The sequence below is a fragment of the Podarcis erhardii genome (assembly GCF_964252035.2).
Source record: "Podarcis erhardii genome assembly, chromosome: 5".
In the NCBI taxonomy this organism is placed as follows: Eukaryota; Metazoa; Chordata; class Lepidosauria; order Squamata; family Lacertidae; genus Podarcis; species Podarcis erhardii.
In genome coordinates, this window is record NC_138509.1 from 31,451,267 (window position 1) to 31,582,661 (window position 131,395).

Consider the following 131,395-nt stretch of genomic DNA (forward strand, 5'->3'; position numbering starts at 1 on the left):
TCCTACAGAGTTAAGCTACAGGAACCATAGGGCTAAGTGTAACCATATCTTCCCATTGCTTAAATGAAACAATTCAGAAGCAAGACATAAAACTAGAATTTCTAGTCCTGTGATGTTTATTTGGTTAACTGATCAGAAGATCAGCGTAAAAATTCTTCAGGATCTACAAAGCTGTGCCTGATAAACAGGCCAATATATTTTAAATTATTATTATTACAATGAGTAATAAAACCTGCTGATGACATGCACTGCCTTCAAAGAGATGTTCTCCGTGTGTGAGAGAGAAATGAATTATTCTAAGCTGATGCCTGTTGTAGCACATGAGTACATCATCTAAAAGTTACCTTTTTAAAAAATGCATAAAAGGTAAAGGGGACCCCTGACCATTAGGTCCAGTTGTGACCGACTCTGGGGTTGCGGCGCTCATCTCGCTTTATTGGCCGAGGGAGCCAGCGTACAGCTTCCGGATCATGTGTCCAGCATGACTAAGCCGCTTCTGGCGAACCAGAGCAACACACAGAAACGCCGTTTACCTTCCCGCTGGAGCGGTACCTATTTATCTACTTGCACTTTTGACGTTCTTTCGAACTGCTAGGTTGGCAGGAGCAGGGACTGAGCAACGGGAGCTCACCCCGTCACAGGGATTCGAACCGCCGACCTTCTGATTGGCAAGTCCTAGGCTCTGTGGTTTAATCCACAGCACCACCCACGCCCCCCCCAAAAAATGCATATTTGTCTATTTATGCAGATGGGCAGAACAGTCCTCCTAACTCACATTTAGAGGGAGAAGAAAGGAGATGCCGCTACAGGGCGGCTGCCAAATTCATTGCCCTGCAGTGATGCTGTCAGCGAGATGTGAAATGTTATGAGCAGCTATTTCTTTTACTACCAGAGCTGCTATAAAGTTGTGCCGTTTCTGTGGACATGCTGGGGGAATTAAGAGGTTCTGAATGTGGTGTAACAACGCACATCCCTGACATGCCCCATTTTTACTTGCTCCACCAGCAGGACATCACAAATAGAACATCCTCACTGGAGGAACTTTTCAGAGTCCCGCCAGTGGCATAAGTGTTGCTCCACAATCAACTTTCAGCCCCGTCAGCAGAGCAATGCTTAATGCCCTTAAGGCTCCTCAGTTGGTCTTAAGCTGTGGTTAAAATTGCACCCTTAAGGGGTCATTTAATTAACTGATTAAAAATCCATGCAAGTAAGTAACTAAGATTTCTTTAACCAGCTGACAGCCCTAATAATTTAAGTTGAGTTGCAGAAGTACCAAACTGAGGCAGCAGACAACTGCCACAGGGACATACACAGAGGGCATATTCTTTCTTGCAAACTTAGGTAAAGGTAAAGGGACCCCTGACCATTAGGTCCAGTCATGACCGACTCTGGGGATGCGGTGCTCATCTCGCTTTATTGGCCGAGGGAGCCGGCGTACAGCTTCCGGGTCATGTGGCCAGCATGACCAAGCCACTTCTGGCGAACCAGAGCAGCGCACGGAAATGCTGTTTACCTTCCTGCCTATCTATCTACTTGCAAACTTACATGGCCTGTATTAGCTTATCTTTCAAGGTTTCCTCCAGGGAATTCTGGGAGCAATAGTTTGGTGTGAGATTGCTAGAGTTCTCAGTTAGACATCTCCATGCCTTCTCTGAGAGCAACAATTCTCAGAGTTCCCTGCAGAGAAAGAATGATTATCAAACTAGTTTTAAGTCTGAATAGGCCTGGGGTCCATGTAAAACATTCCAGCCATGACTTCACTGACAACCATGGCGCTGGCCTTCAAACCTGCATGCAGTCAATATAAATAATACCAGTAGTACGTACAGTGGTACCTCTGGTTACGTACTTAATTCGTTCTGGAGGTCCGTCCTTAACCTGAAACTGTTCTTAATCTGAAGCACCACTTTATCTAATGGGGCCTCAGGCTGCTGCCACCGCGCGATTTCTGTTCTTATCCTGAAGCAAAGTTCTTAAACAGAGGTAATATTTCTGGGTTAGCGGAGTCTGTAACCTGAAGCGTATGTAACCTGAAGCGTATGTAACCCAAGGTGCCACTGTAATGTATCTCAGAGTCTTCTCACTCGCATAAGTAACACTATACCATGCCCTAGGAAGTGATCCAGTGCTGTTTACAAAGACATTACTGATGTCAGCATGGAAGCCTGAAAATGCAAGCGTGTCAAAAGATCTTATCAAGCAGCAGCTTGATGAGATACATGATCTCCAACTTCTTCTCTTCCACAAGGTGAGTATCTGTCATAAACAAGTTGCATGAACCCCAGTCTCTTGAGCGGTAAGACCTTTCAGGGACTTCAACCCGGGCTATTTCCCTTGGAGCGAAGGTCACTGGAGACCAATGGCATTTCTGTGTGATAAGGCTTTATTGGCACATATGTACATGATGAGCCTAGCACTGGGTTCCTCACAGAGTGCAGGACAAGTATGCGTGAGATTGTTAATGGAAAGGGAATAAAAATAAAATAGGAAAAAAAAAATATCTCAATCCTCCTGTCTTGATCATGATGAAGCCAAGTCTCCTCCCACTGCTGAAACAAATTTGGATTTAAAACGAAAAAGCAAAACTCAAGTGAATTTTCTTAAATGAAATTCTTAAAAGAAAACCAGGAGTTGACTATATGGTTAGGGGGGGGGCAGGTGGCGAAAAGAAAAGAGAGCAGATGAAAGGGGAGAAGGGGTAGGAGGGACAATCGTAGGCTGTTGTCAAGAAAAAGTGTTACCTAGCAACTTTGACACAGTCGGGGACAAAGAAGCCAGACTTTTGTTATGTACAGAAGTGAGATTATTTTTGCAGCCTTTGGCCAGACAGTAAGTCAAAAGGACACCCCACTCCCCACATGGATGTGGCAACAGCTTAAATGGTGAGTCGCTGCTTTATAAATATTGAATAAGAAGCACATCTGGGGTTTGTTGTTGTCTTTGTTCAAATGTCATAGCTGCAGGCCAAATTAGCTTATGCAGATCCTTTAAAAGAACAATTGCTTTCTGAGAACTCAGCAAGGGGGGCGGGCAGAGAAGAAAGGGAGTGAAAGCAAGAAATATACTACCTCCTATATCAAATTTCTATAAGTATCCTGCTTTAAAAACAGTTGAGAGACAAGATCACTTTCTTTCTGCTTCTTACTAGGCATTTAAATTAATTGCATACGGTTGTTGACCACGGACCACCTTGATTTCCAAGCATATGGAGTATATTTTTTCTTGATCTGTTTGACCGACTTTTATAATTTCTTTTCACACCTTGTCCCATATTCATCTCGGAGACTGGACATTTTATGTATTTGTTGCATATGTCTATTGGATGGTGGCCCAATTAGGGGCCCCTCCAGACAGGTGTTTTATCACAGGTGTATTCTGCAATGCTTTCTTGACACGACAATAGTGCATTAGTTGTGAACATTTTCTGCTCTTCTCTGTTCTGGGATACTGCCCCAACGCTACCACACTATTGCTGTCTGGAGGGGCTACAGTGCAACAAAAGTGGACAAAAACAAACGGGAACATGTACGTTTTAAAAGGTTGTGGGATTTCAGCAGGAATTTACAGGCTATGCCCTGACGGGAAGTGAAGCAGTTTGAGCACCCCAAAAGTTTTGCAGCTTCAAACACAGTATTCAAAGCGGTATCATGTCTGACTGCCCCAAAAGCACCATGAGCAGAAATCATGAGTGTGGAATAAAAAGGAGTTTCAACAGCCCCCCCTTTTTTTTTTGCAAAATATTTTTATTGAGAAAGTTTTCAACATAAAGTACAATAAAAACCGATCTAATCTAAAAAAGAAAGAGAAAGAGAAGCGAAAAGAGAAAATAAAAAGCAAGGAATAGGACGGCGAGAGAGAAGAAAGAGAAATAGAAATAAAAAGTAGTTGCATCATATCCTTTATCCATATACCTCAGGTTGAAGTTGCTTCAGGTTGAGTGCTTTCGGGTTGCGTTCCGCGGTGACCTGGAAGTAACAGAATGCATTACTTCCAGATTTCGCAGCTTGCGCATGCGCAGACGGTCAAAATGACGTAATGCGCGGAAGCGGCGAATCGCTACCCACGCACGCACAGACGCAGGTTGCGTTCACTTCAGTATGCGAACAGGGCTCTCGAATGGATCCCGTTCGTATCCAGAGGTACCACTGTTCAGAAAAGTAGACCTTCCTAGCTCTCACCTGATAACTTCTGTTTCCTACTCCAGCCTCCCACCCTGCGAGATCCTTTTTCCTCTGTCTCCCACACCAGCCAGTCATGTGACCAGTTTTCCTCTGTCTCCCACACTAGCCAGTCATGTAAGAAAGAAAAGGAAGTACAAACTTTCCATTATGGGTGAAATTGACTAGATCAGAAACTGCTTAGGATTTGGCTGAGTCAGTTTCCCCATTCTTTTCACTTCCATAGGACATGAGGAAGCAGCTCCAAATACGAGAACCCTAACCCACTCCCACAAATTACATTTATACATTGACCAGCCTACTGAAGCTGGATCAAGACCAGTGCCTCCACAGGAGACGGTGGCAAATAAACATTTGTCAACACAGTCTGATTCAGACTGTGAGTGAAGTAGCTACCTCTTCACTGTGTCCATTCAGTCAACTCCCCTTCCTCCTTGCAAATTCTTCCTCAAAATCCATTCTCTCTTACAAGGACTTTCCTGGTCCACCACAGGCTCACCTGTGCTTTCTACCACTACGTAAGCATCCCTGGATGGTACGGGCCCATCTGCACAACATAAACCCCTCTCCACGGTTGCCTTTTCTGTCAGAGGCGCAGGCAGAGAGTGATGAGAAATAGGACATTGTGTCAGTCCCTGGCATGGCCTTGAGACATTACACTGCATTGCACTAAAACTTTTGCAATGCCACAAAAGGAGACCAGCCTGTTCTCAGCACTAGGTGTACTACATGTGTACAAGCTCATCAGAAGAACTGCTGGATCGGTTCCACATTGTGTTTTCCACAGTGGCCAACCAGATCTTCTGGAAGGTCCATGAACAGAGTGTGAAGGCCAACCACTATGACTCACTCCCAGTAGCTGGTACACATGACCACACTACTTTTGAATCAGGATGTTGAATGTAGTCATCATGGCTACGAGCCATCGACAGACTTCTCCGTGAATTTCTCAAATTGCTTTTTAAAGCCACCTGAGCTGGCCATCATCAGAACCTGGCAGTAGCGAATAGTATTAATTGTGTCTTATACAGAGAAATCCTGTCTTTTGTCTCTGCTACCTCTACTTTTTTGAATCCGCTATCAACCAATTTCTATGGCTGACTCCCAGATTCTAGTAGTATGAGAAAAGGGGATATGTGTTTTTCTATAACGGCCCCACTTAATCAAAACCTGCATTCCTGTACCCGTGAAAATCTACGAAAGCAAATATCTTACCTCTACGGGGAGGAAACCTTCCAGCTGACAAGAACCTACGAGATGAAGATGACGAGTGAGACCTCGTCGAAACGTCGCCTAGACACCCCAACTTTTACACGGGAAGACACCCGAGGACACCAAAACCTGCATATATATATATATATATATATATATATATATATATATATATATTTCTAAGCCAAAAGGACTCTGGTGTTTTCACCTTGATCATTTGGGTTTCTCTTCTCTGCCTCTTTTCCTACTCTATTACATCCTCTTTGAGATGGGCAACCAGAGCTGTACACAGTATTTAGAATGAAATAAATGTGAAGCATCTGCCCCATCTTTGCAAAGAATAAAAAACAAAAGCAACTATCTTTGTTGCTGAGACAGTTCACTGTCATGATAGGATGGTGAAATTTGTTTTTGAACTGAAGGGTGGAGGGAGGTATTTACTTTCAGTAACAATGGCACAATTTAACCAAAACATCATTGATTTCTATAGAAAAGTAGTAGAGCATGTGCTTAAGTCAGAGGTTTTCAACCTTTTTGAGTCCACAGCTCCCTTGACCAACTACATTCTTTCTGTGGCACTGTGATGGCCTGGGACTTGAGCTCAGAACCAGAGGAGTCTCAGTCCGCACCGGATCCATTGCCTCAGGCAGCATCTGAACCTAGTCTGGGGCCTGATTCTGAAGAGCCCCAGTCTGCACAGGTTCCCCTGCAACAAGCACCACCTGGGCCAAGTCAGGGGCCTGAGCCTGCCCTGGCTCCAGATGCGGGGATTACCTTGTTGCCTTCAGCTGGGCAACCACTCACAGCTGCTCCACTTCCAGTTGGGTCAGGAGAGGCTGAGGCGGCCTCTGGGTCTAGTAACCCACCGATATTTCCGGGGCTGCAGAGACTAAGGTCTGAGAGAAGGAGAGACCTGAGTGCTCACCTTCGGGCGAGACAGGGAGTTGAGTCACCAGGGGATCAGGACCAGCCGTTACCCCGACAAAGATAAAAGGCTGCCGGACCTAACCCCAGATTGCGGGACCAACATTGCTGTTTGCCAGAACCTGCCTGAGACCCTGTGCCTGACCTAGCCTTGTTTCCCGGTGTCCTGCCTTGGCCCTGTCGAACTAACTCCTCGTGGAATCCTTGGATTCAGGACCAGACCTGGACCTCGTTGCTCAGGTTAACCCCCGGGCCCAGCACAGACACCCCTGTGGGGTCAGGGGCCCAGTTATGTCACCCCTTGCCTGCAGAACTGGCAGTCTCTTACCCTTTTCCGAACAACCTCCCTTGTGGAGTGTTTCCTCAGCCTCCTTTCCTTGAGAGTCCTTCAGGCAGCCGCTGCTGCTGCCCCTGGTCTCTGCGCTGCGTCCCCACCCCACCCCCCACCAAAGAGAGATGCCTCCTCACACTGCCCCACAGGGGCCTGGGACTTGTCTGCCCATTTCCAACAGCAAAGGCTGGCAGACTGGCAGTCTGGACTTCCTTGCCCACTTGCTTGCTTGCTTAATCCGAGGCCGTCTCAGCTCCTGGCAACTGCACCCCCTGGCCAGCCACATAGGCACCATTCACCTGGGGAGCTTATACCCAGGGCTGCTGCAACAAAGAGGTACACAAGCCTTTGGGAGGCAGAGATGCGAGAAGGCATCAGAGGAGGGAGGGAAGGAAAGAAGGACCGAGGCCAATGTTGCCTGTGGCACCCCTGGCCACCATTCAAGGCACCCCAGGTTGACATGGCACACTGGTTGACAACCACTGGCTTAAGAATATTCCATTGAAATGGGGGTTTCAAAGCTCTTCAGATGGATGATTGCATCTGTTTGTAAACCAAAAAGTGTGAGGGTTCAAGCCCACCTGGAAGCTGACTGAGGAATCCTTTCACCCAAAGTCAGAAATAGGAAGAGCAGCTGCAGGGAGTCATTGGTAAGAGGGGACAAACTTCAGAGATTACACTCTTTTCCATTTGCCTGGGAAACGGTGCTGGGTTACACTTGATATAGGAGAGCCGGGTCCCCAAACTGAACAACGGGTTCAACAATAAATTCCAGGCCTGGTGCTGCTCAAATCAAGACCCTAATTGGCAATACATTTCCATGAGCCTAAATGGTACATGCAATATCTTTCCTTGAGTGAAAAATGTATACCAGAGGTGGGGAAACTAGTCGCCCAGATGTTGATGGACCCCAACTCCCATCAGTAACACGTAGGGATGATGGAAGTTGTAGTTCAGCCATATCTAAAGGGCCACAGGTTCCCCACTCTTGCTATGTATCATCATTCATGTAGGATAGGAATATTCCTGCCCAGGAATGGTAGCAGTGTTTGAATAAACAGGACCTAGCAGGGGCTAGTAAATATTGCAATGCAAGTTGCATGATCACCATTTCACACATTCTGATTACTAGCAATGAAGAAAGATTCCAGGCTTCACCTCCAGTAATAGCTGTTGGCTCTGTTCACCTCCGTTGGGCAAACAAAACTTTGAAACCATAACATCTTAATGTAATTAATTGCCTGCTTTCCATATAGCACATGCTGTGCCAACAGGTCTACGTGGAAACATCATCAAAGTCAACTTATGCAGCACTATGGGGCTTCAAGATAGCATCATTAAACTGAGCTGTGTTTCTGTGTTTCTGTTTTCGTTTTGATAAGATGCTTCAATGCTTCTTCACAATTGCATCTCTTTTATTGATGCTGACGGTGCAACGTGTGTGTGTGTGGGTGCTGAACAGCACACAATCCTTTGAGACAAAGAGCTTGCTGGGTCTTCAGAATATGATCTCAGTGGCACAGCCAAGACTCCAGGTCACCTTTCAAAACTGTCAGAAAGTAGGGTGTCTTTAAATGGCCAGTTGTTTTGTTCTTCAGCAAACCTGTTGCAGACTCTGTTTCTCAAGTTCTCGTTCATCACATGACTCAGGGTCCCTGTCATAGAGTCTCTGGCATTAAAACCTTTCCTGCACACCTATGCGAGATTGTTCACATCATCCTTACTTGCGGCAGTCTGTTTAAGAGTGTCTTTTAAGGTTAGTACAACATTCTGGATTATTGACTTCTTTATAGAGAGAAAAATACAGTAACTCACCAGCGTTCATCTAGACATTGGATTCGATCAAGTTGGTTGGATTCCCTGGAGTGTAAAAGATAACGTGTAATAGTTAGGCCAGATCAGAGCAAAATCAATGTGTTTTTAAAGGCATTCACTTCAGTGGGAGGGAATAGAAATGTTTTAAACTGTATTGGCTTCCAGACAATGTGTTTTTATTCAGAATTTATTTGGATTTGCTTGTTTATACAGCATCATGTCAAGCAATTGTTATCCCACGCTTTTTCACTGCTTTTTCATTGCCTTCCTTGCTGTAGAAAATCAGGTTATTTTTGAACCAGGCTTGATGCCTAAGAGCACCAGATCCAAAACCATTTTAATTGCACAAGCTGAATTTGCTGCAATTCTACTTGCAAACTCGCCACAGTCTAGAAGCGTCCTGTCTCACTAGAAACGGGGGTATTTGCAATTATTTAAAGTTGTTTGTCAAACTATTTTTGCACACCTTTGCGGATTTGGAACGAGGAGCCTGGGTACTACGTAAGCAGCCAAGGGAACCAAATTTCACTGTTTTCCTAGGAGAGACATCCTTTAGGCATCCGTTGTTCTGCAAGTTGTATAAATTTTTTTTTATAACTTTGCCTCTTCTCTTTTTATGCAGGACTATCTACGAAAGAGGAAATGGGGGATCTGAAGAGTCCGTCTGCCAGCCCCTTCACAGGCAAAGACATCACTGTTCTGGCAGGGAAGCTTAAACACATGGCTCTGAATACCCCACTCCGTTTCAGCGCTCAGGCCTTGAGACCCCATTCCAAGAACAGCGCTCGGTTTGGCTGCCTCAGCCATCACTCTTTCTTCTCACGGCACAATCCCCACCCTCACAGAGTCACTCATATTCAAGGTAAACACGCAGCAGTGCCATCCTGTACGAGTCAGAAGTAAAGTTCAGGCATGCTTTTGTTCGGTAATGAAAATCCGAAAGCGCTTAAATAAATAAATAAAAATGTGCAAATGTTGCAGCACAAAATTGCTGCTTATAGCTGTAAATTACAGTGGCATATTTATGTGCTTTGCATGCAATTGAATGCAAAAAGTACAATGTGTGACAATTCAATTAGCTCATTAAGGCATGCAACAACAACAATTCCTCTGGTAATTAATACCCTAATGTAGGCTCACCACGCCACAGAAAGAGGCTGTGCATACACCATACATTGAAAGCACATGACCTCCCCCAAATCACACTGGGAATTGTAGTTTGCTAAGGGTGATGGGAACTACAGTTCCCAGGATTCTTTGAGGGGCATTGTGTACGTATAGTGTGTACATAGCTGGAGTCTCACCTTTCAGTAAGTTTGAAGGCAGAATTGGAGCCTTCAAAATCCGAAATGGATTCCAGAAGGGAGTTCTAAAGACTCAGCAGGCACACAGGTGAAGAAACTGAGTCTAGGAAATCCTTTCTGAAGCAGAACCAGGTAGCTCCTCCAATCTCTAGTTCAAGCCAGTTTTCTTCTATAATGTGGTTCTTTCCTGTGCAACTTACCCATGGATGCCTTCTTCTGTTGCAGGTTTGAATGGTGCTCCTGTTTGCACAGTTAATGACGAGTGGTGCGAGCAGACCATTCTGCCACCTCACCCAATGATAAAAAGTCAGATTCGTGCTTCTATTTTGGGGGCGCCTGGGGCTCAGATACCCATCGGAGACCCACAACCTGTTCCAGTCCCCTGGCTATCAACAAGTTAGTATGCAACAGGAATATTTCCAACGCAAGCGCCACACTCACACATGCACAACTTTCCAGGGGTGCACACGGGCAATTTGCAAAACAAGAGTTTTTTTTGGGGGGATACCTCCCATTCACTTCAAAATGAGCTTTTCCCCAGTATGAAAATAGCCCACAGGGGCCTTGATCTGGATTGGGGCTAATAGTTAAACCTTCTACACACACACACACACACACACACACACACACACACCCTATTCCACAAACATGCTAGGGTCTCAGTCTGGATCATGTTCCTCATGCTCAAAATTTGTGGGATATATATATATATATATATATATATATATATATATATATATATATATACATATATATATATATATGTAAATGATCCCTGGACAGTTAAGTCCTGTCAAAGGCGACTATGGGGTTGCGGCGCTCATGTCACTTTCAAGCCAAGGGAGCCAGCATTTGTCCACAGACAGCTTGCTGGGTCTCATGGCCATCATGACTAAACTGCTTATGCCGCAACGGAACACCATGATGGAAACCAGGGTGCACAGAAACGCTGTGTACCTTCCCGCCACAGCGGTACCTATTTATCTACTTGCACTGGCATGCTTTCAAACTGCTAGGTAGGCAGGACAGAGCAACAGGAGCTCATCACGTTGTGTGGATTTGAACCGCCAACCTTCTGATCAGCAAGCCCAAGAGGCTCAGTGGTTTAGACCACAGCACAACCCGCATCTAAATATCTGTGCATAAGAGCACAGATCTGGAGCTGGTGTATTTTGTAGCTTAGTGCTTAGATCAGATACTGATAAGAGTCTCCGGGTGAATACTTTTTCCTGCCTGTTTGGACAATTACAAGGAAGCTTGTCTCCAAAGGAGAGAGAGCTTTTCGCACAGTCCTGATAGTCGTATGAAACAGGTTTTGGTGTGTGTATGATTTGTTGCCCCGTCTTACGATACCACAGAGAGCACTACTGTCAAAAAGCTCAGCTTAGCTTCCTTCCGAGATCCACTTCACCACCTGCAATCTATCCTAATCAACAAGGGTTGTCAATGCTATTATATCACAGACTGTGCCATTAAATATCATCATGATGAATATGCCTCCTGAGGACACGGTGATTAATAGCACCCGCATTAAAGCAGAAACAGGGTGTGTGTGTGTGTGTGCCTGTTTCTTGAGCTGCCTCACGTGATCTCAGCTGTTTCTGAATCTGCATCAAATTATTGCCAGGGGTTTAACAGATTCCACTTGGGTTCACATCCATACCAATATATACAAAGCATTCTTATACCACTTTCAACAGCCATGGCTTCCCCGCATGGGAAATGCCGTTTGTTAAGGGTGTTGGGAATTGTTGGCCTGTGAGGTCAGCACCCTTAACAAACAACACTTCCAAGGATTCTTTGGGGAAATCCATGGCAATTACGGTGGTAAAAGAGTGCTTCAGATGTATGGTGTGAATGTGGCCTCGTTTCCGAGCTATTTCTGAATGTTCAAGTCGCTGCTGAATGTTCGACAGCATTTGAAACAATGATCTTCCGTCGTAACCCAGAGGGGCCAGGATGCCTCTGTCAAAACTAGCATATAAGAAATAATAGAACGAGCATACTAGTTTTGAATGCACAAGGGGTTTTTGTGTAGTGGAATGTTTAGTCTGCCTTATGAAGTGGTACAGTCCAACTGCCTGCTGTCAATATATCACACAAGACTGCCAGTCATGTATTTTGTCTATAAGACTGTTCCACACGTTACACACAGAGGCAAGCTCAGAGAGGGAATCCGCAGCCGATCCTGGCTCCTGCATGACTGCATCCCAGCCACTTTTGTTTTTATTTCGAATTTGCCATCTTCCTCATTCCTCCCCTCTCTCAAGCAGGTTCTTTGTCCAATGCCTGGCGAGAAGAATTGAGGGAACTTGCTGCAAGAGTCAGAGCCACCTCGTCCACTGAGAAAAAGGAGGCAGTGAGTAGGAAAAAGGGGGTGGCATTGTGATCCCATAACGTGGGGCTGATTTGCTAAGGAAGGGGGTGAGCCCAACCCTGGGAGTGAAAGTAACCAAGTACAGTGGATGGGAGCAAAAACAGTCCAGTACAATTATTTGTTTGGATAATGAGGAAAAATAGCACTGCTGTTTTCTATTTTGTAACCCTGCTGAGATTTGGGCCGTCTTCTTTAGTGATTCTTTCAGAAGATGACAACTCCTCATTTTGTTCGTATCAGAATAAATTACTTCTCATTCAAAGAATACCCAAAGATGAGTTAGTGGGATGCTTAACGTACAGGTAGGGGGTGATAAGCCCATGGTACAGTGGATTGGTGTGTCTGACTTTTAACCAGAAGGTTGGTGGTTTGAGCCCACCCAGATATGGCAGTGGGCAGGATTCCTGCAGTGCAGGAGATTGAATGAGATGGTCCTCGAGGTCCCTTCCAACTTTACAATTCTATGATTTTATGATATAGTTACATGATGGACTTCTGTTGAAATGAATAAGCATGCATAACACTCCCCTGCAGGGTGCAAGGAACCTGCAAGTTCTAGATGTCATTGGACTCCCAGCTCCCATCATCTCTGTTGGCTATTGCTGATGGGAGCTGGAGCCATCATCTGGAAGGGAACAGGTTCCCAAACTCAGCTCCACCATGGGCTGGGCTGAGACTGAAACTCCAAGAAGATAAGAAGAGCCTGCTGATAAGAAGATAAGAAGAGCCTGCTGGATCAGGCCAATGGCCCTTCTAGTCCAACATTCCCATAGCGACCAACCAGGTGCCCATGGAAAACCCATGAGATCTAAGCAACCTCCAGATTTAGGGATGTCAACACTCCAATCCAGCTTACTTCTCTGAAGTCTAAGGCTAAGGTCCAGTACCAGAGGGCAGGGCACTGTGGAAAGACTGGGGTGGTTCCTAGGCAAAGAATGGCATGCAGTTGCTAGCCTTCCCATTGTTGAAACTTTGGCTCCAACTGACTTTCTGGAGCAGCTGCCTGGGCCAATTCTCAATTAAATATTTGTGGCCGGTTACACAAGGCCAACCAACTACACAACAACACCATCATCTCTAGTTTTGTAAGGGTTGGTGCTGAAACTCTACCGGAGGTCAGAATTATAGAGCAGCAGAAGACTAGCACAACTGAAATTTGAGCTTTTCCTCAAATACAGACAATACTTGTTCCAACCTAACCTGGATGATGGCTCAAAAATGAAGTGCTGCCCTTTCTGGGAGGAGTTTTGTTCACCCAGCTCAGATTCACTGAGTGCTACAAACCACTCATATTTAGAAACACAAGATCCAAGGCTCTGTCTTTCCATATCAATCGTTTAAAGCCACAGCTCAGTGGTTCATTCACACACACACACACACAGATATAGATATAGATATAGATATATAGATGTAGATGTAGATGATGTAGATGTAGATGTAGATGTAGATGTAGATGTAGATGTAGATGTAGATGTAGATGTAGATGTAGATGTATACAGGGTGTCTCCCCCTCTCTCTGCCGAGCAGTAGGAAAAGTCTATAAGGTTCCAGGCACTCGCCCAGGGTTTGGGCTCCTTTGGAGAACTGAAAGCAGCAGATACCATTGTAGCTTTAAGAAATATGACACACACACCCCCACAAACACCTATTTAGTCTGCATGGATGGAGACCAGATTTTATAGCATGGTCATCTCAAGAGGGTCAGTGCAGCACTCAGTCCAAGGCATCTCTCCTAATTATACCTTCCTAAAAACTAAGCCTCCTCTATTCAGTTTCGTTCTTTTGATGCTTTGAAGTACTCATGGTTAGGTTTCACCTAACAAAGGAGTTCCCCTGCCTTCATCAACACATGCTGATTGACTAGGATTAAAGATTGGTAAGCACTTAGAACATTTACCTCTTTCCATGCTAATTGCTGATGCTCAGAAGTAGGTACACACATTCCAGTACACATGGATCTTGATTATATTCTCGACATTGGACACAGTCTTTACAAATAACCTCTGATTAAACCTCTTGCATAACCCCTTTCTAATGTACATTGAGACAGTCTTGCAACATATCCCAGTTATAACATACAAGTTCTAATTACATTCTTTTCATTCAACCTAAACATTTAGCACCCCAGATCTATCTAGATCCATCCATCCAACTATACACACACTCTCTCTCACATGTACACATGAATCAATCAATCGACCAACCGACCAACCACTCAATCATGTTTAACTAAAAGTCATTACAAATCTCTCACACACATATACACTGTTGACCACCAGTAGATGGCTCACAAGCCTCAGCTATAAATAAGGATGGCTTATTTTGATTTCAACATCTAGTACTTTCCCCGTGTCATATTTTGGAGTCTTACGTAAATTTTCTTGATACTGAAAGGCCACACCTTTAAATCACTATTACCCCATTTAACAGTTGTGGCTTCCCCTAAGGAATCCTGGGGGACCCCTATTCCCCTCTCAGACTGATTTAACAGTCCATCTCTCTTCCCAGGAGACTCTGGGAACTATAGTTCTGTAAGTGGAATAGAAGTCTCTTAAGGACTTTCAGCACCCTTAACAATCTACAGTTCCCAGGATTCTTTGGGGGAATCAGTGACTGTTAAAGTGGCATGAGGGCACTTTAAATGGGTCCAAAATGCATTCGCAATGGTTTCTTAAGAAATGTGTTTCCTTTACTAGAGCAAAAATAGGCTCCTGAGTTTATGTCTAAGTTAAAGGTTCCTTATCAGATCCATAATCAGAGAATTAATTTGCTGTAATATATGCTAATAGTGAATATGGGGCAGACTGCAAACTCAACTCAGCAAGATCAGAGCATGCTCAGTAGACATGGAATGCTGATTGACAGATGAGAGCAGGTGGGAAAGGAAAACCTGGGCAGGAGGGGAGGGGAATGGAATGGAATGGAATGGAATGGAATGGAATGGAATGGAATGGAATGGCATGGCATATCCTGAAAGAGGGTATGGTTGGCTTACTACAACTCTGGGCAGGAGCACTCTACATTGCAATATTTTGTGTCTGACTTGTTCCTCCATGTCCAGTTCCTCTACTGTAGCTTGTTGTTGTATTTTAAGGCAGAAAAGTCTTGGAGGGAGACGCAATACTCAGAAGAAACAGGACGTCTCATCCCACCTCCCTCTCGAGCTACAGCTTGCCATTCGTCCCGCCGTTTGCACAGGAACAATGCCAGGAATAAAGGCAAGGATACGACCCTGCTCTTCCAGGACCAAGAACTTATAGTAAGTCATGCATGGGGAGGGGGGAGGGGGCAAACAGACCCTTCTTTTTTTTCCTTTTAACCTGTACCACAAACCAATTACAACTATTTTCCTGGAAAATAATTGATGGAGTAATAAGAAAAGTTTCTGCTCAAAGCTGATTATAAATTAAATTTGATAATTGATGGAATAATAAGAACAGTTTCTGCTCAGAATGGATTAGAAATTAAATGTGATAAAGCAGATAATTATCACACACAATTGTTATGTTTCATTTGCTTTGGGGAAAAAGTTAGGAAAGCAGCAAAGTGCCTGGAGATGTTTATCTTAAAAAAAAAAATTATATACCATTTGGTTGTAAGAAATCAAAGTGGATTACAAAACTATCAAATAAAACATTAATAAAAAACCCAGTTAAAAACAGGTATTTAAAAACATTCAAAAGATGATTAAAATGAACAGTAACCAAAAAAGAGATAAGTACATGTAGTTTGCCTAAACAACAATGTTTTAAACAAGTTCTGAAAAGAGTACAGCAAAGGAACCTGCCTGGTGTCAATAGGCGAGGGGGTCCAAAGTGTAGGTGCTGCTGAACTAAAGGATTGATTTCTTACAATTGTGGAACGAGTATTATATGGCATCAGTAACAGCACCAGTTTCACAAATTCAAGCAGCTGCATGTGCTTATATGGATTAAGGTGATACTTCAGGTAAACTGGTCCCAAGCTGTTAAGGGCCAATAGTAACACACTGAACTTGGCCCAGCCCAGCAGCAAATGGGCAACTAGTGCAGAACTCTTTGAAAAGAATAAAGCCTGGTTCTAAATAGCTACTGTCTGAATGCCCAAGTAGAGCGAGGGCCCAAACAGACCGGAGATTCATATGACACAACTGTTGCTAGGCTGTGTAACTTAGGCCTGCTGCATGCTAACCTGCCTGTTTAAGATCTTATTCTCAACCCCCACCCCCCAGAGAGTTCATGTCTCTCCTCTTGAATACACAAATCGATTTTGTCTGCTAGAACTGGGGAAAACTGGCCTTAGTCAACTTTTCTATAGCCCATCTCCCAACTTCCAAAAGATGTTGATGGACCTGATTGACTAGTTATTGGCAGGCCACAACCACCTGTCAACCAAGGCCCTCCTGGATCAGAAATGCTTTCAAAGATTACTGTTGCCAGTCCCTCAGCATTACTGCTACCTTATACCTTATATTGGTATTAGGGTCCTAGGCATACTTCTGGCCAGACTCAAAAGGGATATTTCCCCTTAACATGCCTAGATCCACTTGGCTCATGCTGCATGTGTGCAGGGTTTGACAGAGAAAAGCAAGCTATACCTTGGGCTCTGGGCTAGCTCTGTCCCCTCATAAGTGTTGGACTCTCAGAAAGCACATCTGTCTACGGATTGAGGGGTCCTAAGGGGAGTATGGTGGCAACGGGGAAGATCTCACACTGCCCATGGCATTAGGTTACTCTCCAACACCAAGTAAAAGTTCCCAGGACCTTTCCTGGAATTCCTAAGCATTCTAGCGTTGCCATATTTTGAAGAGCAAAAAAAAGGAGACTATGACGGCCATTCAAAGCAAATAAATGCAATGTGACTCAAATTATACCCCTGAAAAACAGGGAAGTGGGTGGTGCTGTGGGTTAAACCACAGAGCCTAGGACTTGCCAATCAGAAGGTTGGTGGTTCGAATCCCCGCAACGGGATGAGCTCCCATTGCTTGGTCCCTGCTCCTGCAAACCTAGCAGTTCGAAAGCATGTCAGAATGCAAGTAGATAAATAGGTACCTTCCGGCGGGAAGGTAAACAGCGTTTCCGTGCGCTGCTCTGGTTCGGCAGAAGCGGCTTAGTCATGCTGGCCACATGACCCAGAAGCTGTACGCCAGCTCCCTCGGCCAATAAAGTGAGATGAGCGCTGCAACCCCAGAGTCGGCCACGAATGGACCTAATGGTCAGAGGTCCCTTTACCTTTACCTTATACCCCTGAAAAAGAGGGTGTGTCTTGGAAAAAGAGGATACATGGCAACCCTAATTACCCTAAGATAGGTCTCCATACCTTGCTGCCTGCAAGCTACTAGGTATAAATGGAAGCCCACCAAGGGTTTGACCAGCGTCCTCATTCTGACCCCTGCCTGGGACTGCGGGGAGAGGCGTGGGGAGATTGCACCATAGGAACAACGAATGGTAAGGTAGGGCAAAGTTCTCACCAGCATAAAAATTACCGAGATAAGCCTGTGTGTATACCCTCTTGACCCTGTTGTTTCAATGTCACTCCGACCCCGGTTGTGCTGACACTTTCCCACTGTACTCTTCTGCCAACAGATTTTGGAGCTGCTCTGTCAGATCCTGCAGACAGATTCCTTGACTGCGATCCAGCAATGGCTGCTCATGGCTGCGCAGAGGGGTAAGGTGCATGCAGAGCCTGCAAGGAGCAAAAGCCTTTGGAAATGTGGATTATCTCTACTTTGTTATCAGCTATCTCCCCCTATTAACACCCGTTGCAGCTCAGTGGGTTGTTGAAACACTCAGGGCATGCAGCACGTTTGCAATGCCACCTTGAAGCATAGGCCTTTCCACACATTACAACACAGCAGCACCCGGGGGGTTGCAGCAGAATGTGCAGCCGACAAGTCAGTCCTGATTCTCTGGTCATTGTTTCCAGGTATGTCTCATTTGCATATAGCCCAGCCAATGTGGTCCATGAGTTGGTACCCTGCATTACTGCAATGCGCTCTGTGTGGTGCCACCCTTAGACCTGGCCTGGGAGCTGCAGCTAGTGCAGAATTTAGCAGCTCAGTTGTTGAGTGGGCTGGGCCCAGTGGCAGAGCAAGCCGATGGGGCAGCCTGGGGATGGGGCCAGCCACCCGCAGGGGCGGGGCCAGCTGGAGCAGGATGCTCCACAGGGCCTCAGAGGAGTTTGCCTGCCTCCTCCCACTCAGCCGCCCTACAGCTGGGTGGGGGGGAGGCAGTGGGCAGACCATTTGGGGCAGCCTGCAGGTGCTCAAGCCACCGCATCACTACCAGGAGAGATGCGTGGCTCAGGCATGCTGCAGGCCCCGCGGTGAGTGCCACCCAGCAATTTTATCACCCCCCCCCCCCAGCGGTGACACCCAGGGTGGGGCGGCCCGCCCTCCCCTTCTTCCACCCCTGGCTGGGCCATCGAGACCGCACACATCACCTCTGTTGAAATATCTGCCCTGGCTGCCAATATGCCAGCAGGCCAAACACTTTACCTGCTGGACCACCTCACTCCATATAGCCTTGCCAGACCATTAGATCATTAGGAATGACACTTTTGCAAGTGGTGCATGGTGGAACTACCAGGAATAGGGCACTTAACAGTGGCAGTGCCAAAAGCATGGAACTCCCAACTGATATTAAGCAGACACCCTCACTATTAAGCATCGGACACTTAAAGCTTTTTTATTCATTCAGGTATTGTGACTCAGCTGTGTGCAATCTGCATATTATGAACAGTTTTCTTTCTTTTATTATGTTTATGTTGTTTTATTAGTGTCTTAGGCACATCGCCCTTTTTGTGGCTTAGCAGTATGATGAATACTGCTTACCTGCATGATGAATAAACATAATAAATTAGATTCTTAGATATGCACCTAAATTAGCAACATAGGAATAATTCCTAAGTGTGGTTCAGGTATGTTAACACCTGTACAACACCTTCCTCTAAGGAAGTCCCCAAGTGACTTTACAGCCAAAGTGAAAATGCAATAATAAAACCACATAAATGTTATTAAGCACAGTGCTATCACCAGGGTTGCCCAAATGCCTGGGGAAACAAGTATGTCTTTGCCAGATGTTGAAATGATGACAAAGTTTGTGCCAGTCAGGCCTCCCTAAGTAGAGCATTCCATCGACGAGAGGCTACTACAGAGAGGGGCTCATCTTCCAGCGTCATAACTTTTATATTCCTGTTTTTGTCCATGGAGTTTTCTTGGCAGGGATACTGGAGTGGCTTGACGGTTCCTGCTCCAGGTGGATCACATTTGGTCAAAACTCTCCACTATGACCTGTCCATCTTGGGTGGCCCTGCACGGCATAGCTCATAGCTTCTCTGAGTTATTAAAGCCCCTTTGCCACGGCTAGGCAGTGATCCGTGAAGGGATCACTGACCCTGATGTTGATCCATGAAGGGATCAAAAACCCTGATGCTGGGAAAGATGGAGGGCACAAGGAGAAGGGGACGACAGAGGACAAGATGGTTGGACAGTGTTCTCGAAGCTACCAGCATGAGCTTGACCAAACTGCGGGAGGCAGTGGAGGACAGGAGTCCCTGGCGTGCTCTGGTCCATGGGGTCACGAAGAGTCGGACACAACTAAATGACTAAACAACAACAACTACTACTACAGAGAAGGCCTGTTCTCTCATCACCAACCCTCAGAGTTTCCAAAACTTGGGTCTCCAGCTGTTTTTGAACTACAATTCCCATCATTGCATACCACTGGTCCTGCTAGCTAGGGAAGATGGGAGTTGTAGTCCAAAAACAGCTGGAGACCCAAGTTTGGGAAACCCTGCTCTATCTAGATCCCCCTCAAAGATCTCAAGGTCTGGGCAGATTCATGTGGTTATTTACAAACTGATAGTTTTATATGGGAATGATAACTTGTGGGCTAATTCTTATTTATATGTGAAAGTACATGCAGAGAAAAAAGAAGGGCAGCTGGGACAAACCTATTTATTTTATCTTAAAACTGTGCAGGTGAGATCTTTTTATTCCTAAACCATGTCCTCTCCTCTCCCTGCAGAAAAGGACCTTGTCATGGGATTGTTGCAGACGGCAACTGCCAATTTACATCTTGATCCCCAGAAGCTGACCACAAGCACGGAAGGGAGACTTCCATCACAGTTGCCCACAGATGCCTCAGGATTTGCCTCCAAACCACGCAGCTTGGGGAGAAATCATGTGTCCAGGTGCCCTCTTTGCAAGTCCTTTGAATGTTTGCTAAAATGAATTTCTGTTGCATATTACAGAAAATAACTAGACATGTTATGGGGGAAAGTACTTCTTGACACAGCACAGACTTAAATCATGGAATTCGTGCCCACAAGAGGTAGTGGTAGCAAGCAACTTGGATGGTTTAAAAAGAAGTCTAGACAAATTCATGCAGGGTAAAGCTACCAATGGCTACTAGCTGCCCAGAGTGACTAGGACAAGTGGCTAGGATGGGCTACAATTAATACATTCTCATTATTGTTATCATATTCTACTTCCAGTAGAACTTCATACCCACTGGTTATGTGTTATATGAACACAGGGCTGGATTTAGGTTTGATGAGGCCCTAAGCTACTGAAGGTAATGGGGCTCTTTATATGGCCAGCTGTCCTTTGTCAACAACAAATTGTCGCTGTTTTTCGTGTTGAATATATGCTATATGGTAATTTATGGACCTAATAGGTATCTAAAGCCATTTACACATAACAAAATATGTATTTTATCAAAGTAATGGTTGAACTGAAATACAACTAAGAAGAAGCATATTAATAGTGAAATAGTGAAAATAGAGCGGCAAGAGAGTAGGGCCCTAAGCTATAGCTTGTTTAGCTTATACGTAAATCTGGCACTGCATGAACATTAGGGACACAGCCAGCAGACTGCTAAAGTCTCCCCAGCATCATTCCTGCTGGAAAGAAACCATTTAAAGGGCTATGCAAATGCTGAAGATGAACAGATTGTCCAAGATGATCGCAAAATGACAAAAGTAGTTTTCATGCCAGAAATGTTGGTCAAGGTGCATAGCTTCTCTTATAATCATGTTGGCCCTTATTTATTTTGTTGCAGGCTGTCTGTTATGAGACAAAAACAAGAACCTATCCCAGAAGAAGAAAAGCCAGGTAAAAACAAAAACAAAAAACCCTGTAGAAAATGCTGTGTTTTCATTGGAAAATGCAAGGCATGAAGTAGGTATCCCTGAAGCAACCAGTGGAAATGTCCAGTGTAGGAATCTTAAGCAGGAAATTAGCTGCTGGATGTGCTTCAGGTGGGTTGAGACTCAGACTCTAGACTCAGAATAAGCCAAGGGCAGTGCCCGATTACACAGCTCAGCTTCCAACATGTTCCCATCAAACTATTTCATATGAGGCCATCTGCGTAGGGTATGCTCAGTGAGCTACCCTAAGGTGGAGGAGCAGGACTGCATATGTATTGTGTAAGCACTTAATGTGGAATTATGCTTCATCCCTGCTTTGTGCATGCTGAACCACACGGAGAGCCAACATCGTGCCCTCCTGACATATAATTACAGCAGGGCTTATATAATTACAAAATGGATGGCACAATCGTTTCCTGTATTTCTAAAGAAGGAAGGTGTTCTCACCTGGGGCCTATGTGAAGTCAAGCCTTTGGTGAGCTTCATCCAGAAAAGCGAAAGATGCTGGCACTTCCTCAAAAAGCTTCAGGTTTATCAAAGTGATCTTTGACTTAAGCAAGGTTTTTCTGTTTGCTTTTTCTGTCGTGGCACTGGGCCCATTCCAAATCGGCAATGCTCCTAGACATAGGACATGACTTGATATTTCGTAACCAGCAACTGGAGAAAGAAAATTAGCCATGTATGCTTCCCATGGGACTTGATAGATATTTGTAATTAACATTCCTTACTGGGTGACCGGTGAATGTGACCTGCTTTTAAATGACAGGCTCCCCGATCCTTCATTGAAATGGATCGATACTTTACTGTTCTGTTGCTAACAAAATTTAACAAATTTTCTCCTGCAGATTACTTTTCCTGAGCGCTTCGCAGCATTTTGGTCTCAAGTTTAGGTTTTAGTCAGTTCCGGCCTTACTGTTAGACAGTTTGAGGGGACTCCTTCATACTTCATATATATTTTTGAATACCATTAAAGGGGTGAAAAATTCTCTATTACTATTTCCCCATCCCCACACACAACTGAGTGGGCCTTTTTGATCTTTGACCTCAGGCACCAAGTTAACTTGGATTATCTTTCCACTTTATATTTGTATAACCCTATTGAATTCTCTGCTGATTCTGGCTTACTTCGGTGGATGTAAGCAATCAGCCATCATTCATACCTATGCTACCTAGTTGCCCAAAGGAGGTTTGGAAGTCTGGTGGTATGCCTTTATAGTGTTTAGGGGAGCAAATCTGGGCAGGGGGTTTACAAAAATGTGGCCATAATCTCTGGTTCTCATTGTTAAGTTGTGGGTGAACATATCAGATGACACAGCGATTCTTCAAACAGCTCTTGTTTATTCACAGGCCAGAACAGAACTGAACTGAAGGGTTCAGTCAGCCTGCTTATATAGAGCTCCAGTACAGCGTAACTGTAACAACTTTTCTAAAACTATCCAATCACTGAACGTCACTTTCGATCCCTTATTTGCATAACTATCTACAGTATCCCCCTGCTGGCCCAGGGTGAGAACTTCAGTACATAACACTCATATCCACTGGAAACACATTAACCAAACCGTCTCATTTGTGCTTTCCATTTTCAGTGCACATCGGCTCTGCAGAGGTTCTCCAGTTTCACCCCTCTGCAGATGAAAAGCAAAATCAATCAGACTAAACCAATTAGAAAGAATCCTTCCTCCTGATGCGACTACTCTTGCTGCTCCAGCTTGTAGTGATACCGCTCCTGCTACTCACCCAATGGCAATGCTGCAAGAAAAAGGGCTTCTTTAGAAAAACCCGGCATCTCAGAATGTGCCTCTTGGATTGAGGCACTGCAGTCTTCAAGGGGGATGACATTTTGTGATGTTGTTCAATGAGACTCTGCACAATTCTGAAACCGTTGGAAAGACCCATTCCGCTGTGTCCTCCTGTGTCCCAGCTTGGTATTCAGCATGATTCAAGAGAGGAACGCCAAGAAGTTGCAGAATGATGAACATAGAAGGTGCACCTTTAATGGCATGGTGCCTATTGTAGGACAGTTCTGAACTTTGAGACAAGGACTCAGAGCCTTTCATTCCTTCTTTGATAGTTGGTAGTATGTCAATTAATTATTTCCTCTCTTAGAACAATTTGCATTCCATCCCCACACTGCTGTTTGCTTGCTTGCTTTTTAATGACCATAGTAGGAGTGCAATTGAGATGTTACAAAATTCTGCAGCTTTGTTTTTTAAAAAGAAAAAGCTAGTTGTTTGAGGCTGCTGCTTAGTGCTCTGAATTGCCCTGGGTGTAGAGGAGCTGAAACTTTTCCTAAAGAGCCAGGCTCCAGTTACCTGTTTGGGCTGTGAAACTGACTAGAGTGAAGGGGAGAGGACAGAGAGAAAGATTTCTCCTGCTCAGGAATTTGCTGACGAAAATTTATATTATGTGAAACAAGGATTTAATCATACGGAATTGTTTTGTTGTTGTTGCTGTTGGGTTTCTAAAGGCAGCCTGTAGAATTCTCTTTAACAATAAATCTACGATGAGCAAAAACATTCGACACATGTCCCTGCCTGCCTCCAGAAGCCGTTCAGTTCTTGAGGCGAAACAAGGATGCAAAGTGCTTGCGGTTTGGCACATTCTTCTGCGATGGAAAGCCTGTTCTGCAAAGGGACTGTTCCTCCAGTGTCAGGGAAACACCTAAACTTTCTGTGCCGCCATGTGATCCCTATCAGGGATGCCAAATTTCATCCAAGCAAAGGAAGTATCGGGTCTGCCTTTCATTCACTATGAATGATTTCCTCCCAAACAATTCAATTCAGCGTGAGGGAAGCCTTCATACAAGCTAGAATGGATCTCGTCTGGCTGTGTTTGCGCATGCATATGCATGTGTGTGCTCGTTCCTCCAGAAGCGCATTCACAAAGCCAAGCTTCTTCCTCCCTCCCAGCCTGCCCTTGAAGTAACTTGATCTTAGAGGCTGGAACACTGAGCCCCTTGATGTTGGTAAAGAGGAGAGGGAGAGGCGCTGCCTCTTAGTGCTATGCCTGCTTCCTCCACGCCAGTTTCCCTCTGGAGGAGGAAGGTGAAGGGGGCCCCTTTGCAGAACTTTCTTACAGATGGGGGCTGATGGGTAGGGAATAGAAAGGCAAGCAAAACAGGCAAGCAGATTCCAAAGGCTCCGCTTGAAACGTCCATTGCAGCATTCATCCTCAGAGCTTTGGTAAATGTTGATCCACCACATTCCAGGCCCTGAGTACCTTTTGCTGCTGCAGATTAATCATTTGCCTTCCCGGTGATGTGTAATTTGGGGATAGGAAGCAAGTCAGGGCTGGCCGCAATATATTGTGAATCTCGGCTCGAGGGTCTCTCCCCACCCCCTTTTTGGATTCGCTGCCCATCCATGCATTTTGATTTGCGCACACAATCTGCACCATGAACTCGCCGGCAGCTTCAAGATACTGCTGGCTGCTTCTCTTTTTCTTTCCCTCTGCAGCAAAAGGTAAGAGAGACAAGGCACTGGACAGCTTGGGGGGAGGGCATGAAATCTGAAAAATGCCGTATTTTTTGCTCTATAAGACGCACCAGACCACAAGAGGAGGAGGAAAACGAGAAAAAAAATATTCTGAATCTCAGAAGCCAGGCCAACAAGAGGGATCGCTGCGCAGTGAAAGCAGCAATCCCTCTTGCTGTTCTGGCTTCTGGGATAGCTGTGCAGCCTGCATTCACTCCATAAGACGCACACACATTTCCCCTTACTTTTTAGGAGGGAAAAAGTGAGTTTTATAGAGCAAAAAATACGGTATCTCACTGAGGTGAGTCCTGGTTAACTTATTTGCTCATTGCGATTCTCAAGCTCAAAGGAGGCAAGCTGTGAAAAGGTTACCCTTTTCGGTCCGATTTATGTACAATTTATTGGCATGGCAACTATCAACCAGTGCATCCTGAGGGGCAGCTCTTTATGACTCAGATTCAGGCTCCCGGATCCCAGAGCCTTGCCTGCAAATTTCCCTGAGCACCTGTTGTTTTCCACATGTTCGTGGGAAATATAAAATTAAGTGGCACGGAAAGTATTTAAACGTGACTTAGTTTTCATAGCTACCAAACTGTCAGTGGAAAGCTGATTATGCTCCTCCCCCCCCCAACCCATAGCTGTCAACTTTTCCCTTTTCTTGTGAGGAATCCTGTTCAGAATAAGGGGATTTCCCTTTTAAAAAAGGGAAACGCTGACAGCTATGCCCCAACCCCGTCCTTGGATCTGCTATGGACTTTTTGCAGAATTAAGGATCCCAAATCAAAATGGGTTATGTAATGTAACTACTTGGTTGCTATGAGCATTCAAATGGCGCGTTACATAAAACAACAATCATTTTAATAACACAACATATTGGACCATCCTAGCGTTTGGCAAGGAGGATCTTTAAACCCTACAATTTACGGTGGCTTAAATTGGCGAGAATCCGTATTAAGACGATTCAGATGTGGCACACCTCAGCCAAAATTACCGTAAATACATTTTTAAAGCTATTGGCAATGGGGATTGAAAATGATCAACTCTAACTGGATTGGGCTGATTCCCCCCCCCCCCCCATTAAGCTCTATGGCTGAAATTCTAAATATATTTTATGGAAGTCTCATCCTATTCAAATCATTGGAACTTGCTTCGAAGAAAACCTGGCATGGATCAGGCTTAACAAATGTCCATTAATATCTGTAATAGTGTCTAAGAGCATCTTCCTGCAGACATGGTAATATCTCAGCAATGATTGTTATCTCGTCTATTTAAAATAAGGGTGGGGAACCTGCGGCCCTCCAGAGCTGCTTGACTACAATTGCCATTATCCTTAACCATTGGCCATGCTGGCTGGGGCTGATAAGGAGTCCAAAAAAACAGAGGCCCACAGGCTCCCCACACTCTATAGGAGTGAGCATAATAATTGCACTGCCCCTCCAGAATATTATGATACTAATCAAAACCTATGACAGATAATCACACAGAACTATGCTGATCTAGCTGTTCTTTTTTCTGCCATCCAGCGTGACTTTCTCCTACCTCTGTCCAGCTGTTCATGGCACGAGAAGGAATTACAGTGCACATGATAAGAGCTTGATATTACATCCTTGGGGTGATGTAGGACCAAGCCACATTGCCTTAGCAAAGGGGGGTTGTGAGGTTGGTGGGGAAACTCAACTGGTCAGTATTCTTGGGGTCCAGCACCTCCAACAAATCCAGCCCTTCCTTCTCACATGGACCAGCTGAGACTCAGCTTCTTGTTTAAAAGTGTTCCAGTGACTTCAGTGTAGGACTCTTTTATAGAGAACCTGGAGGCACCATCTTTCAAGTCAGGAATCCTATACCAGTACCACTATTCACTGGGTGGCCAGCTAAGATATCTGTCAAGGCCATCTTTGCAAGGAAGCAAGCTGCAGGCTGAAGCTCTGGTTGATGTGCATCTCGTGTGGAGAAATCCCAGCAATGCCGGGGAGCACCTTCTCCAAGTCCAAGTTGGTGACGTCTTCATCCTACAATGGGTTTTAAATGATTGAGAGGGGAAACACTGGTTTTCCATTACTAACCAACGCCGGAGATTTCTTTAAGCATGTTCAGATTGTATGTTTCTCCTGCTGCCGCTGGGCTTCTGTTCGGCACTAGAACTGACATTGCTCACTTAGAATGTTCACCTAGTCTGACCAATAACTCAGGTTGATCTGGAAATGATCAACCTCAACTAACAACCCTCCCCATTACCTGCTAACACTATCTGCACAGATGTCGAGCAAAAGAACGTTGCTTATTATTTTATACACTGCAAGCACATAGTTGAACTATAGGATTCTTTGCCAGCAGGGGAGCTCATGTCCACTAACTTAGATGGCTTTAAAAAGGGATTGGACAAATAATTAGCATTGTTATTAAAAGGGGAGTAGAGAAATGCAGGTCTTTTTCCTCAGGCTAGCCCTGGGTACATAGAATAATCAATGGATACTTCTCTTGGAGACCTGTTCTGTTTATAGACACTTAGCCCCGCTGCTTTCAGCTGGGAGAAGAGAGGGACATCACAGTGTGGTGCATTTGCAAAAAAATTGTGGGATGGGAAAGCAAGAGAGAGAATGAGAAGGGGTGCCACCTTGTCCCCTTCAGACCACCTGGCCCAATGGTGTAACTCTGAAGGACTGGGGAGGTGGGCAAAAGTCTTAATTTTCTTCTGCTCATTTTGGGAACTTAGATCCATGGCCTGCAACTCCATCACGATCCAGAACAAAGTAAGAGTCAGACTGAGAACAACGATCAACCTGCCCAAGTTTCACTGAACACTACAGAACTGGAGCAGCCCATTTTCCTTCATTGGAAAAATGGGAAGGTATGTTAATATGAGGCAGACTTTTTGAGGTAAAGGCTTGCTCACTTTTCTCTCCAGTTTCAGCTTCATGCAAGGTAGCCAGCATCGCCAACAAGGATGTTTATACTTTTCATTGTCATTAGAAAGCAATTAGTGGCAGACAATTGTCCATGTTTGCCTGAGTTAAGAGGAAGCTCCCTTCAGAAACCACAAGCATAGCTTTCTATGGGCTAGTGGCAGTGCCCAAGTAGTATCAGGTAGTATGCCAGGTATTAACACCACTAATAATGCACTTGTGCAAGCCAAGGAGGAGACGGAAGTGACTGCACTACCCAGCCTGCTTCAGCCAGATATATTTCACAATAAATATAGGATAGAACTAATATTGCAAAGGACACAACAGAAGCCTGTGCTTTCATATTTCAGTGAACATTTTAAATGTTCCAGTTCTCAAATAACTTTTTCTCTACAGTGGTACCTTGGGTTACATACGCTTCAGGTTACAGACTCCGCTAACCCAGAAATAGTACCTCAGGTTAAGAACTTTGCTTCAGGATGAGAACAGAAATTGTGCTTCGGTGGCGCAAGCAGCAGGAGGCCCCAATAGCTAAAGTGGTGCTTTAGATAGGAAAAAAATAAGTTGTTCTACTGCCACTGCAAGTAGAAAACCTCCCTCTTGAGAAACCACTGGAGAATTTCTCCTCACCCTGGAGAAATTTGGTGGAGTACTTAGCCCACCCACCAAATTTCCCTACTCACAAATGGGGTACAAAATTTCAAGAGGCCGCTTCCACACAGCTCTGACTTAAATGCTTGATAATTAACAGCTGAAGTGTGTGGACTGAGTTTGCTGAAAAAGCATTCTGTTTTGAGGAGGTGCGTAAGTTCTGTCTGTGGTGTTGGACCTGGGATGGCCTGCTCACCTCAGAGTCACAATTCATCCTTCTGTTGTCTGGGATACTCCAATTTTCCTACCTCATGCTGCTGTTACTCATTATCAAACTACTGATAGCCCAAGAGAAGAGAAATGATGACCATTTAGTTCATGCACCTCTTTCTGCTGTCCTTGGTCACTTTTTTCCTCAGGATTTCCTCCCACCATGGCCTTGCTTTTACTTTGCAGGTTGAAGGCATCTATGAAGACAAAGCTGGAAGCCCCTTAACTTTGGAGCTGAAGAGAGGCCTGGCCAGCCTTCTCCAGTTTCAGACCCACCCTGGGACAGTGACTGAGGTAAAACAAGGTTTTTTCTTTATTTCTTGTGGTATCCTTGTACTCTTATACAGCTGTAATAGGACTTGGAATACCTAGCACCTTTTACGTCTTCTAAAAAGTGCTCTTGCCCACCACAAAATAAGGCCAACAATTAAGGAAGCACCATGGGTGTTTATTTCATTGTGCCTCAACTTTATAATCGGCCAGTTCTGCTCATGTAGCCACTCCACTTTTTATGTTTGCAAAAAATCAAACACCAAGTGCTTTCAGCATCGATAAAGAGTGTTTGTGCATCTTGTGTAGGAATCGTGGAATTTGGAAAACATCCTCCTTGCCCTTTTGCAATGGTGGATGGGAGCTGGAGGGCTACAGATCCGCCACCATTGTTACAGATGAGTCAACGCACCAGAATCCCATTTATTGCATCGTCTGGATGGAGTCTGCAGCATATTCAGAAAACATCTGATCCAGCCAAATCCATCACTGGAATAGTAAAAAAGACATTTGAACCAAACACAGGGCTAATTTAGCATCCACTATTCTACTCCTAATTTTCCCATTTATTATGTTTAGGATGACATTTCTGGGAGCTGCTCAGTGACCTACACAGTCTCCAAGGATTCTGTTCTGAAGACAAAAGACCTATATGGATGCAAAAGAACAAAGTTTGGATTCAGCTCTGTTAACAAGGCAAGTTTGATAATTGCATCTCTACCCATTTTCCAGCTTTCTCTAACCACTTTCAAAATATCAGTCTATCCTGTGCCTGAAAATTAGTGGGTTTTGATTTCAAAGTCCACGTAGAACTACTTTTCCTAGGCTGATTCACTGTGCAATATTCAATGAATGCCATACATAGAGTGCACATTAAGTTCTCTCTCTCCCTTTTATTAGGTTTTTATTAGGTTTTTATATGTGTTGGAAGCCACTCAGAGTGGCTGGAGCAACTCAGCCAGATAGGCGGAGTATTATTATTATTATTATTATTATTATTATTATTATTATTATTATCATCATTTGCACTGAGGCAGCAACATTTCCCCATAGGCAACCACTTACTGGGGTCTGACTTCTCTTTGGAGGAAAACCATTGGAAGCTAATGGCACTTTATAATATTTAATAGCAACTGGTTGATTTTAGTTATCTGGTTTGACTGGTTGAAAGTTAGATAAAGCTAACTTTATATGGAGCAGGATTGCTCTTCCAGGCAACCTGAAGAAGTGGAGCCAGGGTCTAGTGAGGAAATATTCATCTTCTTTTTACAGATGTTTGGAATCCTGTGGCAACCTGTAAGTAAAAGTCTTTATTCTGTGGAAGGACAGCTCCTCAAGTCCGCGTTGTCCGAAGAAAGTCATACAATCTCTCTAAACCTGAAGTCTTCCGTTGGAGTCGATATCACCTCCAGGTTGGTTCTGCGCTGCTACATTCAGTTGGCCTGGCACACTGGGGGTGGCGAATGGTGCCTTCTTTGGTCAGAATTAGAAAATGGAGTCCTGTAGAATCTTGATTTCCTTGGAATTGAGGCCAGAGTATGAGGAGAAACCTATAAGCCCCAAACAAGTGGCAACAACGTAGTATTAATGGCTGTTGTTGAGGGCCTCCTCACCATTTCTCAAATGTCTTCATCTATTTATATCCCATGTTTCCTTCAAGGATCTTAAGGTGAGCATACACAGTTCCTCCTTCCTGTTTTATCCTCACAAACTTGTGAGGGAAGTGAGGCTGGGAGACTGATTGTCCCAAGATCACCCAGTGTTATTCAAGGCTGAGTGGGATTTCAACCCTACTCTTTCAGGTCCTGGTCCAGCACCCTAACAGCACTGTCTCTCCCATTTGCACAACCTGCAAAAAACACCAAGGAGTTCACCTGAATTCATATCTATTTCACTCAACCACAGTAGACCACTATGTGTCTGGTGGAGCTGCTAGGAGGTCATGGGAGTGTGGCCAATGAGTGTTAATGAGGACGTGCCCAAGTTGTTCTGGTTTTCTCCTCTTGCAAGGATACTGTGGACACTTGAGTGTTGCATTTTTACCAATACTTAGCACATAACTAAACTTAAAAGTGCCTTACTTTGGTTCAGAAGGGGTCCCCGCTGTCATAATTTCAAATGTGAGTCCATGCCACACAGTAAGTTATGTTCATGATATTTAAAGATGGAGGCCCTGTCAACAAGTGTCTTTTCACTCCCCAGGCAACACCTTGAACTTGTGACTCAAGTGCCTGGATCAAAAGAATTACCGGGGGAAAGTCTTCAGGAAGCCCTGGCAGCTGTGCTGAGGAAACCGCAACCCATTAACATAGCGAGTGATCCTGTCAAGAGGACCAACACCCAGTACCCAACTGTGAGTGGAACAGAAAACTATTGCTTATGTCTAGATTTACCCATTTTCTATTTAAACTTCAAAGTAGAGGAGGCCCGATCAGGAATTATTTAGAGCGTTGAGACCTCATCCCTTGGTTTCTTGGTTCACAAGGTGAGAGCCAGTGTGGTGTAGTGGTTAAGAGCGGTAGTCTCCTAATCTGGGGAACCGTGTTCGCGTCTCCGCTCCTCCACATGCAGCTGCTGGGTGACCTTGGGCCAGTCACACTTCTCTGAAGTCTCTCAGCCCCACTCACCTCACAGAGTGTTTGTTGTGGGGGAGGAAGGGAAAGGAGAATGTTAGCCGCTTTGAGACTCCTTAAAGGGAGTGAAAGGCGGGATATCAAATCCAAACTCTTCTTCTTCTTCACATAGTTTGTGGAGACTGTTTGTCAGGAAGGAGTTCTGCAAATTTCCATTTTTGGAATCTACATCAGCATAGATTGCTGATATATATTGTTATGAAGAAGGATGTTTGTGTGTTTCAATTTCTTTCTCTCTCTCCTTCTCTCTCCCTTTTAGCTCAAAACCTACTTGAAAACACTGGCTAAAAAGAGACGCAGAATGGACCTCTCTGAGGCATCGACCACTTGGCATTTTTGCAAAGTTGTCCAGATGTTGCGCGATGCCAAGAAGAAAGACATCCTGCTGTTGTTGAAGAAAGCACCAGAAGAGATGGCGTAAGGAAAGAGACGGCAGGGCAAATGAAGAATTACTCTTTCTTAAGACCCTGGAAATTATTTGTGTATTTATTTTGAAAATGAATTTTTTTACTCAGAACCTTCTAAAGGGATGACTCAGGGTGGTCTGCAACAGTTAAAATCAGACAACCTGTTTGCTGAGCACCTTTCCTGATTTGTTTGCACACAGTTTGTGGGGAGCTTCAAGGACACCTGCTGTTTGTTGAGCATTTGTTCTGATGTGTTTGCAGGAGGAATTTTGCGGTACATTTCTCTAGGCAAGCAATGGATACAAAAAAATGCATTTTATTAGGGTAAAGTGTGCATAAAAGTGAATATAGTAACAGAAGTCATATACAATTGCATTATATTCGAGAAAATGGCTTTGCAAAAAAAAATTGTTGGGCAAAACTGCATGCAAGAGCATTTATGTTAGGAGACATTTGAATGAAAGTGATTATGAATTTTCTAGGCTTTTTAATTTAAAAAACAAACAACCAACAACAAACTGATGTGAAAATATGGAGAACGGAACTGAAGAATGGAAGAATGAGAAACTGAGTAAAACAAAAATTGACAGATTTGCCCATCCCTTGCTGTCACACAGTGCGTGGTGCTGATATTAAATTTTGGGTCACCTGATGTCAGATGCCCATCTAATTTATATACCGTATCTATACTTTGCACCTGTCTAGTTAATCCTGGGTTCTCTGCGGGTCTCTTCCTTTACTTCCAGCACACCTGATCTTTTCTTTCTGTCCCTTCCCACCTTTTAGGTCCTTCTACGTTGAAGCTGCAGTGGCTGCCCATTCTACAGCTTCCTTGATGGCACTGTCTGAATTTCTCAGTTTCGGGAGCAAAAAGAACGCCGCCTTACTGGAGAAGTTCTTCTACGCTGCAGCCTTCTCCCCTCGCCCTTCAAAGGAGCTCTTGCGTCTGGTGGTAGTAAGTAGAAGGCACTGTAGCTTATTTTTCTGGGCATTTTCTTGAGCTGTACTTCACCCTTTTAATTTATGAATGGATGTCCCTGTGATGTAGGATGGACAGAGATTTAGATCTGGGCGTAGTTTGACGTACCAAGTTTGCCCTACCTCACAGGGCTTTTGTGAAATTAAAGGGGGCAAACTGCTCCTTTTTTTTGCTGCCCTGGGAAAGGAAGGAATTTGAAAATGTGAAATGCATGAATGTGATGTTCTGGAAACCTAGAATTCACTCTAGTGATTTTCTTGGGCTTGTTCACACACCTGTGCACTGTACTCGAGTGCTCAGCTCATGATGACTCTCAGGTGAATGTTTAAGCTGGCTCCATTGAAACAAGTGATGTTGAGTCGATATCCATTGGTAGCTAATATTGGCAGTGATTCATCAGTGGTGGCTTCTTCATATATGCAGGTTAACACTCAAGCTAGGGGTGGGGGCATCTCTGTTCCAGGAACTGAATACAAGACTCTATCTGGCCCATAGGACTATCCCCAGACCACACCCCCTCTCCCTAAGCCACACCCCCTCACACATCCTTCTTTGCACCCTCCTTAAGTGATTTTGCCTAACTGAAAGGCATCCTTGAACTTAGATAAGGACTCTTGTTTGTCTGGCTGGAGGATACAGAAAGATGTGTGAGTGTGTAGAAACTGGTGTACAAAAGAAAATAATTATATTCATTGTCAAAACAAAATAAAAAAATTCCTTCCAGTAGCACCTTAAAGACCAACTAAGTTAGTTCTAGGTATGAGCTTTCGTGTGCATGCACACTTCTTCAGATACACTGAAGAATGCACACGAAAGCTCATACCTAGAACTAACTTAGTTGGTCTTTAAGGTGCTACTGGAAGGATTTTTTTTATTTTGTTTTGACTATGGCAGACCAACACGGCTACCTATCTGTAACTGGAATTATATTCATTGTTCTACTTACTTTTGCTTCCGGCCTTGCCAACCAACATTTCTCACGCACGTGTGAAAAACCTGCATGAAAGTCCATGCTAACACAGATATTTTTGAACACATTTTCTCACAAAATATGCATCTCAAGCCATCTTCCGATACATTTTTTTTTTTTTAAGGCAGCAGCTCAAAAGGCTTGTACAGTGCCAAGGAATGCTGTGTTCTGATCCTCCCGGTACTCCCAAGAGGTGTGGATCAGGTCATCCCCGAATGGAATTTGCAAAAACAAATAAATCAAATCAAATTTCTCAGGCATCTCTATGCTATGACTGGTCTTCATTCCTCTTCCAGGATAAGCTGAATGGAAAGAAACTAGAAGCAGCCACCTGGGAAACGGGGAATATTGTAATCGGCAGCCTGATTGGCAAGCTGTGCCAAATGAAACTGTGTGGTCTTCAAGTGAGTTGACGCCCATCCAATGCCTTGTTCTACTCCCACCCACCCTCACCTAGGAAAGCTCAGACTTGTCAATTTAGTGCCCACCTCCCTTTTTCTTGTGTCTCCCATGTCAAACAAACAGGAAGTAAGACTTGAAGTAGACTCCATCGTGCAAAGGCTCAAGAACACCAAGAAGGACTCTGAGAGGGTGATTTATCTGTTGTCCCTGAAAAGTGCTCTGCTGCCAGAATCCATCCCCATCTTCCTGCATTATGCAGAAGAGGGCTCTGCCACGGTCTCAGCCACAGCGCTGAACGCACTACAGAGGTATTCTGCACAGCACATCTCAAGCACGGTATGGCACAGTCTCCGTTACTTAAAGAGCATTTCCCAAAAATATATCTTTTTTTTTCCTATGTAAGCTTTCATCAGTGAAACATTCTAGGTCCTCTTGTGCCAAGAAGGGCTAGGTTTATCCAACAGAAAATAATTTCACCCTACCCTCTGTGTTTTTGGGAGATTCCTCCACTTCTGCTTGAAAGGTTATATTCCTCCTTCTTCACCATCTCCCGCTACTGGTGGGACCTGGAGATATTCTGAGGCTGGACTTTGAGACAGACTCCCCTTATTTAGGGAGAGTCAAGGGTCACTTCCATACCATACATTGCGAGCACTCTTATAATACTTTAGCAGTCCTGGCTTCCCCAAAGAATCCTGGGAACTGTAGTTTGTTATGGCTAGCAGACCCCTTACAGGCCTACAATTCCCATGATTCTATGGGTGAAGCCATGACTGTTAAAGTGGTATAAGAATGCTCTCAATGTATGGGTGTGGAGGTGACTACAGTGGGTATAAATATATCACCCTGTCAAAAAAATAAAATAAATAGAGCATATGGTATAATCCTCCTGTGACTATACCACTTCACAATGCAATTAAGGGATTACATGACTGACAGCATGGGGGAGACCCCTACATGTAGAAAACTAGTATATCAGGGTTAAAATTGTAGCTTGGAAAGGTATTTGGTTTCATGAATGACCTCTGTACAAACCTAGTTGCTGAATGTCATGCTAAAAACAAACAGACTGTGTTCAATTTCTGCGTTGCCAGGTTAAAATGGCAATGAAACGCATATTCCATGAAGTGCACAGACGCTATCCAAAAATTTCAAGGCTGGCTGCTGCAGAAATCCTGTTGAACAATGATCCCTTGCCAGAGGACTTCACCAATATCCTGTTGGCCACCAGAGAACTTGAACCAGAAATGTCAAGATTTCTGCTGTCAAAAATCCAAAACATCGTACACTCCGGTCATCATCCAACCAGGTAAAAATATCCTTGTATGATAATATTCAGTTTGGGCTTGGGGAGAGATCAGAACAACTGGCTTTTAGGAAGATGGCAGACATAGGCGTTCACAGGGCAAGGGGAGGCAACCCTATCCCAATGAATCATAATCCCCAGTTTCTCAGATTTCATTTATAGGAAAGTGTAAGGGTAGGATCCAATGTAGTACTAAGTGAATGTTTCTGTCAGTGAAAGGATTTCTGCTTCTCCCCCTCTTCTTCCCCAGTGTATCTCAAATATACTTTAGGGGTTCCCCTAACACTCTGGAGCAAGTTGGGAGAGTGTGGGCGCCTGCACAAGAGAAAGTCTCATTGCAGAAGCGGAAATCCTTATCTGAAAGGATGCGGTCGTTTCTAGCATTTGTAGCACCTGAACTACAAGGCAAAATGTACTAGCACTGGTTGTTTTTTAAGTGAGAAATTAACCTCTCTGCCGCCCCCCCACGTTGTGGGTGTCCATGGTCACAGATTTCCTACATTATTCTAGGGAATGCACTCCTCCTTCTCTGCATTTACCATATATTTCACAAATCAATTTAACCTCTTCCAAAATGGCAGCCAGGTTCCCCAAAACAAGTTTACTCTCCTTTGCAGATATAGTCCATATCACACACCCCTTCCTGGTTTTTTTGTTTTGTTTCCCCCACAGGAAGGTCGCTAAAGAGGTTCTGAATGACCCACAGATAAATAATTACTACTTCCTCTCCTCTGAAGCTGGCAGCTCCATCTCCTTCTCAGGACCAGTGACAGGTAACTTTTCCCCCTCATGCACTAGGCAGCCATAGTCTCCTGCATATTCTGGGGTCAAGGGGTCAGACCACATGTTCAGACAGATACTTCCCATGTTGCCACGCTTTTATTAAAACCTTTGGGAAGCTGTCTGCTCCTCTTCATGCAAAATTCCTTGACCGTGATGTGAAGCTATGTGTCTCTTTCTCGGATCTCCCTTTCAGCCACCAATGACACTCTCTCTACCATTGGCCTGGATCTCCTGTTCTCAGACATTGGCATTCTGAGGAAGAGCACCACCAGTTTCAATATCCTAAGCCATGGCTACCAGCTCCAAGCAGCTCAGGTATGGCGCTTCCTATTGCTCCATTGTGGACTCGGCTACATTAGTAAAGAAAAAACGTTTTATATGCGTTATGACACTGCAACACCAGGTGGCGCTGTGAAGTCCCATCTTTCGCCAACGTGGCTTCCCACTTTGAGGTTTACAACGAGTTTTCCTGAAATGCTTTTTTACATGTCTAGATCCAGCCCATATTTCATTGTTCTGTTGTTGCTTGAGACAGTTCTGAATATTTTTTAGGTCTCACCCTTGCCTTATGGGCAATGTGTAATTGTCGTCCAAGCATACCCTTTAATTTTCAACAGATTTCTCCCTCTCCCAATTTTTATTAGCGGTATTCGTCAATTTGTACAAAAAGATGCGTCCCAATTTGCTTAGGCAGTGGCCCCCACTCCAAAGGAGGAGGAGTTTCAATGGCCAATAATGCTCTGGAAACCAAGGCAGGTACTTGGCATTTTCCTCACACCAGCCCAAATCCTGAAGATAGCTGCTGAGTGATAATTGGCTCAATGTCATAGTAGAAGACCTGCTTTAGGATGAGGGGGTGAGGCCTTGCTGTGTGGTGTATAGAAACATCTCAACTCTTTTCCTCCCTTTATTTAGGAAAAGGGAGCTCTCTTGTTGGGAACTAGGGTGGAGTGGGGAGTACACATCCTTTAAATATCTGAAAGACTAACTCTTTCCCTAAGATAAGCGGGGGGGGGGGGACCCTCTTGGTGGTTCCACCACCCTTAGAAGTTCAGGTGGGTGGTGGTCCAGGAGAGGGTATTCTCTGTGGCAGCCCCTAAATTGTGGAACTGCCTCTCCATGGAGGCACACCTGGCAACTTAACCATACAGACTTTGGGAGATGCTGAAGATGCTCCTGGCCTTTACTCTAGCCTTTGACACCTGAGACGTGCATTTTCAGGGCCCGTCCTTTTTCAAGTGTGATATTCTTCACCCTAAGGTTTCAGGGCATACAATAAGTAATAAATCAAAATAATAGTAGTAGCAGCGTTAATAATAACAACAACAACTACTACTACTACTACATAGAAAGAGGAGTATGTTCTGAAGTGGTGGTCTAGTGCTGCAGAAAAAGGAGTAGTCCTGAACATCACACAGACTTTCCCATCTCATGTATCCTAGGTGGCCATAGAAGCAAAAGGATATGAGGGCATCCTGGGAGGCAACGCAGACGACGGAGAAGACGAATTAATGGCCGGCATGTCTGCTGCTCTGCTTGATGTCCAGTTACGGCCAATCACTTTCTTTGAAGGATACACAGATCTGATGTCGAAGTTCTTCACGAGCTCAGGAGAACCCACAAATGTGGTCAAAGGGAACGTATTGCTGATGGACCATCTACAGGTACCAGCCCCTGCATACCCGTGTACACTGATGGCATAGAAGGAATTGTCATGGTGGGACCAGCCCCCCCCTACTCACACCCACACCCACACCCACCACGCTGCATTTGTTTAAGCCATGTTGGAACCAAAGCACCAAGAACAGGTCCTCCCATGACAGTTGGTGCATTCAGGTAGAACACCAAACATTCCCAGTGCCTGCAGTTTGATATATTAGCCTAAGGACATCCACCCTTCAACTGACAACATTTTACATCTGCATTAGCTTTCCAGTCACCCATGTGCATCAAGAGTACTGCTTATGGGAAGAAGTGAACAGCTGCACCCATAAGAACATCCCATTGCTCCTGGTGCCACCACCTTTGGAGGCTAGCTTGGTGAGCTACAGGAAGCAGGACTTCTTTGTGTAGGGCTATTTAGTGGGGCTCCTTGATCAAGGGCTCTTATTCAGTCCAGTCTTTGACCATTTGCCATGTTGGTTGGGGCTGATGGAAGCAGCAGCCCAACCCCTGCTGGAGAGCACTACATTTAAATCCCTGATTTAGAGAAAGATGGGCTAGAAATGTGATTGCAATTATTACTGTTTTGAAGCAATGAGCACCAATTGTCCCCTGCAGACTAGCTGGGGGGGAGGGGGGAACACCTGTACAGACAAGATGTACCTTACTCAATAGTAAGCCCCATTGATAAGCCCATGATAAGCGTTTGAACAATCCAGTAAGTGAATGTTACTGTGCTGCATAGGCAATCCCACTTCAGTCTGGTTTGCAAACTGTGATCACTCTCCGAGGAGGACTTGGGTTAGATGTTTCAGCTGACATCAATGTGAATTTGTGGGAGCAGGAGTTCAAAACAGGCGTCGAAACCAGGTACGTGTGAGTATGAAGTGGATTCATCTCTTAAGTATGATAGACCCTTACCCAATACTCTGTCAAACACTGGAAAATTCATAGTGTTATCCCAACTCAATAAAGCCCATAAAATGACTATTTGATTGTCCAGCATTGCTCTCTGCATTTCAATCTCCATCTCCACATGCAAATTGCTGGACATGCTTTCTATGCTGGGACAAAGGTACAATTCAGAGTCTGCATTGCCCCTTATATCAACCATGCTAAACATGCACTGTTTCAGACCCATCCCAGTTTACTTTCATGTCCAAAATGGCACCTCTGGTCTTCAAGCCAAAGCAGCCAGATATGTGTGTCCTTTGTTTTCTGGGGCCAAGCAGTTGCATCAATGCTACTCAAGAGTCATAGCACTTCAGATGATGACTCTTTTGCTAAGAAGTAGCAGACATCAACTGTTACATTGTGCAAATCTGAAATAACTGATCAGAGACAGCAGGACTTGGTGCAAATCAAGGTTAAAACCAGCTTTCCATTGCCAACAATAGTTAGCCAACTTCCTTGAAAAACAGTGCTCATTTTCCCTCTCCAATTACAGGGGCGCACTGACCATTGATTTCCAAGCAGAACTGGATGCGCCATTTTTTCAAGCCACAGTCAAAACCCAAACAGAAGTCGAAATGGCCACAAACTTCAATACAGCTGGAAGAGTTTCTACCGTGCCCGTGCTCATGTGTCTGCAGCTTACAGAAGAAGAAGTCGCTTACAGGTGAGCTGTAGATCTCAAGCACCTTCCATAGCTATGGAATCCAAACCAAGGATAATGTCAAATGTTCTCCAATTTTACAACACCTAACTTTCTCCCAAGTCACAATGGCTTCTCCATAAGGGGCACTGGAGCAGGTGCTGTTCTTGACCCCCATATATCCACACAACCAGAGCCCTGTCCAAGAATGCAAAACTCAACGACCTCAACATTAAGGAATTGCTTGCATGGATAACAACCACCATAACAGGTCAAATACAGAGAAAAGTTCAACTCAGCATATCACACTTTTTGTGCTAACCATTATTCAGAGTCCACCTCATAGTCTGAGCTTCCAAACATAACATACCAACCACAGTTTGGAGCGAGGGACACTTTTCAGTCCAAAGGCTGCATTCCCTTTGGATTACCCTTGAGAGCCACATGGCTAGTCGTGCGTGGAGCCAGAGCAGTTAATGTTGATTAAGGCAACTTTCTACACACATAAGAGGCATTGTCGGGGTTCAAGGAGACATTCCAACCAGGCAAAAACACTCAAGGGGAAGTGTTGCTGGAGAGAATCCAGAGAAGTCTGGGGGGCTGCATCTAGCCCTCAGCCTGTGGTTTCCCATCCCTGAATTATAAAGTATGAGTTGGGCACAGTAGTCCTCCATGTCTGTTGGCCATCATTGCTGTTGATGGATATTGCCTAGATTCTGTTTGTCAACATTGCTGCTGGTTAATACTGGAGTCTCTACCAAATCCCTGGCCAAAGGCATACCTAGGGTCCCTTGCACCCCCAGTAAATCTGCCCCCCCCATCACTTTACTGTGGTGCAAGAAGGACAGGAAGCTCCTCCCACATTGCATCTCGCTGTGAATGCAGTGTCGTGTCACCACACGCATATATATCATATCCTCCATAGTCTGATAGGCACCTGTCCTGAACCCCTGGCCTACCTGGCAGCAAGTCAGTATGTCAAGTCCAAAGGTCAAAGTCCGGGGGCCAATCCACACAAACAGAGTCCAAAGGTCAGGAAACACAGTCCAAGTAAGCCAAGTCTGAAGTCCAGCAGTCAGAATACAATCCAGAGTCAACCCTGGAGGACCAGGAGCCTCCAAGCCAGGGCCCAACCAACATGAGCAGTTGAGCAGACACAACACCTCAGCTCTGCTTCTCTTTTGTACTTTGCCTGCTGATTGCAATATCTGAGCTTGACGAGGCAGGTGACCCTCACCTGTTCCAAGCCTAGTTCAGCTGAGGAATCACAACCCTCCTCCCAGAACTAGCAAGCCCCACCTGGCCACCTAGGGAGCTGGGCTGTGGGCCCTTGCCTGCCTCAACGTCTGGGAGTGTCCCTCCTGCTGCTCGCTACACCTCAGAGCCTGCTGTGTTGGGTCCTGCTACTCTCGTTCCTGTGCATGGACCCCCATCCCCATTCTATCCTCCATCACCCTGCGAGTACTTCCTTCCCCATCGGCTGCTTGCCCTGGTGTGCCCCAGACCCGGCTACACACCTTGCCAGGGTCCTCTTCCTCCTTCCCATCGCCCTGCCAGTTCATGAGAGTGCCCATGGCAGGGACTAGTTTCACCAACCCCTAGGTATGCCTCTGTCCCTGGCTACTGCAGCGCTTTGGTTCAACTATCCCATGAGCTTAGCTGCCACTTGGGCTTTGTAAAAATGCAGAAGCAACAGGCCAAGGGAAGCTGGGATAGCCTCTCCTTTTAGAGAGCCAAATATTTATCGCCCTTGTCTTCAGCAACAAGCGATAATGAGTTCCGTACCCACCGTTTGAGCTGAAGCTGCTTCTCTTAAAATAAATCCACCATCTAGGAAGGTTGCCGGGAGGTTAATGGAAGCCTTGGGCAATGCCAGACTAAGGAGCTTTAAGAGGTGCTGCCCAAATACAAAGAATGCAGGCTTATCTTTTACAGTGTTATGGCGATAAATCCCTTCCTTAGGACCATAACTACTGCATCTTGTGCCAAGATTGATTTCCCACCAGACATAACATCACCGCTCTCTTGTGCTCTCGTCGATAAATCTTTCATGGCTGCCTCTTGACATAAATAGACCCAGAGCAGGTTTCGGGTGCTGTGTATGACATCCAGCACAGATGCACTTGGCAATGTTCCCAGGCTTCATCCAAGCTTGTGAGACAGAGCCTTTGCTTGTGTAGAACAGAATGGTCTTGGCATATCCGTCTAGTTTGGGGACATGAGACAAACTTTGGGACAAACAGGTTTGGAATTGGCACTAGGGAGAAATCAGAACTATGTCATGTCTTCCGCCTGTTCTATGGAGGTCATATGCTCTCAGGTTTTGATATTGTAGAACTCATTTGTAGAACTTCCCCAAGGGCCAAACCTTCAGCCTCTTTGCCTGACATGCTCCTACAAAAGGCAAAGTGCAGATAGGTTCCAATCCTATATACACTAATGGCAAGCTCATTCTCCAATTGCGGATCTTTGGGCAGAGAAGGTAAATGCGATGCCATCCACACTGAGAGGAGAGCTTTCCTAATTCACGCTTTCTAAACAATACAGAAACTGAAACACAGCATCCCATACAAAAAGAAAAAAACTTCAGTGATTTTCGCAAGGCACTTCTTCAGCCAAGTAATATGTACAAATCTGTGTAAAAAATTTTTTGGGAAAATAACATTTACAAGTGCCTTGCCAATTTGAGTGTGAAAGACAAAATTTCAGACAAATGTGGGTATATATTTTTTAAAAAAATTGCACTGAGGAATTTTCAGGAGGAATTTTTGCAAAATTGTAGAAATATGTAGATTTGAATCTGGGAAAATGAGAACCTGAAAAGAACCAAAATAGACACTCCTAGCCCTATCCTGGAGTAGCCAAAACAGCATCACTCATGCACAAGAGATTAAAATCAGCAGGCATGGAGGAACTCCAAAAGTTTGCAGAAATACAACAAATATTTAGCGCAGAAACTTGGGGGGGGGGCATAAACTGTTCGGTAAGGAATGAACAATGCTCAGTAGGAATGGAATATTAACTGGGAGAATAGAATGCAAGGGGAGGGGGAAATGGAATGGAATATCCTGGGAGAGGGCATGCACCTCTTGAACATGTGCTTTCTAGGCACAGGGGAAGTGGAAGTGTCTATGACCCCTTAAGCTGGTTGGCTAGGATCCTGAACAAGAGCACATTTTGTTGCAGGTCCCATATGTTGTAAATTACTGGGAGTTCTTGAGAGTTTTCAAAGATTCTACTTTTCCTAGTATATTTGCAGAGGAGGAAGGGAAACTGGGAAGGCTGTGTGTGTGTGTGTGTGTGTGTGTGTGTGTGTGTCCTGTCTAAAGGCTTATTGAGGCTGCATTCACCATCTGAGGTGGGAAAAGTACATTTTTAAGAATCCCTCCAAAAACTATTTCGTAAAGATGTTAAGAACCAGCTATTTTTACATACAATGAATGTCTCCCAAAGCAAGTCTTCCGGGAGCATATAACGTGAAAATTGTTTACCTGAATATGTTTTCTTCAGTACCAGTTGGTTTAAATAATATTGTGAAAAGGTGATATTTTCAGGCCATAGGGACATATCTAAAGTTAGTTGCATGGATGACTTGTCCTAGAGAAATGTGGGGTTTTTTTGTATGTCTGTACATGCACTCATTGAAATCTCAGAAGCCATCCTACAGATACGAAACGCTAGGTCAGACTGAGTTCACTGTTTGTTAGTTGTGGTTTTATTTCCTCACAGAGAAATCTTCTCGGTCTCAGAATCCTCTGCAAACCACAGCACCACTGTTCGCAAAGGGAAATGGACCACCATCCCTGGGCGTGAGCTTTCCTTTCACAGAGCCAACTCTGAAATGTGCAGGATCCTGCTTGCAGAGACAACGGAACAATAAAAAAAGCAGTATCCATACGTTGTCACCTTGTACTTGCTGTTTCTCTTTTCCCACTCATATCTTATACCTAGGCCAAAGTTTAAAGTGTGCAAGTTCCTGGTCCCGTTTTTCCACTTACATTTTTATTCTGACAGAAGTTTTGGATGGACCAAAACAGTACATCACAGGTCACAAATCCTCCACATTTCCAATCTCAACAAATGCTGTTTTGTGCCGTTATAGAGTTGCTAAGGCGGTAGTTCAAACGCGAGAGTCAAGAAAGGAACTCTCGCCAACATTTTTTATCATTTCACAGCTTCTTTCATATCAGCCCCTTTACATGGGATAGCTCAAGTTTGGCTCACCCTGCTAGTCCATTCTTTGAAATGTTCCCCTTTGTTCTTTTCCAGCCTCTGCTGCAGGGCATTGGGGGAGAAAAGATTGTTCTTTGCTGTTTGCTATCGGATCACCTTTCTGCAACAACTGCTGGTCCTCTGCTTTTGCTTCTGAATAAAGGGGGCTGAATAAGCTTTCAGATAATATGGGGGGCAATTCCGATGTTTGCAGAAGTATAAACAAAAATTAAGGAAGGGGAGAAAATCTCAATATTTAATGCCGTGCCCACTAGGAAGACACCTCCATATTAGAGCCCTATTTAATTGCTAAGGCTGCAGTCGACAACCATTCGAATCACTGGGAGACTTTGCCACTGACTTTGCCAGGACCTGGTTTGTATCCTGTTGCATGATCATCAAACAACGTTGTGTCTCAATTCCTAAAGGAGCCTGGCCATTAGATCTTTCCAAACTGCTGACATTGAACTCAGAAATAATCAGTCCAGCAGTGACCTCTAGTGCTTGCAAAGTGTATGCAACTGAACGAGTGCCTATGAACTGAAACAAAAGCCCTTGTACCCAAAGGAAGGATGTCAACTTCTTTTAATGGTGTGCGGGGGGAAATCTCAGTAAACCGTGTGGACACAAAACCCTTGCTCACTCACCAACAATTTTCAATGGAAGCAAAAATGGTCAGTGGCGTAGCGTGGGGGGTGCAGGGGGGGCCGGCCGCACCGGGCGCAACATCTGGGGTTAGGGCAAATCCACGGGTTAGGGGGCGCAAATCCACGGGTTAGGGGGCGCAAATTACTTGCCTTGCCCCGGGTGCTGACAACCCACGCTACGCCACTGAAAATGGTGAAGGAGTGAATTTTTTAAAAAATAAACCACACAGCTTTAAAGAATGGCTGACTCCTGTCCGCAAAATTCCAGTATCTATGATGGAAGCATCATATTAATATCTAACCTGCAACTTAAGTTTTGGTCTTTCTCATGCAACAATACCTGGCTCTTTTTATTATAAGGATAGGGAAAATATGTTCAAATTCTTGAACTGGCTATGCATTGCCTAATATTTCCCATCCACCAGAGGAAGCAGCCCAAAAGACTCAGTGTGCAGAGGTGTACAATACTGTATTCACTAAGGCCCAGAGTAAAAATGACCTGTGACTGTTTTACCACCATTTAGAGAGGCAGAAAATGTAGACAGAACATGTAGAATGCATGTGCTACTTCTATGAACATTATTGGGGGGGGGGGGTGTTAGGCTGAGGCCCGAGTCCCACTGACCTGGGATTAAGCCCCATTAAATTCAGTAGGATATGCTTCTGAACATGGACTGTGCCATTAGTCAAGTTACAATATAGTTACTGTGGCATAAACTTTAGTAGATTAGAGCCCTAGATCAGATGTATGATCCTCAGTTACATGCACATTCATTGGCAGATATAACTGGGTATAGAGGGAAGAAACTGAAAAATATGGGGGGGGGGTTAGCAAATTGCTGCGAAATGTACCAGGGTAGTGTTTACCGCCCCCCGCCCCCAACACTTCAGTCATCTGAGGAAGTTCTACTCCCAACATATGATGACACAATTCTGTTCTTCTTTTAAGATGCCACGAGACTGTTTTCATAAAAACCACCGCTGCCCAGTCAACCCTCACACCATTGTCCATGGCTGCTTATTCATCACTACAGAGCAGAGTCATGCATCGCAATCCTGAGCAATGTTTGCTAACTTCTGTTTGCTCAGAGGTCCTACTGAGTTTAGCGGGACCAGTTCCCAGGGACATGTCCTTTGGACTGCGGCCTGAGGGTCAAGGTACATAATTATGCAGCGGGTCCATGGATTCATCTCCTTGCTTTACCTTTTCACTGAAATACAGTCACACATGGTGGGTGGTCAGTTTGGTGAGGGGGGCAGCAGTAGAGCGGAGGGAGAAGCCATTAACTTTCCTTCCTCGTTCCATTTTCCAGATATGCCTTTACATGCGAACTGAATTTTCTCCCCCCAGCTGAGCAGATGCTCAGAAGCACCGTTCTGTAGCCTTTCTGAGCCACTGTTTGACTTGCAACATCATGTTCCCCAAACCATGCCCATCTGATGTCAGGTATGGGGCAGGTAGAGGCAGCTGCCAATGCACAATTAGGAGCCTTAAACTGAGCTGCCGATGATGATGATGATGATGATGATGATGATGATGATGATAATTTATTATTTATACCCTGCCCATCTGGCTGGGCTTCCCCAGCCACTCTGGGCGGCTTCCAAAAAAATATTAAAATACTGTAATACATCAAACATTAAAAGCTTCCCTAAACAGGGCTGCCTTCAGATGTCTTCTAAAAGTCTGATTTGACAGATACAGAGTCAGAACGGTTTCAGAGAGAAACAGAACTAACTGTTGTTAAAAAAGTAAAGTACCTAGGGGTAAACATAACAGCAAAAAATCTGAGTCTATTTAAGGATAATTATGAAAAATGTTGGTCTGAAATTAAGAGAGACTTGGACAGTTGCACAAAACTGAAGCTTTCTTTGTTAGGCCGAATTGCTGCTATTAAGATGAATGTATTGCCAAAAATGTTGTTTTTGTTTCAAACACTACAGATTGTGGACAAGACGGAGTGCTTCCGGAAGTGGCAGAAAGATATATCTAAATTTGTCTGGCAGGGCAAAAAGCCCAGAATTAAGTTTAAGATATTAACAGACGCGAAAGAAAGAGGGGGCTTTGCCCTGCCAGACTTAAAGTTGTACTATGAAGCCGCAGCTTTCTGCTGGCTAAAAGACTGGCTACTTCTCGAAGATACTGACGTACTGGATTTGGAAGGTTTTAACAATGCTTTTGGTTGGCATGCATACTTATGGTATGACAAGGTTAAGATCAATAAGGCCTTTAAGAACTATATTGTTAGGAAAGCAGTATTTAATGTCTGGACAAAATACAAAGACTTATTGGAAAACAAGACTCCGAGGTGGCTTTCGCCTCTGGAAGCTAAGGCCCGAAAAAGACCCAATATGGAGGCCAAATGGCCAAAATATTGGGAAATATTAGAAAAAGATGGAGACAATTGGAAATTGCAGAGTTTGGAGAAAATGAAGGATAAAGTGCGAGACTGGTTACACTACGCTCAGATTAAAGAAGTTTTCAAAAATGATAAAAAGTTAGGGTTCCAGGTGGAGAAATCGAAGTTAGAAACAGAATTGTTAGAACCAAAGACTAAGGTACTATCTAGAATGTATAACTTGCTGTTAAAATGGAATACACAAGACGAAATGGTTAAATCGGCTATGATAAAGTGGGCACAGGACATTGGGCATAACATTATGTTTGAGGACTGGGAAAGGTTGTGGACCACTGGGCTGAACTTCACCGCATGTAATGCTCTGAAGGAAAATGTAATGAAAATGATATATAGATGGTACATGACCCCAGTTAAACTTGCCAAAATATACCATTCGTCTGATAATAAATGTTGGAAATGTAAAGAAAATGAAGGAACATTCTTTCATCTCTGGTGGACATGCCCTAAGGTGAAGGCCTTCTGGGAAATGATATATAATGAACTGAAAAAGGTATTTAAATATACCTTCACTAAGAAACCAGAGGCCTTCCTTCTGGGCATTGTCGGCCAGAAGGTGCTAAAGAAGGATCGAACATTTTTCATGTATGCAACAACGGCAGCAAGGATACTCATTGCTAAAAATTGGAAAACTCAAGATCTACCCACGCTGGAAGAGTGGCAGATGCAGCTGATGGACTATATGCAACTAGCCGAGATGACTGGCAGAATCCGAGACCTGGGAGAAGAGAGGATTGAGGAAGATTGGAAGAAATTTAAGATGTATTTACAAAAATATTGTAATTTGGTTGAATGTTAAGAAGGATGCTAGATTATAAAAAAAATTGGCCACCACTAAATTAGATTTGAATTTGATGATAAGTGAGATTAAAGAAAACATAAATTTTTTTTGGAGAATTGCTAGATTATATTTAAATGAGTGGATATAAGATCGTAAACAAGTCAATAATTTGCTTGGAAAAACCTTTTAACGATGTAAATGGGAGCGGGAGACGTGAGGGAGTCCAAAGAAATGATGAAACTACGTTGTGATAAAAATAAGATTGTTTATTATTTGGTATTTGTATTCAAAAATCTTAATAAAAAATTATATATAAAAAAATATAAAAAAATAAAAAAAGTCTGGTAGTTGTTGTTCTCTTTGACATCTGGTGGGAGGGCGTTCCACAGGGAAGGCGCCACTACCGAGAAGGCCCTCTGCCTGGTTCCCTGTGACTTGGCTTCTCACAGTGAGGGAACCGCCAGAAGGCCCTCGGTGCTGGACCTCAGTGTCCGGGTGGAACGATGGGGGTGGAGACACTCCTTCAGATATACTGGACCAAGGCCTTGATGCCTTGGCAAAGGAAAACAGGCTTTGGCCTGTGGCAACCCAGCAGCTGGTGAGTAGGAAAGCTGAGGCCTCAGGAACTTTGCAAGCCCTACCCAGTGCTCTGAATCCCCAACTTGAGGACTTCAAAGCACCCAAACACTTTGTGTCATTCTGATATCAGCTGATTGACCCACCTGCCACATTTTATATGTTTGGGCCATGATCAGATAAGGTTCTGACCCGCAGAATCAAGAAGTTCCCCATGCCTGTTCTAAAGGGATTAGGACCTAGTCTCCCTCCCGCTGTTTTTAGACTCCCAGTCCCACCAGCCCCTTCCAGCATGGCCAATGAGGATGAGAGTTGCAGGTTAGCCACATCTGGAGGGACACAGGTCCCCCAGTTTTGATGTACATCAGTGATGCCTGGTGGATGGAGAGTGTGATACACCTATATGCATTCTGTGACGAGTTCATCACTGCAGGCTAAGAAGGCCCTGTGTTAAGGACAAATTGTGGTTATTTGGAGAGCAGTTTCAGGAGCAGTGGCATGTAATATAGGTGATTAAAGTGAGCTGTTCTGTATCATGGGAAACAAAATAGGAAGCCTCCGGTAGATAATTAGTTAAGCTGATACACAAATACATTGAAAAACTAGGCAGGTCTTACAATCTTAGAGGGGAAATGGTTGTCCATCAGCACATTAGAGAAAGCTATGCTGTAAGAACTAACAGTCACCAAATCATTGCAATGTTCTGACTACATTATTTATGTGCTTATTCCAGCTTAGCTGCATTTAATTAGAAAGAAGACAGCAAAGCCAGAAGCAGCTTCTGGTGGTGTTTGTTAGATTTGTTTTTGTTTTTTTTCTTGGTAGGAAAAATCTAGTTGCAGTGACATGATTTGTTTAAAATGGCTTTCTAGTATAAAGCAAATGGTGATTTAAAAAACGAAGTAACTTAAATTATTAGGAAAGACTGTCACGTCAGTGACAGATGAAGCAAGCCTCTGTGAATGAACTTTCAGCAGGAGACGAGAACGTGATAGCTATATTTATCATGCTGCAAAACTGTGATGGGCTTCAGTAAAGCAGCTATCGTATTACCAAAGGTACAGTCCCCTTGCATTTGATCAACACTTTTATATTTCCTTGAATTCAGCTGAAGAAATTTCAGTTGCTCAACAGACTGGACAGCTGAGCACCCTTCCAACACGTCTCTCGGTGGAGGATTTCCAAGTAGAGCTACACAAATCCTATGAGTAGATCAGTGTCTAGAGCAAGGAGGGAAGCTAGCAGTGCCTCTGCTCAGCCTTGAGCCTGTCAACTGGAATTGCCTGCTGGATCAAGCCAATGACCCATCCTGAGTGCTGTTCTCAAACACTGTATACATATGTTTCTCACAATAGCCGTTTCTGCACAGTCCCATGAAAACATGCAACGTGGAAAGTATAATTTGAGGGTGTTTTTTTATAAACAATGAACTTCAAAACATGCAAGTCTCTTTCTGCAAATGCAAACATGTGGCTGCTGTATCTGTCCCCTATACTTTCCAGATATTTGCCCTGCTTTCCTTCATCTCTTTTTGCCACGGCCTGATGTGTTTTTGTCTGGATACTAAAATGATAGGACTTTTGTCTTTTCAGACATAGGAAACATCTCCCAGACACAAAAAGCAGCATGAGTGATCAATGCGGCTCAGTGGGCACCATCCAAAACCGTCCTGATCCCTGAGACTACGCTTGTAGCATTTGCAAGGTTCTAGAAAGGACAGATAACATGGTGCAAACACGATTAAAAAGAAAAGAAAAGGGGTCGCCAAAAAAACCCCACCAGCAAACCAAAATAATAATTTAAAAAAACCCACCACCACCAAACCAAAATCCCAGAAAAGAGAGACTCAAGTGTGTTGTGTGTAGGGGTGGAATGGGGTGTCCATTTAATATTAAACCAGCCTTTCTCCCCAAAAGGCAATTCAGTTATTTGCATAACCTTACATCACCTCGATCTTATTTAGCATCCACCGTTGGCAAAACACAGCTCATATCAGACAGTTTCAAATCTGCCTATTGCAGCTCATGTTGTTGTTCTTGGGTAAAAGTCACTCCAGAGTTGTTGTTTATAAAAACGCACCTGTTACCTAACTTATTCAGAATTCCTGTGGTGGGCATATTTTATTAAAACTGGCGTCACCTCCCATCACAAGCAGAGTTCCAGAACAGCAACCTGCCAATGCAAGAGGACATCTTCAAACTCTGAAGTGACACAAACTGCATTGTGAGGAACAAAAGTGGCTTTTCAGAGGGAGAAGAGAGAGAGAGGGAGGTGTGGGGAGAGAGAACCAGGAAGCCCACAACATCCTGGCAGTAATAACATTGTTTTAAAACACAAAGCATTTGGTAACACGCTTGGGTATCTGGTTCCCTGGTTTGCTCTGAAAATCTACTCATTCTGAGGGCAGCATACTGCTGACGACTGCTGGGGGTAGACAAATAATGGCTGAAAAGCAATCATGAATTGCTTGCGGGTGTCTAGCTGGCCACTGGCACAAGCAAAGTGCTGGAACAAATGGACATTGGGCCCAGTTAGCAAGGCAATCCTCATGTTCTCATATTCTCCCTGCTTTTGACTGAGAATTGTCACTGCCATGGTGAACAAAAAGATCATAAAAATGGTTTTTAAAGGCAAGGTGTTCATTGCTCATACCCTGTTCAAGGGACACTCCAGGTGAGCTGGGGAGGGGGTGTTTCAACACCCCCATCCCAGGACTCTCAGCACACCAGCTCAGCATTGCAAGGAGGCAGCTGGCTTGCTGGCTCAGGAGCCCATTAGTCCAAACCACACACACTTTCCTGGGATTGGTACTCCTCGTGCATGCAAGGTTTTTGCAGCATCTACACGGTGCCATCATCATCAACAACAAAAAAGCCAGCCTGCATTTCTCTCCCCACCACCACTTTTAATCTAGATTTGCCCTTGCCAAGGTAGAAAACAACAATAATAACCCGTTGCCAACAACCCGTTTGCGCTACCTGTAAGACCCGTTTGCAGTATTAAGCCCTCCACCTGGAAGCACCCCAGGTCTCTTCCTCTCTCCTGACAGAATTTCAGTCCGCATAGCGTGCTGTTATGGAGACATGTCAGGCTCGCTGTCCACAGTAACTCAAACTAAAACCATGTCCCTTGCAGCACCATTTCAAGGCTCCATCAGATGGCTGGGATAGCAGCAGCAATGAGTGGAAACTGAGGAGGGGAAACAAGGTCCTTGAGCTGGCTTGGCTCTTTCTTGCCTTATTGATTGAGAAATTGATTGAGAAACTTGTTAGCAACCTTGACGGAAAAGCCCTCAGTGGCGACCTAACCTGGGCTACGGAAGCACTGTGTGTGTGTGTGTGTGTGTGTGTGTGTGTGTGTGTGTCCAACCTCAGCAGTTTCAATTTGTTTCCTTCACTGGGTTTTTCATATACACACACACACACACACATTTCTAAAAAGTGCCACAGAACAATGGCGAAATCACCGCCATTGCTAAAACAAACGTGGTTGCGTTGGCAATGGTTACTCCTTCCATTTTGGAAAAGGGCCCCAGATAAAACAACAACAACATGGTGGCTTTGCCGCTCCACTCCTCTGCATGTAAACGGTGTAGAGAGACGTAATGAAACCCCGCCAAAAAAATAAGAGAGGGGTTTCTGGGGGGGAAAGAAAGCACCACCCCCACTCATGTCACAACAGGGGAGGAGGTCCTGAGAGTGGCAGCTGACTGTTTGGGCCCCACGCTGTCCTTTCTCCACCCTCCTCCATCTTGAGGAGGAGATGGGCCTCCTTTCTGCGAAACAACTGAAGGCTTGTCCAAGGCGGCAGGGAGCCATTGGGACAGCGAGCTGCTCCGATGCTCCTCAGGGTCCCACCCTGCTGGAGCCTGCCGAAGAAGAGGAGGAGGAAGAGGAGGAGGAGGTAGTAGAATTGGTGTGCCCACTTTCGAAGTGCTATTGTCAGGGCTGCCCTGAGGCTGTGAAGCAGCGTTAACCTGGCAGGTGCCAATGGCCGTGGAGCCGGCGAGAGTAGCCAGGAGGCCACGGGATGCCTCTGTCTCTTTTGGAGAAGTGCCCTTCATCCTCCGCAGTTGGCTCGTGGCAGTGGGATGGGGAGACAGTTGTGGGAGAGGGCCGGGAAGGGCAGCGCCTCCGCGGGTGCCAGTCTCAGAAGCTCCTTGGTCAACGGCGGGAGGCTGGCTGGTGGGGACTTTTTTGCCGCAGGATTCGCAGCAGAGCTTGTTATAGCCAGGGATGGAGCAGTAGCGAGCCAGGACTTCCATCTGGCAGAATATGGACTTGTCTCCAAGGCACGGCTCCTCTGCAATGAAGGGAAATTACGGAAAGTTGGTGTGAAAGTTACCGTGACTTCAGATGACCGCACACAAGAGAACAGTGCTACAATGCAGTCTAAGACTATTATCCCAAAAGGCTCATGGTTAAGCCATGTCAACCTAGGCTACAACACTCTTCTAGCCATAGAATAGCATCTGTGGCTGCCCAGATGTTCCTGGGCTCCAACTCCCATCATCCTTGAAGATTGGGCCATGCTGGGTGGGTCTCATTGGGGTTGGGAGTTCAACTTCTGGACAGCCACGGGCTTCCCCACCCCACCCCGTGCCATAGAAGGAATGCCATATCAGTTACACAAACAATACATAGCAGTGATACCAGAAGCGGAATCAAGCAAAGAGAGAAACAGAAATAGGAATAGACAAAAAAAGAAGGAGGAGAAAGAATCACAGACCCCAGTAGAGTTGTGGGGCAATCGCAACCTCAGGCGAGTGTCAACGATGCAGGAGGGGTGGGTTCCATCCATATTATGATCCTGGTTGCATACGGTGGTTTCGATTCAGAGTTAGAAATTTGGGGTTGTGGGTGTGTCACACTACCTTTCCTTCTATGGTAAAATCCCAGCCCCTATGATACAAAGACTAAAGAACTGCAAGACTCAAACCATATTTCTAAAGAGAAACAGTGCTGAGGGGAGGGGACTTGGGGGGAAAACAACCATAAGTGGTGGGGTGTGTCTGAAGATTCAAGATGATACATATATAGAGACAACCACTGTGTTATTTACTCTTTACAGGAATCAAGTTGCAGAAAAGCATGTACCCAAACGCCATTAGGCCTATGGATATGTCAGCAACTGCAGAATGTCAGCTGGGGAGCCTAAGAGGAGAAGACAAAGAGAGGAACGTAAAAGTCAGTGAGATGCAAGTGTACAGACAGCTGAAATAGAAACAGTCAGACAAACAAACAGGCAGACAGAAGCACCTACACAGGAATTTGTATAAACAGCCCAGAGAGTCAACATTAGCGGGAAACACCTGCAGATGAACGCTAGAGGGCAGTGATTCATTTTCAAACAATGATCTCAAGTGTCTGCAATTACTTACCTGAGTAAGCCCCAATAAATTCAATGGGACCTGCTTCTGAGTTGAGCTTGCACTGTAAGGCTCTCGGATGAGCATTAATCCAAAATTAATTCTGAAGTGGGATCATGAATCTAGGGATCCATATAGAGGGAAGCCTTTCCACTTTATTTGGTGTATTTTAAGGTGCAGAAGATTCTACTGGCTCTCTAAGCTAAATAAGGTTGGCCTCTTCCTCCCAGTGATTGCTTATAATTATAAGCGCTCTCAGCTTAGGCTATATAGTCACACTGGAAGCAGCAACAGCAGATCCACTTGTAGTTAACCTTTTCTGCAAATTATTTATGTTTCACCATATGTGATGTTACAGCAGGCCTGCACAACGTGAGAACCAAACTGTGGCATGGTGGCCCACTGAGAACTCAATAAACATGCTTCCAGCTGGAGCTGGTCCAGAAACCTGGCAGGTGGGCTGCACTCAGCTTGGTGGGTCCCCAGTTGAGTAGACCTGATCTACAGAGTAAAACAGAAGTCTGAATTGGGATGTGTCGACTTCCATGTAATGGCCCATGGCAGGGGTGGAAAACCTATCTGGAGCCCAAGGGCCACATTCCCTAATGGGCAGCTTTCCAGGGGCCAGAGGTGGGGGAGGCCAGAGGCCAGAGTGCGTAGACAATGAAGGTACTTTTTACCTCTGTGCCATAGGCTAGTTTCTACATACTCACCCATCCAATGCAAACAAGCAAGTCATCAGACTTCAAGGCTACGTTCCAGCAAGACAAAAATACTCTAGAGGTTGTGGAACAAGGCCAGGGAGGGTTTACGGCCTGGGGAGAGTCCCAAAGGCTAGGAGGAGAGACTTGGTGGCAGTGGTGGGGAGACACCTGGCCTCCAGGACTGAGGTTCCTCACCTCTGACCTCTGACTTCAGAATTAGTGTATTTACTCACTTGCAGAACTGGACAGAGAACATCTAAAGTTTTTATTCTTCTCAGTTCCCCAAGGGTAAGGGGAGGTCCCAGATGGCGGCTTCCCATTCTCAAGCACACAACAGCTGCCCAAGAAGCATTCCAGGCAAAGGAAGGTTTCTTTTTCCTTGGATTACGCCCCTACACCAACTTCCCACCCATTAAAGTCACGGGAAGTCAGCTGCTTGACCTGTACAACCTGGCAAAGCCTCAACAACTGTTATAATATTCTACAAAACTCATCTTTTCTGAGTAGTGTCTGGAATTTTTTATTTTTTTAAAAGAAACCGAGATGGGAACAGGTGATGATCCAAACTGTGGAACTCAGAAGTGGGAGGGCACTTACTTGATGATATCTTGTTAACAGGATTTTTGGCACTCTCCTGAGGAACCCATTGGACCTTGGGAGTCACATGATCGCTGGTGCCTGAGTTTGTTGTGACGCTTGGTAGGTTTCCTGGGGGAACAAAAAGGAAGGCAGGTCAAAGTATCTAGATCACAACAATGAGTCAAGTTTTTGTTTTGTTTTTCCGGCGCAGGTGGAACACCAGAGACTTTCCTATAATAATGGATTCAAATGGTGTGAAGAAAATAAAGTGCACTCCAGCATTCTAGAGACTAACAGGATGCCAGAGTACCTTGGGGGGGGTCATTAGGTGTCATGGCTCCTTAGGATTCTACACATATGTACAATATATGGTACAAACCACCCTGTGATCTTGGGATGAAAGGTGGTATAGAAATTCAATAAATAACAACAACAACCAAATGACCCAACCCCTAGGTGTAAACAAGCACAATGCCACACACCCATGGGCATCAGCATGTTTCGATTGTGTGTGTGTGTTTTAATGCTGCATCTATTTCATCCACTTTGCATGCATTTTTTATTTTGTTCCTTCTGCAACTGCAGCTCTTCTCTTACCTGGGCATGCTGCCATTTTGCAAACCTGGATGGTCTCTGGCTTCTCGCTCTCGCACTGGCCGAGGTTGTTGTCGTTGGACTTGCAGACCACCTGGCGCTGCTGGATGCCTTCTCCGCAGCTGACAGAGCACTGCCACGGAGGAGGAAGAAGAAGAAGGAAGAAGAAGAGTTTGATATCCCACTTTATCACTACCTGAAGGAGTCTCAAAGAGGCTAACAATCTCCTTTCCCTTCCTCCCCCACAACAAACACTCTGTGAGGTGAGTGGGGCTGAGAGACTTCAGAGAAGTGTGACTGGCCCAAGGTCACCCAGCAGCTGCATGTGGAGGAGCGGGGAAGTGAACCTGGTTCACCAGATTATGAGTCCACTGCTCTTAACCACTACACCACACGGGAAAACCCATCTATCAAGGCTAAGGGGAAATGAAGGGCTGGAGCAATTTCAATGCACTCCCCCGTTACACCCTGATGAAAAGAGGGCTGAGCTAGCAAGGAGGATCTGCAGGAAGTACATGTTACTGGAGCAGGGCAAGCGGTTCCTCTGTTTGGATTCATACACCCAAAACAAATGCGATTTCAGTCACCACATTGGGTCGACCGCAAACACATAATGTCCTCTCCCCTCCAACAAGTGGCTGACTATCGAAGCTGCCATCGGAGGTTCTGGTATGCGTTTGAGAAATACAAATAAAATGATTCTTTTGACTGCAGTGTAACTTATCCCCTCAACCTTGAGGGAAAGAGAGAATGCCAATATTTTACATTCTACAACACTTCACTTAATCCATCTACCTTCACAAACTTGGCTGCTCCCAAACTGTAGAAAGAAAGAAAGAAAGAAAGAAAGAAAGAAAGAAAGAAAGAAAGAAAGAAAGAAAGAAAAGGACCCCCCCTCAAAAGAACGCCAGTTTGTGTCTTGATATACAGATTTAGAAAAGCATCAAAAAGAATGGGGAAACTTCAGTAATTACATCCTTTATCAGTTTTTGCCAGAGATATTTTCGAACTTCTCTGTAGCTGCAAGGTCTAGGATGTTCAGGATTCTGACAAGATCTCCCAGGCAGCTCAAAAGTGTCTAAAAAGCTGCATCATAACCCCATATCATTTGTTTGCTTGCAGCAAATGTAATTGCTCCGACACCATTCTCAAGCCATGTTTTTCCTCACCCAGTAATACCAGTGGCACTGCTCTGTGCTCGCTTTTCTTTTCTTTTTTCTTTCTTAAAGAAGCATCCTCCTGGCACAGCTAAGGGTTCTCAAATCCAGCCAAATAAGAAAAATAATATTGCCATGTAGTCTGAGCTATTTGGCTAGGCTCTTCCTTAACAGCAAACCCAGTAAGACAGGTTCTGTTAAGGAGAGGGCTGTAGTCAAAGGAAGGACAGGTGTCTACTGGTACAGTGGTGCCCCGCAAGACGAACGCCTCGCAAGTTGGAAAACCCGCTAGACGAAAGGGTTTTCCGTTTTGGAGGTGCTTCGCAAAACGAATTTCCCTATGGGCTTGCTTCGCAAGACGAAATGTCTTGCGAGTTCCTGCGGGTTTTTTCCCCTTTCCCCCCCCCTTTTCCTAAGCCGCTAAGCCGCTTATCAGCTGATCTGCTGATAAGCCGCTTATCAGCTGATCCGCTAAAAGCCGCTAAACCGCTAATCCGCTAAGCTGTCAATGGGCTTGCTTCGCAAGACGAAAAAACCGCTATACGAAGAGCCTCACGGAACGGATTAATTTCGTCTTGCGAGGCACCACTGTATCTTTAAAAGAATAACTCCTAGCAACAAGCATCATCATTGGGAATCCTGGCTCCCAAGCTTGTTGTCACCGAGCGAAGGGAATATGAGACTGTGGATTAAGGTAGGGCAGTGGCCTTCTGGTAGAACATATGCTCTGCATGCAGTAGGATCCAGGAAAAACTAGAAGACTCCTGTCCAAAACCCTGGAGAGCAGCTGTTCATCAGTACAGACAATGTCAAGCTAGATGGAAAACTGTTCTACCTTGGCATTAGGCAGCTGCCTAAGCCTCCTTCCCCCAAAAGTCCCACTGTGCTCTGACACATCATAGGGCTGCTAGTCAAATCAAGGTGCTCTGTGGGGCACTGCAGAGGTGCAAAGTGTCGATATTTTCCTTGTTTTGCTTAGGGCACCGAAAGGCTGGCTGTGGCATAGTAGCCAAGTGGCGGCGGCCCCTTACCTGAGACCAGGCACCTGTCCTCCACTGGGCAGGGCACGGGATGCGACTGCAGGGCCGGCGTGCGTCTGGCTTGTCTCCTGTGCAGTACTTTGTGTGCACGGTCCTGTTTGTGCCGTTGTGTAGGTGCTGGGTGCACTGCACCACTCTGACCTGGACTCCCAGCTTGCCGCAGGACTTGCTGCAGGCCCCCCACTCCTCAGCCCCCCAGCTGAAAAGAGAATAGCAAAACCAGACACTCTTAACAGAAAGACTCGTCAGCTCGGTTCCCACTGAACAGGACAAATCTGGGCTGGGCCACTTCAGCCTGCAGGAACAAGCTCACAAAACAAATTCCCTTCACAGAAAAAAACCAAGATATCAAGGGTAGGGAGGAATATAGCCTAGCTTCCAACCTTGACATGTAAGTTTTCTATAGGCAGGGATGAGGGTGGTTAGCCCAGATGCATATTTACCATCTCAGTGAGAACTAGGCCACCTAGGTTGAAAATATGAAGTCTGTTGAGATTTCAGATTATGGGTGTCTGGCTCTGCACAGATCAAAATCAAAGACTGAACTACATAGTTGCCTTGATCCTGCAGAGAACTTCTTAAGTTCTCGCCACTACAATAGTATGATCTTAACCAAAAAACATTGCCAAATAACCACAGAATAAGCATCTGTCAAAAGCAAGAACACCAGAGTGGATTTCACACAACTGTTATGCAGTGATAGCCACATGTGGCTTTTTCTTTCAATGTTCATAATAATAACAATTTAAAAATTATTTCTTATTTATACCCTGCCCATCCGGCTGGGTTTCCCTAGCAACTCTGGACGGATCCCAACAGATTAAAAACAGAATAAAAAAATTAAACATTAAAAAATTCCCTAAACAGGGCTGCCTTCAGATGTCTTTTAAAAGCCAGGTGGTTGTTTATTTCCTTGACATCTGATGGGAGGGCGTTCCACAGGGCGGGTGCCACCACCGAGAAGGCCCTCTGCCTGGTTCCCTGCAACCTCACTTCTCACAGCAAGGGAACCGCCAGCAGGCCCTCGGAGGTGGACCTCAGTGTCTGGGCAGAACAATGAGGGTGGAGACGCTACTTCACATATACTGGGCCGAGGCCATTTAGGGCTTTAAAGGTCAGCACCAACACTTTGAATTGTGCTCAGAAATGTACTGGGAGCCAATGTAGGTCTTTCAGAACCGGTGTTATATGGTCTCGGCAACCACACTCAGTCACCAGTCTAGCTGCCGCATTCTGGATAAATAGAGCGATCTCAATGGTTTTTCACTCACTTGAGATTTTATTACATATGGCTATTTCACAAGACCACAATACCGTGGTAATATTGAGGTGAGTTCTGCACATCAAAAATGGTTGTGTGAATTGGCCCCTGGACCTTTAAGACAATGAAAAAATGACTCACAAAGGCTGCGTGCACTCCTGCATGTTGCATCTCCTACGGATGGGTTTTGGTTTCTTCCCGTTATCGCAGAAGTTCCGGTGCACCATCCGGTTATCGCTCTTCCTCCGGCAACCATACTTGGTATACTGTATTCCTGCAAAACAGCAGAATCAAAACTACAGCTATGAAGGAATCAGCAAGTCTAGGTTGCTCAAGGCACAAAGTGGGCATCCTCCTGACAGGCACGAATGCCTTTGGGGGGTCCAGAAAATGGCCTGAAGGCACCTGATGCACTCTACAGTGGACACTCGGGTTGCAAACATGATCCGTGCAGGATGCACGTTTGCAACCCGCAGTGTTCACAGCCCACGTTTGTGTGTCTGCACACTCACAGGTTGCAATTCGGCGCTTCTGCGCATGCACAAAGTGCGATTTAGCACTTCTGCGCATGTGCGACCGCCGAAACCCGGAAGTAACCCATTCTGGTACTTCCAGGTTTCAGCGGTCTGCAACCCGAAAAAACACAACCTGAAGCATCTGTAACCCGAGGTATGACTGTACTCTTGTCAACTAAGCGGAAAATGGGTCCAGACAATATATGGAGATAGCCTGAGAGTAAAGACACTGGAAAAGTGTCATGATGCAACAAATACGTTAAAAAATAGTGCAAGTGAGATATTTGGAATCCTGGTGTCACAGTGCCCAGCAGGGACAGATAGGCAACTTCCATGCGGCATAAGAAACTACTTTTGGATGAATGCCACCTGATAAAATCACTTCTCTTTTTTCCCGCCTCTGTCTCTGGCTAACACAGGCTCATTGAGGCAACTGAAATCCTCCCCCTTCCCCTCCCCATTTTTGTTTCCGCTTTCACACCATGCTCATTTGCATAGTAGGGCACTTCACTGAACAGCCATATTACACAGATAGCACAGCCATACAGAAAACGTGCCCATTGAAAAACGGACTTCAATATACCATAGTATTTGTGTGTGTGACTTCTGCTTCCCATTCACATCTTTGCATCACATGAATGAATGAATGAATGGATACTACACAGCTGCTGCCACCATTAGCTCCTTACTGCTCTGAGGAAGCAAAGGTGCAGGAAGCACTCTGCATCGGAAACGCAGTACAAAATGGATGCTGGGTCTTGGTGTAATCAGCAGCTTCGGTCTTTCAGGCTTGGCTTTCACTTCGTAGGACGGCCCACCAAAGGCAGCCTACTGTGATTGCTTGGCAACCCAAAGGCAGCACAGTGATTACTTGTAAAACACCCTGTCTATGATACAAGGGTCTACAGATCGGAGTACCTTCTCTCAAGTATTTCCATTTGTTTGGACAGATGCAGGCTGCAACCCTCGCCTTGCGCAGGGAATTTCTAGCCTAGCCAGTTTTACTAGCGCAATCCCTCCTTGTAAGGTGCAGAGCTGATCCCTCACCCTGGACTCAAGCACAACTGAACAATGTCAGAATCCAACAGCTCCACACATGGGTGCCTGCTGTGAGTGGGTGGGCGTGGGTGGGGCAATATTTCTGGCGTAATATCTGCTGAGACAAACATAGATAGGGGAGGACCGAGGCAGCTGCTTTGATGTGCTACTCACCTTCCCAGTAAAGAACAACACAGATATCAAACCCTAGTCACCAACACAACTTGGGGTGTGTAGGGTGGACGTTGTCAGCTGTTCCCAGGACATATCCATGGAAATGCAGTTTATGCCACTCCAATGTTAGCAGGGCAGGCTTGAGTCAGCAAGTTCTGACCTGGCTTTGCAAAACCTGCTTTGTGTATTTAAATGCTCTGGACAGAAGCTTGTGTTGATCTGCTCAGTATTTATTATTTCACTTCCTTTCAAAAGGGGCACTGAGAAGAAATGTGACCCCCATCTAAAGTTTGAATTCACGCTCTCTTAAAAGCAGCTTACTTGCCTCAAAAACGCAAGAATATTAATATTGCCAACGGTTTTCCTTTCTTCGTATTGGTAACATCGAGAAACTATAGGGAGCAATCCAAGCATATGACTGATGCCAAGATTTAGGAAGTGGGAGCACTTAAATGTGCACCAGGGGATGTCCTGATTTACCCTGCAGCGCCAGTAACAGCATGCAAAAAATATTGCTCCTTTTAAAGCAGACTGATTTGGGCTTTACCTGAAGTGACACTCAACATGCCATTCCTAGACTGGAACCAGAATGTCCACTTGCGTAGACATTCATTTTTAAAGAATTCATGTTTAACACTAAGCAGTTGAAATAAACACCTAAATAAAACCTGTCGAAAGCTTGCAACAAAGAAGGCACTCTTATTTTTCTCAAGGTTTCCAAACACAGCAGCTAACAGCTAGTTTTGCACATGCAGGTTCATTATTTGAAAGACTGACTACCAAATCCAAAGTGATGAATGAAGTACCATAGAGTGAACACCTCAAAACCACTGCTTTTCAAGAGTCGGTTCATGCATGCAGTCCTGGGATAGACATTCATACATGAACCAGACCTCTGCAAGCAAGGAACATTCCATACACTGGAAGTGCATCCGAGACACTTAAACCAAGTAATGCAGGGCAGGGAAAATACCTCCTCCACAAGCTTTTGAACACTGAGACCAGCTTTTAAGGGCCCACTCATAGGTGTCCATTTCTTCCAGGAGGACATTGTTGTTTCCAATGACAGGAAGGAGATCTTCGTGGATGATGTACTTGTACATCAAGCTACTCTTGGATTCGTCTTCTTGCGGTATGACCTAGGATGCAGAGAAAGGGAAGAAAGAGTAATGAGAGACGAAATGCCCTCTCCACTTGTTACACAAGTCTTCACAAATGTATAGTTGTGCACACAGTTCTTCAGTTTTCTGCTGGGTCTACCAGATCCAGGCTCCCAAGGGCTAAAGCCAAACTAAAGTCTTTTATAAGATGCTAAATTTCATAAGGGGAAATATAATAGGACTATTTTTTCCCCTCTGAAACTCCAGCAGAAATTTTTAAAAGGCACAGGTGTGGCCCAGTGAATGGAAAGCGAAGGGGGAAATGACAGCTGTGTTTTAACCTGAACCTAGCCTCTCTCTCTCATTCTCATGTGCAAAAGAGGAAAATGCCAACTTTCCTATTTTTTCCATGGATTCTGCAAGCAACACTGGTTGTGTGAAGTGCTCTTGAATTAGTTTATGCATTGAAATAGTTTTGTCTGGTGCAGTTAAGCAAAAGGCTTAGAGGGCAAAAGGAAAAGGGGGGGAGAGACTGCACATGTGTTGTTGAGCATACACATGCATGCATCTAGCTCTCTCCAGGACTCACCAGGACGCTGATGGCTTCATGCAGGGGCCCGCTGGTTTTCAAGCTTTCCTTGCCATTCTCAATGGCGTACTCCCATTCCAAGCCCATCTCCAGGAAAGTGCTGCTCTTGGCATCTTTGCCCTTGGGATTAAGGATGATGTTGCCAGAGGCTTGGTTCTTAACAGCTGTGGGGGAAAGTAGTGCTCAGGGTCATCTCCGCTCATCAACGTCCTTTTACATGCAGCAGAATTTGGGCATTAGGCAATCAAGAGTGTTCAAGCCTTTTCTTTTCCTTTTAGTGTATGTATGGGGGTTTTTGTGTCAGTGGCAGTTGGGTAGGTTCTCTTTCTGTTCCAGGGCAAGAAGCACGACACTTCGTCCCTTCCCAAAGGGATGACGTTCCCCTGTAGTGTGCATACTTGATTTATGTTTACGTTTTTACTATATTGTGTTTTAATTATGTTATGGAACCATTTGGAGAAAAGCAGGCTATACAATTTACTAATCAATAAAATAATTTGGCACGGATGGCGTTTTTTGAGATGGTTTAAGATAACTTTTAAAATTGGATCCATTTGCTAAATCACGCTGAGTGCCTAGGGGCTGAAAAGTCTTCCAAGATTCCATCCTGCACCAAGAAACAAGCCCCAGGGCGCAGAGAAAGGGAGGCAACTGGGGTAATCATGAACCAAGCTTTGTTCCCATTCCAGTGGTGTCCCTGGCTCTACGGTTCTATGATTCTACAACTCTCCTGTTTGCTCCTATGGAGGGAGGAGGAGTGCTGTGCTTGGGATACTGACGCAATGAAAGCAAAACCTGCTGCTGAACACATATGCATACATACAGACATGCAAAACACCCACACACAAGCCAAGACCTCTTGCAATATAAAGGCTCTCCTTCTGCACACTTCCTCATCCATCAGTATGACGGACATTTTGCTGCAATGTAAAAACAGTACTCTTTAAAGCTAGACCTTCTGCAATACATTTGCCTCTCTTCTTGGGCAAAGGTAGAAAATAAAACCCCAATTTATCTCCCCTCCGTCTTCTTTATTGTTCATTTTCATTTTGCTCGGCTGGTTTGTAATCAGCTGGCACACTTAAATCATGCCTGGCATTCCAAGTCGTCCTCTGAATTAACAGAGCTTGTAAACAGAAAGAGGGGGGGGGATACACTCTCTCTTCCCCTTCCTCTCCCCCTATGAGCACGAGAGATTTGGCTTCTAGTCTGGACCTCTCCAAGTTTGTACAGCGCATAGAGGAGCATTGTGTGAGCAGCAATAAAGGATCACAGCCAATTCCTCCAGAAGTCTCACAGATTTTACAGACAGCAGGACGTGAGCTGCAGACAGACGCACAGGAGGGAGGGAAACCACTGCTTCACATTATCTACCAATTGATCAATTCCTGCCACCCACACTTCCTTGCATCATCATCATCATCATCATCATCATCATAAAGGTTTGATATCACGTTACTAAGCACATATGTGGAATGCAATTTAAAATGTCTACTGTGATGCTGCAACGTGTTACAAAAGCTGTCAGGTTCAGATGGGCTCATAAGGGGCTTAATAGTTGCGTAATGATGCTGAAAGAACAGAGGGAAACAGGGAAGAAAGGTGAAGGACAAGAGAAACGAAGATAAATATGGGGGAATCTGTTTAAGTTTAGTTTCAGACCAGGGTATGGACTAGCCTGCTGTTTACTCCATATTAAGCACTTATCACGTGTAGTAATTTGTGGAACAGCCATTCAAAACCATTATATCTTATGGTGGGTATTATGTCAATGCTTACTTTGTAAAGTTTTGCACCTCAATATTTTGAGTTCAGTGAAGAATTGTTTGTTAGGAGATACTCCCATGTAGCCCTTTTCTCAGAGTACACAACATATACAAACACACAAGCCAAGCCTGTGATGCTTATTTACAGTATATATATAGCTGTATGTGTAGATATATGTATACAGATATATATATATATATCTGTATGTATATGTGTGTGTGTGTGTGTGTGTATATATATATATATATATATGCAGGTTTTGGTGTCCTCGGGTGTCTTCCCGTGTAAAAGTTGGGGTGTCTAGGCGACGTTTCGACGAGGTCTCACTCGTCATCTTCAGGCTGGTGCTTTCGGCTTCTTGTTACTGGAACAGAGCAGGATCTCAGTGTTTGAGTTCCTATAAATACTGTAGAGGGGGTGTGGTGTATAGCCTCCAATGTTCTGGGCAGAGAGGAAGTTCCCAGGCTAGTGTGCCTTTTCTTCTTTTGTTCCTTAATTACTTGAGAGATATCTTGAGTGATTTCTTGAGTGATATCCTGAGTACCACTTAGGTGGGTCATTAGGTGTGGATTAGTTGCTAAAGTCTTTGTGTCTTGAGCAACTAATGTCTTTGTGTCTTTGTGTCTTTAGCAACTAATCCACACCTAATGACCCACCTAAGTGGTACTCAGGATATCACTCAAGAAATCACTCAAGATATCTCTCAAGTAATTAAGGAACAAAAGAAGAAAAGGCACACTAGCCTGGGAACTTCCTCTCTGCCCAGAACATTGGAGGCTATACACCACACCCCCTCTACAGTATTTATAGGAACTCAAACACTGAGATCCTGCTCTGTTCCAGTAACAAGAAGCCGAAAGCACCAGCCTGAAGATGACGAGTGAGACCTCGTCGAAACGTCGCCTAGACACCCCAACTTTTACACGGGAAGACACCCGAGGACACCAAAACCTGCATTCCTGTACCCGTGAAAATCTACGAAAGCATATATATATATATATATATATATATATATATATATATATATATATACATACACACACACACACACAATGATTAATGAAGCTAGCACAGGACAAGAAAGAGAGGAAAAACAACTTGATAAATACTAATGTGCATCTGACATGTGGTGTTAGCAATGTGTGGCCTAATACCCAAAGTCAGCTTGCTGGGGATGGGGGGGGGGGCGGATAGTGAGATCCAGCCAAAATTTAAAATCTCACTTATTTCATTGAGAGAATTAAACATCTTTAGTTTGTTTTCTCCTGTTCAGATGAGCAAGGCTTTAAAGTGATTTAATGCTGACTGGACTGAACCCTGCAAATGTCTTTAACAAGCTCTTCTTGAGAACTAAACTGTTAAAAAGACCTTTGTATAAAGAGTGTCAGGCAAAATCGACCCTGTCTACCTAAACCCATTTTCGGTTCTTACCAATTGTATGGGTTGCTGGCTCCATCTCTTCAATCTGCACATGCCTGGCGCCGGCTGGAATCTCAAACATTTTCAAAGCACCCACTGAAAATCGTGAAGAAAAGAAACCATTCTTAAACTGGGTAGAGCTACAGTCAGAGATAAGTTCCACGAAACATTCGCTTTTAGACTCTCTGAAGCTGCAGGAAATAACAGGCTTTGAAAAACACACACAAGTATTTTTCTCTTTTGACTTTTGCTACAGCTATGTTTATTTAAGTATGTGTTTGACACCCTAGGGACACCTCCGGCAGAAAACCACATTGAAAGTCAATGGAGATGTCCCCCATGGACTGAGTAATCCAATCCAGTTCTGCAGATCTTGATTACAGGAAGCCAATTATATCATTTTTTTTGAATAAGGAAATTTGTACTTGTGTATAAGAAACGCACACACACCAGAATATGCCCAGATGGAGAGCATAAACAGGAAATTTCAACCCATGTAGCTTTCAAATGACATTGGAGAATATACACAAAATTAGAGAACAAACAGGATGTTCTGCGCATTGCCTGGTCAATATATACAAATGGATGGAATCCCTCGGATGAGTTCATATCCTCAGTCACCCAGAGACTATGGCTACTGGGAAAGCAACATCCAGAAATTCCCTGCGTGTTCATTGGTGCACACTCTGCATGTCGTCATACAGATACACTCCATCACCAGTGTTTATCACACTAGATACAGCTCACATTAACTCCAATATAAATAGTTTTCCCCTCCAATAATAGAGGCGGGGAAAGGGCTGCTGCTAATTCTGGCAGCCTATATAGCTTGTAAGGAAAATTTTAAAAGACACTCTGTCTTAGAAGCACTCTAGGTCCTCCCCCCCCCCCCCCCGCCTTTGAGAGAAGTTTGTCTTCATACTCTCACCTGCCTGCTTTGGGGATTTGACCAAAGTCCCCTTCACCGTCCGGCAGTGGGAATTGTCACCCCCACAAACACCACATTTGTCGTCCTGTTTGAGGGAGCCGATTTCTTTGTCGCACCCAACGTGCTGTCATAAGTAGAAGCAAAGCACAAACACAGAGAAAATATATACACAGATAGAGTTTTGCTTCAGATTAGATAGATAGAGACTATGTATCACCAGTATCATTAAAACAAAGTTATGATCCCAAGTGTTTTTAGAAAATGTTGGGTGCGGGTGTGTGGGTGTAATGGTATTCAGATTGCGTTGGATCTTGCAACACCACACTCAACCAAAATCTTCCTATTATCCTGGAAGCAATCAGCATTGTCCAGTGTTTTATTCTATATCTAGCAAGCTGAGCTTTGGCGACTGAACAGCGTGCTATAAATACTGAAATAGTAAGCCAGAGGATTTATTGCAATCACCACAATTACAGCCCTGTGTGTGGTGCGAATGAATAGCAGCAACACACAAAAAGCCAGTGCGGTTGTCTGGTGAGGAGTTCTGGGTTTGTGGGAGCAAAGTTCAACCCACTTTCTCAGTTACGAACTTGCTGGGTGGCCTCAAGCAAGTACGATCTCTCGTGGATTGTTTCCCCGTCTGCAAAATGGCAAGGCATAGGCCTGCTTTGCAAGGCTGTAGGAATAAAGAAGGATGGATGAGATCCTATGCCCATGTACTTAGAAGCAAACTCCCTACACATCCACTGGACTACTCTCTAAATGAATGCATTGCAAAAGGGTGTGTGCAAAATTCAAATACACACCCAGGGTGGGGATATTCCCTTCCATGCAACCTAAATAACAGTGAGGAAATTTGGCTAAAGATCCAAACAACAAAGACTTGTTAATATCTCTTCAAACCAAAATTGCAACATGAAAGGAATTTTAAGCTAAGACTGAGCTGAAATTACTCATATTTCCTATTTTGTGAGCATCAAAAAAAAAGCCTATCACTTTTGGTGAGTTTTCTGCACTTGTCGCAAACACATTTGCCTTGTTTTGATGCTTTCCTTGTTGCCCCCTTTTCCATTTTTCTCAACCTCACAAAGTCCCCAGTCTCATTTGTGTATGATTCTGGTTATAAAATTATCCTATGGGTTATGACTGCCCATGTGGTTTGTCAATGACATTACAGACACTCAAGACAAAATCATGTGCGTCAACTCAAGTGACGAGATTCGAAGCTGTGTTGGTAAATGAATCTCAGGATTACATGGGCAAAGGAGAAGGAAAATGGCACCTAGAAGCTGGAGAATTGAAAGGATGCTGAAATTGCTGTAAGGTGGGTATTTGGGGGGGCAGTTTGCTTTGGTGCTACTTTGGAAACAAATATGAAAACTACAGGACATCTGGCAAAGCCCTGTTCAATCCCATTCCAGAAAAATCTACCAAAATCTGTGAAGGTTCAACCAACAATAAATAGCTGTCCTCTGCTCTTTCTTTTGACACAAAAAGTATAGGAAAACAGATGAACCAGCAAGTTCAATTACGTACCACACACTCTCCCCTCACACAGACACTGTATGGGTCTCTATAGCTGCACCTTGTACCATCATGAACAACTTGATTCATGAATACCACGTCTCCAGTTTCCTCAGACTGGCAAATCAGCTCACACTTCTGGGCATCTGCAGTAAAACAAACACACAGAGGCATTTGGTACTATGTGTGAGGATTTCAGACAAAAGTGAAACAACAGTATTTTGTAGGGCTGATCCAATGTTCTCAGAAGAGATTTATTTTTTATTTTTCTCACCCTCCTAGAAAATGGAGAATTTGCAGAATTTTTCTCTGGATATTCTCCACCATTTCCCCCATACCAGAATGAGGCCGGGTCCAGACCTTGTGGAGGATACAAAATGGCACCCAGGCTACACACGCACTTGCTGCGGTTGTCACTTGCAACAGTGGCAAAACACACACAGCACCCTTTGCTTCAGGGAGTGGAGGGAGATAAAATCTGCTGCCGCCACTGTCAATGGTGAGCTCCCCCCCCCAAAAAAAAAACTGCTGGAGGGGGGTGGTGTGAGCTGGAGTTCAACACCATCTGCATAGCACCACATTAACTACTCTTGAGTTGAAGTCCACCTTGCCTTCTGCTCCTGGAAAGCTTTTTTCCCACCCATCCAAATGGGATTCAAGTGCCTCTTGAAGCCCAACATTCTGTAGTACCATATGCGAACTTTCTTGCTCTGTACTGGTCAAACATCCCTATCCCAAATGTTTTCCCGTAGGGCATCCAAATCAGGAGGTCACAGAACACATGTGTACCATATTTTAGCCTGTGAAAGAGCTTAGCAGGTTTGGGGTGCATTTCATATCCTTCATTTTGAAACAAATTTTTAAAAATGCCCCCACTTAAGACTTTTCTTGATACACTTATAGGAGGACCTTGGCTTAAAGAGTAAAAAGGTAAAGGGACCCCTGACCATTAGGTCCAGTCGCTTTATTGGCCAAGGGAGCCAGAGCAGCACACGGAAATGCCATTACCTTCCCGCTAGAGCGGTACCTATTTATCTACTTGCACTTTGACGTGCTTTGGAACTCCTAGGTTAGCAGGAGAAGGGACGGCGTAAAGAGTACCTCACACTGAATCATTGTTTAGCATAGCATGCACAAGCAAGAACAAGCCTTGGGTCCACATGCTGCCCATTGCCTCTTGGCCAAGAGGAAGAATCCAAAAGCTTTTGAGTTAATTTTCCCTTAAACATGAAACGCCCTGCGTTGCCCGATGGTGGTGAAAATCCCCAACTATGGTTAACTTCAAAAGCCAACATCAAACTGTGGAGCTGATAACAGCAAAAATAAGAAACCAACATGACGGACTATTCACGGAAGAATGGAAGCCGTTTTTGGAACAGCTGAAAGAATATTATAATCAGGGGAAATCGCAAACAGGATTTGAAATATGAGAATTGGTAGAAGATTGATAATATATGAAATAGAAGAAAATGTCTTAGGTGAAATGCAGTATGTAAATGGGATGGGATTAAGAACAGCATGGAGGGAAAGGCAGGAAGCCAAAGTTTAAAGAGAAATGTATAACAAATTTGAAATCTCGATTATATATGTTAAGATTCTGAAGTTTAATAAAAACTTGACTTTGAAAATTGCGGGGGGGGGGAGGCAACATCAAACTGTGGTTGCTGAAGCTAACCATAGTTTGCAATAACCACAGTTCCAGGTTCAAATTACACAGTAAACTGTAGCCAACTAAAAGCAGAAGCTTTCAAACTGCTGCTCTCAGCCACTTGGGAGGATAGGGAGCACATAAGGCGGAGGCACCTGCGTATGAATCACATCTAAAATGTTCAGCTAGTGTGGAAACAACAGTGATGATAAGAGTGAGTCGATCTCTCTCCTAGCGTATGAAGTCAGGCCAGTTCGGTAAGCTCTCAATTCAGGGTGGATCAGCAGCGTCTCAATGCCTTACCATCATGGTGTTCATAGGGAAGCCAAGTGTGCTTGGAGTTCTGGTGGGTGTAATAAGAGTTCCTCTTGGAGCACTGCTGGGCACGGAAATCCTCATAGGGACCACGGCACTCTTCTGTATTGCAGACTTGGTACTCGTACGTGGCACCTGGGCAATGGCGCCCTCCGTAGGCTGGGCTGGAAAACAAGCAAGCTGCTGTTTAGGGAGCCCTGCATTCTCATCACCCAAAAAAACCTTAAAGAGAAATTGCATTCACTTCCATGCTTTCTAATTTAGCTAATTTCTTTTCTTTGAACCAAAATTTTTGCATCAGAAGCTCGGGCAAACCCAAGGGAGCGTCTCCACCCACATCGTTCAGCCCAGACACTGAGGTCCTGAGCTGAGGGCCTTCTGGCAGTTCCCTTGCTACGAGAAGTGAGGTTGCAGGGAACCAGGCAGAGGGCCTTCTCAGTGGTGGCATCCGCACTGTGGAACACCCTCCCATCAGATGTCAAGGAAACAAACAACTATCAGACTTTTAGAAGACATTGGAAGGCAGTCCTGTTTAGGGAAGTTTTTAATGTCTGATTCTATTTTTAATATTCTGTTGGGAGCCACCCAAAGTAGCTGGGGAAACCCAGCCAGATGGGCAGGGTATAAATAATAGATGATGATGATGATGATGATGATTGGTAAAACAGAGTGCAGTCCCTGAAAACTGCCAGAATCTCAGTCCAACTAAGCAATGCATTTAGTTTTAAATATAGAAACATGCATATGAGATAGCTCATATCTGTGGCATAAAATGGTAAACCCAGCAACTGAAATATTGCTCAAGGATACAGATCACATCTTTCAGTTGTTACTAGATGAATTTCTGCTTTATTTTATTGCAATTCATTTATGACTTGTTCTGCTGTTCCTTCAGCTACGATTTCCCACAAACTCTCCTCATGCCTTTTTTGTTTTTCGGTGACCCAGATGCATTAGAAGGAAGAGAGGCCCCTTCTGTCCCCTGCCAGATGAGATTTCCCCAAACGACGCTCCTAGCGGAAGGGCCAAACTTACGGTGGGTTGTTGCAGTTCCTGCTGCGGGAGCGTACCCCACCCCCACAAGTCCTGGAGCAGGAACCAAATTTGGACCAGGAACTCCAGCTGCCATCCTGGCTGTACGGTTGTTCTGAAGTCTTCCAGATGCAGTGACCCTTGAAACACCACTGGAACAGGAGAAGAAACAGGGGTTACCTGAACACCTGCCTCTTCATTACTGTCCAGTGTTAGTGAGGAGATCAGTTCTACAGCCACGGAAGCACCCGGCTTTACAATAGGGTTCGGAATCTGTTTCTCCCACTCTCATTGGTCAGGCGGACAGTGACGGCTGTGAAGTCACGAAACCTTAAAGTAATAAAGAAAGGTCTCAGGGGGCCTGGGTGGCACAGTGTATTCACGAAAAAAAGCCTGTCACCTCTGCAGCACCAAGCTAATCCCCTGGCACAGATTGCAATCTGAAACCACACTGAGGTTGGCGTTCCTGTCCTTGCCCTTGATTTTTCCACATCAGAACTTTGCAGTATTTACACTGGAACAGCTCAAAAGACCGGAATGGGGAGGGATGGAACGAACCTCCTGTTTTCCATGACTGCACTTGAACACAAAGTGCAAACACCCAATGCTTGTTGCTAAAAATGCAGTGGGCATACACCAGGGAGCTGCTGGTAGTGAGGATTTCCTGACGTGCAGCTCTGAGTATTTAAGGATGCACAGCTAACCATCGTACTCTACTGTGGAGACCACCAGAGTAAGGCCAGCATAGCCTTGGCAAACACAAGCTACCAAGTGGAGCAATGCAGACCTATGTAACAGTCGGCACTGGACCAAGTTCCAGTACCCTTAGACGTATGCATTTATTCTTTATTTAAATTTAGGAGTTTGCTTTTCCACCAAACGATGCTCAAAGCAGCTTACAACAGAATTAAAGCAAGAATCATGAAACTTATAAAATAGCTTGATTTTTAAGAGTCTCGTTTTAAAGCCAGCAGTTGACAGCACTGAAAGATAACAGAACCAGATTTAGAAACATGTGGTGGGCCGGTAGAACAAATGCTTCTTTGCACTAGATGTCAAATTACTGCAATGGGACGTGTCTGGGTGGGCTCACCTGGGGAGGGAGTTTCATGATCCAAGAGCCATCACTGTTAAAAGGTTGCTTTCTGGTGGCATTTAACTTCATGCCCAATGTTGGCGGACTCAAGAGCATCGTCTCTTTTAGAGATCTCAACTAGTCTTTGTGTTGCGGAGGGTGGGGTATTCCCTGAGACAGCAGTAACCAACATGGTGCCCTCCAGATACTGTGAGGCCGCAACTCTCATCACCCACAGCCAGTATGGCCAATAGTCTGGGATTATGGGAAAGGTAGTCCAGCAATATCTGGAGTGCACAACATTGGCTACCCCTGCTCTAGATTATTTCTCAGCTGGTCATGATAGGGCTTTGGCAGCACCAAGAATTTAGCCTGTAAATAAACTAGCAACAACAGTTGCTGGTGCTTCCAGGAGCTAGCTCCTGACAAAAGTCTTGCTGCTGTGTTCTGGCCTGTCTTTTTCTCGGGAGCAAAGATGACAGGAAGAGCGGCAACACAGTCTGCATGGAAACAACCACATCAGCATAACAGAAGTGAAGTACTTTTCTGCTAAGTTAACGTGGGAATAAATGAGCGGCATGTAGGTACAAACATAATGGTTTTCACAGTGGAGGATGGAGAGGTGAAAGATTCCTGTTCAATGCCTCCATTCACCTTTTTCTAGAAGTCCATGGTAAAAAGGTAAAGGTAAAGGACCCCTGAGAGTTAAGTCCAGTCACGAACGACTCTGGGGTTGTGGCGCTCATCTCGCTTTACTGGCCGAGGGAGCCGGCGTACAGCTTCCGGGTCATGTGGCCAGCATGACTAAGCTGCTTCTGGCGAAACCAGAACAGCGCACAGAGTTTACCTTCCCGCTGGAGTGGTACCTATTTATCTACTTGCACTTTGACCTGCTTTCGAACTGCAAGGTTGGCAGGAGCAGGGACCAAACAACAGGCACTCACCCCATCGCGGGGATTTGAACTGCCAACCTTCCGATCGGCAAGCCCTAGGCTCTGTGGTTTAGACCACAGCGCCACCCACATCCCTTCAAGTATATGATACTTTTGTACTAATCTTAGGAAGCTATTCTCCAAGGTGCAGAACGTTACTGACATCTCAGGCTTGGTTGTTGTTTTCAACCACTGCCAATTTTGGGCAAAGGTGTGGACATACACAAAGCATTTTAATGTTCTAGATGAATAAAAGGTGCCTGCATAAATGCTGCCCAAAGAGATACACACAGTCCCTACATATTCCTATAACAAGGCATGGTCTGGGTGCCCGCATGTATTGTGCAAAAGGGTTTGGGCAAGGGTGGAACACGCCAGCCTTCTGCCAAGGATGAAACCGTCCAATATCAGATTCAACAGCATGGGTACCTTGCCTGATGCACACTCAGTTCCATCTAAGGGAGGTCCTTTCTTTGTCTTACAGAAGTAGGGGTTGTCGGGATGGCTGCACCACAGTTGTTTGCATGGGTCAAAGGTTCTGAACTGTGAAGAAGGAAAATACAATGCAGACAAAGAAAGGACTCACTTTGTACATTTAATCCAACAGGAAGTGCAAGTAGCTTGTTCCCACCAATACTTCAGCTTATGATCTAGTGAGGATCGTGTATTATTGTATTATAACACCCAGAGAACCATCTATTTAAATGAGGAAACTTTGAGGTTAGGATGCCGTTTTTTGCACTGCCCCTACTGAAAATACAGAATTTAAGGCAAGTGAAGTCCCCCCCCATCACATTATTCTTTTACACAAGGAAAAGCTTCACCTGCTAAATTATGTATGTCAAAGTACTTTCAAAACCACATTAAAAAGGCTGGATTTTCTCTGTTTTTGAAGGAATCCAAGCCTACATGGGTCTAAGACACACACACACACACACACACACACCCTTTATTTTATTTTATTTCAAATATTTTTATGCCACCCTGCTAGATTTCAGGACAGTTTTCAACAGCACCAGCTGTGCTGACACCATTACCGTGAGTGCAGAGACTGCTCCTGCTTCACTCCTTCCTAGCAGAAGGAGCAACAAACAAACATCTCTGGCTTAGTTTTAGGTCCAAACAACTTTTAATGAGAATCCAAGGTTTTGTTCTTGGCTTACCAATCATGGTTTGTTTGGAGGCTAATGCTACTAAGCCAGAGGTTGCAGAGTGTTGCTTCTTCTCTTGTTAGGGGAGAAGTGAAGCTGGGGCAAGGCATGGTAAACCATGAACTATGATTTATTTATCACAGGGGTGGCCTAACCCTTTATTCACCCAAGGCCAACTTTCCAGGGGCCACACGGCAGCCCAAAAGCGGGTATGTGGGACATCCCTTTCATTTACACAAGAGCAGGACAGGGAAAGTAGCAGCAGACCCCCTACCAACAGGGTTCCTATACTCACAGCTGTGCATGTTTTATATCCCACACCAAAGTCAAAGCGGCATTGCTCATCCATGGAGTAGTTGATTCCTGGCAGCTCTGGCAACTTAGGCCAGTTGTGCTCAAAAGGGTCGTCCAAGAGGCAGTCGTAAGAACTGTAATGCAAGACAATAAAGAAAGCATGCGCAAGGTTCCTTGCCACTTTAGCATTTTTTCTTCAGATACCCCACAGGTCCTTGTTCTCCTAAACAGCTGGGCATTCTAGATTGGATTTCACCGTCTTAATTCAACACAGAATTATTAATATCTATTCATTCAGTATGCATCCCTCCTCACCCATTCATTCTCTCCATAGAAGACAAAAACAAAATTTCAGAATAGCTTAAGAGCCCATGACAACAACAACGTAGACCTACTGTATGTATCGGTTCAGCTCTTGCTTGCTGCATCGCGACCAGTGGTAACGGTGGAAGGCAGCTTGCACCAGTGGCGCCATAATGCTTCCCATGCTGGTTTCATCAGCACATCGGTTACCTTGGCCGTCGTGTTCCATACCTAACCTGTTTAAAAAGTCTGTAAGTGGTGTTCCCAAGCACTAAGGTATATGAAACAGCGAATAATGGAACAGAAGAAGTTTGAGTGCCACTGCTTCAGTTCCTATTTGTTTGCCACATGTACAAAACTGACGTTAAAGCAATCCTAACTTAGTTGGTCTTTAAGGTGCTACTGGAAGGAATTTGTTTTGTTTTGACTATGTTTAAACTGCTCCGACTTACCACTTCCAACTCACCCCCCTCCCCTTGCTCCCATGGCTAGAAACAGACCTGGTGGGAGCCAGTGTCCCTCATCAAAGTGACCCACACCTTTCTAGGTCACAGAAATTAAATAACAACATGGGAGCACCTCACTCAACACCATGTTTGCAGAAGCCCAAATATATGCGCTGAACTGGACTTGTGACCAGAATTTGCGTAAGTCCATAGAGAGACCTTCTGACCATATGGTGGATGACATCTCATGAGTTCTCTTTGTGATTACCCTTACAGGAATGAGTTCCACAAGGGCCTATCAGGTTCCATAGCTGAGTCATCAGCCATCAGTGTCAGTGGCATTAGAAGCTACTGAATGGTCTCCGGGGATCAGGAGTGTACCATTTCCCTTACCTTGCCAGCAATTGGCTGGCCCAGGCCCAGGCTATCTAATGTCCTCTAACGAGGTTGCAGGATGACGAGCACTTCCACAACCTTACCCAAAAAGGGAAGGCCGAAAGACTCGTCGGAGAATCAACATCAAAAGATGCGGGGGATGTTTCTGCCCAGAGCATGGCATTAAAAATTATCATTAAGCCAGCAAACTTTTAAGAGCAGCTGAAACAAAGGGCACCCAGGCATCAATCACTGCAGAGATACCAGTGAGAAACCTGCCCCGACGACTTACACGTGTCCAGTCTCATGAGCAACCACGAATGCCGACGAGAAGCCATCTTCGTGATTGAGGGTGCAACTGCGCAGAGGGTGACACATGCCTGTGACAGGAGCATATCCTGGAACAAAGCAGAGGAATAAGGGAGAGAAAACGAACCACAACAGGGATGGGGGGCACGTAGGAAAGGGGGGGAATTAAGTACTAGAGCTGTTTCCATCAAATTTCACACCCAGCTCTCTTTGGAGGGACGTGAGCTTCACTGAGACTGCAAATGAATCGTTTTAAGAAGTTCCACCACTCAGATTTCATGAAAACATATATGCTTGGAAGGTCCTAAAATAAAAAATTGTTGTTTTTTAAAAAATGTTTAAAATTTTTATTTTTTACCAACAACCAAAACATAAACAGTGAAACCCCCCAGGCAGCTGATACATTGGGTATACATAATCAATAACAACATATTCAAATCGACCATATGTACAATTTTATATACGTTAACACTCCTCCATCCACAAGGTTTATTTAACTTTTGACATTTTAATTGCCCCCAAATTGTTCAAACCTATGCAAATAATCCAATATCTTCTCAAACCAATCCTCCTCTTTCTCACTAACCTTAAACCCTTTCATTCTGTGTATCTTCACAGTTAGATATTCTAAAATTAAAATATTATTCAGTTTTTTCCTCCACTGGTTCACCCCTAGCTCTTCTGCATTTTTCCAATTACTCTGGCTGCAGTTACCATCAATTTTACTCATTTACATTCCTCTTTTGTTTTTAACTTGGTGCTACTTAGACTAATAAGAACCATTAATTTAGATATTCCCACCTTCTGACCCACAATTCCCGATATTTCTATACCAATCTGTTTCCAAAATTCATTAACTAATGCAAAAATTGTTTTAAATCTCAGCACGCACACATACAGTAATTTACCCACCACCACATACATTCCAAGATCGGCATTGTGGCAATGACACAGCAGGGAAAGCATTCAGACAAACTAACAGAAACTAAATGCCAAGGCAAACGCAGCCCAGTAAGGATGTACTGTGGGGGCCTTCTCCGTGCTTGACAAGGCCTCTGTTTCTGCAGCCTGAGGCAGGTAGCAAAAGCAGGATGTTGGTTGACTCTCTGGTGGGCCACTTTAAATGTACAACCATGAGCTGCCTTTGGTTTGACGAGCCACAAGTTGTGCAGGCTTGCAATGGGGACCATTAGCAAGGAACAGAGTGGGAGGTAAAGTGATATGCACCTCATAGCCATATAACAATTTTGTGGATCTTTAAGCTTGTACACCAGCCATCCCTGAAATAGGCTAATGGGAAATAGGGTCAAACTCTCAATAGATCTGTCATCAAATGCCATAAGGTCCAGTTCCTGGCATTTAGCACCTAGTGACTGGTTAGATCGGAGTGGTGAGGGCTGCGATTCTCCTCCTGGCTGTTGCTGGGCTTCAAACTCCTCTCACAGCCCTAGTCAACATGCCCAATGATCAGGCCAGCAGCAGAAGGAGAGCCACAGGTTCTCTGTCTCTGGCTTAGATGTTTATTGTGCATTATTTGTATATGGCATGGCATGCAGTGGTGCTGCTAAGTTTATTTGTTCATTTTTTTAAAAAAAAATAGCTATAAAAATTATTCCCTCGATACAGATTTTTCTCCATTTAGATACTTTTGAGATGTTGAATACAGGCATTTAATTCTCTTTCCCGTTATGTGACTGGCTCCATCCCAAACAACAATCTTGCAAATGCCTCGGACAGGTAGATTTGGGGGCTCTGGTGTTTTGTTTTCTTTTGTTTTAGAATAGATCCCACAATCCTGAATTTACTGGCCCCTGAGAAAAATGGTTCGACCCTCATTTAGTGACGTTACAGCTTCTCTCAAGAGGCAACAGCTACATTCACAGAATCTGTGCTTAAAAAAAAAAAAAAAAAAAAAAACTTATCAGTGACAAGCCATTATCCTCTTATTCTGCACTGGATCACATAGTCAAGAGACAGGAAAAACTCAACAGAAATGCCGGCTGTTCTACAACACAAAGAGGGTGAAATAAACACTACCAAGGAAGAAGCAGAAACCAAAAAGACTTTGCCACATACCTCAGCTGGCCAAGTGTTTGGAGAGCAGCCAGCAGGGTACAGACTTCATTTCCAGTGAAGTCATCTCTGCTTCTATTGCCAAGGCCTGAATTTAACATATCTCTCTGTGTGTGTGACACTTTACATTCCTCACTCTTTCCATGGTTTAATGGCAATCCCCCTTGACCAATCAGATTGTGCTTTCAGGTAGCACCGTCATTCACTTTTGTCCTGTTTCCTTCTGGAGACAGGAGGAGAATTTATACCTTTTTCCTGCCCAACCCTGTGTCAAGTGGGCTATTATCCCCATAAATGGATTCAACACAGAATGGAGACAAAAGGAATAGAAATGGCGCAATGCAGACCATTGATATGATCCAATTATAACATTTAGCAACGCTGGTCAAGCATGAGACTCTTAAATCTCAGGGTTGTGGGGTTGATCCTCAAGTTGGGCAAAAAGTTTCCTGCATTGCAGGGGGCTGGACTAGATGACCCTTGGGGTTCCTTCCAATGCCACAGTTATAATATTCTATGAGCCTATGATTTCCACTGTGGCATGCAAAAAACAACAACACAAAACCAACACAAAACGCTTCCACAGGGTGGCTGTTATCGAACTACTTTTGCCATAGAAACTTCACATAAACAGCTATGGAGGGGTGGGGGCAGAAATGTCTCTTTCCCATGATTTTAAAAAAAACAACAACCTACCACACACAACCCCGAGCACTACTTTCTGCACAAACAGAGGCCTCAGCATTTTAAAGCAGGCATGCTTGCCAAATGGAACTGGAAAGTCAGGGACCCCTGCCAAAGTCATGAATGGCCACCTTTGTAACTTTGATCTTTCATTTACAATGCACTGCATAGCTATTGGGTTTAAAGGCCCAGAGCAGCTTCCATTAAAGCAAATGGTTTTAGCAGGATCAACGTTAGACCCCTTTTGAGAAGGCAGGCCACCAGCGTGCGCACTTTAATTACCGTTTCAGTTTTGCTGACTACCTCTCTTGGCTTGTATCCCTGTGCTGAGCCGAAACATTATGGAGTTGCTGCGTCCACCCCACCCCCATGGAGCTTGAGACTTGCCCTGACCTCAGTGCGCTGGGCGAGATCTTCCCATGGTGTTCATTCCAGAGATACCCAGCGGAAGCAGAAGAATTAAAATGAATGGATGAGGCACTGGGCTTTATAAGCGCAAATGTGACCGTGCTGAAATGTATTTATAAACTAAACAGTTGGGTGGAACTGTACTAAGGGTAATAAAACGAGAGGAAAATATAAGAGGAAAATATAAGTCACACTCTCATTTAAGAATCCCTCACACTCTCCATCACAACAATAGCTGTCATGCTTAGGAAAGTGTTTTATTGAAAACCACGTACATCCCCTGGGCTTTCTCACCGAAAAGCATGTCCTACCATATTGCCCCAAATAGCTCAAACTCCCCCCCCCCCCGCCATTAGACAGAAGTGAATGAAGCCTGTCAGATTACAGACCAATTGGTCTAGGCTTATTTGCCTTTTTAAGGGACGCAAGTGGTGCTGTGGGTTAAACAACAGAGCCTAGGGCTTGCCGATCAGAAGGTCAGCAGTTCGAATCCCCGCGACGGGGTGAGCTCCCGTTGCTTGGTCCCAGCTCCTGCCAACCTAGCAGTTTGAAAGCACATCAAAGTGCAAGTAGATAAATAGGTACTGCTCCGGCGGGAAGGTAAACGGCGTTTCCGTGCGCTGCTCTGGTTCGCCAGAAGCGGCTTAATCATGCTGGCCACATGACCCAGAAGCTGTATGCCAGCTCCCTCGGCCAATAAAGCGAGATGAGCGCCACAACCCCAGAGTCGGTCACGACTGGACCTAATGGTCAGGGGTCCCTTTACCTTTACTATTTGCCTTTTAAGCTGATTGGCGAGGGAGAACTAAACGGGGTTCACTACCCTCTCTGCAATTTGGCAGGCAACTATTTTATTATGAAAGCAGAAGTAGCCCTAGGAAAGGAACTTGCAAAATATCCCAAAATCCTGTGTGGGAGATGTACAGGAGGAGTAAGGAGGAATGCTTCAGTTTTGGCTATCCTGCACTGAACACGGGGTTGCACTTTGTGACTTTTAAGGTCCCTTTCAGCCCTATAATTCTATGTGGATGGTATCGGTTGCCAGTTGGGTACTTCTGACATGGAACAGTAGTTTCAATTGCACAGGTTTGACATCACAACAACCTGGACACAGAACTCCAAGGTCACTTCCACTGCAAATAAGGATTTGAAACGAAGTGAATCTAAAGGATCATTTTCTAATCACTATTCAGTTATATTTCATGATGACAAAACATAGACCTGCCTTCATATAAATTTGGAGGGGAAGATGTAACACTGTAGAATTTATTTTTTAAAACGTTCGCATTCGTGAATTCCGCTTATAACACTTGAAAGGCAACCGTTGGTTGTTGGAAATTATTTTGTCGGAATGGTTTTTACGATCTGAGCATAACTCGATTCATTAATTTCATCATTCTAATATTTTGGAGTTCGCTCATGCTAAATGTTAATGAACCTGAAGATAAAGACTGCAATGGACACAGTGAACTAATTGCAATTTCCTCTATTTCTTAAAGTCTATTTCTCAAACAACCATCTGAATTGGATCCATCTGAATTTAACAGTCTTCTTGGAGGAACTAAAATAAACCCTTCAATGAGTAAGAACTTCTGTGGAAGAAGAAGTTCCTCCGAAGACAGGAGAGTTAGAAGTCCAAGTTAGGTGTTGTTTACTGGACTCAAACGCATTGCAGACAAGGAACAAATGTTGACTTGTCACAGTTGCAGAAACTTTGTTCTTGGGGCGGGGAAAGCAGCAACATAGGCTAATACTTAAGATTCTTTTCAAATACCTCACTTCTTTTCCTTACAGCAAAAGCACCAGCCAAATATGAACACATATTTTTAGGCCAAGTTTCAGTCGCTTTGCTATTCCAAATGACTTTTCTTCTACAAAAAAAATCTCAGATTGCACAATCACAAATACAAAGGCATGGAGTTAAAACAGTCTATAGTTTTACCTTGCCTTACAGGAACCTAGAATTTGGAAATCACACGCTGAACTCTTATCAAATCCAATGATGTGTTTTGTGTGCAAAATCCTTCCCGCTTTCCCTCCACCCTCTAGGGCTGGCATAGACAAACTCGGCCCTCCAGATGTTTTGGGGACTACAATTCCCATCATCCCTGACCACTGGTCCTGCTAGCTAGGGATCGTGGGGGTTGCAGGCCAAAAACACCTGGAGGACGGAGTTTGCCTATGCCTGCTCTAGGGCAAAGCCACATGTTAGAAGGGGGCAAATGAGCTTCCCAACACACCTACCTCTCATCATGCCAATGCAGGGCAGATTGAATTTGTGGAGGAGAAACTGCAAGGGAAGTAATCCCCTTCCTCAACCACCAGTTTCCTCCTTCAAATCCCCCATTAAAAAACACACCCACACCCACACCTGTAAGACAGACTCCAGGACCAGAATGCAGAGGAGATCAACTTGTGAGAGTGTCACTTCCAGAAAAGAACTCTGGAGTGGCAGTGACACAAAAAAAGGATTATGCATCCCCTCTGGGGCTCTTCCTCTGCAAGCCCCCCCCCCCCAGTTCAGTTCCAGGCTCTACATTCACGTGATTTTGAAAACCTCTTTGCAGATATAGTTTGCTGTACTACCCTTCCTTTAAGTGCTCTCTTAAGACTGCAGTTTGAGCTTGTTGTTCTAAATTCTTGAATGTAGTGCAGACGGGCGCAGCTTGTCACCAGCCAAGTCATGTAAAATCCCATAGCCAATAGAGGCTCAATAAACCCACTTTTGATCCCTGACCAAGAATACAAAAATTGGGTGGCAAGGGGTTAATCAAGCACCCAGGAGGTCACACTGCATAACTAAGGTGTTGCATTTAGCTTGGTTGGTTAATGAATGGCGCAAGTGTGAATTAGCGCCACCTCTATGCATGCCTGGAAACCTGCACAAACAATTCAAAAGGATGAACTATACTTATGTCTGTCTTCTATCTTTCCTCTTAAAATCCCAACTTTCGTAAGCCTTTTTAAAAACTTTAAGGGCAATCAGTAAAGGAAAAGCTCTTCAGAAGGTCATCAGACAATGCTTTTGAACTGGAAGGCTCTCTCCTGTGTCCACCAAACTGCACATACCTGATCGAGATAAATACAGTACCTTGCATACCTGCGGGACCAAAGTCTTGCCTGGTGAGGAACACAGCATGGTCGTGGTATTCTGCGTGTTCTGGGTCCGAGCGCTGCTGAGAATGGGCCCAGCGGCAGACCTGCTCTAGGCTCCGAGACGGGTTCCCTCGCTCTATTAAACTGATCGACTACAGGAAACGAGGAAATGAGAAATTCATTCAGGATGAGTGAGCCTGGCCAGAATTTAAAGTAGGGCTTCATAAAGTCTGTTTCAGAAACTCTGGTTCAAAAATCATACTCTTGAGTCAGAAATACGGAGTGAGGCTTGCAGCTGATTGGAAATTTGCCTTCTCATAATGAGTCAGCAGCTCAAAAATAAATGGAAACCTAAAAAGGCATTCTTCCATGAGTGACAAAACCCCGTAAAACAACTCAAAACATGCTGTTCCGTGGAGACAACTCCCTATAACATTTAGGCAGCTATCCTGTGGGCCGAATCCTGGAAGCCACAGCATTATCTCTCAACGTCAGTGCTATAGCTCTCGAAGCTGAGATGGGGAGATAAAAACTCTCAGCCTGTGACGAGCACAAAGCAACTGACCATCGTCATTCCAGGGCTGCAGTGCAGAGGGGCAGTAACTGCTTTTTACTCAGGAAAGCCCTCAGCTGCAAATATGATGTGTGTGTGTGTTCTGAGTTCTTCATGTGTGATGCATGTGCTGTAGGTGGCCTGTAGGTGTGATGAGTGAACAAGTGAGTAGATATGTGCGCAAGTGTGCATGTGCACACGAATGAACTCGTGTACAAATATGCATTGGCCACACCCATATGGCCCTCAAAGAGGGGGCTGACCATCTATGCAGCCCTTGGCCTAAAAAGGACTAGCCAACCTTGACTTAGATGGATGAACAGAAAATGAAGGAGATCAGTTAAAAGACTGACAAGCCATCTCCACATTTATCAAGTCTTCCCCTAGCATCTGAGCCCTACGATTGCTCAGTCCTCTCCTCTACTTTCTATTTTTAAGAATATGGATAACAGCCAACACATTAGATCTCCTACATGTGGCCTGAAGTGATAAGTTCCTCCAAGGCTACAACATGCCAGTTCTCTGAAAGTACAGATTTCCGTTAAATCTGCTGTTGTTCTCTCTACTGCCCTCTCTCTACCACCTCCCCAATGCCCACAATCTCTTATAATCCACCCAGCAGAGCAGGACTAGGGAATCTTTGGCCCTCCAGAAGTTGTTGGACTACATCTCCCATCATCCTTGACCACTGGCCATGCTGGCTGAAGCTGATGGGTACTGCAGTCCAATAACACCTGTATGGCCAAAGGTTCTGCACCACTGTATACCCCATTATTTCTGGCACGAGGGATGTTAACACTTGGCCAATTAGAGAACAGCTAGTACAGAAAAACCATGTAAACTGGTTTGAAAACTTCTTACTTCCTCTGCCTAAAACACAGGCCTGCACATATATCACATTAGAAAGAAAAGCTACTAATATCTTACCTGTCTGTATCCCACCATGATCATTCTAACCAGCACAATGTTGATGTGGACCCCCAATGATTCATCGTGGTAAATTTCATCTACCTAAGGAGCCGGGGGAGGGGGAGGGAATACACACAAAAAAAGCCACAGGTTAAAAAGTATGCATCACGCTTTGAGTATGAAGCATCCTTCAACCCTCACCTTGTTCATCCTCAAAGCAGCACAGTGTTTATTATCGACAACCTCAGCTCTACTTTTGCAGAAAGCAACCCCCCATTTCTACCTGAGGACTTCAAGAGGAGTTGCGGCTTTGACCTGGTTTCCCTTGGTCTGAATCTAGTTGTAAGGAAGGTGACTGGGGCCTTTGTGAGAGAAACTAACAGAACAAATGAGGCAGCAGCAAAGAGGCCACCCTAGGCTGAAAAGATATTAAGTGTTTTTCCGTCTCAGGACATGGTAGCTTGGTATCTTGCTACGCAAAGACACATAAGGCTGCTTTGGCACATAAATACCAATAAAGAAATCAGCCTATAATGGGCTCGTGTGGGAAGAAGGGCAGGTTATTAATTTATTTCTACTACTACTAATAATAATAATAATAATGGCTTATCCACCAATGGTGTCACGCAAAGTGGCATCTTGCACAGCAGAAAGGGTAATGTAGACCAGTGTTTCCCAAGCTTGGGTCTCAGCTGTTTTTGGCCTACAGCTCCCATCATCCCTAGCTAGCAAGACCAGTGATTGAGGATGATGGGAATTGTAGTCCAAAAGCAGCTGGAGACACAAGCTTGGGACACACTGATGCAAATAAAGGGCACATTGTGGAAATATTATCCAAGAAACATTTTATGCATATGAGATACAAATAGGGCCCAGTCTTTATTCACTTACTTACACAAACACAAATTTTTGTATCACCTTCCAACAGAAATTTCTGTGGTGGTTTACATCTTTCCACTTTTCGCACTCACACACACGCAAACAAATTCCTGCCATCGATCCTGGATCAAATGCTGAATAAACAGAGAATGACTTGTATGCCATCTCACCAAAGCTCTTTCTGCTTCTTTCACTGCCCTCCCTGCCTCTTCTTCCCTGACCTGATACACATTTAGTATGTCTCTATAGGAGTCCTCCATTTGTAAGCAGGAACCTAGCATGCGCTGTGGGAATTGCAAAGGGAGAAAGGTGAGAATAATCTTCCATTAGCATCACTGGAGGAGGGAAAACCTGTTATATTAGAGCAGAGATAGTCAAGGCTGTGCCCTCCCCAAAGATTGTTGGATTCCAGCTCTGACCAGACCCATCCAGCATGGTCAATGGCCAGGGCTGATGGGAGTTGTAGTTCAACACCCTCTGGAGGACAGCACATTGGCTACTCCCGATTTGAAAGAGAACTTGCCCGAACTACCCTTGCATTAAGAATTTGTGCAATAAAGATTAGCCCTCCCTGTGCTAGACTTCATTCCCTTGTTGCCTATCTCAAAACACCCATGAAAATGTTTCTGAAAAATTGCTGTATTCTACAGAAGGGAATTGCTACAGAAGGGAAGGAGGGATTGCTGTCTTCTACAGAAAAGGAAATCGAGATGTAGCAAGAGAGAAATATTTAACGAACAAATACATTGGGGAGGGGGGAAATATTCTCAGTAGCAACGTGTAAACTTTGCTAATAATTTCCCCTCTTTCCCTGTTATGCCCCTCTGCTACAGTGCCAGGTGCTGAAGGAACATCTTCTTTTACCATAAAAGACCAATCTTGAATAAACAAAATGTTCAAATAAAGACAGAAAGCTAGATGGTGGTGATGATATCACCAAGTGGAACTGAGAACAGCTGGATTTCCCACTAGGAGTTCATCAGCCATGAAACATCCTGCAAACATTCAGCAGATTCAACGAATGGCCAAAGAGTGGGTGGAATTCATCCAGCTAAAAGGAAAACGTTCACATCTGAACACATTTGCACCTCACAGAGAAACTGGATGTCTACTAGTCATTTTGGAGGGAAAAGTCCAAAGGAACATGAATCTGGTTCCTGAACCACCCCTCAACCAGTAAGAGAGCCAGTGTGGTGTAGTGGTTAAGAGTGGTAGACTCGTAATCTGGGGAACCGGGTTCGCATCTCCACTCCTCCACATGCAGCTGCTGGGTGACCTTGGGCCAGTCACACTTCTCTGAAGCCTCTCAGCCCCACTCACCTCACAGAGTGTTTGTTGTGGGGGGAGGAAGGGAAAGGAGAATGTTAGCCGCTTTGAGACTCCTTTGGGTAGTGATAAAGCGGGATATCAAATCCAAACTCCTCCTCCTCCTCAACCCCATCACTCTATACACAGCTGGTGGAGCGGATGAGAAAGAAGATAAATCTTTCCCTCTCTTCTCACACACATGTATGTAAATTATTTCCCTACATCAATTATTACCCTATTGCCCCATTCTTTGCCACACAGAGGGGCACAGATCAGTTGTTCCTACAGTAATGCTGGCTAATCCACCCACCCCATAAAATGTTTCCATGTGAACTCCTCAAACCCCCATCCCCCTTCACCACTACTGGCCTTAAAAAATGTTCTGGGGCCTACAGCCATGGCAGAGGGGGAAGCAACACACACTGGGCAAATGAAGCCTACACTTCAGTTGCTGAGCACAGATCAGGCCCTCCTTAGACAACACTGAGGTAATACACATGCCCTGTAGGACCTCCTCCCAGTCTGTTCCCTTAGCTGTCTAAATGCAAACAGACAACAGAGAGTTCTAAACTGGCCCAATTTAGTAGGGTTTTTTTCCTTCCAAGACTACATGATATCATTATTTACTACCATATCATATGTAAAACAGAAATGGGGTTTTCTATTTTTGGGAAAGGAGTCACGCTTAATAACCAGCAAGCAAACGAGACGATTTAAATATTTTCCAAGTATCTGAGACAGAGATATTTTCCCTGTACACTATCATAATTTCCCAAACTATGAATAAATATGTGAACTGGACACATTTTGATGGCTGAAAAAGCATGCACAAAGCAGATACCCAGAACCACAATCTTCCACACCCCCTCAGTATGTATCAATATAAAAAAATCTAGAATAAAGTTCAGGCTCTAGCAGTCCTCTTGCTGAAAGGTCTTCCAAACCTAGGAAGGGCTCCATTTCCTATGCTACCTTAGCCAAACTCATCCATACCAAAGGAAGTGCCTCTGAGTACATAAATGGTGTAACAACCACTAGGTAAAAGTAAAGGTACCCCTGCCCGTTCGGGCCAGTCTTGCCAGACTCTAGGGTTGTGCGCTCATCTCACTCTATAGGCCGGGAGCCAGCGCTGTCCGCAGACACTTCCGGGTCACGTGGCCAGCGTGACAAGCTGCATCTGGCGAGCCAGCGCAGCACATGGAACACCGTTTACCTTCCCGCTGGTAAGCAGTCCCTATTTATCTACTTGCACCCGGAGGTGCTTTCGAACTGCTAGGTTGGCAGGCGCTGGGACCGAACGATGGGAGCGCACCCCGCCACGGGGATTCGAACAGTTGACCATGCGATCAGCCAGTCCTAGGCGCTGAGGTTTTACCCACAGCGCCACCCGCATCCCGTAACAACCACTACCTAGGTACAATTCTGTAAGCTGCCCAGAGCGGCTGGGGAAACTCAGCCAGATGGGCAGGGTATAAAATAATAATAATAATAATAATAATAATAATAATAATAATACAGGTGCACAAATAATAATACAGATGCACAGATCCAGAGAAGATGATGCATATGCACTCCTTCCTTCCTAGAATGGAAAATGCATGGACAAAAAAGGTGCATGAGTCCCGCTGCTGGATCACTGCATCAGAAACTGGGACTGCACACACTGTTCCTGCAAAAACTGTTCCTGGCACTGGATTGGGAACTGTGTGTGCAACTCCAAGCAGATGGCCAGCTGTATCGGCTGAGACAGGACCAATTGTGATTTGGAGGGAGGGACAGAATCTAGACTCTCCATCTCTTCTTCCTCCAAAGGACTAGCACTGACAAAGCTGGCATTAAGCAGCCAACTGCTGTCTGTACCTAGATGCTAACAGGTGCGCCTTAAAGCAGCATGCGAGTAGTTGACAGCTCTGCTGACATCTTTCTGGGTTAGGGTTGGAGGTTGCAGCAGAAGATAGGCAGGAAGCAGTTCCTAAGGCATGTGAATCCTTCAGTAGCTACCCTGCAGCAGATGTTGTCGGACTCCAGTTCCCATCAGCCACAGCCATATGGCAAATTGTCCAGGAAGAGAAGAGTTGTAGTCTAGCAACATCAGAAGGGCATCGCATTGCCTACCCCTTGCACATAGTTATAGACAGAGAGTTAAGAATCCTGCTGAATAAAATCGGATACTTAGCAATAGAAAGCGTTAGCACAATGAGTCTGGCTACAATCAGTAATAACTATTAGCAGAAAAAGCATACGAGCAACCTCCTTGCCTTGGAGATACAAATTTATTGTCTGTATGTGGAGCAGGAATGTCACTACCAAATATTTCACTAGCAGTGAGCATGCCAGCTCGTCTCTGAACCAGGCAGAGCTGACCTGAAGTGCCTTCGGCATGACTTTGGCAGCTCACAAACAAAACCTCAAGAAAATGGGTTGGCCTCAGCCCAAGTCAAGGAAAGGGGGAAAGAATGAAGACTGAATGAGAGGGAAGACAGGAGAGAGAGAGTGCAAAACTATGTGCCTTTAAACATTAAGCAAAGCAAACACAAGTCAACTGCCAAGTGGAAGAACTTTGTCTTGCTCAGAATTGTTAAGCAAATTTCTTTCCTCACCTCTCCAAGGGGTTAAGTCATTTGTTGTACATGCACACCATCTGAATTCAGCCTGAAGCAGAGTTGGGTGGGTGAAACCAATCTGTGCTCATTCTTCTCCCAGTTAATGGGAGAGATAGTCACAGAGAGAGAGAGATCGCAAAATGTTCTGGAGTGTGGTCAAGCCAGCTCTAAGTGGAAGAGCAGAGCTGTTTGTGCTGGCAGCAACAAGTTGTACACTTGTTCCTATTCCACCCAGATGAGATTTTTTTACTGCTAGGAGGGGAGATTTAATATATCTGCTGCTATATGTAGACGCAGGTAGCAAGGCAACATCTGCGTGTAACAAAGAACTGCTCCATTCAAGCTTTTTTTTTTAACTTTTTTAAAAAAAGGGCCAGACAGCATGGAAACAGATGGCGTGGAAACATCACTCTTGGGGCTTTTGAGACAGTTTGTGCATCCAACGCTTCCAAGCTCCTGACAACGGAAGTGAGGTTTCTCAGAAGCAAGGGAAAGCCCTTTCTCATTCTAATTCTGAGTCACGGTTTCAACAACATGAGAGAGAAACAAATTGATCTACACACAAAGAGGTGGACAGAGAACCACCAGCGAGTCTCCTAAGACTGTAGTCTGCCAAGGACCAAAAGGAAGTTTCGTTTCGGAGGCAAGGACTGGAACTTGCAGGTGGGCCTCAAGGAATGAAGTCATACCACTGATGGGTGTCTTCCTTAGTCAAAATCCTCATGTGGCATGTAGGTGTTGGGTAAGCAGGATCAGTGGACGCACGGAAGGAGGGAAATTTAGAAGGTCTCCAAGAGACATTCATCAGAAGGACACACCAATGTTATTAACTCCACCATCCTCATGGGCACCGTCCATCTGTTCTGAAAATATGTTTCTAATTAGGTTCCATTGAGAAATAACGCTTAACATATACATTAACTACCTAAATCATGATTACAGATTGCCTTCAAAGCAAGACAAGCTTGGTTTGAAGTGGCTTTCTTATTAACCATGTTTAAGTTTCCTCTTGCAAAACAGCAAGTTGGAAGCCAGATATTGCTTGGAACCATGGCAAGGGCAAATGGTTAAAACAATGGCATAGAATAAATATGGAGGAGTTGTTTTTTGTTTTTGTTTTTTAAAAAATGGTTGAGGATACTGCCAAATTCTACCCCAGATGTGATCTAGCATTATCTGGGGGTTTCTGGCCCTTTGGGGTCTTGATTTTGACAAGGACTGTCTGGAAGCTGCAGTGGGTCCCATCAAGTCCCCCTCTGCACCAGGTCCCACCAGGTCTGGGCTGAGCATTGAGCAGCTGAAACAAGGGAGAAAACAGTACCTCTGAAAACAGTGCAACCAAGCATCAAAATGCAAATTACGTTAACTGTGTGGCTAGCAACCACATCAGGAGCTTTGGAAATTTAATCCCAGGTACAAGTAATAATGATAATAATAATTTTTTTTTAATTTATACCCTGCCCATCTTGCTGGGTTTACCCAGCCAACCTGGGCGGCTTCCAACACAATATTAAAAACATCATAAAACATCAAACATTAAAAACCTCCCTGAACAGGACTGCCTTCAGATGTCTTCTAAAAGCCAGATAGTTGTTTATTTCCTCGACACCTGGTGGGAGGACGTTCCACAGGGCGGGCGCCACTACTGAGAAGGCCCTCTGCCTGGTTCCCTGTAACTTCGCTTCTCGCAGTGAGGGAACCACCAGAAGGCCCTCGGAGCTGGACCTCAGTGTCCGGGCTGAACGATGGGGGTGGAGATGCTCCTTCAAGTACCTGGGCCAAGACCGTTTAGGGCTTTAAAGGTCAGCACCAACACTTTGAATTGTGCTCAGAAACATACTGGGAGCCAATGTAGGTCTTTCAGGATCGGTGTTATATGGTCTCGGCAGCCACTCCCAGTCACCAGTCTAGCTGCTCGGTTTAGGGCCCAATTTTCCTAGAAACAGTAGCATATGTGGAGGTGAGCTTTACCCCTTTCCTTCCCAACTGTGATCCTGGGGGTGGGATGGGGTGTGGACCTTGATGAAAATTTCCCCTCACTTCAAAACACTGCAGTTGGATTTAAGGGGGAAAGCTAACTGCATTGGCACCAGTGGGGGGCAGGACTTTCATCAGGTTCGTGACTGGAGAGGGTGGAGATAAACCTGCCCTCTTGCTGTGGTCCCAATGAAAATTGGAGGGGGTTGCACCTAGGTTAATATTTTTATTTTTTTAAATCCCACGGTATGGCTATGAGCCACACAATTTATGTAATCTGTAGCTTAGTCCTGAGCGAATTACATCTGTGCAAAGATATTAAGACCTGTGAAAAGCTTCACGTGTTGTTTCATGGGGGCAATTCATCACTCCAAGGTAAGGGAAAACTTTGTGCTACACAAAGGGGGTAAAGTGGAGGTCACACACAAGTAAGGTTGGAGGGGAAGTTGCACTCCAGAGCCAGTAAAACCGTTAATCCCCACTTGCAGTAAGTTGAGAAAGATTTGACTAATGAATCTACTTGGCACAAATCCTTCTAACGAACAGATTAAGCTCACACACAGAGAGAAAAGATATTTAAGCTTTAATAGCAGAATCCAACCAACAAAAATGTCACAAAGCCATCAAGATCTCCAACAACACTCGACAGCTAACCAGGAGAATTTTCTTTCAAATGGAGGGAAAAAATGAGATGAATTTTTTAAAAAAATTACAGTGGTACCTCAGGTTACAGACACTTCAGATTACAGACGCTTCAGGTTACAGACTCCACTAACCCAGAAATAGTACCTCGGGTTAAGAACTTTGCTTCAGGATGAGAACAGAAATCGTGCGGTGGCGGCGCAGCAGCAGCGGGAGGCCCCATTAGCTAAAGTGGTACCTCAGGTTAAGAACAGCTTCAGGTTTAAGAACGGACCTCCAGAACGAATTAAATTTTTAACCCAAGGTGCCACTGTAATAAATTAAAGGCAAATCATTTTGCTAGAACAGGGTAGAATGATGGGGGGAGGAAGAACTTACCTTATGCCACAGGAATAATAAAAAATAATAGCTCTTACGACTGAACACAGACCGACTGGGAAATGCTAAAAAGATATTATGACTTACTCCCTTATTGAAAACAGTACTTCCCATTTCCTGAAGATACTTGTAGCCCCGTGCTGCTGGGTCACTTTCAAAGATGGCTTCCATGCCACCAGAATGAAACATTCAGTTGTCAATTAGCCCTGGAAGCAAAGCCACTTGGATTGGCCAGAGCACTGGAATATTATGCAACCTTAAGCTGATTTAATAAAAGGAAGGTTGCCTGGCATACAAGCTACTTAGCTTACTTCATGGCACATTTCCTGACCCCAAGATACTATTATGGGGGTTCTCATGAAGCATGTTGTGATGTGTCCCTGATGAAGTGAGGGACAGTAAGTGACCTCTTCATCTCCAATTGACATGCAGTGACCCGTTTCCTTCTCTCTATTCTACTCTTATATAGGCAATAAAAGTTATGTGCCTTGGGGAAATGAAGATAATTTTGGGAGAGTCTTGTAAATTGTTTCAATGAATTTTTTTCAATGAAACAATTAGCTAAATAAACAAAACTTACAACCCAGCTGCTAAATCCATCGTTCTAATGTCCCTTCGCTTGCTACGTAAAAGAAACACGCACCAACCCCCCCCCAAAAAAAATCTAATTCTGGTTTTTTCCCCTCCCTCTTCCTTTGGCAGCAGCAATTTCATCTGCACTGTAGCAGCCAATATCTGTTCCTTGCCAAACAAGGTCTTGTGCCACACATCACGCAGAGCATTCCCCGTCTGGAAAATATCGCTAGCTTTGGGATTAAGTTGCATTTTAACATAATGCGGTATGCTTTTAATCCAGGAGCTTCTTATTTTACCTAACCCGTCTCCTCTTAAACCAGTTCTAAATTCAGCTCTTTGCTGCTCCTCAGCTACCAGCACTTGCGGTGGGCGAAAATGGTTCGAGTTAAGGCATTTTGTTGCCTAAACAATGCACATTTGGTTTCAGAATAGGGGAGGTGGGAAACACCCCAAAAAGTTTGAGGTAAGGCCTGCCTCTTTTTGCTGCCTGCTGTGCCTTTAAAAACATATATTCAACTTGTTTGGGTGGAGGAGAACAGTCTTTCCAGGATGGCCAGCGACCATTCCGTCTCCCACAATGCAGCAGTCAGCACATCTATATCAAAACATAGCAGCCATTGCCTTCTGGAGGAAAAATGATGCCATCAATCTGTACATCGTGGTTCTCTTTCCTACACAATCCAGAAATCTTTAGCAAGGGTTGAGGTGAAAGAAAGATCCATCTCTGAGAAGAATGAATAGCAGAGTGGGGGGGGGGGAGATAATGAAAGACAGAAGCACATATATTTTACAGAATGAGGACAGCGAACAAGGAACAGTGCAACAAATGTTTGCAGGGGATTCTGTGATAAGTGATGTGATATTGTTTGATATGAAGGCCCAAGAACAAGGAGTCAGCTGTAACTGATGAACAGAAAACGTAATTGTGCACCCGGCTATTTAGAAGAAGAAAAATCCAACTCTGGTTTGATATCTATTTTCTTTACATATGGTTCAAGAAAAAGTCAAAGTCTTGTTTTATGGAAAGTAGGCCACAAGTGCATTTGAAAGGCATAGGCAAAGTCTGGCCCACCAGGTGTTTGGGACTACAATTCCCATCATCCCTAGCTAACAGGACCAGTGGTCAGGGATGATGGGAATTGTAGTCCCAAACATCTGGAGGGTCAGAGTTTGCCTATGCCTGCTTTACACACATTGCTCCCTTAAGACCCCAAAGGAAGATATCCAGTCCATACAATGGACTGAAAGGGATATCTTGGTGTATGTGCAGATGTGTGCAGAGGGGTGGGGCTAAGTGTATGTTCTAGAGCCTGAACATGATTGCTTCTTTGCAGTGGGGAAACATCCTCTGCAGAGAATCTGAGCTGGGCATGCTAAAATAAACCCACTAATCTGGGGCAGAGAATTAATGATAACAGAGGTACAAATGGATGTCTCCAAAGATCCAGTATCACCAAGTTTACAGTGCAGCAGTAGTTTTCAACCAGTCTGTCGTGGCACCCTGGGGTGCCTTGAATGATGGGTCAGGGGTGCTGTGGGCAACACTGGCCTCGATCCCTCTTTCCTTCCATCCCACCTTGGATACCCTTTTGCATCTCTGCCTCCCAAAGGCTTGCACAGCTGTTTGTTGCAGCAGCCCTGGCTACAAGCTCCCCAGGAGAATGGTGCCTCTGGGGCTGGACAGAAGTTGCTTCCCAGACCCCTGTGGAGCAGTGGGAGGAGGCACCTGTCTTTGGGGCAGGGGTGGGGCAGCTCAGAAACCAGAGGTGGCAGCTACAGCTGCCCAGAGGACTCTCAAGGAGGGGGAGAGACAGAAGGCTGAGGGAACACTCCACAAGGGAGAGTGTTTGAAAAGGGGTAAGGAGCTGCCAGCTCTGCAGGCAAGGGGTGACATAACTGGGCTCCTGAGCCCCACAGGGGTGCCGCAGAAAGAATGTAGTTGGTCAAGGGAGCTGTGGATTCAAAAAGATTGAACACCTCTGCAGTACAAGGTTGCTGTTTTTAATGTTTCTCATATTTATTTTTTAAAACCAACAGCGACTGCCATTTTAACTAATGTCCCCAGAACCAAGCCAACAGCAGCGTAATATATTCAAAGTGCCTGCATGTAACATTCTTCCCATTGCTCTTGGATAGGTCTCCAAGCATCTCCAAAGCCAATGTTTGGGCCACAGTAGATAATCAGCCCACCTCATTAGTGCCAAATGGTAACTGTTACAGTTCTGAACCCAGCTCGTTGTTAGAATATGGTGGGAAGGATTTGCTCCCTCTAATCAGATTAAGGTGGCAGGAACTAGTGAGTCCTCCTCATGAAAACCCAACAGGCTCACAGACAGCTGCCTCAAGGGCCTCCCCCACCTTCCAGCCCCCCGTAGAGGATCACTGGGGGAAAGAGCTTTGTCCTTTTTAAGTGCCGTGAGCTTAAAATTTCTTAACCGTTCTGGCGGTTCCCTCACTGCGAGAAGTGATGATACAGGGAACCAGGCCGAGGGCCTTCTCGGTAGTGGTGCCCCACCCTATGGAACGCCCTCCCATCGGATGTCAAGGAAATAAACAACTATCTGACTTTTAGAAGGCAATCCTGTTTAGGGAAGTTTTTAATGTTTTGTGTTTTATCGTGATTTTAATATTCTGTTGGGAGCTGCCCAGAATGGCTGGGGAAACCCAGTCAGATGGGTGGGGTATAAATATATTATTATTATTATTATTATTATTATTATTATTATTTATACCAGCAAGGAGAAGAGTAACCATTGGGACATGGAAGCAACCATCAATAACAAAAGCAGCACTGCAAGACTGCAGATTAGGAATCTTTTGCACTTTCTATGAACGCAGTGGTTCTCAAACTTTTTCCCCTGGGCCACACTTTCAGAATAAAAATTTGCTCATGCCACACCTAATCTTTTATCGACAAGGAATACAAAATTGGAAAACAAAAAGAAACAACTCCTGTCAGTGCTTCATTTGTTAACACATGAACACAACTACTTTATAATATGATCATGGGACATCCAGAAAGTATACTGTAAAACAATGCAGAGCTACATAAGAACATGAATCATTCCCTCTTGCTCTCATTTCGAGAAGATTTTTTTTTTTTTGCATATTTTGCAAATAAAAAAAAAATACTTTGGCACTATACTATACTACATTACACTGGAATGTTTAAATGTTTCTTTGGTTGTCCTTGAATCTTCCTGCCACACTTGCCTCCACTGTCTTTGAGAACCATGCCATTAACACAACAGATGAACAAAAATGTCCAGGGAACATGGGGAATCTACCTTACACCAAGTAAAACCATTGGGTCCAGCCAGCTCAGTACTGTCTACACCAATGGGCAGCGATTTTCCGGGATTTCAGACAAGGGACAATCCCAACGCTACCTGAAGAATATGGTAGGTCTTCTGCATGCAAAGTAGTTGTTCTACCGCTAAAGTGCACCTCTTACTCCACCCCTTGGGCTTTGTAGCCAAAGAATGCAGAGCTCCCACAAATTTCTACCCACTCTGTTCCAACACATGCTAAGGCTGTGCATATGAGTTGCTTTCAGGTTTGTGTTAGAATCTAAAAGAACCTGAATGTTCACGTGGCTAGAGAATCTCACTCGTCTTTAGCTTTCCTTACCTTCTATGCACATTCACCAAATTCATGTCCCATCTAGGGTGCCCATGAATTCAATTTTGAGACTCCACGCCTTTTTATAAGGCTGGCTTTTAAAAGCAATTAACACATATGCACATGCTGTCCATGCCCTCACATATTCGGCCATTTGATATTTTGTGTGTTGTGTATCATTGCATTCATGAAGGCTAGACACATCCTTTGTGTTGTTATTCTTTATAAAAGAATGCTTGGATCTTCAGAATTCTAGAAAGATGAATGAACAAATCAATTTATTACAGTCACAGACCAGAGATAGAATTCTAGGGAGATCCCAAAAACTGAACAAAATGTTTTTTGGGGAAATCTGTGCAGCCAGTGTAATGTTTATGTTGCAAACAGCATAAGGCACTTCAAATGGTTTTCATAAAGTTCAATATACATGAATGTTTACTTGGTTTACATTTCTTACAGTGCAGTCCCGCGCTTGTTTACTCAGGAGCAAGCTCCCTATGTTCAACGGTAGGTGTGTACAGTATTGCAGTCTTAAAACTGCGCTAACAGGAATACACTTTATTTTTAAAGCCAACTTTTTATATTAGATCATCACAACAGCTTGAACTTAAATGATTCATTGACAGCCTAAGCCGCTAAAGAAACAAATATTGTTTACAATAATAAGAGGGAAATGAATCCATGGCAACACAGATGTACACGAATATCCAGTCATCATCCTGTCCTAAATATAGACTTCATTTCCACATAAACAACTCATGGGCAAAAGGCACACTTCATCCCTATGTTGATAAAACTGTTTCAATATAGGGAACTTCCGTTTTCCATTAAGAAAACGCAATTAGGATACATCTTACAAACAACAGAAATAAGCTCAACACTTTAAAATCTCAGGGCGTTTCTAGTTGAGGAAAACAGCTCAATTCCATTCAAGGATCCCATGCAGGATTTAGCCCTTGAGGGCTAAAATAATACACAGTGTATTGTATCTCAAACCTGTCAAAAGACTTCTGAGACAGACTTGGTTCTCCCTTAAGCCCTGCCTTGCTCTCTCTCTCCATTAACACTGTGGTCTCTCTACTCACCCAAGCTACCAGTTCATCAAATCCTTTCTTCTTACAATCTGACAAGAGCTTCGCCAAGGCTCTCCCTCTTCAGCCTTGCCTTGAACTAACAGGATTAGTGTTCATTTGTGTGGTCTTGGTCAGGCTGTGATTTATAGCTGCTGGCATGGCTCCCTTTTGTATTCCTTTCTGATGAACTCTGAACGCCGCCTTGCTCCCCCGGGTCACCCACCCCACAAAAGCACGGGGGCATACTGCTCAGCTGTGCATTCCTCTAACCTATTTCCGATTTAAGAAGGAAACAAGCTGCTTCTGAGGAGAGCTAACCTGCGACGTCCTCCCATCTTCCACTCCACACGTCGAAGTCTCCTCCCTGCAATGGTTTCTTTCTCTGCACACAAGACTTCAGCATTTGCAGGACAGTTTAAAGTATCCAAAGCACACGAAATTTTTCCATCCCACAAATGGGATGCCTTGTAAAAGACCAAATGATAAGGCCCCCTCCCTGCTGGCAACTAAAAATGCAAAATATCCAACAACACAGCAGCTAAAAGCAGTAATAAAACAAGTCACAAACCGTCAGCAGTTGGTAAGAAGTTTAACACCCCATTAATTCGGGCTCACTGTTCCAAACACCCATTAAAACAAAAGTTTCCCCGCATTCTTTTCACAGCAAAGACTACCTCCTCCAGATAAGGAGGTTCACACCCTGGTTGCCACTCACCAACCTGCCCCTCTGCCAGCTGATCTAACCATATCAAACAAAGGAAGAAACCTGAAGCTGTGGGAAAGAATACACAGAAGTATTACTGGGGAAGGGCCTTCGCTCAGAGATAAGAGCACATGCTGTGCATGCAAAACATTCTAGGTTCTATTCCCAAAATCTCCAAGTAGAGCTGGGATAGATTACTATGAGAAACCCTTCTACCAATCAATATGCACAGTACTGAGCTAGCTGGGCCAATGGTCTGCCTCAGTATAAGGCAGCTGATCTTCCTATGTGCCTGTGCCGTGGATGAGTTGAGAGTTGATATTTGGAGCAGGGAGACCTCCTAGAGAAGTGTGGGAAGAAGCAACCACTTGAGGCTAAGATGGTTGTTGGCTGTTAGCGTACTAAAAGAATCTGGTTCTCAGTTGTGTTGCATTTAAAAAATAGAAGGAAGTTGACTTCCCACTTATTTAGAAAGATTTATAGACTGCTTAACCACAAATATCTCCCAGCGATGTACATAAGGTTGCAGGCAAAAGGCAGCTAGAAACCCACAAGACTTATTGAAAACAAATAGTTCTCTTACTCCCTGGGGAGTTTGCTTGCATCCATTTAATTTCATTCCACCTCAGCCACATTTGGGGACTATTGTAACAGTACTGAGAAGAGAGTGAGACTTGTCAAATTGCGTGTGGGGTGGGGGACTACTGCTTGGGAAGCGGTCTAGGCCAAAACACCTTTTGAAGTGAGAGGCCCCCCCGAGTGGCATGGTGGCGCGGTGGGAGTCTAGTCTAAAGAGAAGCCTCTGAAAGGTCACCAGCAATGATGGATAACTAGCAGGTGAGGCCCTTAAATGGTGGGTGTTGCTCACCAAGTGCCGGGAGACTTGACAAGGGTGCGGAAAGAAAGTGTCAGAACTAAAAGAAGGGACAAAGAGGAAGGAGAGAAAAAGGGTCTGCCTAGAGGCTGGCGAAGGAAATAATGCTTTAGCAAGCTATTCGTTTTGCATCTTACCCACAGAGGTCATGTTTTCTCCTTTTTACCGATCTTTTCTTCTATCTCATTAAGCTCTCCAATAGGCCTTTTTCCATCTGAAAAGGCAGCTGCCTCTCTTCCACTCCTCCCCGCCCCCCGCTGCCCCCCCCCAAACCCAGCATCCTGAACATTCACAGAGTGAAAAGCGTTCCCTGCTGAGTATAAACCATGAAATGGGGTTGAAAATGAAGCTTTTGATTAAACCTGACAATTTCAAGCTTCTCATGCCGTCCCCGAGAAGCTGGGGGAAAATGACATCATGCAAGAATCCCAGTTGCGCAGGAGGGGCAAGCAAAGGGTCAGGGAGTGGCGGAAACCCCTTCACTTCTCTACAACTTGGGTTCATTTAAGGAGCAAATTGGTGCACTTGAAAGGGAAGGGTTTCCAAAGCACCTCATTTAAAACATCAAGTTTATAGGGAGGTGAGACGTCTTTGCATTTACGTTTTGCCATGTGACAAAGTTGTGATTTTAATATTTTGATGGTTTTTCCTGTTGTTTTGCTATTGTTTTACTGGGTCTGTTTTACGAGCTCTTGAATGATTTTTAACGCAATGTATTGTTCTTTTTATGCTGCACTTTGTGCCCTTAAAATGGTTGTAAGTCACTTGGAGGATCCTTTATAGGGCAAGCAACTAATAAATTGACTAATAATAATAACAATAATAGATGAACCAATAGCAAACAAACCATTCTGCACATGTAGAAGCACATCGTTTATGCAGAGTAGTTCTGGAACATAGCTGGCGTATAAAATGGCGGATAAATCTGAGGGGCAAGCCAAGGTGAATGCTCGGGTCCCTAATACGGCATGGAGTTCATCTCTCTGGAAAACATTAATTAAAAGCATCCATCCTAACAGCACGATGACATCTGTTGTCATTGTTGATACTAGGATAGAACCTCTGCTCCAAAAAGGGAACCACTTCTTTTCAAATTACTCCAAAGCTGCTCTGGTATTTGCTGAAGTCTGACCTCTGGTAAAACTGCAAGCAAAACATCTTTTAGCTGGTCACTTCCGACAAATTTCATTATATATAGCCAGAGTTTTAAATGGGTCTTCACATAATCTGAAAGCTTTCACCCACGAAAACAGTAACTGAGGTGCCAGAAGGATCTGACGGTTGGTTACTACTAACTGTTGATCAGACCTTTTGATCAAGAGTCATGATTTCCTTTGTAGAGAATCTGAGCAACTCCCTGCTTCCACAGCCACTTTCCCGCCCACCCAGCCCACGGAATCTGACAGGGAAATGTCCGTTGAGCCAATCCAACTATCCTTCGCTTGGGTAGGCCCCAAACCTTCGAACACAACATCAAATGCCATTATAAGACATGAAGGTTTCACAATATGCACCATTACGGCCTCGCGGAGTTCTAGGATATATGTGTGCGCTCACACAGTGAAACTATGTCATCCGATGCAAACAGCAGATACCCACACTCAGGTGACTAGTGGATATGCAGCCCTCCCTTCCAGTCCCCATCTGTAACACTTAAAATAAAACAACAGAGAGCCTCACTATGTTCATGAGGGTGAGGACGTAATTCTGGACGTGTTCCTTCCCATGGAATCGCACAACAGAATCGTCCACGGCCAGCAGAATCTCTATGTTGTAGTCATCTTTCTTGGCATGGCGCCTCTTCCGATCTGCTTCGCCAACCTGCTCTTCAATTAGGTTCAGTGTGTTTGGGAGCTGACCTAGGCTAAAGCCTGGAACTAGGAAAGTTGAGAGAAAAGATAAAGGGGTTAAAAAGCTATTGTGGGCACAATTGTGAAATTTCAGTAGTTATTCTGGTCTCTAAAATCTATTATTCTGCAAAAAAAAAACACCAACAACCTTGAAACACATACACCACAAGCCAAAGCATGCAAGTTATCTTCACACTGAAACATATATACAGTAGAGTTTGTGATCTTAATTGCTGTGAGTCGAGCTATCACTATAATCTGTGTCTAAATTACCGTATTTTTTGCTCTATAAGATGCACTTTTTCCCTCCTAAAAAGATTGCTGCGCAGCAATCCCTCTTGCTGTTCTGGCTTCTGGGATTCGGAATATTTTTTTTCTTGTTTTCCTCCTCCAAAAACTAGGTGCATCTTATGGTTGGGTGCATCTTATAGAGCGAAAAATACGGTACTGCCTGTTGGGGACCAAGAATTGGATCAGAAAGCCTGAATGCTCCTTAAACAGGGAAAAGGTAGCCATGCTGGCCCATAAGAAAAAAATCCAAAATACATAGTAGGGCCACACTATTTATTAGGTCAACTAAAATGTCAAATCTTCCATGTATACTGGAATTTACATTCCTTGATGGCCTTAGCTTACAGAATTCAACTATTGTCAGTTTTGAAAGGGCAAAGAAACAGCTAACAGCAGTTTTGCATTCTGAATCTGGACACAGAAAGAAGTGTAAAGACCTGAGAGCTTTGAGCTTGGCTATAGCAAATGGAAGGGGCACAGGGGTCCATGCTGCTGGTTGGGGCACCTGGGGCAGGATTAGCAGTTGTGCTGTCAGCTTTTACTATGTTCTGCTTGCATATTTGTAAATAAAAACCAGTTGTTAGACAAAGTAAATCTCCAGTACTCTCTCATGCAAAAGAATGCTAGACCAGTACTTTCCCTAGTCCTCTCTCCACCCAGAGGGAGTGCTTAAGAATACGAGTTGCATATGTTAGGATTTTATGGTTGCAGAATTCTGGAGCATTTTTGTCACACACAAAAATAAATCTCTTCTGTGTATGTGCAACAACTTCTTGGTGACTGACAGAGGCAATCTGTGTTTCTCTTTGTCCTCCCAGAAAGAAGGAAGTTTCTCGCATCACAGTGTGTCAGCCCTGGGGAAAACTGTGCCTGCTCAGAGATGCCAGGCCCTGAAGCTCTTAAAAGGAGAAGAAGCTATGCCTTTTTTGCTTTCTATATGTAAGCATGTATATTGATTGATTGATTGATTGATTGATTGATTCATCCCCCCAATACAAAAATAGCATACAATAAAAAAGTTAAAAATAGAAATCCTCAATAAATAAATAAGACTATAATCATAAAAAAAATAAAATCCGACAGTAGTACAGTCAAACATTGGCTTTCGAACATCTCGGCTGCCGAACATTTCGGAAGCCGAACGCCGGCAACCCAGAAGTAAGTGCTTCTGTTTTCAACGGAACGGCTTCTACTGAGCTACCACTGTATTTTTCTCAATTTTCTCTGTAAATTTGCAGAATGCCCTTTGATCCTTGGTTTTCAAATGTTTCCTAAGTTGACCGGACTTCCGGAATGGATTACGTTCAAAAACTGAGGTTCCACTGTATTTGATCTACGATTCACAACCCATAAAAACAGAAAATATGCAAAGCAAAGAGCAGATAATATGAACATAGAGTTAGTGGTTGCCTTTCTGGGTCTCCCAAAGCATCTGGAAGGCTTAAGAGGGAGAAACAGAGTCTCCATATAAGAAAGAGAGAATGTGTGTTTTCCCAGTAAGGGATAAAATCAAGCAAGCAGGATTCCAGCTCTGCTTCTTGTGGAGAAGTGGTGGGGGGAAATGGACAACACTTCAAACACCACCTTGGCAAGAGTCCCTCTTCAGACATAATGTTTTTTTCTGTCCTGGAACTGTTACGGAAGCAGATAGTGCCTCCATGTCAAATCTATCTGGAAATGGATGTGTGGGAGCCATGAACATGATTGCTGGATATGTGCATCCATCTCAACAGGAAGAGTTACCTTCATTGTGATGGTCCTTGTATGCTTCTGCTCTCTGTTTGACAGTAGACCTACGGTAGACCACATGAGCTCTCCCATTCTTTTCTTTCTCCCACTGTCCTCGCTCCAAGGGCTCAATAAAAAACTCACCGCTGTCTGTACGAATCAGGCCTGCCTGGAGAGCCATGGAAGAAAACGGCAAAAGAAAAATAAGGAAGCGTGTATTGGTGATGTCAGTTTGAAAGCCATGTTTGGCCCCTATGTATTCAGCAGTACTATTGACATATCCTGGAACCTCCCAATTTCTGGAGCGAAAATGCAGGACTTCAGTGATCATGCAATTTATACTATTTGCAAGGCTGGACACCACTAAGAGTCTATTTGTTTCTCTTGCTGATAAAGGAGTAGGAGTGTTGTGATTTTCTTGCTGTATTAAACACTATAGCACTGGGCATTTGTGCATATTTCCATTAGAGACAAAACACAACAAATCACAAGCCAAGTCAGCAGTGAATTTCTGTTGGGGTCCGTAAATGCAAGCAAATATCCAGAATAGTAGAAATGGCATGTGGGGCATAGCTGGTAACATAAACATCGTTTCAAGACACCAATATGTGCCATCAAAGGTGCTATTATGCACTCTAGAGTGACATTAATAACAACAGTAGTTCTGGTGCTATTACAGTAATAACTCCTGGTGATTGTGTGAACTTTCCTCATTTGTGACATTACAAATTTTGCTGGATCCTCTACACTCTTTCCAGCTAGTCTTCTTAACGTGCAACTTGGCAGAGAGCCCCTGTCAATCCCTCCATCTTCAAATGCCTCCCTGGTTTTGGTTAATCACAGTTCTGATTTCAGTTCACATGCTACATTTTGAATGCTTCAGGAAGAACCTGCCTTAGAAATGCAGATCACAATGGTGAATACCCCCAGCCCAAGGAGTTGCTGCACGAAATCCTTGCGATACCAGATGTCTTTACTCTGAAATAAGTCTTGCGCTTCCAGTAAATCTGCATTGAGGCTGCCCATCAGTTTTATTCTGAAACTCCACCTGATTAAGGCTTTGGACAATCAAAAAGAAATCAAATCACACACTGCAGACTGACAAGATTTTGGCAAGGATGTTAATATTGACCTAGCGGTCACTGACTTTCCCTAATCACCACCCACTTTTTTCTTCAGCTGTTGGCTATGAAAAAGCTCTTTTGTAACACACATCAGCGGTATCCTTTGAAGCTCTGCAACAATCCAGACTATTTTTTCAAGAAACATTTTTGTCCCTATTAAGCCAACAAACGCTTTGGGAATTCGAAACTAACACCGGCCATGTTACCATATTTGGTGGCCTCTAGTCCTGGGTTAATTTGTTGCCGCAGAGCTGCCAATACATGCCAGGCTGTCCACACTGGGAAATAAGGCCTGAGAACAATGGGTGATTTGCCTGCACTGCCAGAGAGTTGGAAGAGTCGCTGCAGTGCTCTCACATTGGCTGTGCAGCAATAAACTAATTTTGCACGTCAAGCAGGCAGCAGTTCATAGGAATGCACTGTAAAATCACTTACGTGAATATTAAATGCTCAGCGAGCTTTGCCTGGGGTAAACAGCTGGGCAGTAGAGGTTTATGTAGTACAGGTGGAATGTAATTATATTAAACTAGCCTTCACCCATCTGCCACCTTCCAGATGTTTTGGCTGCAGCTTGCACCAGCCCAAGCCAGCACGGTAACAGGTTGGCAAAAGTCAGTCTAGACTATACACACAAGAAGGAATATTGGTACCATAAACGTACTGCAGCTAGGGTGAGCTCAGAATGCCTTATATGACCATCAGTTTCCCTTCTTCTATTTTTTACAGTAATAAACGTCTGCAAACTGGTTTCTATACTGTGCTAGCTTCAATGAAGAGAGCTCAATATAGGCCTATCACCTACCACCACCTCCAAAACCTCCCCGCCTTTCAATAGTTTACCCATCCAAAGCAGCACTAGAGCTCCAAACTGCAGTAAGTGGGAACAAGGAATAGCTCCCTAGGGTTGCCATGTCTCCTCTTTTTCCAGGACACGTCCTCTTTTTCAGGGGTGAAATTTCTGTCTGGGTGGATTTTTTAAACTTGCCAAAATATCTCTGGCTATACTTTCTGGATGAGACATAGGCACAACTGGTGGCTGAAGACTTGCTTTCCTCTTCTCTTCTCCTGCCAGACCCCTCTCAACAATATATCAAAGCTTCTATAGCCTACATATAGCAGGGGTATTTAAAATAAGAGTCATCCTAGCATCCTCTTTTTTGCTCTTCAAAATATGGCAACCCTAGATCTCCCCCTCCCTTCACTGTTTGCAAATCAAAAAGGAGTGCACCCTAGAGTGGAGGGGGAGAGAGAGACCAGATCTCCCTTGATCTCTTTTAGGACCTCCACAGGACATCCATGAATGCGGGAAGATTCAGGAGACAAAAGAAAGCAGTACTTCACATCACATGCTTAAACTACAGAAGCTGCTTTCACAAGATGGCCACAAAAGAGGAATAGACAAATCAGATAAGACTATCAGTGGCTACTAACCATGGTGGGTATGTTCCACCTCCACTGTCCAAGGCAGCACACCCATGAACACTGGCTGCTGGGTATCACAAATAGGGAGAGTTGCCATTACCCTCACGCCCTATTTGTAGACTTTCCAGAGGCATCTGGTTGGCCACTGTGAGAACAGAATGATGGACCAGATGGGCCTTGGCCTCAACATGGCTCTTTCTGGGTTTTCCTTACTGCATCTGGACACTGTCTCCATTGACTAGTACAAATGTAAAAGGTAAAGGGACCCCAGACCATTAGGTCCAGTTGTGACCAACTCTGGGGTTGCGGTGCTCATCTCGCTTTATTGACCAAGGGAGTTGGCGTACAGCTTCCGGGTCATGTGGCCAGCATGACTAATGGCGAACCAGAGCAGCGCACGGAAATGCCATTTACCTTCCCGCCGGAGCAGTACCTATTTATCTACTTGCACTTTGACATGCTTTCGAACTGCTAGGTTGGCAGGAGCAGGGACCGAGCAACGGGAGCTCACCCCGTCATGGAGATTCGAACCGCCGACCTTCTGATCGGCAAGTCCTAGGCTCTGTGGTTTAACCCACAGTGCCACCCGCATCCCGGTACAAATGACTTCTAAGTAAAAGTGCATAAGGATAGCGAGCAGTGTCCTGATCTGGTTGAACACTTTCTGGGACCTGATGCAGTTTGATCCTACACGTGCTTACATGGAAGTACCTAAATTCCTTACTAATCTCAATGGGATTTAAGCCCAAGTAAGTGTGCGTATGATTTGTTGCCTCGACATTGCCTGCTCCTTTGCATTTCTGCAAGAAAGGATCAAGCAACCCTTTCTTATGACCTTTACATGGAACGCAGAGTGCAGGTTGCATGTTACACACTTGTCAGCTTCCTGGGATGACTGAAAAAACAGTCTAGACAATTGATTCTAATGATCTGCTCCCTACTGGGCAATCTATTTTTCCATGTTATAACGCTGCCTTTGAACAGATTAAGGTCACTGAACTGCAGGTGGCACAGGGCCTCTGCTAATGAGTGGACCAACGCAATGTTGGTCCTGAACCTAGAATCATACTTTTAGAAAACAACACACACACACAACCTCTAACCTTTGCAATCACCAAAGTATTCTTGTGAAGACCTGCCTCATTTGCACTCCCCTCTCCTGGGCTAGGAATAATAATTACTTCCAGGGAAAGGGCTCACACTGACCCCACTGTTCAAGCCACCCTGAGAAACAAAACTACATGTAAACCTTTTAAAAATTATGTATCTGCAAGAATGAAAGGGAGTGTTGAGGTCATGGGCTTGTGTACACTTTTTGCTGTGCTGTCCAGGAAAGAAAATTCAGTACAGAGCTATGAACATGCACGGCTTTAAAAGAGGATTGGCAAAATTCACTGACAATCATTGGCCTCTAGTCTATTTTACCTCCACTATTGGAACAGGCAACCTGCTTCTACATTAGTTTATGGGAATCGCAAGGAGTGAGAATTGTTATTGAACTCCAGTTCTGCTTGTGAGTTTCTTCACTGTGACAATAGGAATGCTGGACTAGATGGGCCTTTGGTCTGCACCAGCAGCGGCTCTTCCTATGTCACTAGGCTCCCAAAAATCATATTTAAATGACACATCTTGCAGTAGTTTTTTTAAAAAAAGGGGGGGGTTAAGCATTTTTAACTAGATATAGTGAAATTCTGATGTGCTTTCAATTATCTTATTAGTCAAATGTTCATTTCAGTTAGTTTGTTTTTAGTTCTAGCATTTTTAATTGTATATCACAGGTTCTTTTTTTGCTGTTGTGGCAGAAAAAAAGCAATTTTAAAACAAACAGGACAATGCACTAACAGTGTGATTGCCTGCGCAGCCTTCTCAGGAACAAGCATCACACAGTTCAATGAGGCCTACTCCCACATCACAAGGTCTATAGTGTCTATAGTGAAGTGTCCCAAACTTGGGTCTCCAGCTGCTGTTGGACTACAACACCCATCATCCCTAGCTAGCAGGACCAGTGGTCTGGGATGATGGGAATTGTAGTCCAAAAATAGCTGGCAACCCAAGTTTGGGAAACGCTGGTCTATAGCTTCTTCTACTGCATATGTCAATGGCAAAGGGAGAAAGCCTAAGAAGTCACCACACTGTCAACATAACAGAGCTTGTTCAGAAGACAAGCAACAACAGCGAATTGGAGGGGGGGTGTTAAAAGTTGTTCTATTGTCTTATTTCTCCCTCCTTTTCAGAGGAGGGCTAAAGGTGCAGACATGGCTACAAAATGTCCCAAAATGATCCCATACAGGAGCCTAATCCCCCTTATTTTCTCTTCTCCCAGTGGGCCTGGCACCAGCCTTTTCAGCCAAGCACGTTTCTCCGCTGGAATCTCATCAGCTGAGCAGCTCTGGAGTTGGGAGCCAGCCCCAAGCCAAAGAGAGACTGGCAGGCAGAAGCTCCTGGCAGCCCCCAGCACGGGAGGCTAGTAGGCAATGCTTCAGTAGACCCTGCCAACCTCAGCACCTCCCTGCCAGCTATCTTGGTAAAGTTGGGTCTCAAACATTTTAGTTGGCTTGGAGGTGATGAGCATATGACTGGACTCCAGCCTCTAGGCTGACGCGGGTTTTCTCAACGTTACACAGTAAGATAAAAACCCTGAAGCGTTCTGTGTATAGTGGTACTTCTGGTTACGTACTTAATTCATTCCGGAGGTCCGTTCTTAACCTGAAACTGTTATTAACCTGAAGCACCACTTTAGCTAATGGGGCCTCCTGCCGCCGCTGCACGATTTCTGTTCTCATCCTGAAGCAAAGTTCTTAACCTGAGGTACTATTTCTGGGTTAGCGGAGTCTGTAACCTGAAGCGTATGTAACCTGAAGCATATGTAACCCGAGGTACCACTGTACACACAAAGCCAGTCAGAAGCAGCATGTGGTGCAGAACTGCATGTCTGATGGGTCTCCATATAAAAGGTCAGGGGGTGGGGGCAGTGGCCTAGCATGGGTTGCTAGTGCCTGGGGCTGCGCAAAGTGGGTAGGAGGGAGGTACACATGTGCATTCAACTGCCTAATAACGTCCACGTCACCCAGGAGATCGTGGCCGCAGAGATAAGCAAAGAAGAGTTGTTCTGTTGTATGGAGAGGTCACTTCCTGGTTCGCATGGAGAGCCGTTTTCAATGGACCCCAGCGACGGAAGCATGCAGCTGAATTGAGGAAGCACCAGATGTTGAAATTTTGTGCCCCTAGCAATTTTGCGCCCAGGGCAACCATACCTTATTCTCTGGCTTACCAAATATCCAGCATCTGCATGGCCAGCAGATGGAAGTAAATATCTTCCCCCACTCATTCAAGACAGGGTAGGTCTTATTTTGAATACACTGAGCTGTATTAAACTACCCTGTTCTGCTAGCAGAAGCCAGCATGAGGGCTCCCCTGCTAACACAACAGGGCTATCCCCCCTTGTGCACCCCCCAAAAAAAATCCACTCTAGGGGCTTGTGAGAACGCACCCCCCCCCGAACAATGTGTGGAGGGAGGCGAAATGCTTGCACTGTAGGAACAACCTCCTTAGCACCACATTGAATTCCACCCAGTACGACCAAAAATTAAGCACAGTTAGTCTTTGTTATTTCGGATTACATGCTTGATAATCCACCCTGCCCCCCCCCCCCCCCGGTTTCACCCACTCTATTACAAGTGTCTTTATTAGTCCATAGGCATAAGGGAAGGAAACTCTACTTCCTGAAGTTTGCATCTTAGACAGCTTCCATTACTACCCTACTTTACATAACTTTCGCACTGTATGCCTCATTAATCCACCCCAACAACTAAGCAGAACTTAATTTTAATGCTGGCATTCATTTTCAAATTGGATCCAGCTCTAGATAAGTACATACTGAATCACAGGTCAGTGTGGCCCTGCCAAGGAAACATCAGAATGTGGGCAGGTCAACTTTAGGTGGAAACAGCTTTTGTGGTAAGCATTCCTATCCATACACACATATCCATATCCATACACACACACACACACACACACACACACACACACAAATGCTGGCCCTGACCCTCCCCAGGAACCAACAATTTATTTCAAGAATGGGCACCCCCAGGGCCAACAAAAGACAATGTACAATGTACATATCACTGCTTTTCCTATGTGTTCATTGAATGATCTTTCAGCAGCTTCGGTATGTTTCATATTATGGAAATATTCCCCAGCCTCCTCCAGCACATTGCATTCTCCCTCTTTGACACCACAGCAGCAGCAAATCGTGGGACATTTCCTTCTTAACCAATTCCAACCGATCAGGACTCACGTGGCACATGAGATGTCACAGGGCTAGGAAACCGAACAAGGAAATGAGGCCAATGCTTTTCCACCTGCCACTGTCCTTCCATTCCTGATAGGGGAGTCTTGCAAAATTGGTGAACATTTCTATGCTCTTCATTGTCACTCCCTATTGCAGAAAGCGTTCCTGAAAACCAGAGTCCCATTTTGGCACATCCCAAGAGCGAATAGAATTGAGTTAAAACAGCCACACATACTGAACATTGTGTAAGGCAGTTATTAAGCAACATCTGTACCAGCTGCAGACACAGCAATGTTTGTAAGGGGCCGTGTGGAAGTTAACTGCAACCTCCTATCCCCATCCATTAATCAAACTCCAGCTAGTTCCCATTACACTGTAAATGGAATAATGACTGGTGTGCACTTTTCACTTACAATGAGAGTATTCTAAAAAAGCAAAAAGACCTCAGAGCAGCCCATTCAATTCCTGCCAGGGAAGTTGGGCACTTAACATTTTGTAAGTATGCCCATTTTAAAGAACGCTAGCTTTATTTGCATGTTTTGCCAGCTTGTGCACAAATGAAAACAAGAAGAAACGAGGCCGGGAGACTCAACAGTATTCCTTCAGAGTGTTTCTCCAAGCTCGATCCAACACCAGGAATTTAGCAAGTTAGGTAAGTAGGAAGTTGCCATATAGACTAAGACTAATGGTTCGTCTCTACACTGTCTGGGTCTCAGACAGGAATCTTTCTCAACTCCACCTGGAAATACTAGGGATTGAACTCAGGATCTTTTGTGTACAAAACATGCATTCTGGCACCAAGCCATGGTCCCCTCCCAGCTCTTATTTCCATCCTCCCGTCACCAGGGATGTCAGAATTCCAACAAAAATGGAAAAGTAAGCAGAGATTGTTGCAGTTCACACATTTCTCTGTGGTCAGGATTGAAAACCAGTCTAGTGAATAAAATCTGTATTCATTTATGTAGCTGCTGTTGTTTTTTGGTCTGCAAATGATACATAATATAATTATAGTTGTTGTTGTTTTACACTGTTTTGCTGTTTTCTTTACACTAAATGTTATATAGGAAATGTAAATAGCCACATAACTTATGCAACTTATGTGCAGCTAGATAAACAAGGTAGTATTTGGCAGAAAACAAACTATGGTGGAAAACAAAAGAATGCTGACTGCGATGAATACAGGTTGGAACAAAAATAATAGAATCATAAAGTGGGAAGGGATACCAAGAGTCATCTACTCCCACCCTCTGCAACACAGGAATCTCAACTAAAGCATCCATGACGTAGAATCATAGCCTTCCTAGATACTTGCCCATGACACTAGATGATCAAATGATAAATTGCCATTTCAGAGGCTTTCATCAGAGGTTAGAAGTGTTAAGAAGATGCAGTGATCAGGATCGCAGGACACTCCATGCACTCAGTAACAATGCTACCAGAGTTCAAAAATATCCAGTTTTGAATACAAGTTCACTTTGCCCCAGAAAATAGTTTTCTGCTCATAAATTATGAACATTAACGCTCATGTGCCCGTTTTTGTGCCTCAATGGTCTACTTTCCTCTGAATTTAAGGGCTGTCACTAAAGTTGGTTAGGGAGGAGAAGATTTCCCCAATTCTGTCCCTCCTCTTTCCTTCCACCTGAATTTCAGTGTAGCTAAGAGAACACCTAAAACCAATTCTGGAATTTCACTTGCTTCGCCTTGTTTGCACAGTCCCCTGTCACCACAGTGCACATATACTTCGATGAAACATTGGAAAACAAGAAATCGTATGATTGTCTGAAAAAAATATTATCGTGTGGTTTTCCACTGGTACATTAATGAACTTCTGAGCAATGATAAAAACACCACACAAAAAGAATCTTGGAGCAATTACACATACCATCACATAAAGACTGATAAAAAGCACTGTGCATCAGTTAACAAAAAGAAACTCAAGGAACAAAAAGCTGCCACATACTGCACAAGCACCCTGCCGTGTTCAAAATACACATTCATTCATTCATTCATTCAAGGAAAAAGTGGGAATTCCAAGTGTGCTGGTTTTTTCTTAGAAGCAAGACTGGGTGACTCAGAAAATTCCGGAGGATATTTGGATGAGATATTCAGAAGCATCCCCAGCATTTGTTGATTTCTGAAACAAAGAGTTCGACTTTGAGTATGCAGTTAAAAATAATAATACCCTGTCTCCTAATTTGAGATTTGAGCAATCAGTTTGGCTTGGAATTTCCTTGTTAGGAAAAAATAATAATGCATGCACCACAAGTGTAGGCACACACATGCAATCTCTCACAAAAGCCAAATTGGCTGTTACAAAAAAAAAAAAATTCAAAAAAAATTAAACTCTAAGTCTGACTATTTGAAAAACACAAAACAAAACCCTTGCATCATGAACAGCAGACCAATGAACCGATTTAAAAGTTAACCTAACAAGGCAATCAATGTAAAAATATTGGCATGTGCCTTCCAGTTTGGTCTGCTGGTGCAGGTGACCTACAATAACCAATCATGCAGAGGGGGAAAGTCACCAGTATATAGCAGCCTGGTGGATTTTAAAATCCCAGCCTTTGCCTAGGCAATGTTTTGCCATTCCCCACCAACACTGAGAGAGCATGCATAGATCAGAAAAAAGTTGTGCATGTATAATTTGTGGGGGGTTTAAAAAAGAAAAGATCCAAGTGTCTGCCAATGCTGATCATAAATTGCCAGATCATTTCTAATTGAAGCTGAGGAGACTTTGCCCACAAGGGGGTGGGGTGGGAAGCAAAAGCCCTCTTCTGTGCCAACATAACATCATCTACAATGGAACCAACACCAGAAGCAAAGCATGCAGTCACTTAGGGTCAGAAATCTCTTTAGAGGTGCTGATGAAGCTGTTATGTACTGAAGTTCTCACCCTGGGCCAGCAGGGGGATACTGTAGATAGTTATGCAAATGAAGGATCGAAAGTGACGTTCAGTGATTGGATAGCTTTAGAAAATGGCAACAGTTACATTGTTCTGGAGCTCTATATAAGCAGGCTGACTGAGCCCCTCAGCCAGTTCTGTTCCAGCTTACAAATAAAGAGCTGCCTTGGAAGAATCGCTGTGTCGTCTGCTATGTCTACCCACAACTTAACAGAAGCCATGTGCAATCTGAAAAGTGCTCTCCTCACAAGCACTTGCACTATTCCAGTGGATCTCAGGGCACAACTTTCCACACGGCCAACTATTATGCCACTGAAGTGATTATGTCTGTTTCTGGAGGTTCTCAATTGCCAGTGTGTTTTGGACGCAATCCCAAAATAGAAGGTGACAAGGACCAGTGCAGCCTGTGATGCTCTCCAGGCTGTCTGAGCTCACTTTTCACTTGCCCTTCTAATATAATTTGCATGTGGGCCATTAAAAAGCCAATACTGCAATATTTTTCTTTTGTTCCCCCCTCCTATCCTTAGGGAAGGAAATAAACCAAAAGCCTTTATGTTTGTAGTCTTATCGACACCAACGTTTCCCTTGTCCATGCCTAGGGAACGGGAGGTTTAGTCCTTCAAATACTGTAGATACTATCACTTGAGAGCCCAGTTCTTTTATCTTTCTCATTTGAACAACATGGCTCTCATTTAGAAGTTTTTTTAAGCCAATGTGTGACACAGAAAAGTTGCTGTGACTGCGGATACTTTGGGAATACAACTCAGTGATTCGTATAATTTGAAGCAGCTATCTGAGACGCTCAGCAAGACAGGCACTGCCAGAATGAACTCAATTTTGTAACAGAAAGAGGCAGCACACACGGCTGCTTCATTTGGAAAATGTTAAAATAAACTTATCCAAACAAAACGGAGAGGTTTTATGGAATGAAATAACTGAATGGGTGGATGGGGGTGTTTCAAACCTCCATTGATAGTCTGTTTCGATACAAGACAGTGGAATCCACCAAGCTGGAAACGCGCCAGTCGTTTAATGAAAAGTCAGACAGTTTGGCACAGACATTACACATTGTGCCATGGATAAAATTACTGCCCTCTCTAGTGTTTCCTCAATAAATCAATAGGAGGGGAGGTAAAGAGGACGACATGCCAAACAGGACAGGAAATGCTGACAGTGAAATACGAGAAAACTGATAAAAACTGCTACTTGGAGATCATAAGGCAAGGAATCTCAGCTGCAAAAGAACAGTCCGCTGCAACTAATATTTCACTAAGATTTAAAAAGATCTGGAAGGGCACCAGCCAAGAAGAGAGGCAATTTCAGGCAGAGAGAGATAATTTATATTAAGCACTGCAAAAAAAAAAAAAAAAATACCATAGCAGTTTGCAACAAAAATTATCAAACGGCAGCAAACTCTGCCTGCAAATAAACCCACCCATCTGGGAAAGCCTGTAAAAATAAAAGTTTTCAGCATCAGACAAAATGCATACAATGTTGGAGCCTGTCTAACTGCAGCGGGCAGCATGATCCACTAAGCAGGGGGCACTTCAGTGAAGGGCCTAGTCCAAATCACTACAGAATGAATCTCTGGTATAAGTGGCGCAGCAAAGACAGTCCCCATAGACAACTACAGTGGACAGGTAGATACATAGGGATATCCTGGTCCCCAGTTTTTTAGGGCTTTATATGCTTAACAGAAAAACCTTAAATCTGGCTGGCTGGCATATTGGGAACTGGCAATAGTTCCCTCAGCACCAGCCCTACATGCTGACAGAAGGCAAAGTTGGCCACAAATTGGCTAAAAAAAGGTAAACGACCCCTGACAGTTACCACAAGTCCAGTCACGAACAACTCTGGGGTTGCAGCGCTCATCTCGCTTTACAGGCTGAGGAGCCGGCATTTCTCCGCAGAGTTTTTCCAGGTCATGTGGCCAGCATGACTAAGCCGCTTCTGGCAAAACCAGAGCAGCACACTGTTTACCTTCCCGCCGGAGCGGTACCTATTTATCTACTTGCACTTTTTGGTGTGCTTTCGAACTGCTAGGTTGGCAGGAGCAGGGACCGAGCAACGGGAGCTCACCCCATCGTGGGGATTCGAACCGCCGACCTTCTGATCGGCAAGCCCAAGAGGCTCAGTGGTTTAGACCACAGCGCCACCCGCCTCCCTCACAAATTGGATACAGCCCCAATAAGTGAGGTCCCCAGAATACGTTTCTATGTCCCAGTGGTGAGGGACTGATGAGCTTCCCTCCCACCAGCAGATGGGAGAGCAATCAAACCTTCCTGGATGAAATTGCTAGGGTAGTGTGGTGATTAAGAACCTGGGGCTGAAATCACTTGATTTAGTTAATGTACCCGATTCAGTTAATGCATGTTGTTACTGCTCACAAGTTATGCTTCCCCCACTTTAAATGTCACTACACTTCCTCCAGTTAGTCTAGATACAACATTGTTATTTATCAGAAATATTTATTAACTCTAAGCTTTGTAATACCACCACAGAGGTATACAAAAAACAAAACAAAAAGGTTTTAAGCAAGTAAAAGCAGGTAAAACAGTTCTCGAAGGATATCAGTTACTGCCCACAAATAAACTCCTCCTTCTGGAAAAGTCTGGGAAAACAAAACAAAAAAACCTTTTCCTGCATCTGACAAAATATATAGAATGTGGGAGCCTGTTTAATGTCAGTCACAGGCATCTCAAGGTACAAATGGAGAAGGCAAACCCTGGAGAATTCTTGTACTGAGCTCAATTGTCTGACTTGGTTCCCCCTTTAAAATATGGCTACAATTCTAAACATTTAACAAGAATGCTATTCCCCACGCCGTCCCCACAAATACCACTTGCTTAGGCTATAGGAAATCACCATCTTTCCTTTCTGAAAATCATGGGGCAGGGGGGAGAGAACTCAGCAGACATCTGGACACTGAAATGAAATATAGGGGCCGCAAGGGAAATTTAGGGCTCTGGCCAGATGAAGACTCCTGGGCATCTCCTTAGTTTGCTTACTCACTTGCCTAGAAAATGACAAGCAGCTGGCTGAGGGGCATATGAGCTACAGCTGTAGTGCTGTTTGCAAAATGATACAAGACTTAGCTTTTCAACTCCATGGTAATTAGAACTTCTAATTTCCTAAACCACTTTGGAAAATCGGATCCCATGTTCATAATTACACAGTTGAGAAGGACAAAAGCATTCTGATGTAAGGGACTAAAAGCATCTGGAGGTGTTCATTCCTACATATCCTGCAATTATTGTTGGTTTTTCACCTGATCTTTTATCTTCAAAGAGACACTGCTCTGTATTTTTACTTATTAAACACGCCGTGTCCCTGCAGGCTCAGGGTAAAACTAATTGGCAGGTTTAGGAAAGTCCACAGCAGACCAAGTCTGTATCTAGATACTTGCTAGGCATGGATGAGTCCACCAACGTCAGTTTCTCTTATGTTTCTCATTGCTCCAGTCTTACCTTCAACTTATCTTGTCTTCTGCCTTCTTGTGTGGGTGAAAACTAACTAAAACACTTGGCTAGTGCAGTGTGAAAAAGAAGGGGCAGGGCTGTGGTAAAGATGTGCCAACTTCAAGGCCTTTGAATTTGGGCTTAATCCTTGGAATTATTCTGCAGAAACAGAAATGACCTGCAGAAATATTACACAGAGGGCAACTATTCTTTTGTGCATGACTGCTGGCGTTTGGGTCCTTTTGGACTGACAAGAGGGCAGACTGGGGGTGTAACTGGGGGGGCCGAATGGGGGGTATAAGGAGGGCAGGGGAGATTTGTGTGTGCTCTGCTGACATGCACTGAGGCCAGGAACGGACCCCACACAAAATGGTCACCACCTGTATATACCAGAACTCACGACCCTCTTCATTGTAAACTGACCCATGCATTGGGATATAACTTCATCAATTCTTCCATAGCTAGCTTGGACAGGCGTTTCTATCACTGAGACATTCAACTATGCCATCTCAGCTTTCAGAGGGGCAATATTATCAGATCCCTAAGTATAGCCTAACACTTAGTGCATATAGGAATAACCTTAATACTCCACTTTATCTGTAAAAAAAGGTAAAGGGACCCCAACCATTAGGTCCAGTTGTGACCGACTCTGGGGTTGCGGCGCTCATCTCGCTTTATTGGCAGAGGGAGCCGGCGTACAGCTTCCAGGTCATGTGGCCAGCATGACTAAGCCACTTCTGGCAAACCAGAGGAGTGCACGGAAACGTCGTTTACCTTCCCACCAGAGTGGTACCTATTTATCTACCTGCACTTTGACGTGCTTTCGAACTGCTAGGTTGGCAGGAGCAGGGACCGAGCAACGGGAGCTCACCCCGTTGCGGGGATTCGAACCACCGACCTTCTGGTCGGCAAGTCCTAGGCTCTGTGGTTTAACCCACAGCGCCACCCGCATCCCTCCACTTTATCTGTATTGCTCATTATATTTTGATGCAACAAAACTCATATTGGGACTAGCAGAATATTGAGGAGGGATGTCTCATTTCCCCCCTTCTCTGAAAACAAAAATAATAACAATAAATGGTTAAATGTAAGGAGTACTGGGCTGTAGAGAGGACCTACAGGGAAGAGCCTTACTATAAGAAGCGGGGCAAAAAAGAATAATACATCAATTTCCAATTCAAATCCAAGACGGAATTTAGGATGCAAAACCGAGCCTCTGTACCCACTCCTTTGAATTGCCAGTAAGTATGGCACATAAGGCTTCTGTCTAACTTGAAATCAGCGATGACAACGAAGCAGCTAACAAATAAATACCTTCAAAATTCTCATATATTTGGAAATGTGCACAAATAGGTTTGCTATTGACAAAGATTTCAGTTAACATAGGATATTGTTACCAAAACCACAGGACTTGGTACATTGCACAGTGTGCTTGGTATGCTTTAAGACCTCCACAGATGTTCAGTCAAACGTGCAATGTTAGGATGGCACTAACTCGACCAACCCTGCATCTGTTTGTTCAGCATCAAACTTGCACAGAGACCTGCCAATTTTGCGGTATACAGACACTTCAAACTAGGGCTTCCTGGGCTGTATGCCTACTGGTCTCAACTGTGACACCCAGTGCAGAGGCCCTGGGTGGACCTGATAGTAGTAGCCCAGGAAGGGGACAGGGCAAGCCTACAGAACCCTAATATTCTCTCTCTCTCTCTCTCTCTCTCTCTCTCTCTCTGTGTGTGTGTGTGTGTGTGTGTGTTTGTGTGTACAGAAGAAAATGGAATAGATAGCAACAGACCATTAAACACTTGAATATATTCTCTAAAAAAACCTTTGTTTAACATAAAAGGTAAAACTTTCAGGATGCTGAATTACGTACCAAATATAGAATTCTGCACTTGTGTGATGCATTTACGAAGCTCCAGAATACATCTGAAACTAGCTCTGAGAGTGCAAGTGAACTTTAGAGTTGTTTTACTCCAAGCTTCCTCAACCTCAGCCCTCCAGATGTTTTATGAGACTACAATTCCCATCATCCCTGACCACTGCTCCTGCTAGCTAGGGATCATGGGAGTTGTAGGCCAAAAACATCTAGAGGGGGGGAGGTTGAGGAAGCCTGTTTTACTCCCAACAGCAGCAGCCCCTGCCCCATGGCAAACTAAGCTGGAAACTGAGAGTAGATTCAAGAACTGTTTGTGATATGGTCGGCAGTTGAATGAAGGTCCCACAAGCCATGAGGCCAAGCAGGTCTTTGAAACCTTGCCAGACTTAAACATTTAGGATTCTGCAGGTGACTTGGAAGCATTTTCCAAAGTTTGAAAATCAGCTCAGAATCCCTGAAGTCATTATTGCCTGAAGGTGCCTCTACTGGTCCAGCAGTGGTTCATGCAGGCTACCATTCTCTTTAAAACAGCAGCTAGGCTGATGCTCACAGGAATAACCTAAAGCTGGCAGCATGTGGTTCCCTGAGATTTATCTATCAAGACCAATAGTTGCAGGTGAACCTATCCTATCCTGCAAGACACTCTAGTTGGCAGAGTTACCTATCAACCAAAAATAAAGTTCAGCCTGGCTAGTAGCAAATATTTTGTGCTGCATAAGAGCCAGAAGTCTGATAAAACGAACAACAGTTCTTGAGTAAAGCTCTTTTATGAAAAGCAATGTTTCCCCTGAGCCCCACTAAGGCACAAGACTAGTGAGATAGCCCCATCGTGCTCTATTTCACCCACTGCTGCATGAGAAACTGACTGTTGTGTCCTTACTTTGTATCCTGCCAGCACAGGTGCTGCTGAAAAGCAGGGCTGCTGAAGATCAAAAGGAAAATATCGTGATGTCAGCAGAACAATGGGAATTTCCTTCACACCCACTTACCTGCTGGTACTCCCCTACCCTGATCTTCCACCTTCAACCAGGAAACAGAAATTTTGAAATCTGAAGTTGGCAACTTTATCCCCCAATATCCGTAACACATATAAGGTGAATTCCATAATACATGCTCATAGCAAAAAAATATTTGAAAGGCTCAGAGGGGCTTAAGTAACAAGGCAAGGACAGTCCTATGGCTGGGAAAACAGGAGAAAGGGATTCATCTCTTCTGCGGACAAGAAGAAGAAGAGGAGGAAAACTCAATTCGCTTTTGCTTACCAGTCCATCACAATTACTGATGGCCACTGCGGCACCTGGCATCCCTGAGACTCCTCCTGTAAAAGCACAGTCTTGTTGCAGCGGTTCCCGAAAGACTTCCCGGAAGTCCTCTTGCCACTCAGTCAATGCGCCAGGTGACACCAGCCGCCGGTTGGGCTTCAGGCGAAGATGCAGCTCCTTTCCAAAAACAGTAACATTGAAGTAGTACAAGCGATTCCCAGGCACGCCTTGGTTCAGAAAGGAGGTGCTGCGGGCAACCCTGCGCCGGCCTGGGTGAGGTGGAGAAGCGGGAGGGTGGGTGGCTTTGCCCCTCCTTGCTGCCACCGAGCCAGACACCACGTGCGAGAGGAACCGTCCCTGGCAATCTGCACTGAAGGGCACAATCACACCATATTCACTTAGCTTTCCAGACAGGAGCAGCTCTAGTGGAAATAAATACAGATAGACATACTTCAATACATTCAAAGCAGAGCGGGGCAGGGAAACCCCTTTTTCGTAAGCGTGTGTTTGAAAAGCCTTTGCTCCTCTCAAGATATGCACACCTGCGGCTCCAGCCTCACGGGGCTTAGTCCTGCAGTTAGCCATTCATTGGCCCATGGCAAGTCACACTACTTTCCAAGTGAGCCACCTGAAGGAACTATCACACAAGGCATCCAGTAACAACACAAAGGCAGAGCTGTATGAAGGCTGGACAAATTTATACATAAAAATTCTACAACCAAAACAGACGAATTCTGGCACCCGAATAAGACACATTTGCAAAACCCATTTCATTGATTTAAATTTATTCTGCAATTTCATGTGTTTTGCATAATTTATGCTGGTTTTGCTAACCATGTGGGTGGATCAAGGAACTATGCAGGGCACTGAAGTCTTCTCCTGCCCAGTTCCTCCACCACCACCACACCAGACACAAGTTCCAGGAGGCATACTTTTTTAAAATCTAAACTTAGAAGTGTGTTTTCACTACTCCAAAGAGTTAGAAATTTGTTTATAACACACACACACAAAGGGGCTGTAGCCAATGAAGTTTGACTCAAGAGTAGCCCCACTGATATTCAGGGGCCAACGTTTGTCATGTCCATTAATTTCAGTGTGTCTACTCAAAGTTTGACTACACTCCCCTATAAGAAACTCATTTTATAAATTAAAGCTGAGAATCTCAGGAAATTCAGGTCTGTTCCTCATAAGTGCTTTATGCACTCTCCCCCGTGCTCATGTGGAACTGCGGAGCACAAACAATAGACACATGGGCTGAGGGCTACATATCTGGGTGGGCTACTACATAATTGTGTTGGCCTGCAAAGGTTTGTAGAGACACTTGACTTTTTTACCTCGATCCATCCTTTACCCAGTTTTTTTATAGTGGTTCTTAAATTTAACTACAAACCTTCAAACTTTTGTTTCAGAGTAAGCCAAAAGAATGATGGCTGCAAACATTGATATTTCTGGAGAGGGGCAGTTCTGTTAAATGGGAAGCTATTGCTCTTCTTCCTCCACCTGCAAAACCTTTATGATTTCCCCCTCATAAATTGTAACTCACAAAGCGTCAACTGGGCATGTTCAACACAGCAGAAGAAATTCACACTGACACGCCCTTATGCTTCTTGCATGCCCAGCTAACACCAAGCATCCAAAGTATTCATTGTGCAGTTTCCATGTCACACTGTTCCTCTAAAGTAGAGAATCCCGCTGAACTTTTAAAAAAAAAAGTGTGTCAGCATTGTAACATACTTTGGCAAGGCTTGCAAAAGAATCCCATGTGTTAGCTCTGTATTCCAATTCCTCATCAGAGCTTAAACAACACTGTTTTAGCTACTGCATCAATTGTCAAAACAAAGCTTTTAAAAAATGAACTATGGAGGTGAACAGCATTGCCATCTTAAAAAAAAAGAATCTCTGAAGTGATGCACTCCTATTCCTGCAAAGTGTTTTGCCTTACTGACTGCCCATCTCTGCACCCTTCAAATGCAGCAAAGGTTTTAAAATGGAACCTGTTTAAAAATACTTGGGCAGCAAGGTAAATGGAAAGAACTCTCAGCCTACCCGTCAAATGTCATCAGTCCAGCTGAAATCCATGAACCTGCCTTTGGAGGAAACATGCTTAGGTTCGGAGGTATAAAGCTAATTTGGAAAACCTGACTCATAGAGCCAAAACACAGTGATAAGTTTAATTCTGTGTTTAGGGCTTGCCATTTGTTTCAGGGCTCCATCCCAACTTAATAAGGAACAGGGATGGGGGCTGTGAGTTTTTAATTGGTGTTCTCCCTGTCCTGAAAAGAAAACATGTCACTGGTAATATGGGAAATGCTGGATCTCCCCTTCCATTTTTTAAAAAATTGTTTTTATTAAAGAGTTTTGGGGGTTGTTCGTTTTGTTTTGTTGTAAGAAACAAAATCTTTAAAAGCCAGGAGCGGGGAAATCAGAGGCACCTGAAAATGGCCCCCAAAATCTGCCTTTCTTATCCTGTCCTAAGCAGGATTAGCCGATAGAGATCTCGAATGTCTAAAAGTCAACATCAAAGAGTAGTTATTGTTTGGATTCCCCCCCCCCCCGGCCCACCTCTAAGGTACAGTCAGGGGCAGGGTACTGTGCAACGGGTGCCTGGAAATGTGAAACCTCGGTGTTTCGCAGCATTTGGTGCAACACTTTGGTACTTGATCAGATGGACGACAGATGACCGGCCAAAAACAAAACAAAACGCCGAACTGCACTTCCGCGCGATAACCAAACCAGCATTTCCATCTCTCTCGGGCCACTCGGTCAGGCTGGCAAGAAGACGCATTTGCATTCATTCCTGGTCGCCGTTTAGCGCGGCAGCAAAAACCACCACCGGCGCCCAGTGGAACTTGCTTGCCGGTGAGGAGACAGAGGCTGGGCGGAATCCTTCCAGGTTTTGCTAGGTAGAAAGCCCTGAATTCAGCGAGCCTTCATCCTCTCCGGGCGCAGCGGGCAGCGCTGCTGGATGGCGGCCCGAGAGCGCGCCTCCCGGACCCTGCCTCCTGCTTCTTCCAAGCGAGATGCCCACCCAGGAAGCCCGCAGGCAGCGGGACGCGAGCGAGGCGCCCGGGGAGATGCAAAGGCGCGCGAGGCGGGGCGGGCAGGTTGACCCGCTTCCCTCCCCCCCCCCCGCCCGCCCTTCCTTCCCGGCGCCGCGCGCTCCCTCCTACCTTGGGCTCTCGCTCCCCGGCCCGCGGCGAGCCAGCAGCTGAGCGGCACCAGGCAAGACAGCATCGCATAGAGAGGCGGGTAATCCATTTGCGGACGCGCCCCCCGGGGACTCCAGCGCCCGGCCAGCCCCACACAGCCGGGAGGGAGGAGGTGGGGAGGAGAACCAGGAGGACGGCAGGCTGCTCCTGCGGGGCTGCTGCCGGGGAAGCCGCGCGCTCCCAGCCTGGCGCGCTCTCCCTTCTCCTACCTGCCTGCCGCCGCCTCCTGCTGGCCCGAGAAGGGCGCTCTGTCAGCGGGCGAGGGCAGGCGCCGCTCCTCCTCCTGCTCCAGCCGGCCCCGTCTCCGCGCTGCGCCCGGCCCGGGACGAGTGCCCTCCATGCACCGCGACGGGGCAAGGCGCGCAGCCAGCGAGCGAGCGGCCGGCGGAGCGGAGGAGGCGCTTCCCGCTCTCGAGGCGGCTGCCAGCTGAGGGGAGCCGGGCCCGCGGGGGGGGGGCGGGGAGGGCCGTGACGACGGCGACGCCTCTGAGTGACAGGCGGGCCGCCGGCTGGAATGGGATACAAAGGGGAGGGGGCTGCACACCGCCCGCTCGCCGCCGCCTCCTCTCCCGCGGGAGGCACTCGCAGAGTGGAGAGAGAGAGAGAGAGAGAGGACTTTCCATTGCACGTGGCGCTTCCAGCGCTGCGCCACTTGCCATTGGTCGGCCCCGGAGCCAAGCCCCGCCCCCCACTTTCGGCGAGGGTCGTCCCACCCCCGCCTCCAGGGCATTTGCCGATGGCACCCGAGAGAGGCGCAGCACGCGCGCACGTCGCCACGCAGCCTGGGCGCGAGACGCGCTTGCCCGTCTCCTGGCAGACTGGCGTGGCGAGGTCCCCACCTGCCCTGCTCGGCCGCCTCGGAGGATTGAAGCTGCTGCCTTGGTCCAAGCCAAGCTGGTTGCAGCCCCTCAGAAATGGGATCGGTCACCGTTTTCATAAACGGGCGGGGCGTTCCAAAGTTTCTGCCAGCCTGGGGATGCTAGGACTTCTGCAAAAGTTACGGTGTTGCAGTCATCTACGTCTCTGAGTTCCTCCAGCGCGTTTCTGTACATCTACTACTCAGAAATAAGCACCGTTGAGACCCAGGAAAAGATTTCTGCTTCTAAAAAAATCCATCAGGTGGCTTAAAACATAACAAACCTTTGGTGGTGGTGGTGGTGTTTCAAAAAAAAAAAGCAAAAGCCAATATGAGTCCACACAGGGTAGCATCAGAAGTAATTGCTCCTCACAATTGCTGGATCACTGCAGTCTGCTCTCCCTCTAGGATGCAAAGTATTTGGTGTTAGAATTCTCCTTGGGCTCATCCCCCATCATGGCTAAAATGGTTGGTAGCCATCTCAAACTTAATGGCCTTTTGAGCAATGTATATATGTCTAATACTCAAGTTGCAGTCAGGGGTGTCAGGATCCAGCACATTGAGCGGACGAGACCAATAGCGGGTCTGGTTTTGGAATGGGGTGGGTTCGGTAACCCTACTGGACGATCTTTGCTTAGAGATGGACAGATGGAATGTTATTTTTGCTGCTCTTACTGGACTTCTAACCAACTTCTGACACTGTGGATCACAAAACACTCTTAAACAGTCTACTCTAGAACATCCAGTTGTTGGTGCTTAGATCACAGCATGCACAGAATCTTGGAAAGGCCATCTTAACCTAATTTGCTGCTGATGCAGGAAACCCAGCGCTAAAGCATCCCTAGCACCCAGTCTTGCATGCCTCCTGCTGAAAACAGCAGCCACGCCTCTAGCTCTCACCCTTCTAATAGGGCTGTGCTGTGATATCAGGCGAGTGACACTCGGCATTGCACTGCCAATGGGTGCACAGGCAGGAAAACGCATACCCTTATGACATCAGAAGAGATAGAATTACTACTAGACATTGCAGAAGGGAAGCTTAAAAGCACACAATTGCCATTTTCAGCAGCTTCTGGTCCAGATTGAGATTCTGAAAATGTATGCTGACTTCTGCTTCCCTGCCATTTATTTTCAGTTTGAAACATGTGAGAACAAAGGGAGTGACAGCACCAAAAAAAGACCAGTGGCTTTTCGTTTGCAGGAAACTCACCCTTCCGAAGGCTGCGCTGAACTTCCTATGACTTGGGAAAGAGGGATCAAAACACTTCTCTAAACTTGCCCTGGAGCAACATTGGCTTCCACAATGAACCCCTGATTTTTTTTTAAAAAAAAGAAACTTCCTCGAAAAGCTTTTAAACATTATTTTTCTTTTATATGATGAAATCAATCTGCTGCCAATAAAAAAATAAACAAATGCATGCTCACACAAAAATTCTGTATCCGATATGGAATGAGGCACTTTGTTGTACTTATAAGTTACAGCGTATCTCAAGGTGCTAACCAGGCTTGTGAAACTAGTTAAGGTTGCAATCGTCTGCATGCACATGAACTTGGGAATTTCAGGAGCCTGGAGTCCTAAGCATACTTCCTAGGGGAAGAACCCCACCAAACTCAACAGGCCTTCCTATACAACACCAACTTAAGTGTTACATGCAGGAATTTTTTTTTGTATTGAATCCTACTGGAATCTTTTGCATATGCCAATAAAGCTTTGAGAATCTGAAGTCAGCTTAGCATTGTGCTGTAGTGCACATGCATGTTCGGTTGGGCTGCATCTTGGCTTCCTGCATTTTGCCCGCTCCCTGTGTGTTTGGATAGTTGCAAGGAAGGGAAATCCCCTCCCCCTCTGCCTCAGTATGACAGAGATCTTCATTTTCATGTACAATACCGTGATGAGACTTTACAGCATCTGTTCTGCATGATAAGAATCACGAGAAGTAAAGCACAACCGCCATATGATCTTAAGTGCAAACAGCTGTCTGCACAGGAATCTCCAGGGGGGTCCCTGAAATCGCAGCAGGAATCTCACAGCGATTACCGAAACAAACACTAAAAAAGGGGGGTGCAGAGTGATATGGAACCCGGATGATCTGACATCACTGAGCCCTCAAAATATCTGACCCACCCAGAGGGCATCTGTCCTTCAAAACTGAAGACTTTTAAGTGGCTGAGGTAGTTCCACAAGGCCTGGAGAGATGAAATTCTGTACACATCTTGTTCCAGACCACCTAGAAAGCTACAGAACAACAGTGTTACTAACCAACATGGTAGCAACTGAATGCTGCCCAGTTGGCTTTGACCTGCAGCAGGGCCTTCTTGGTGGTGTTTCCCTGTTTACAGAATGCCCTCCATGGTGAGGTGTGTGTGTCTTTCTCAGTACTAATGTTGAGGATGACATTTTTAAACGTTCCTGTTCAGCCAGGCATTAGGTGGCTGAAAGATGCCGTTCCTGGCAAGCCTGAGATTGTTTCCTCTTGTGCCAGCAGAGAGGAAACAGAAACACACAGGGGCTGTGGAAGTCATGTTGCCTTCCACACACTTGGATCAGTCTGGAGAGAATTTCCAGGCGTGTCCCGGAATGTGAATCTTTGTCTGCAGAACACAGACTTCCTCACACATATTTTGGTCCACGCCCGTTTTAAGCACTGCTGCCATTCTCCAGGCTTACATATGCCTTTTGTCCTCAGCCCTTGACTCTGTTTATAGAAATATTGTTCTATAAATATTAATTCCCTTCTCACCAAAATTTCTACAGATCACATGTTACGGCATTGCAGGAGGGTCTTTGTGGCCATGAATTTGGGACATCTGAACAAATGCATATCCCAAATGTCTGCTGTAATGCATTCTGCACATGCCACATTAAAAAAAACCAAAAAAACTAAGACCTATTTCAGAAATGTTGGCGAGAGTTCTAAAATAATTTTAATTGGTGTTTTTTTCAGCACCCTCATCTGTACAATCCATGAGCTTGAAGCTCTGGAAGACCAGCTGTGCATGCCTGAAAGAATGAATTACAGAAGCCTTTCTAGCAAGGACAAAAATAGATTTCTGACCCGGAATCATCTCATAAATATGAGCCAATATATTGAGACCTCCAAGGTGAGAAATGGAAAGTCATGCTTCCATCTGGTGTGACCTGTGAAGCTCTCATTGGTGAACATGATAAAATAATGGTTCCCAACTGCTGAAGCACAGCCACGTGTCTCACAAAGTTATCTGTGTACTACAAAATGGGTTAATTGTAGTAGATCAAATTCTGCTAACTGATATGTCACAGTCAGCACAGACCCAGGCAAGCTTTAAGTTCATTGGTTTCAGTGAACTTAAGTCTACCTAATTATGTCAGATTGTGCCCATTTCTCTACATTGGCCCCAACAGAAGTGGAAAATGGCTGGGGGAAAATTAAAGATTATTTACAGAAATATTGTAAAATTAATGAGCTTTAGAAAAATGGTGGAATGAAGTTATATGGCTTTGGCAGAAATGTTATAAGGATCTAGGTACAGATAGATTGTTAATGTATTAAAGGGGGAAAAAAACAAGGTTAGAATGTGTTAAGATTAATTACAGGACAGAAAACAGAGGAAGATGGAAAGGAATTGCTGAAACAGTTAATTGAAGTGGAATACAAAAAGGGAGGCGTGAGGAAGTCAATGAAACAAGTGAATGAAAGATAAGCTTGAAAATATTGGAAGTGTTTTTAATTGTTCTTGTTTTGTTTTGTTAATTCAATGTTTTATGTCGCGTTTTTGTTTCTGTTTTTGTATTGTATTATATTGATTTGTTTAATTCTTTTTCTTTCTTTTTGTAATCTTTAAACTCTTAATAAATATTATTTTTTTAAAAAAAAGAAGAAGTGGAAAATGGCAGACACTCTTCTCCCCTTTGCCTTGACAGCGTCTTTTCCACACTGAACCCTCTCTAGTTAGCTGTTTGGTCCAATTTATATATTGAGCTTGTGGCAGCCAAGCATCTGATACTGTTTAGCGAAGCTGGCGTGGCAGCAAAGGAAGCTCAGTTGTTGAGGGAAGTAAACTGTAGTCCAGCTTCTGAGAGGGAGGGAAAACATCAGTTTGGCTGGGATCAAAATCGCATACAGTGGCAGGTTGATGGTTGGGAAATGTTCTGAGACATAGGGAAGATACGAGACAGGAATTCCAGTGGCAAGGAAGCTGAAATTAGTTATAATAGCCAATGGTCTGAGAAAGAGGAAGCTGAAGGGTTCGTGAAGGGCTTGGGGGAAAGGGAGAGATGTAAGACAAGAGGGGCAGCCACAGAGCAGTTAAGAAGTGTGGGGTTTAGGCAGAAAGCAAAGTGGCATAGGGAAGCTGATAGGGCATCTAGAAAAAGTAGGCGGTGTCCTGGGACACTGACCAAATCCAAAGAGTGCTCACTAGTGGTTCCTCAACATCCTGGGGGGGAAAGTGGCAAGTGGGGTGCCACAGGGTTCTGTCCCATTGTTGTTCAATGTCTTTATAAATGACTTGGATGAATGAATTGGGGGGATGCTCATCAAATTTGCAGATGACACCAAACTGGGAGGGGTAGCCAGCATCAGGATTCAATATGATCTTAAAAGTTTGGAGAACTGAGCCCAAACTAGCAGAATGAATTTCAATAGGGACAAATGTAAGATTCTACATTTAGGCAAGAAGAACCAGCTGCACCAATATAAGATGGATTGCCAGTAGCACATGTGAAAAGGATCTAGTGGTTTTAGTAGACCACAAGCTTCACATGAGTCAGCAGTGTGATGCAGCAGCACGAAAAGCTAATGCTATTCTAGGCTGCATCAACAGAGGTATGTATATTGTCCTGATCAACGGAAGTAATAGTACTGCTTTATTCTGCCTTGGTTAGACCACACCTATGGTGTCCAGTTCTGGGCAACACAATTAAAGAAAGATATTGAAAAGCTGGAACATGTGCGGCTATCTTAAGGCTGGCTGAAGATTTAGGGTGGGGTGTCTACAGTACAGTACCAAAGGAAGTGTCCCAGCCTATCTGCAATGAAAAAAGTTTGGAGGCTATGATTGCCTCCAAGGTCCAGCAGACAAGGACCATGCTCTTCTACAGCCTTATGAGGAACGGTTGAAGGAATTGGGTAAGTTTAGTCTGATGCAGAGGAGACTAAGAGGAGGTATAATAGCCATCTTCAAATATCTCAAGGGCTGTCATGTGGAAGATGGAGCAAGCTTGTTTTCTCCTGCTCCAGAGGGTAGGGCTTGAACCAATGGATTCGAGCTACAAGAAAGGAGATTCCTACTAAACATCAGGAAGAACTTTCTGGCAGTGGGAGGTGTTTGGCAGTGGAACAGTCTCCCTCCAGAGGTTGTGGACTCTTCTTCCTTGGAGGTTTTTAAGCAGAGGTTGGACGGCCGTCTGTCATGGATGCTTTAGTTGAGTTTATTGCATTTCAGAGGGTTGGACTCGATGACCCTCGGGGGAACCCTTCCAACTCCACAATTCTATGATTCTAAGAGGAGAGCATGCTATTTTGGAGGTTGCTAGCAAGAAGCAGCCCTGGGGAGCCACAAGTGTGTGCCTGTTTCTTTGGCAGGAACTGATAACTGCAAGACTTGTGTATCATTTATACGGGCGCTTGCTTGCTTGCTTGCTTGCTTCCACCAGCTCAGCCTGTATGTTTGTCAACAGCCATTACAGATTTCTGATATTCCCTCCTGGCAGTGAACTGGACCCTGTAAAACGAGTGCAAAGCAAATAGGTGAGGCTTTAACACTAATGGGTAAGGAGATGAGCTTTGCTTGTCGAATTCTCTTGTGGAAATTATCCGCGTGGTAGTACCAGCTTGTTGGGGTTACGTTCAACTTCCCTGCCTCTTACTGATTTCTCTCTCTGGTGCTTGTGGTCCCTTGACAAGCCTAGTGCCGTGTCCCTCCCGAAGGGACTAAAGCAAAGCTGCCAGCAGTATCCCCATGAATGGGGATGATCTCATCTCCCAGACGTGCAGAGCTAGGATTATATGAGAACAGAAAATATTTACTGCTGCACCAACTGGGTCCCATATAAAAAAAATGTATGTGTGCAAAAAAAGGGGGAAAGAGAGGAAATTAAGTCCATGCTAGTCATTTAGGGTGGAATTTCCATGCATTGATCACTCACCTTTTAGGGATCCCACACATCAACCAACCATTGTCATCCTATCATTTTCCCTGCAGTCTTTGCATGGGCTCCTGTAGATTCCTTGTTTATTGAGCATTCATTCATTCATTCATTCATTCATTCATTCTGATTTGCTTGCAGGCAGGTTATACAACAATGACAAATCCTATATAAATTGTATATATCTTCCTCTTCACAGGTCATTTATCCCACACATTTTTACTGCATTTCCCCATCACGTTCCTAATCACAAAAGGTCTGGGTTTTTCCCCCTTTAAAAGTTGATTTGTTACAGCAAAGCAACAGAAGGCTCTAATCTGCTTTAATTGCACGAACCTAAATTTCCGGATGCAATTGAATCCCTCCAGCAAAATACTGACAGTCTGGAGATGGCAAAAAAAAGGTCTGACTTTCCTCCTAGCACAATCTCCGCAGGTGTAGATATTATACTTCCATGTTTTTTAAAAAGGGCAGGGTTTGGACTTCCAGACTGCCAAACTTTTGCACGGATCTCTTGCCCAGTCAAGTCAGCGTATGACTGTTTACCTTCCTAACCCACCACAAAGAATGTGATAAATAGCAATGGCGCCATAGCACTCTTGGGCAACAAAATAACTTAGTAAAAAAAAAAAAAAGTAAGGCCTTTACTATAAAAAAGTGACCGAAAACTAAAGAGGAAAGCACAAGACAACAACTTCTACACAAATTCTGTGAAAATAAGCCAGGATGATTGCTCAATATCCACTTTATCAAAAAGCAGTTGCAGTCAGCGGCATAATGAGCAGATGAACCTATCACAGATCTTTATAACCTTAGCAGTGGGCACAGTTTTATGATCCAGGTTGTTTTCTTTTGATCGAACTTTTAATTAGTGCTGTGCTAAAACACTTTTCTGGCTTGCCTCATCCAGTTACGACCATCAACCACGTTGCTGAAATGCTGCTGACCAGAAAAGACACCAAATACTTCTTTCTTTCATAAAGCTATTTTGTAAAAAAAAAAAAAAAAAAATACTGTGTCCATATGGGTTTTAACTGGCATTCAGCAGGGATTAAGCTGTTCCCTTGTTTTAAATGGCATTGGGTTGGGTTGATAATGTACCGCTGTGGTTGATACATTTTAGTGTTATGCTTGATATGCTTTATTATGTAATGATGATTGTTTTGCAATATATTTTGCATGTCACTTGATTCACAATTGTATTTTAGTGCCTTACAAAAGCTGCCTTGTGAAGGCATTTACTCCAGAAAAGCATCCAATAAATATTGTAGGTCTTCATTTATATATTTTCTGTATTCAGCTTTGCTGTTCTCAACATATATGACATAAGATGACAGAAACATAATCTAAAACACAATGCTGCATCTATAAAATAGGGAAAAGGTACATCATCTTATTCACTATTTAGCAACAGCAACACGGTTTTATCCACAAGTTGTCACCTGGACCTAAAAAAGTGCACCTAAATAAAGTTTATGTGTCTGTGGGCTTTACTTATTTCCACCAATGTTGGATGTTATGCTGGGGCAGCTGATGGGCAGGAGGTGGGGACTGTGACCACAGTGGGAGGCCTGCGAAGTTGTGATGAGGCCATGGGTTGACTGTTCTGATCAGTCCATAACAGATGCCAGCAAGGCAGCACCATGGAGAGCTCCTAGTGAGCCACTTACTCCAGGGTGGACTGGGGCCTTATGATCCCCTCTACCCTTCCCAAGCTCCTCCTTCCTGGCTGGAGAATATGAATTCTTAATGGACCATCCATCTGGCCTGAAGCAAGCACTTTCCTACCTGTGGCCTCCCACCTTGCAATGTTTGGGCAGGTATAGTAGTGCAAGAGACACCTGACCCCTCAAGGGAATCGGGCCTGGGAGGAAGGTGTCCACAAAGGTCCTGGCTCTGGTCCCACAAGTTCCTGAACCACCAGCCTGAGGTTCAGAATCAGGAACATCAGAAAGCCAGTATGGTGTAGCAGTTAGAGTGCTGGACTAGGGACCTGGGAGACCAGGGTTCAAATCCCCCCTTCAGCCATGAAGCTTTTTGGGTGACCTTGGGCCAGTGGTGGACCTACATTTATGGGGGTGGGGGTGGACCTGAAGCTTGAACTGATATGGAGACCCCTTTGCAACCAGCATTGAGGTCTGGGCAACCACTGTTGTCTTCTTCAGTGGGTTTGTTCCATGACAGATCACCATAATTATTATTTTTTAAAAATTAACTACTGCATCTCAGGTTTTGATTAAAATTGCTATATTCGATCATCTCACATGTCAAAGGCAAAAGTGTGAATTAAAAAATTCCTGCACCTTAGAGTTTGAGTTAAAGCTCAGTTGGTAGAGCATGAGACTCTTAATCTCAGGGTCAGGGATTCAAGTACCATGTGGGATGAAATATTGGACTGGGGGGACCTTGTGGTTCCTTCTGACTATTCTATGATTCTATGGGGGAATGAAAATTAGGAAAATGTTATATGCATGCACGGTGCACTTTTTAAAGCTTCTGCTTCAAGATCTCCAGCAAGGGAGAACCCACCACCCCTCCAAGTGTCTGATTCCATTACCAGGTTCCTCTTCTCATCAAGAAGTTTCTCTGAATCTTCAGAGAAACCCTGGCCTCTTGTAACTTAAGCCTATTAGAGAAAGTCCTATTAGAGACACTTCCCCTCCAGGGAAGTGGAAAACAAATATTTGCCTTCTTCTGTGTGGCAACCCTCTGGGGACTTGAAGAGTCCTCTCATGAGATGAAACTACAGAGTTTTGAGAAATTGAAACCTAAAGTCCGAGACTGGTTACATTATTACCAGATTAATGAAACTTTTAAGCAGGACAGAAAACTAGGATTTCAGAAGGAGAGAT

At 44.7% G+C, this 131,395-nt stretch overlaps 2 protein-coding genes across 6 annotated transcripts; one reads left to right on the forward strand and one right to left on the reverse strand.

Annotated features, from left to right (window-relative positions):
- Positions 1 to 2,752: 2,752 nt before the first annotated feature.
- Positions 2,753 to 43,912, forward strand: TBATA (thymus, brain and testes associated). The gene is made up of 28 exons (XM_081863582.1): positions 2,753 to 2,882; positions 9,083 to 9,322; positions 9,990 to 10,160; positions 12,038 to 12,123; positions 15,236 to 15,400; positions 17,706 to 17,787; positions 20,148 to 20,313; positions 21,183 to 21,235; positions 22,857 to 22,920; positions 23,192 to 23,282; positions 24,653 to 24,731; positions 26,547 to 26,734; positions 27,457 to 27,591; positions 28,694 to 28,801; positions 29,357 to 29,473; positions 30,050 to 30,189; positions 30,980 to 31,130; positions 31,670 to 31,827; positions 32,604 to 32,772; positions 34,063 to 34,170; positions 34,292 to 34,504; positions 35,263 to 35,477; positions 36,147 to 36,247; positions 36,451 to 36,572; positions 37,700 to 37,921; positions 38,665 to 38,789; positions 39,367 to 39,537; positions 43,243 to 43,912. The coding sequence occupies exons 2-28, from the start codon at positions 9,103 to 9,105 to the stop codon at positions 43,391 to 43,393; spliced, it is 3,771 nt and encodes a 1,256-aa protein (XP_081719708.1). The 5' UTR covers positions 2,753 to 2,882; positions 9,083 to 9,102; the 3' UTR covers positions 43,394 to 43,912.
- Positions 43,913 to 50,001: 6,089 nt separating this feature from the next.
- Positions 50,002 to 121,656, reverse strand: ADAMTS14 (ADAM metallopeptidase with thrombospondin type 1 motif 14). Of its 5 annotated transcripts, none has more exons than XM_081861769.1 (23): positions 121,522 to 121,656; positions 118,352 to 118,773; positions 102,025 to 102,178; positions 99,821 to 100,017; positions 83,525 to 83,608; positions 82,040 to 82,196; positions 75,767 to 75,872; positions 74,746 to 74,889; positions 74,352 to 74,484; positions 73,335 to 73,448; positions 70,902 to 71,050; positions 69,855 to 70,030; positions 67,916 to 68,049; positions 66,380 to 66,503; positions 65,464 to 65,547; positions 62,266 to 62,429; positions 61,550 to 61,715; positions 58,991 to 59,123; positions 57,580 to 57,787; positions 55,395 to 55,524; positions 54,816 to 54,926; positions 53,243 to 53,299; positions 52,308 to 52,448 (listed from the first exon to the last, which is right to left on the reverse strand). In XM_081861769.1, exons 1-22 carry the CDS (start codon positions 121,607 to 121,609, stop codon positions 53,259 to 53,261), a joined length of 3,219 nt encoding a protein of 1,072 aa, XP_081717895.1. In that variant the 5' UTR covers positions 121,610 to 121,656; the 3' UTR covers positions 52,308 to 52,448; positions 53,243 to 53,258. The 5 variants fall into 5 exon arrangements, 4 of the variants coding, with proteins under 4 accessions (XP_081717893.1, XP_081717892.1, XP_081717894.1 ...); XR_014156609.1 differs by having other exon boundaries at positions 52,313 to 52,448; positions 53,208 to 53,299; XM_081861767.1 differs by lacking the exon at positions 53,243 to 53,299 and having other exon boundaries at positions 50,002 to 52,448; positions 82,049 to 82,196.
- Positions 121,657 to 131,395: the final 9,739 nt, after the last annotated feature.

What these genes read in the sequence shown, in the direction of transcription:
- ADAMTS14 (XM_081861766.1), bottom strand. Translation starts at nt 121,609, where the DNA reads ATGGATTACCCGCCTCTCTATGCGATGCTGTCTTGCCTGGTGCCGCTC. An exon ending in CCGGGGAGCGAGAGCCCAAG is followed by an intron (nt 118,774 to 121,521) that starts GTAGGAGGGAGC and finishes TATTTCCACTAG; the next exon opens with AGCTGCTCCTGTCTGGAAAG. An exon ending in TCAGTAATTGTGATGGACTG is followed by an intron (nt 102,179 to 118,351) that starts GTAAGCAAAAGC and finishes ATGGCTCTCCAG; the next exon opens with GCAGGCCTGATTCGTACAGA.
- TBATA (XM_081863582.1), top strand. Translation starts at nt 9,103, where the DNA reads ATGGGGGATCTGAAGAGTCCGTCTGCCAGCCCCTTCACAGGCAAAGAC. An exon ending in GGAGTCGATATCACCTCCAG is followed by an intron (nt 30,190 to 30,979) that starts GTTGGTTCTGCG and finishes TTCACTCCCCAG; the next exon opens with GCAACACCTTGAACTTGTGA. An exon ending in AAAGCACCAGAAGAGATGGC is followed by an intron (nt 31,828 to 32,603) that starts GTAAGGAAAGAG and finishes CCCACCTTTTAG; the next exon opens with GTCCTTCTACGTTGAAGCTG.